At 49.9% G+C, this 133,432-nt stretch overlaps 40 protein-coding genes across 40 annotated transcripts; 24 read left to right on the forward strand and 16 right to left on the reverse strand.

The window, feature by feature from the left end:
• Positions 1-12,579: 12,579 nt before the first annotated feature.
• On the forward strand, positions 12,580-14,205 carry KVR01_013709 (uncharacterized protein). The gene is made up of 3 exons (XM_044785344.1): positions 12,580-13,333; positions 13,389-13,483; positions 13,555-14,205. The coding sequence occupies exons 1-3, from the start codon at positions 12,607-12,609 to the stop codon at positions 14,116-14,118; spliced, it is 1,386 nt and encodes a 461-aa protein (XP_044637354.1). The 5' UTR covers positions 12,580-12,606; the 3' UTR covers positions 14,119-14,205.
• A 286-nt stretch (positions 14,206-14,491) lies between these two features.
• Positions 14,492-16,610, reverse strand: KVR01_013680 (uncharacterized protein). The gene has a single exon (XM_044794269.1). The coding sequence runs from the start codon at positions 16,423-16,425 to the stop codon at positions 14,662-14,664; it is 1,764 nt and encodes a 587-aa protein (XP_044637325.1). The 5' UTR covers positions 16,426-16,610; the 3' UTR covers positions 14,492-14,661.
• A 239-nt stretch (positions 16,611-16,849) lies between these two features.
• Positions 16,850-18,753, forward strand: KVR01_013664 (uncharacterized protein). The gene is made up of 2 exons (XM_044787817.1): positions 16,850-18,460; positions 18,511-18,753. Exon 1 carries the CDS (start codon positions 17,079-17,081, stop codon positions 18,336-18,338), a length of 1,260 nt encoding a protein of 419 aa, XP_044637309.1. The 5' UTR covers positions 16,850-17,078; the 3' UTR covers positions 18,339-18,460; positions 18,511-18,753.
• Positions 18,754-19,423: 670 nt separating this feature from the next.
• KVR01_013670 (bifunctional chorismate synthase/riboflavin reductase) lies at positions 19,424-21,258 on the reverse strand. The gene is made up of 3 exons (XM_044787888.1): positions 21,084-21,258; positions 20,821-21,006; positions 19,424-20,754 (listed from the first exon to the last, which is right to left on the reverse strand). The coding sequence occupies exons 1-3, from the start codon at positions 21,116-21,118 to the stop codon at positions 19,752-19,754; spliced, it is 1,224 nt and encodes a 407-aa protein (XP_044637315.1). The 5' UTR covers positions 21,119-21,258; the 3' UTR covers positions 19,424-19,751.
• Positions 21,259-22,533: 1,275 nt separating this feature from the next.
• KVR01_013682 (uncharacterized protein) lies at positions 22,534-23,946 on the reverse strand. The gene has a single exon (XM_044792577.1). The coding sequence runs from the start codon at positions 23,740-23,742 to the stop codon at positions 22,756-22,758; it is 987 nt and encodes a 328-aa protein (XP_044637327.1). The 5' UTR covers positions 23,743-23,946; the 3' UTR covers positions 22,534-22,755.
• Positions 23,947-24,593: 647 nt separating this feature from the next.
• Positions 24,594-25,598, forward strand: KVR01_013708 (uncharacterized protein; the record flags this gene model as incomplete). The annotated part of the gene is made up of 3 exons (XM_044782236.1): positions 24,594-24,740; positions 24,796-24,865; positions 24,943-25,598. 3 exons carry the CDS (start codon positions 24,594-24,596, stop codon positions 25,596-25,598), a joined length of 873 nt encoding a protein of 290 aa, XP_044637353.1.
• Positions 25,599-26,266: 668 nt separating this feature from the next.
• Positions 26,267-30,060, forward strand: KVR01_013700 (uncharacterized protein). The gene is made up of 3 exons (XM_044781484.1): positions 26,267-26,515; positions 26,565-26,675; positions 26,763-30,060. Exon 3 carries the CDS (start codon positions 27,218-27,220, stop codon positions 29,867-29,869), a length of 2,652 nt encoding a protein of 883 aa, XP_044637345.1. The 5' UTR covers positions 26,267-26,515; positions 26,565-26,675; positions 26,763-27,217; the 3' UTR covers positions 29,870-30,060.
• On the reverse strand, positions 26,807-27,061 carry KVR01_013672 (uncharacterized protein; the record flags this gene model as incomplete). The annotated part of the gene is made up of 1 exon (XM_044784876.1): positions 26,807-27,061. The coding sequence occupies one exon, from the start codon at positions 27,059-27,061 to the stop codon at positions 26,807-26,809; it is 255 nt and encodes an 84-aa protein (XP_044637317.1).
• A 348-nt stretch (positions 30,061-30,408) lies between the features above and the next one.
• KVR01_013688 (uncharacterized protein) lies at positions 30,409-31,737 on the forward strand (the record flags this gene model as incomplete). Its single annotated transcript, XM_044792439.1, has 2 exons — positions 30,409-31,161; positions 31,222-31,737. The coding sequence occupies 2 exons, from the start codon at positions 30,409-30,411 to the stop codon at positions 31,735-31,737; spliced, it is 1,269 nt and encodes a 422-aa protein (XP_044637333.1).
• Positions 31,738-33,432: 1,695 nt separating this feature from the next.
• KVR01_013677 (uncharacterized protein) lies at positions 33,433-34,343 on the forward strand (the record flags this gene model as incomplete). Its single annotated transcript, XM_044783713.1, has 2 exons — positions 33,433-33,669; positions 33,753-34,343. The coding sequence occupies 2 exons, from the start codon at positions 33,433-33,435 to the stop codon at positions 34,341-34,343; spliced, it is 828 nt and encodes a 275-aa protein (XP_044637322.1).
• Positions 34,344-34,908: 565 nt separating this feature from the next.
• On the reverse strand, positions 34,909-35,439 carry KVR01_013694 (uncharacterized protein; the record flags this gene model as incomplete). The annotated part of the gene is made up of 1 exon (XM_044781277.1): positions 34,909-35,439. One exon carries the CDS (start codon positions 35,437-35,439, stop codon positions 34,909-34,911), a length of 531 nt encoding a protein of 176 aa, XP_044637339.1.
• A 718-nt stretch (positions 35,440-36,157) lies between these two features.
• Positions 36,158-38,043, reverse strand: KVR01_013666 (uncharacterized protein; the record flags this gene model as incomplete). The annotated part of the gene is made up of 2 exons (XM_044782003.1): positions 36,158-36,173; positions 36,797-38,043. The coding sequence occupies 2 exons, from the start codon at positions 38,041-38,043 to the stop codon at positions 36,158-36,160; spliced, it is 1,263 nt and encodes a 420-aa protein (XP_044637311.1).
• Positions 38,044-38,755: 712 nt separating this feature from the next.
• Positions 38,756-39,600, reverse strand: KVR01_013673 (uncharacterized protein; the record flags this gene model as incomplete). The annotated part of the gene is made up of 2 exons (XM_044781686.1): positions 39,067-39,600; positions 38,756-38,970 (listed from the first exon to the last, which is right to left on the reverse strand). The coding sequence occupies exons 1-2, from the start codon at positions 39,596-39,598 to the stop codon at positions 38,756-38,758; spliced, it is 747 nt and encodes a 248-aa protein (XP_044637318.1). The 5' UTR covers positions 39,599-39,600.
• Positions 39,601-41,301: 1,701 nt separating this feature from the next.
• KVR01_013685 (uncharacterized protein) lies at positions 41,302-42,454 on the forward strand. The gene is made up of 2 exons (XM_044783308.1): positions 41,302-42,070; positions 42,143-42,454. Exons 1-2 carry the CDS (start codon positions 41,744-41,746, stop codon positions 42,224-42,226), a joined length of 411 nt encoding a protein of 136 aa, XP_044637330.1. The 5' UTR covers positions 41,302-41,743; the 3' UTR covers positions 42,227-42,454.
• A 2,924-nt stretch (positions 42,455-45,378) lies between these two features.
• Positions 45,379-45,910, reverse strand: KVR01_013705 (uncharacterized protein; the record flags this gene model as incomplete). Its single annotated transcript, XM_044794244.1, has 2 exons — positions 45,379-45,398; positions 45,439-45,910. 2 exons carry the CDS (start codon positions 45,908-45,910, stop codon positions 45,379-45,381), a joined length of 492 nt encoding a protein of 163 aa, XP_044637350.1.
• A 632-nt stretch (positions 45,911-46,542) lies between these two features.
• On the reverse strand, positions 46,543-49,220 carry KVR01_013689 (uncharacterized protein). The gene has a single exon (XM_044791155.1). The coding sequence runs from the start codon at positions 49,127-49,129 to the stop codon at positions 46,817-46,819; it is 2,313 nt and encodes a 770-aa protein (XP_044637334.1). The 5' UTR covers positions 49,130-49,220; the 3' UTR covers positions 46,543-46,816.
• A 42-nt stretch (positions 49,221-49,262) lies between these two features.
• Positions 49,263-51,593, forward strand: KVR01_013697 (microtubule-binding protein BIM1). The gene is made up of 4 exons (XM_044788626.1): positions 49,263-49,838; positions 49,989-50,060; positions 50,184-50,296; positions 50,380-51,593. Exons 1-4 carry the CDS (start codon positions 49,825-49,827, stop codon positions 50,913-50,915), a joined length of 735 nt encoding a protein of 244 aa, XP_044637342.1. The 5' UTR covers positions 49,263-49,824; the 3' UTR covers positions 50,916-51,593.
• Positions 51,594-51,669: 76 nt separating this feature from the next.
• KVR01_013667 (uncharacterized protein) lies at positions 51,670-54,078 on the forward strand. The gene has a single exon (XM_044782830.1). It carries the CDS (start codon positions 52,592-52,594, stop codon positions 53,765-53,767), a length of 1,176 nt encoding a protein of 391 aa, XP_044637312.1. The 5' UTR covers positions 51,670-52,591; the 3' UTR covers positions 53,768-54,078.
• Positions 54,079-55,548: 1,470 nt separating this feature from the next.
• On the forward strand, positions 55,549-59,021 carry KVR01_013684 (uncharacterized protein). Its single transcript, XM_044785472.1, has 2 exons — positions 55,549-56,145; positions 56,319-59,021. Exon 2 carries the CDS (start codon positions 56,455-56,457, stop codon positions 58,543-58,545), a length of 2,091 nt encoding a protein of 696 aa, XP_044637329.1. The 5' UTR covers positions 55,549-56,145; positions 56,319-56,454; the 3' UTR covers positions 58,546-59,021.
• Positions 59,022-59,170: 149 nt separating this feature from the next.
• KVR01_013678 (uncharacterized protein) lies at positions 59,171-60,083 on the reverse strand (the record flags this gene model as incomplete). Its single annotated transcript, XM_044794594.1, has 3 exons — positions 59,171-59,346; positions 59,432-59,589; positions 59,716-60,083. The coding sequence occupies 3 exons, from the start codon at positions 60,081-60,083 to the stop codon at positions 59,171-59,173; spliced, it is 702 nt and encodes a 233-aa protein (XP_044637323.1).
• A 2,577-nt stretch (positions 60,084-62,660) lies between these two features.
• On the forward strand, positions 62,661-63,845 carry KVR01_013675 (uncharacterized protein). Its single transcript, XM_044787549.1, has 2 exons — positions 62,661-63,055; positions 63,133-63,845. The coding sequence occupies exons 1-2, from the start codon at positions 62,825-62,827 to the stop codon at positions 63,685-63,687; spliced, it is 786 nt and encodes a 261-aa protein (XP_044637320.1). The 5' UTR covers positions 62,661-62,824; the 3' UTR covers positions 63,688-63,845.
• Positions 63,846-63,870: 25 nt separating this feature from the next.
• On the reverse strand, positions 63,871-67,908 carry KVR01_013676 (uncharacterized protein; the record flags this gene model as incomplete). The annotated part of the gene is made up of 4 exons (XM_044788139.1): positions 63,871-64,626; positions 64,724-67,164; positions 67,252-67,765; positions 67,825-67,908. 4 exons carry the CDS (start codon positions 67,906-67,908, stop codon positions 63,871-63,873), a joined length of 3,795 nt encoding a protein of 1,264 aa, XP_044637321.1.
• A 996-nt stretch (positions 67,909-68,904) lies between these two features.
• KVR01_013662 (uncharacterized protein) lies at positions 68,905-69,436 on the forward strand (the record flags this gene model as incomplete). The annotated part of the gene is made up of 3 exons (XM_044783544.1): positions 68,905-69,089; positions 69,171-69,319; positions 69,375-69,436. The coding sequence occupies 3 exons, from the start codon at positions 68,905-68,907 to the stop codon at positions 69,434-69,436; spliced, it is 396 nt and encodes a 131-aa protein (XP_044637307.1).
• A 101-nt stretch (positions 69,437-69,537) lies between these two features.
• KVR01_013683 (uncharacterized protein) lies at positions 69,538-70,191 on the forward strand (the record flags this gene model as incomplete). Its single annotated transcript, XM_044783767.1, has 1 exon — positions 69,538-70,191. One exon carries the CDS (start codon positions 69,538-69,540, stop codon positions 70,189-70,191), a length of 654 nt encoding a protein of 217 aa, XP_044637328.1.
• A 4,545-nt stretch (positions 70,192-74,736) lies between these two features.
• KVR01_013703 (uncharacterized protein) lies at positions 74,737-76,152 on the forward strand (the record flags this gene model as incomplete). Its single annotated transcript, XM_044782714.1, has 4 exons — positions 74,737-75,321; positions 75,381-75,492; positions 75,563-75,672; positions 75,709-76,152. The coding sequence occupies 4 exons, from the start codon at positions 74,737-74,739 to the stop codon at positions 76,150-76,152; spliced, it is 1,251 nt and encodes a 416-aa protein (XP_044637348.1).
• A 2,989-nt stretch (positions 76,153-79,141) lies between these two features.
• KVR01_013691 (uncharacterized protein) lies at positions 79,142-82,792 on the forward strand. The gene is made up of 2 exons (XM_044793422.1): positions 79,142-79,425; positions 79,515-82,792. The coding sequence occupies exon 2, from the start codon at positions 80,174-80,176 to the stop codon at positions 82,514-82,516; it is 2,343 nt and encodes a 780-aa protein (XP_044637336.1). The 5' UTR covers positions 79,142-79,425; positions 79,515-80,173; the 3' UTR covers positions 82,517-82,792.
• Positions 82,793-83,980: 1,188 nt separating this feature from the next.
• Positions 83,981-87,130, reverse strand: KVR01_013696 (uncharacterized protein; the record flags this gene model as incomplete). The annotated part of the gene is made up of 2 exons (XM_044789562.1): positions 83,981-85,690; positions 87,116-87,130. The coding sequence occupies 2 exons, from the start codon at positions 87,128-87,130 to the stop codon at positions 83,981-83,983; spliced, it is 1,725 nt and encodes a 574-aa protein (XP_044637341.1).
• A 1,851-nt stretch (positions 87,131-88,981) lies between these two features.
• KVR01_013693 (uncharacterized protein) lies at positions 88,982-92,290 on the forward strand. The gene is made up of 3 exons (XM_044791912.1): positions 88,982-90,172; positions 90,250-91,588; positions 91,781-92,290. Exons 1-3 carry the CDS (start codon positions 89,462-89,464, stop codon positions 92,038-92,040), a joined length of 2,310 nt encoding a protein of 769 aa, XP_044637338.1. The 5' UTR covers positions 88,982-89,461; the 3' UTR covers positions 92,041-92,290.
• A 1,917-nt stretch (positions 92,291-94,207) lies between these two features.
• On the forward strand, positions 94,208-96,320 carry KVR01_013668 (uncharacterized protein; the record flags this gene model as incomplete). The annotated part of the gene is made up of 1 exon (XM_044786611.1): positions 94,208-96,320. The coding sequence occupies exon 1, from the start codon at positions 95,079-95,081 to the stop codon at positions 96,318-96,320; it is 1,242 nt and encodes a 413-aa protein (XP_044637313.1). The 5' UTR covers positions 94,208-95,078.
• A 756-nt stretch (positions 96,321-97,076) lies between these two features.
• KVR01_013692 (uncharacterized protein) lies at positions 97,077-98,993 on the forward strand. The gene has a single exon (XM_044792865.1). The coding sequence runs from the start codon at positions 97,129-97,131 to the stop codon at positions 98,749-98,751; it is 1,623 nt and encodes a 540-aa protein (XP_044637337.1). The 5' UTR covers positions 97,077-97,128; the 3' UTR covers positions 98,752-98,993.
• A 1,673-nt stretch (positions 98,994-100,666) lies between these two features.
• KVR01_013674 (uncharacterized protein) lies at positions 100,667-102,981 on the forward strand (the record flags this gene model as incomplete). Its single annotated transcript, XM_044785431.1, has 9 exons — positions 100,667-100,919; positions 100,990-101,057; positions 101,117-101,288; positions 101,351-101,446; positions 101,509-101,771; positions 101,825-102,093; positions 102,165-102,301; positions 102,372-102,624; positions 102,696-102,981. The coding sequence occupies 9 exons, from the start codon at positions 100,667-100,669 to the stop codon at positions 102,979-102,981; spliced, it is 1,797 nt and encodes a 598-aa protein (XP_044637319.1).
• Positions 102,982-104,722: 1,741 nt separating this feature from the next.
• On the forward strand, positions 104,723-106,479 carry KVR01_013690 (uncharacterized protein; the record flags this gene model as incomplete). The annotated part of the gene is made up of 3 exons (XM_044784595.1): positions 104,723-105,018; positions 105,075-105,137; positions 105,207-106,479. The coding sequence occupies 3 exons, from the start codon at positions 104,723-104,725 to the stop codon at positions 106,477-106,479; spliced, it is 1,632 nt and encodes a 543-aa protein (XP_044637335.1).
• A 987-nt stretch (positions 106,480-107,466) lies between these two features.
• KVR01_013695 (uncharacterized protein) lies at positions 107,467-107,786 on the reverse strand (the record flags this gene model as incomplete). Its single annotated transcript, XM_044789123.1, has 2 exons — positions 107,467-107,532; positions 107,604-107,786. The coding sequence occupies 2 exons, from the start codon at positions 107,784-107,786 to the stop codon at positions 107,467-107,469; spliced, it is 249 nt and encodes an 82-aa protein (XP_044637340.1).
• A 1,931-nt stretch (positions 107,787-109,717) lies between these two features.
• Positions 109,718-111,094, reverse strand: KVR01_013687 (uncharacterized protein; the record flags this gene model as incomplete). The annotated part of the gene is made up of 2 exons (XM_044785391.1): positions 109,718-110,554; positions 110,828-111,094. The coding sequence occupies 2 exons, from the start codon at positions 111,092-111,094 to the stop codon at positions 109,718-109,720; spliced, it is 1,104 nt and encodes a 367-aa protein (XP_044637332.1).
• A 3,062-nt stretch (positions 111,095-114,156) lies between these two features.
• On the forward strand, positions 114,157-116,411 carry KVR01_013663 (uncharacterized protein; the record flags this gene model as incomplete). The annotated part of the gene is made up of 2 exons (XM_044795030.1): positions 114,157-114,808; positions 116,407-116,411. 2 exons carry the CDS (start codon positions 114,157-114,159, stop codon positions 116,409-116,411), a joined length of 657 nt encoding a protein of 218 aa, XP_044637308.1.
• An 864-nt stretch (positions 116,412-117,275) lies between these two features.
• On the forward strand, positions 117,276-117,761 carry KVR01_013686 (uncharacterized protein; the record flags this gene model as incomplete). The annotated part of the gene is made up of 1 exon (XM_044787373.1): positions 117,276-117,761. The coding sequence occupies one exon, from the start codon at positions 117,276-117,278 to the stop codon at positions 117,759-117,761; it is 486 nt and encodes a 161-aa protein (XP_044637331.1).
• Positions 117,762-118,231: 470 nt separating this feature from the next.
• Positions 118,232-119,386, reverse strand: KVR01_013698 (uncharacterized protein; the record flags this gene model as incomplete). Its single annotated transcript, XM_044791359.1, has 3 exons — positions 118,232-118,540; positions 118,641-119,282; positions 119,342-119,386. The coding sequence occupies 3 exons, from the start codon at positions 119,384-119,386 to the stop codon at positions 118,232-118,234; spliced, it is 996 nt and encodes a 331-aa protein (XP_044637343.1).
• A 3,856-nt stretch (positions 119,387-123,242) lies between these two features.
• KVR01_013702 (uncharacterized protein) lies at positions 123,243-126,593 on the forward strand (the record flags this gene model as incomplete). Its single annotated transcript, XM_044791306.1, has 4 exons — positions 123,243-123,683; positions 123,834-124,110; positions 124,208-124,745; positions 124,814-126,593. 4 exons carry the CDS (start codon positions 123,243-123,245, stop codon positions 126,591-126,593), a joined length of 3,036 nt encoding a protein of 1,011 aa, XP_044637347.1.
• Positions 126,594-127,880: 1,287 nt separating this feature from the next.
• On the forward strand, positions 127,881-128,789 carry KVR01_013669 (uncharacterized protein; the record flags this gene model as incomplete). The annotated part of the gene is made up of 1 exon (XM_044791415.1): positions 127,881-128,789. The coding sequence occupies one exon, from the start codon at positions 127,881-127,883 to the stop codon at positions 128,787-128,789; it is 909 nt and encodes a 302-aa protein (XP_044637314.1).
• Positions 128,790-131,160: 2,371 nt separating this feature from the next.
• Positions 131,161-132,227, reverse strand: KVR01_013704 (uncharacterized protein; the record flags this gene model as incomplete). Its single annotated transcript, XM_044783258.1, has 3 exons — positions 131,161-131,650; positions 131,685-132,021; positions 132,164-132,227. The coding sequence occupies 3 exons, from the start codon at positions 132,225-132,227 to the stop codon at positions 131,161-131,163; spliced, it is 891 nt and encodes a 296-aa protein (XP_044637349.1).
• Positions 132,228-133,432: the final 1,205 nt, after the last annotated feature.

The raw sequence follows: 133,432 nt of genomic DNA on the forward strand, positions 1-133,432 counted from the left end.
TATTACCTAATATATTTATATAAAATATATTAACTTTTAAATAAAAATTATTTATATTATTATTTTTAAAATATAAATTAAATTATATAATTAATTTAATATATATATATTAATTAAGAAATATAAAATATATTTTTTTATAAATTATAACTTTATATTTAATACTAATTATAATTAATATATAAAATTATTTATAATTATTAAATAATTTAAACTTTAATATAAATTAAAGCCCAAAATATAATAGCTAAAATAAATTTATAATTTATTTTTAATAAATTAAATAATTTTAATAAACCTTTAAATAAAATACTTTTATTATTTTTTATAAACTAAAATAATATTAAACTTTTATTATTTATTAATACTTTTATTATATTTTATTAATTTATTAATTTTAACCTATTATATAATTAAATATAGCACTTTTAATTATTTCTATTTAAATTATAACTTTTAATATTAAAATAGCATAAATATTAAATTTATAAAACCTTAAAAATTATATTTTTATTTTTACGCCCTACTTTTATTTAAATAAAATAATTAATATTATTTATTTAGCGCTATAAAAGCAAATTATATTTAATTTTATATTATTAGTTTTAAAAATATAAAATTAATTATATTTTTCTTTTAAAATTAAAAGTTATATTAGCATACTAATACTTTAAATTTTAAAAAAGTACTTTATAATAGCATTTAATAAGACTATTTAAGTTAATTTTAAGGCCTAAGTTAAAGCATATAAATTTAAGGTTTTAAAATAGTTTTTTATAAAAAATTAAATTAATTTATTTTTAAATATTAATATTTAATACCTTATATATAGCTAAAATAATAAATATTTTATAAAAATAACTTAAAATTTAATTTTTAATAATAGCTTTTTAAATAAAATAACATTTTTAATTTAAAATTAGTTTTTAAATTCTTTATTAAAACTTTAATAAAATATAAAATATAATTGCCTTTTCCTAGCTTATATATTTGCTATTATATATATAACTATTTAATAAAAATAACTTTAAAAATAAAAGTGCTTTTACTAAAATAAAATAGTAATAAAATATTTAAATATAAAATAACTTTATATTAAAAATTTTATTATTTTATTTATTTAATAAAAATTAAATATTTTTAAAAAATAAACTTTATACCTTAAATTTTAATATATTATATAATATTCTTTATATATATAACCTATTTAATAATATTAATTTAATTAGCAAAAATCTTATATAAAATAAAAAGGTATAAAAATATACTAATAATTTACCTAAAAGAAAATTTAATAATAAAGGGTAGCAGCTTTAAACTAATATTAAAAAAAAAGAAAAAGGGAATAAAAAAAGCAAGTTTTAATAAAAATAAAACTTTTAAACTAGCTAGTTTTAACTAGTTTTTATAAATATACTTCTATATAATTTAAGTTTAATAATATTAAAAATAATATAAATAAAATAATAAACCTAAAATATAATATTAACTTATTTTTATATTATTAACCTTTATTTTTTAACGCCTAAATTAAAGTTATAAAATTTAAGTACATACTTTTAAATATCGCCTAAATCTAATTATTTCTTAAAAAACATTTAAACTTATAAAATAGCCTTTTAAACTATACTTATAAATTAGTTATATTTAGCTATATACTTATATATTTAATAAAATATAACTATAATTTTACTTTTAATATTTTTATAGGCTCTAATATTAATATTTTTAAAATATTAAATATATTATTTTTATAAATATAAAGTTTATATTATATAAATAATTAAATGCGCTTAAAGTTTATAAAGCTTAGCCTAAACTTAAATAAAATATTTATTTTAAATAATACTTTTAAAACTTATATTTTAAATTATTAAAATTTTATATTTTTAAGTAAAAATGGCAACTATTAGCTAAAAAATATAACTTATAAATTAAAAAAGGTTTAGCTGCAAGTAGGAATTTATTATACTAATAATTAGCAATAGCAATTCTACTTTTTAAATAAATTTAAAGGCCTAATTTAAACTTTATATAAATTTATAAGCTTTTTTAGTTATTATAGTTTTTAGTTAAATTTATTAATAAAAACTTTAAGCTAGCTATAATTAAAAAGAACTAATATATATTTAAAATAATAAAAATGCTTTTTAACTTTAATATTTATTATAAAATAAACTAAAAGCACCTTAATATTATATATATTACTATTTAATTTAAATTTTAAAAACTTTTAAAATTTATAAATTTTTTTATATTTATATTAAAATATTTAAATATTTAAAAATAAAATAAAGGTATTTTAAAATTTTATAATATATTAAAGGTATATAAGAAATATTAGTTATTTCGCCCTATTATTTTAAGTTACTTTTAAGCTACTAAAAAGTTTTTAAAAGTTGCAAATTTCCTCCTTTACTAATATATTAAAAAAGTTCTACCCTAATATATTAAAAGTATTTAAATTCTTATATAAAAGCTAAAAAAAATTACTATTATTTAATTTAATAATATTTAGCTAGTTACAAGTAACATATAAAGCTTTTATATTAATATGCTAATTAAAGCAATTATTTTAAAAATTTATAAGCATTTAAGAAATTATTTATATAATAATATTAATATTACTATATTTTTTTGCTAAAAATAGTTATATAATATAACTATTTTAAGTTTAATAAAAACTAGTATTATTAATAAGCTGGCATAATAATAAAAATATTATATATATTTACCTTTACTAATTTATTACTTAGTTTTAAAAAAATTAATAATTAAATGTTTTAAACTTTATAAAAGGGCTTGGCCTTTTATATTTAATATATTAATAACATTTTTTTAATTTACTAAAAAACTTAATAATTTCTTAAAATATAGTTGGCAAAATACACTTCCTACCTTAAACTTTATATAATTTCTTAAAAAATTTATTTATTTTATAAAGCAATACTATTTTTAAATATAAAATTCTTTTTTAGGCAAGAATATAAACTAATAAAGTTGTAATTAAAAGTCTATTATAAGCAAATAAACAAACATTAATATATTTTATAGTTATTTACTTATTTAAAAATAATAAAATAAGCCTTTATTAAGGTAAAACTAACCTACTTTATAATAATTTACTTGTTATAAAACCTTTTTAAAAAAAGGGTTAATAAGTTTATATAAGTATTAAGCTAATATAAATACCTAACTAATATATTTTATTAATAAAAGCAATTAGTTTAATATAAAACTATATATTTATTCTTTTAAATAAAAAATAAATAAGCTAAACTTCCTCTAATATTACTATTCTTATATAATAAAATATAGAAATATATTAATATAAAAAGCATTTTAAATATAATATAATAGCATTAAATATAAATTAGTTTTTTTTTTAACTTATTTTAAGGCCTGCTAATTAAATTATTAAAATAAATAAAAAACCTTTTTAATAAAATTTCTACTTAAAATAAAGTAGTATTAAATAATTTAAATAATATTTCTAAAATTAATTTAAAAGGCCGCATATTATAAAATATATAGCGCGCTAAAATATACGTTTTTAAAAACCTTTTACAAATTATATTAATATAAACTTTAATAAAAAATTTTATATAATACTTTTCTTTTTTTAAAATAGGCTAAAAGAATAGTAGTATAAAATATTAAAGCTATTTATAAAACCTAAATTTATAACCCTACCTTTTTTTCTAACCCTAACCTTATCTTGCCCTAGTTTTTTAAATAAACCTAATAACTTTTAATTAAAAATAGGTACTAGCTTTGCAAAGCTATGCCAAAAAAGGTTTGCGTAAAACCGCCTCCTTTCTAACTTTTATTATAAATACTTTAAACTTTATCGCCTAATATACTTATATAAAGCATATTAGCCTTTAAATAAAAAATTATTTATATTACTACCTTTAAAATATAAATTAAGTTATATAATTAACTTAATATATATATATTAATTAGTAAAATATAAAAATATATTTTCTTTATAAATTATAATTTTACATTTAACGCTAATTATAATTAATATATAAAAATTAGCCTATAATTACTAAATAATTTAGGCTTTAATATAAATTAAAGCTTAAAAATATAATAGCTAAAATAAATTTATAATTTATTTTAATAAATTAAATAATCCTTAATAAGCCTTTTAAGTAAAATACTTTTATTATTTTTTTATAAATTAAAGCAATATTAAACTTTTATTACTTATTAATACTTTTATTACATTTTTATTAATTTATTAACCCTAACCCTAATTTAATTCTAACCTTAATTTAATAAATATAATTATAATTATTAAATATTTATATTAATAAATTAATTTTATTAATATTTTAATATTTTAATATTTTAATTCTTTTAATTTTATTTTATTAAATATTTTATATATATATATTTTATTAATATTTTATTAATTTTTTATATATTTTATTTATAATTTAATATAAACTTTTAATTTTTAATTTTTAATTTTAATTTAATTTTAATAAATATAATTAATAAATATTAATTTATTTAATATTTTTTATTAATAATATTAATAAATTATATAATAATAAAATAAATAATTTAATATATTTATATATTTATTATATTATTATTATTTTTAAAATATTAAATTTTAAATATATATAAAATTAAAATAAATTTATATTATATTTTATAATTTTTATTATTAATTTATATTTTATTTTAATTTATTATTATATAAATTATTTATATTTTTAATTTTATTATTAAATTAAAATAAATAATTAAAATTTTATAAAATAAATTATAATATATTTTTAAAAATTAATTTAATTAAATTTATTATATAAAACTTTTTATAATAATTTTATAATTTATATTTTAATATTATTTATTATTAAAAATATTTATTTATATTAATATATTAAATTATATTTATTTAATTTAATATTATTAATTTATTAAAATTAAAATTATTATAAATTATAAATTAATTTTAATATTATTAAATATTATATATAATATTATTATATAATTTTAATAAATATAATTAATTAAAATAAATAAAATAAAATTATTATTTTTTAATTAAAATATATATAAATTTTAATTTTATTTTATAAATAAATATTTATTTATTAATTTTATAAATAAAATTATTTAAAATAATTATTTAATTTATTATATTATTAAATTAAAAATAATTTTTAAATAAAATAATTATATTTTATTATTATTTTAAATTTATAATTTTAATAATTAAATTTATAATTATATAAAATAAATTTTTATTTTAAAAAAGTTATTATTATTTAAAGTAATTAATATATTTTTAAAAATTAAAAATTATAAATTTTAATTTAAAATATATTAAAATTTTATAAAATTTTAAATTAAAATTTAAAATTTTAAATTAAAGTTTATATTTATAAAATAAAAGTTTTTATAAAATTTAAAAAAGTTTTAATAAAATTAAATTAAATTATAATATAATAAATAATTAAATAAAAATTAATTAAAAATTATAATTATAAATTTTAATTTTATATTTTAAAAATAATTAATATATATAATAAATATATAAAAATTAAATTAAAATAATAAAATAAATAAAATAAATTTTAAATTAAATATTAAAAGAAAATTAAATTAAAATAAATTATAATAATATATATATTTAATATTTTAAAATATATAAATAATTTTAATTTATTATATTATATAAAATATTAAATTTTTAATATATAAATTATATAATTAATAAATTTTAATTTTAATTTTAATTTATTTTTATATATTTATATAATTTTATAATAATAATAATATTTAATATTAATTAAAAGTTTTTTTATATAATTTTAAATAATATATTATAATTTAATAAAATTAAAATAAATATAAATTTAATAAATTTATAAATTTAAATATTTAAAATAAATTTTTATTAATAATATTTAATATAATTTTAATTTAATTAAAATAAAAATTAATATAATTAAAATTTAAATATTAATTAAAAAGTTTTTTATAATTTAATTAAAAATTATTAAATTTATTTAATATAATATTTAATATTTAATAAATTAAATATTTTTATTATAATTAATATTAATTAATATTTATAAATTTTAATTAATTATTTAAAATATTAATTTATTTAAAATTAATTAATTATTTATATTAATAAAATAAAATAAATTTTAATATATATTTAATATTTTTATTTTAAAAATATTTTTTAAAATAAATTATAATTAATAAATTTTAAAATTAATATATATTATTAATTAATTAAATATTAATTTAATATATTAAAATTTTATAATAAATAATTAATTTTTTTATTAATTTAAAAATAATATTAATAATAATAACTTTTAAAATTAAAAATATTTTAAATATTTATTATATAATTAATAAAATTATTTTTTAATAATTTTATATATATTAAATTAAATAATAATAATTAATAATAAAATATATTAAAAATTAAATAAATAATACTAAAATATAATTAAAATAAATATAATATATAAATTAATTATAAATTTATTAAAATTAATTTATTTTATTATAAAAGAAAATATTTATTAAAATAAATTAAATTAAAATTAAATATATAAATATTAAATAAAATATATATATATATATATAAATATAATTTTAATTATATAAAATTAATATTATTTTATAATTATTAAAATAAATATTTTTAAATAAATTTATTATTAAATAATTATTTATATTTTTAATTTTTATATATTATTATATTATAATTAAATATTTATTATTTATTAATTATTTATTAATTATAATTATATTATTATTATTTTATTTATAATTTATTATTTAAATTTTATTTTAAATTTTTAATTAATAAATAATTATTATATATAAAATAATAATTTAATTTAAATTTTTAAATATTAAATAAATTTTAAATAAATATAATAAATATAATAAATATAATAATATAATAAATATAAAATATAATAAATATAATAAATATAATAAATATAATAAATATAATAAATATAATAAATATAATAATATAATATATTTATTATTATTAATATTAATTAATTTATAAAGTTTAATAATAAATATAATTAAGTTTATTAAAATATTATAATTAAAAGTTATAATTTTTATTAAATTTTTTTAAAAAATTTAATATTTTATATTTAATATATAAATTTTAATTTTATATTTTTATTATATATATTTAATTTATATATTTAATTTATATCCTTATTAAAATTAATTTTTATAATTATTTATTATATATATTAATATATTATATATATTTTTAATATTATTTTAATAAATAATAAAATATTTTTATTAATATAAATTTAATTAAATTATAATATAATAATATATAATAAATATATAATATTAATTTTATTTTAAAATATATAATTATTTAATAATTAAAATATTTATATTAAATTAATATTATTTTATAATAATATCTTTTTAAATTTTTATTATATTATTATTTAATTATTAAATAATATTTATTTATTATTTATTTATTAATTTAAATATAATTATTTTATTATTATTTATTTAAAGTTTTAAATATTAAATAAATTATTAAATTTAAAATAAATAAAATAAATAAAATAAATAAAATAAATAAAATAAATAAAATAAATAAAATAAATAAAATAAATAAAATAAATAAAATAAATAAAATAAATAAAATAAATAAAATAAATAAAATAAATAAAATAAATAAAATAAATAAAATAAATAAATAAATAAAATAAATAAAATAAATAAAATAAATAAAATAAAATAAATAAAATAACAAAATAAATAAAATAAATAAAATAAATAAAATAAATAAAATAAATAAAATAAATTAAATAAATAAAATAAAAAATAAATAAAAAATAAATAAAATAATAATTAAATAAATAAATAAATAAATAAATAAAAAATAAATAAAATAAAAATAAAATAAAAAAAATAAATAAAAAATAAAAAAAATTAAAATAAATAAAATAAATAAAAAAAATAAAATAAACAAAATAAATAAAACAATAAAATAAATAAAAATAAATAAAATAAATAAAATAATAAAATAAATAAAATAATAAAATAAATAAAATAAATAAAATAAATAAAATAAATAAAATAAATAAAATAAATAAAATAAATAAAATAAATAAAATAAATAAAATAAATAAAATAAATAAAATAAATAAAATAAATAAAATAAATAAAATAAATAAAATAAAAAAAATAAATATAATAAAAAAGAAATTTAAAAAAAAATAAAAGACTTTTTTTAAATATAATTAATTAATAAAAATATTTATAATTATAAAAATTTTATTATTATAACCCTTTAAAAATCTAATATTTAAATATATTTTTTACTCTAACCCTTATATTTTTTTATAAAATGTTAAGGCCTTAGTGCACGGGCCCCCCTAAAGCTCCCTCATAGCTTACCTCACTTATACCTCTATATAAGCCCCTAACTATTAGTATTTATAACTACCCTAATTTTAATCTATTTAAGATATAAACTAATATAATTAATAACTTTAAAAAAGGGCTTTAAAATAATATTCTTTATATTCTAATTAATTAATATTAAGGTTATTTAATATAAAGTTAAAGTTTTAATAAATATAATACCCTTACTACTATTAATACTAATTAAGTTATATAGGGCTTAGTAATAAATATAGGTTAAGTCTATTAAAATATAATAGTTAAAATAAAAATATATATATAATAATAATATATTTAATTATTAATAATTAATTTATTTTATAAAATTAATAAATAAATATTTATTTAAATAAAATTAAAATTTATATATATATTTAAAATTAATAATAATTTTATTTTTATTAATTTAAATTAATTTAAAAATTTAAATTATATAATAAATTTAATATTTTTAAATAATTATATTTATTAATATTTAATATAAACTTTTATAATTTATAATAATTTTAATTTTAATAAATTAATTAAATATAATTTAATATAATAATATAAATTAATAATAAATATTAATAAATAATATTATAAATATAAATTATAAAATTATTATAAAATATTTTATATAATAAATTTAATTAAATTAATTTTTAAAAAATAAATTATATTTTATTTTTATTAAATTTTATTTAATTATTTTTAATTTAATAATAAAATTAAAAATATATTTAATATATATTTTATTATTATTATTATATTTTTATTTTATTTATTATTTTTATAAAATACTTTTATTTTAAATTTTTAAATATTATTAAAATAATTTTATTTATTTATATTTATAATATATTTATTTAAAAGTTTATTATTTAATTTTATATAATAATAATTAAAATTTAAAAGAATTTAATTCTATTAAATATAATTAATATTATTATTATTATACTTTTTAATTAAAGTAAGTTTAAGGATTAGATAGCCTTTTTTAGTAGCTTTATTTTAATGTGTGCCCTTTAGATCTTCTAGTCACGATTCTAACACCGTCTTGCGGTTAGGTTATACGAAAAGCTTGGGCGTTTTGTGGCTGGATACATTCCTGTGGAATGTAAGCGCGCCTAGACATCCGTGGTGGCCTTTGTTCTCTTCCTCTTATCTGGCCTCGCGGGCAGCGCTGTTAGCTAGCGGCTGCGTCATACTGATTGGAATGTTGATCTGGAATGGTTCATCCTTAATTTCGCGGCGTCCTCTCTTAAGCAGGTGGTTGTATCAGCGGTGAGAGAAGATGCGAGGAGGCTGGGAGTGTCACAGGAGTTGGAAATACTGGAGACAAGCTGGCTGGGCCATCTCATTGGGTGCTCTTGGTCGCTCGTACAGTCTATATCTAATATTATCCTAATCGATCCGTCTATTAACCTTTATGTCTTTATCTGCGCCTAAATGTCAAATCGTCATCAGTGAGGTGGCCGTCGCGACGGAGCCGGTCTTCGTAAGTCGCAGCGTTTCGCTCACGTCCTGGCGGTGTTCTTGGGCGCCTTGTAGCTCGCTCTGCCAAACGTTCGTCATACTCGCGCCTCCCAACGCCAGTGTTGGGTGCGTCATGACCCAATCTAGACGCACGACTATAGTGGTCGTCGGCTCTATCAGCAAACCTGCTAGATTGACCGTCAAGTCTTCTGTGTCTCTCTTCATGTCCATAAGTAGTGTCGTATTGAGTTACAATGCCCTTTTTAAAGTAGTTCTTGTCATGGTCCTGGACATTGGCATGTCGGGCGTCCGCCGCACTATATTATTTATTATTAGCTTCTTATCGGATACTTTATGGCGGATATTAAGAAGGTAAGAGGAAGGAGACTAGAGGTAAGAGATAAAGAATTGGGAAATAGAGAGATATGAGATCGAGAGGTCAGAGTACTTACGCTCCATATGCTCGTGAGGTCTCCAAAGCTCGGTCACCGTACCTAAGATCTAAAGCAAGGGTGGAAACAGTCAGCAAACGCTATAAGTAATGGAGGGCTAGGGTATCATAGACTAACGTTGTGATCCAGTCAGGTCCGTATTCATGGAACTGTGACTTGCCCCAAGTCCTGGAACGCCACGGGGCGGGGGTGCTCTGTCAAGATCATCGTTGTACCGTCGATCCAAGCTCGTAGCCCTGTTGTCTAGGCTTTTATATCTGTCGTGCTCTCGTCTCAGGGACGCATCGGACTTCCAGCTGTCCCAGGCACCATCTTTGTATTGGTCAGTATATCCCGAGGCGGGATATTGCGAAGGGTCCCTGACCACCGGCCTTCTGTCTAATGCTCCGGTTCTGCCCGGAATGTCTATTGCGGCCGACCCACTGGCACTTCCGGACCGACTTCCGAATATATCGCTTCCGCTGCCGCCAGAGTCTCCAGCGCTCACAGGAACACGTCTCGAGGACCTGGACGAGGAGCTTGACGAAGAGCTGTCACCGCCACCGAAAAATCTCGAAGACGGGGCACCTGCGGCAGGGCGTGTGGGCTCCCAGCTGCCACTGCTCGAGGACACTCTCGAAGAGCTTGAAGCCGAAGGTCGGTCTGAACCTCTTCCTGACGGTTGCGGCCGCCTGCGACTATCACTATCCTCACTGGATGAGGAGTATGGGAACATCCTGACACGTTTTAGTCACCTACTACGGAGCTTAAAGTGTTGCGCTCTGATTTCAAAACATGAAAGATGGGGTCCGAAAAGTCAAAGAAAGCTACTTACATTTGCTCGCCGCCGCTGCTATGGGATGGCCGGCGTGATCGTGTAGGCAGAGCAAGTGTGCCGGAGGAAGATGGGCCGGCATGCCTGTCGCTACTATCTGATGTCCTGAGCCGGCTCCTCGATCTGGCGGAAGACCCGCTGGAGCGGCTCTCGCCGGACCGTGGGGGATAAGATGTCTCGCGACCTCGTCCAGAAGACATTGTCAGGAAATGAGGAAGTTGATGTGGAGGCTGAGAAAGAGGAGGCTGAGACTTGTATGATAAATAAAAAGAGGGGAAAACGAAGATACTGTAGTGACCGTACTTGTTCCTGTTGTATAAAGAGACGAGACGCAAAGAAGAACTTTCTACAGCCTAAAGCTATGGAAAGGTACCTTAAGAGTAGAATGTACAGAAGACCAGCTTCTTTGAGTGATTGTTTTATAGGATAGGTGGGGTGAGAGAAGGTTATACAGAAGACTAGCTTCCTCGAGTTTTTGTGGTGTGTGAAGATGGAATAACGAGATGAGAGCAGAATAGAGAGGAGCCTGACTTGACCTACTTTTTATATCTCATTTGGGGATACCATAGGCTCAATATCGTTGGAAGCCGGCATTACGCGTGCCAGGTCGTTCTAGGACACGCATTTGTCAAAAGGACAACAGCCTCAAACAATGGACCACTCCATCCAGCCAGGCCGACCTCCCAGATGTCACAACTAGGGCCGATAGACCTGAGCACAACCTCAAGGGCGGACATCTTGTCCCGTATTATGTAAGGTTCTTGGTCCGGTTGGGTCTGAAAAGTGGTGATGACCTCCGGCTCCTACTTGATCGGCAAATTTCTGAAGCATTTGACTACCTAGGTACATGGAACACGTGAACGGGGAAGGTACTCACCTGGCTTCATGGAATTTACCTGTTGACGGGCTTTCGTAACACGAGCGGTGCTGTACCTCATTCCTTCTCAGCCAGGGAACATACCAGTACCAATCAATCCTGCGGCTCACTCAAGCGACCAGGTGTTCCACTGATCTTACATATCTAATCCCTTCTCATGCAGTGAACGTACCAGATGCATAAATCCTGTGGGCTACTTCATCGACCTGGTGTTTGTTCAATATGATGTAACGTGGCTAGGCTTATGGTTAATTCTCTTGTTTGCCCGGCCATCGGGGGCCTCACAAGACCCCTTGGTCGAGACTGAAACCGACCGTCAGCACTCCGTGACGCGACAATCTAGGCCGCTTGATGGGGCCACGAATCCGTCGGGCAGAATCCACCAGGCAGAATCCGCCGGGTCTCGGCAAGCTTGGAAGTACAGTACCTGGTTTGCCTGCTGAGTCATCATGTTGCTTTCACCTCACCTCCCCTCCAACAACCAACCTGCCTTGCACTCTTACTCCCTCTCTACCAGGTACACTGTACAGACTCAACTCAGCTTTGAACAAGCCATGTCGTGCTCGCCATCGTCCGACGCCATGGAGCATCCGTTCCTCCAGATGCCTTTGCATCTCTTAACTCTGATCCTCTCAGAGCTCGACGACATGCAGTCGCTGGGATCGGCTATCAGGAGCCATCGGCTGCTGTACGCAGCGTATCGGGACGACACCAATACCGTCCTTAAGTCCATCCTCCGAAATCAGATTCCACCCGGCCTCATGCGATATGCAGTCGTCGCCCACGACGCGCGCCACATTGATCGCGACGATAAAGAAGCCCTGGACCAACTTCTAGTTGAAACGCTTGGCCGCCGCGACAGGCGCGGTCTTACTTTCCATCAGCGGTTTCTCAAGTACAGGATCGAGAACAACGCCGCCGCTCCCGCGCTCGCCGCTGCGCTAAGCAGCACGCACTCTGTCGTCCAGCACTTCTCCCGCCGGTTTCTCGCCGACACCTTGCCGCTCGCGCCGGAGGTGTTCGGTCCTGCTCGTTCCCGGTCCGCCGAGGCCTCAGCGGACGAGATCTTCCGCGCATGCAGGGCCCTCTACCGCTTCGAGATATACTGCAACGTGGGGTTCCGTGACGATGATAATGGCGAGCCGGGCGGAGACCTCAGCCAGGGGTGGAGCTCCGTCCGCAAGGGATGCCAAGAGTACACCCACTTCCGTGCCTTCTCGCCCTGGGTGAATGAGCAACTTGCCTGTATGCATGACTACCTGGAACGAGTACTATCAAGAGGTTTGTACCTTAAGCCATGCGAACAACACATATCATCACGCTAACACTCCATGAGTATTTGACGAGATTGCGGCTCATGACGTGGAATGGGGCGCCAAGTCGGTGGACTGGCTCTCCCGAGGAAAGGAAAACATGCATAAGCAGGCCTACGTAAGTCACGCCCGGTCACAAGCTCTTGTGTAGTCAGCACCTTGTCACTGACACCTCGTGGACTGGGCCAGCTTTCGTACGGATTACATTTCCTCTTCCGGGTCGACCGTGCTGAGGGCTACGAACAGCGATTGCAGCTCCTTAAGTCCAAAGGCCTGCCGCACACTTCTTCTTTCTTAGCTGCCCACCTCCACAGGGCTCCTCCTCAAGATGTCTGCAGGTGTTGCCCACCGGGGAAGTACCTTCTAGGAGACCGTAGATGGACTAGACAGGAGATCGAGTCTGAACTCAGAGCCAGAGATACTGACGGCCCTGATGACCTTGATTCTGGTCCGTTCGACATATGGTGGTATGTGCACAAACATTCCTTCGTACAAGAGTCCGTCTTTCAAGGTGAGAACTCCCTTCTTAGACATTACGGATACGTGATGTGGGATGTTCCTAGGACGTTTGACAGGGGCGAAGTGCGCAGCCGTGTTCGTGCCGCCCGCCGCCAAGCTGTTGCCGATCATGATGAGGTCGAGAAAGGTAGAGGCCAGATGGAACGCTCGTGGCGGGAGAGGGCTGCCGTTTATGAAGACGGTGGACGCGGTTACTGGAGCGAGGCTGACTTGAGCCGCATTAATTGGGCATGAGAGAGGGAAGACACCTCCTAGATGCCCTGTGTATGCTTCAAGCCGGTGTAACTACATAGGTAGATGTGAATAATCCTTGCCTTTGGACAGCCGTTTCACACCTTGAAGCCTAATTTCAAAAGCTCATGTCTTGAGGGAATTATCCAAGAATGCTTTAACATGATTTTGTTTTATTGCCCGACTCGCCCTATTTCAGCCTTGACCTCTCTTGTTGTTGAAGAGTTTGTTTTCAGTCTTCACAAATTTGTCGAGCATAACCTCAGCCGGCCGCTCCCGGACTTTCAAGGCAATGGCCTTCACCGGGAGTTGTCAGTTTTCGAGAAAAATGCCGTCCACAAAGCGAGCATCCACGACAGGATGGCCCTTCAGAGTGAGAAAGAAGAATATATGAAGAATGACCTGATTGGAGTCGGGGCTCAGTTTGAAGAGGGGAACTACGACGAGGTTAAGGCAAGGTTATTTATACCCACCTCTTAGCTTCTAAAAAGTTTATAAATATCCTACTACCTTATGAAAGACTTTATACTGGAGAGTATGTGCTATCTAGGTATCAATAGAAGAAAAACGATACATTCCAAAAGCATCCCATCCGGCTCTGAATTCATCCAACAGCCGCTCTGTATCCACCTTCCCTAGGGTTTCGTTAGAAACCTCCTGTGGGTGGCGGTTGACCAACCATGCAGTCTCAAGGCTTTCAAGTAATTCAAGTGTTGCCTTATGCTTCGGTGACCCATTTTCCTCTAGCATCCTTTTCAAAGTTGGTGTCAAACGAACCTGGGCACCTCTAGCTTGCAGCAGAACCTCGAATATCTCCTTGACCTGCATTGACCCAGCCGCAAAATATAGGATTCGGTCTGTGATCGGTACCTCACTTCCCCGTTCTTCAAACAACAAGTCCAGCACCCGTGGACAGTACGCGTTCTTCATGGCCAGCTCCATGGTGCTTTCTGTGATCCTCACCTCAGGTGGCAGGCTTTTGAGTAAAAACCTTATCCATGGAACGGTGTGCCAATTCTCCAATGCATTTTCCAATATTGCGAGATTTGCATGATTCTTGATGATCAGCCCTACTGGTGTTTCGAAGTCGGTGTCGCCTGTCTTCCTCTGCTTGTCTGCGATATTTATCATCTCGTTCGTAATGCGAACATTATGGCCCTTCGATGTGTAGAAGGATTTAGTAAAGTCGCCACGGTGATTGCGCAGATGTTGATCCATTGCTGCTGCATGCAGTGAATCAATGCTCTTGAGAAAACCCATCATACTCTGGTCATCTACCATGGCATTCCAGTATCCGTCCAACACCTCGGGAATAAGCTCAATGTCAACGTGACAAAGAAACAAGACTGTTTCTCGAATGACTTCCCGTTCGGTCTTCTCGTAATCAGGTATCAGGGTCTCCTGCAGCCCAGGGTCAGAAGCAATGCTGACCAGAGCATATATCATGTCCCTTGGGTCGCTGACCTTGCTGAAGCGAAATTTTCGAAGAAGGGTGTAAAGGTCGTGGCCATGAGCCCACCACGAGTCGTATCTGGAACGCCCAGGCATGATGTCTAGGATAGCCTGGGCTTGGTCTGATGGCTTGACGGCGAACAGGTAGGGGGACAGAGCGAACACCCTGGCCGACACAGATTTGTTCCCACAACAAACAAGTGCCTTTCGCGAGTAAGCCACTTCTTGAATGATCCACATCCTCTCAAACCAAGGCCTGTTGAACAGGTCTTGTATCCCTTCTCTTTGCCTTGACACGAGGTCTGGATATCGTCGTGCCAACTTCCTCTGCGTTTTTGACCAGAGCGTGTGCCACCGTGCATCGCTCTTCCTCCATCCCCTACAAGCGACCTTCTTGCTTTCAATTTCCAAATGCCTCAATGAGTCTAGTGCCACATTTGTTGCGTACGTTGCCTGTCCCAGCCACAAGATCACCGCATCGGCACTTTCATAAATCCTGGCCATCTGCCTGACTTGGTGGTTTCGCTCTCTTGCATTGTCCTGGTCAATGCATATAGCGTCTATCCACAAGATTCGATCGGTGTCCTCGCGGCGCAGGTAACTGAGAGCGAGATACAGGTTTCTAGTCACGCCTAACAGTGACCCATTGGCGATGATTGTATCTGTCTTCTCGCTGCCACCCCACGTATAAGATAATGCTTCGTATGGGACAGTCGTGGTCAGGTGTGCTTCTGAGCAGGCAGGTGGGAGGAATGAGGTGAACAATTCGCATTGGATAGGGCCATGCCCGGAGAGGAGGCGGACGAGGCGAATAGATGGGTGTGTAGTGTCAAGAGAGGAGTAAGTAAAGGTAGCCATGGTGTTCACCTAGCGCACATGAGGTCTGCCTCGGTAATACGCGAGTCTCAAATGTGAAGCTGGCTCCACAGGGGCTAGCTGCTTATCGCCAGTGCCAGTGATGCCCGGTGTGATGTTTGGCAGTACTTTGGCAATGAAGGTTCAACCTTCGAACTGATAGACCGATGAAATACAATAGAGGAAAGGATATCAAAGTGATTGTACGAAATCAAAACGTAGATGTTCTTATTTGAACCCTCACTCATTGATTGAGGCAGTGCTGCTGCAGCTGGTGCACAGCCGCTTAACTAATCGGTTCACAATGAGGCAGTGCTATGCAGGTCACCCTAAGTCCTAGTCCTGATTGGAGTACGGATAGACTAAACACGTCTTTCAATAGAGGCTTATACCTTAAAATTACTCGCATCTTAAGTTTGAGCCCAACAATACCGGTACTTGGGAGACAGTTCGAAAAAGCGGTTGGCAGCCTTCTAATGATGGTCTCCGGTAGGACCGCTACTACTACCGCTGCATTAGTCTCAAGACCGCGTTAGAGTAGGAGGTTTCTATGCCTGCCCACGTGTCACTAGGGTCAACTAGTCAACCAGAGAGTACACGCCAAGATGACTCTCAAAGACCTAACTTAATAATGTCCCCCATTTCCACATTTATGCATGCAAATGCGACTGTTTCTTTCTCTAATTTCTAAATCCAGGCTAAGGCAAAAGTACTCAGGTTCACCCCTTAACAAAGGCAAACTAAGGATATCCAAAATGGGCCACCGTCGTATACCCAAGTTTCTTCAGGTCAATACCGCGGACGTCCTACCGGTCAGGTGCCTCTTTCAAGATGGCAGAATTGGCACATTGGCTGAGCTTCGAGACACAGTCCTGTCCCAAAATGTGTATCTCGTCGGTCTCGATGTGGAGGGCCAAGAAGGTGTATCAAACGGCGTTAACAGTATCGGCATAGCAGCTTGTGCCAGGCCAGACACAAAGCTCCTGACTGATGCTTCTCTGCATACTGAAGGCTCTGTGGATCTTTCTGACATCATGAGGAGGCACGAGATCGATGCATATGTGTTAGGCTGCGCAAGTCGTCGGAAAAAGGCTGGGTTTGAGAGGTTTCCTTTTGGTGAAGTTCGTCAGATTGCAAAAGACTGCATAGAAACACATCTATTGGAATGGCTGAGCGCGAGGCTGGGGAAGACTTTGGGGCAAGCCGGCGAAGCGATCCTGGTGACTTGGGGCTGCCAAGGCGAATTTCACGCCATGGCCACCTTATTCCCGAGGCTTGCTCGTTGCTTCTCTCGCTGGGTTGATGTCAGCGAGGTTGTATTAAGAACCATGGTTGCAGGATCAAAGAGACCCTCCTTACGGGACACCATGCTATCGATGGGGTTTGACAGACGCTACGTCCAGGGAACGTGGAGACAGCACCACTCGCCGGGCATGGATGCAGCGCGGGTGCTGGCCGTCCTAATCCAGCTTTGGTCGAAACCGCCAGGGTGTCAGATGGAGGTTCTCCCCTTCAGAATGCTGGAGCGAGAGCGCCGTAGAATCTGGTCCCAGAAACCTCCTTCATCCACGTTCCCCTTCATGGTTCGTATAATGACCAAGCCGCAAGAAACTGGGGAAGTCACCTCCCTGCCCGAAGAGCTCAAGTTTGCAGAGAGGCTCTTCAAATTTCTCGAGAGGAACGTCGCCATACCGCTAGCCGTAGCGGTTTGCGAGAGAAAGCATCGGGGTGCCCAAGAATCGGCCAGGAAGGGGAACGTCGGCTACGCATGCTTCGACGATAAAGCTACGGTTGATCTTGTCTTAAGATGGGACGGTCGTTATATTGGCGCCAAGAAGCTTGCTCTCGACAATGTCAGCCTCGTTTCCGAAAAGAAAGCATCAACGGTAGACATGGACTTTCCAACCCTTGTGTAGGCCAGCACTTCCTTTGAATCATCGACCAATGATCGCCACTCACCCTACTTGTTCGAGAACGAAGTCATTCTACGGAACAGGTACCAAGTTTCAAATGAAAATGAAAGACAAAACCAAAAAATGTGGGTTGCGCCGGGGCGAGAATTGAACCCGCTCCTGACCCCGGGATTAGATGTTTAGTGGAACCTCTCTATCACAGTACTCGTTTGGGCATACATGATTGACGGGATTACTTTCGAGGATCGGTGCCCTAGAACGACCCTCACCGGCCTAATAAACCGACGCCATGACCACTCGGCCACCCGGGCTTTCGACATTATTGGGAAATGGAAAGAAAACGGAGTTGATAAGGGGAGGGCTGCGTGGGGAAGGTATTGGGAGAGCGGAGGCGAAGCGTGGAGGTACCACCTGGGCGGGCGGACCACGAAGACGTCCGGGAGGGAAGGAGGGAAGGACTCAGAGACCCCACCCTGGCCCATACTTCTCTATCACTGTACACAGGCTCTAGTTTCCTTTATTTGATTTGGGAACACACTTAAGGCAAAAATCATGCTAATTACCTTTCTCGCTCCTTGACTGGCATCTCAACACGCCCAAGATAACATTTGAAGTCAACCTGCAAGGCCCGTGGACTCATGGGCCGCTCAACAGGCATTCTGTTGATGCATACGAAAGCCCACTCTGACCCGATTAAGATTGAGTGGACGCAGAGAGTGTTCTTGGTCTTTTGCCAACCTCGTTGCAGACGTGGAGTTCATTGTGCGAGTTGCACCGCTCGGGAACCGGTTGGGGCTGTGGCTCGAATTCTCAGCTCTGCTTGCGACTGTCTTGAGAGACCCCGGACCAACCATAAAGGAGATCACCATTCACGCACAATGGCTTTCGACGAGGCATTCAATAGCACCTTGTGTCTTCCTCACTTCCATCAAACTGGCGCTTAAGGTCCCGAGGTCGCCAAAGTGAGTGGGCGGATTGAGAGCGACAACGAATAGAATTACAAAACCGCCTGGGCATGCCAAGATGTCTCGCTTTATCACGCGAAATGATATTAACGAGATCAAGTCTAGAGAAGTGCTGATTCTTTTGCGGAATCTATTTGATTGAGGTTTTCCACGAAGCTAGTCTACAGGTCTCCTTTATATCGCGGAAGACCTTGCCTCTAAATATGGCGGTTATTTTTTTTTAGTGCCAGCCAGAGATAATACCTTGGCGATAATGCATACGACCATTCGTGCTCCCTTCAAGACGGATGCCGACGCCTGATCATTCACCATCTGCTACTGTCCGTTTTGTCTTGCCCGCCAGCCGGGTCCTCTCGTCGTGGCTGACAAAATACCCCTCGCGTCTTCCTAGTGTGAGCGCCTACGCTTCCCGAGGCCGCCACTCGATTGTTCCTTACGTGGCCGAAATGTACTACCGGCCAGCTGCGGCGATCTTCATGCCCATCTGCCTCGCGTGCTGGGCCATGAGGGCATCGGCAATGGTCAGGGCGGCCATGGCCTCGACGATAGGAACCGCACGAGGAGCAACGTTAGGATCGTGACGGCCCTTGGCGGCCAGGACGCCCTCGCCGGAAGCGTCGTAGCGAGCAGTGGTCTGGTCCTGGGAGATGGTAGCGGGTGGCTTGAAGGCGACCCGGAAGAAGATGGGCATGCCGTTTGAGATGCCGCCCTGGATACCACCGGAGTGGTTCGTCTTGGTCTGCAGGCGGGAGGGAGGGATGCCAACGCCAGCGCTCGGGGTCGCATCGTCGGCGAGGGCGGTAGACACGAAGGCGTCGTTGTGGCGGGATCCGCGCATCTCGGCGCCACGGAAGCCAGAGCCAATCTCAAAGCCCTTGGTAGCAGGAATAGACATGATGGCGTGGGCAAGGAGAGCCTCGAGCTTATCAAAACAGGGCTCGCCAAGGCCGGAGGGGCAGCCGCGAATGATACAGGTCACGGTACCACCAGTGGAGTCGTGCTGGTCGCGAAGCTCGGCGATCTTGTCCTCCATGCGCCTCGAAATGGCATCATCAGGGCAGCGCACGGGAAGAAACTCGTCCACCTTCTCGCGGGTCAGGGAGTCGACAAGCTCGAGGAACTTGGGGTTGCCACTTAGGGAGTCGATATCGTCGCCATCGGTCGTAGGCCTGTCCTCAAAGAGCTTGATGTTGCCAACCGAGGAGACAAACGCAACGATCTCGACGCCGTAGGCCTCGCGCAGCCACTTGTCGGCTACAGCGCCGGCGGCGACGCGGGCGATTGTCTCGCGGGCGCTGCTCCGGCCGCCGCCAGAGGAGGCCTTGGTACCATACTTCTCAAGGTAAGTCCAGTCGGCGTGGGAGGGGCGGGGGTAAAGGTCGATGGTCTTGGAGCCATAGTCGTGAGGGCGCTGGTCCTCGTTCGGCACGGTCAGGAGTATAGGAGTGCCCAATCTGCGTGCCCAAGGTATTAGCATCGATCATGGCACACATTCATGGCATGCTGCAGGGTTGTCACACGTGCGCCCAAACTCGCATCCAGATCCTATTGTCACGCGGTCCTTCTCGTTGCGCGGGGTGGTGATGGCCGACTGGCCCGGGCGCCGGCGGTTGAGCTGCGGCTGGATATCGGCCTCAGTGAGGGCCAGCCCCGGCGGGCAGTTCTCGATGATGCAGGAGACGGTCTTGCCATGGGACTCGCCGGCGCTGTGACGATGGAGGTCAGTAGGCTGTTGTCGTTGTCCTGCGTTCCCAGCAGTTTGGTGGGGGGGGGAAGGACTCACGTCGTCACCCGAAAGTAGTGGCCAAATGTCGACATGGTGTCTTCATCTGGTCTGCACGTCCACTGGGTTAATTGATGACGGAGGAGGGAGATGTTGGAGGGGGGGAAATGTAGCGATGGCGTCAAGCTTTTTTTATCGTGTGACTAATTAAGCCCACCTGGGTACCCAGGTACCCGGGTAGCGAACAGTGACCCGAGCTTGCGACGGGCTGCTTGGTGCAACATGATTTTTGTGCATGGATTGGCCAGTTGGGTCTTATCGATAACATCTTAAACTACTACGGTAGTACGTACTTTAGCCAACGATCCAGCCCCTCATCCGCGCCTCTGTTGGAGAAACAGCTTCTACGGAGTATGTGACCTTGGCCTCGTCAAAACCAGACGGTATTCTCTCCGCTTTTATGACTCACATTACATTCTTCCGTGCCATGGTATTGTACAGAGAAGTAGGGCACTCCTCAGACCATAGCTGAGTGAATAGTCACACCGCGTGCCTGCAAATGTAACCGAGATCGCAAAGGCGCCCGGGTGTGACGGTGCCGAGACTTCGCCTTCAAGCCCTCTTTCATGAGAGCTCAGCGCTCCCGACTGAACATATGTGAATAAGCACTTGAGATACCGAGGTCTTCCCTTTCTTCGTTTGGCCAAGTACTGTGGAGAATCAACACAACAGCACCCTCACTCCCTGCACCGCAGCTCCCATACCCTTCTTGCAGGGCCACCTTAAGACGATGGCTTATTCCATCCTGATCTTCGCTTACCGCAGGCCCGGCACAAACCCCAAGCAATTTCGAGAACACTACGAAGGCAATTTTCCCTTAGTCAAGGAACTCAGCGGGGAGTACGTCTCAAGTCATCTCCACTCCAAAGATACTCGTTTTAGTCGCCACCATCAGCCGGCTTCAGATGTGTTTCTAGATTGATCCAGAGCAGGATCATGGCTTGCCCGCTAATGACTTGGTGTTCCCAGGCACTTTCCTCTGAGACATGCCTGGTGATACATCTACTACACCGCAGGCAAGGCGGTGGGTATCAAGACAAACGCCGACTTCCCTACAACCGTTCTTATCAGCTCCTAAGGTAACTTCAATTATAATACTTTTACCAACCTAACCTTTATTAATACCAGTATATTCCAGACCTTCTTTAACGTCTAGATGTAGCTAGAGAATGCTGTATAAATTGTGGCGGATGAGGAGTAGTTCCTTGATCGTTTACGAGGTTAGTAATTGTTGATTTGGAGAGGTGTCACGGCTGTGAAACCTGCTGGCCGGGATGCAAGTGACTGTGGTCGTTATCTAGACTGGAGAGATCATCTCGACAACAAAGTAGGTGGAGATGCTCGGTGGATGCGTTGTGGGTAATACAAGGCTTCTGTTAGATTATAGGTAGTAAGTAGAGTGGAATAATAGTACTTAATTTGCTTACTTAGTTCTCAAGTGCTACTTAAGTGCTAGTATGTACAATAGATTTATAATGTCTCTCTAGTTTCGCTTCTACTCTACATATGTCCGAAGACATACAATGCGCCCGCATACAGTGGTATATAATGTCTAGACAACACCTTATCATAACCAAACTCCTTGGCATGCAATGTAATATGTTATCGCTCTGCTCATGTAAAGGCAGCCAGTTTTGAACCAAAAAACAAGCATTGATCCAGCCACCCGCGATTAAAAAGGGGGTTCACCACCTTGTTCGTTTTTCCAAGTCCCTGCGTAATGGTGATCGACCAGTGTAGGAGGCAAGGAGTCGGTGAACGCCTCATCGTAGAAATTCATCGGCCGAGAGAATGCGTAGCCTGGTAAGATCAGAACGTCACCCACAAGCTTGGGCTCGAGAAGAAACCATGAACCTTCCTCTACAGCTCGAAAGTCGTCATCAGACATGTTCATCTCCCGCCGCAGGCTCTGGAAGATGCTCCTCGTCATCCTCCTGGGCCCACAGAAGGTGACGATGTCTCCCATCATAGGCGGTGTGGCTGTGATCCCGGCTATGTCGACACCGTTATCTCTTGCAACACCCTGCACTCCTTTCAACAGGCCATCGATCGCAGTCAGCATGTGAGGCGAGCCAGGTTTTGCGAGGACCGTCCAAGTGGCAAGCTCATGTTTGGCCTCTCCTATGCCTTCCCAAGGTGTGTCGAACTCCCAGCCAACGACCATTGAGATGTTTTCTCTGTACTGTGGAGGAATCCAACTTTCGATAGGGGAGTTGCACGAGACATCGAGATCCGACCACATTCCTCCCTCGGCATAGAGCAGGAGGTAGCGAAGCCAGTCGGCCTTGATAATTTGTACGTTGAGTGCGAGAAAGGCCTCAACAAGGTCAGGGCGATGCGCGAATGTCTTTGCAACCCACGCATCCGCGGACAGGTCCGTCATGAATTCGACCGCATATGCGGGATTATGTCTCATGCAGCTGCCAGTCCACGCCACCGCATCCGCGCTGAGTCCCCTTGCCCCAAGCTTGTACCATATCTTTTTTGGGATTGCGTCGAATCCTATTCGGGCTGGTGCTGGCGAATCGATGGGATAGAGGGATAATTGACGGTCGTGAAGACCCCAGGCTTGGTAGAGGAGGAACACAATGCCGATGCCCGCGGCTAGTGTGAGCACCTGGCGGTTTTGCGAAGAGGGAGGGGCAATGAAGAGTTTCATCGTAGAATCGAGGCATCCAGACAGCAGGCAACCGATTTGGAATGGTGTAAGGCAGCAGGTGAGCGTCAAGATCCGACGACTGGAGCAAAGAAGTAAACGTAAACAATGTGCGACGTTGTTTCCTCCACTCCTATGAAGATAGAACACGGAAGGCAGACGATTTCCATTTAAGGACTGATGCAGGTGAAATTTCTATTGTATCGCTCCACCCCTGAGGCATATCTTCTCAGGCAACAAATCGGTCGGTTTACGACGATCTCCCCAAAAATAGGATGTCTAGGGATAAATAAGCGCTTAACCCCCTTGACCATGCATGTGAACTGCCGAGCTCTGGAGGGGCGCGGTTGATCCCTGTCGGCGGGTCCCTGACAAGTCTGGGAAGTGGTGGTTCAGTAGTCCGAAGCGCAGTAATATGTAAGCGCCGAGATACAACCAACAGTGGTTTGAAAACACTCTGTAACTGGCCAGGGCTCACTTAGGGGCAGATCCGGACACAAGCCCCGTTTGAATACCACTGTTGGTTGATCAGTGATTAAAAAACGCCGTCTGACTCGCTGGATCGGTCGACACAATTACTCGTAGGCTGCAATGAGGGAGGATGAGGTTGCAGTAGGATTGCTCCAACTGTTTTGGTCAACCGCTGGCGGCACCTAGCATGAGATACCGGGTGGAAGTCCAACGCCAGTACATGCCCAGGTGTTTGTATCGCCTTATTACTGTGTACTGCACTCCACTTCACCGGCACCTTGCCTCCACTTCTTGCCAGTGGTAGACATATCATTGCTCGCTGGCGATTTGCATCTTCTATTCTATTTGATTTTCGATTTCAGTGACACTTCGGTCTGTATTCAATGCGTTTCTGCGTCCGCAAATCGCTAGTGGCACTTTGGGCAGTCCTGCCTACTGCAATATCATTCGAGTTTGTGAATCCGTCCAGCCATGGCAGCCAGAGCAGCTTCTCACAAGGCTCGGCCTACCCGGAGCACTCAGTCCTCCAGGTCCGCTGGACCTCACCCTTCTCGGATCAAGATGCGACAGTTGCCTTGATTCCAGGTCAATACGAGCTCAACTCTAGCTTCCAGTAAATCTCCAGTGACGATAGGCGACCTTGAGTATATCGCGGGTGAGTCTCGCTTCAATCCGCTGCATTTGTGTTATATACATTTGTGAGGACGCGACCTGATATGTACTCGCCCCCAGAGGGCCAGGCCTTTGATAGAACGTCACGTCAGTGGATCGTGGTGACAAACAAGGACCTGAGTGTCTCCAACGTCTTCGTGATGATGCTCTTTTTCACAGGAGCCACAACCGCAAGCGACATGACCGTTTATTTCAACATTACGGCAGCCAGCTCAGACACTGTCCCAACAAGCACGTCAGATGCCTCGACAAGCGCGCCAAGTGCCTCGAGCAGTGCAGCTACAAAGGCACAATTGTCACCCACCACAACTGTCTCCGATCCTCCAGCAGGTGTTACGGCTTCGAACTCGAACTCAGCAACACCAAGCTCCTCCGACCTCAATGCCTCAGCGAAGATAGGACTAGGTGTTGGTATTCCTGCCGCGGCAGTGGTCGGTGTGCTGGCTACTTGGTTGATCTTGCGGCGCAAGAGAGCTCCCGCTGCACAAGGTCACAAAGGACAGCATCAACAAGATACGGTCATGCCCATGGGCACTCATGGACTCACTGGCCCCACCTCCAGACCTGTTTCCAAGGCCACAACATACGGACCTGCTTCTATTACAAATGGAAGTGTTCGTCGTCCTAACACGGCAACGGGCACGATGGTGTACGAGGCAAGCAATGAGCCGGCTAACGTCAGCGAGTTGTATGCGCCCACATACCGGGGCTACTAGATCTGCCCCACCTGGTGATTCTTGTCCTTGGATTGTCCCCTAGGATAGTCAGAATTATTTCACAGTGGACCTCTGGTATAGACAGGAGGTAGCTTGGTAGTACAGTAGGCGCGTATTGAATCAGAGTACCTAGATATATTTAGTGGTCACTAGAGTTATATAGAAAGGGTCACAGTGTCTCTGTAAAGAGTTGTTTGGATATCTGGATATGGGAAGTAATGGATGGGTGCAAGGTCCAAAGCAGCATAATGTGGCCGCTGTGAGACAGGAAAATCAATGAGTATCAATATTAGCATCCGACATTTTCCTTTTCAGTCTGCCCGTGCGTAACACAGTCAAATTCCTCGGGGCTTGATGCGCCTGGCGACCTGAAGGCTGACACCAAGGCCAAGGTTGACAAGTCCTAGATACCTACTGTGAGATGGCCACAAGCATACTTACTTAAGTACCCTAGGGTAGCATGTATTGTGTGGTGATGTGGGAGTAAGGAAGGGCCCATACAGAATACTTAGGGACCCAGGTACACTGGTACAAGTTATCAGTGCTGGCGTGCAGCTTAGAGTTCAGCTGTCAGACTTACAGGCACGGGTGACGTAATGGTTACAAGCACCGTCCGCTGCGGTTAGGACTAGCGGTTGAAGCTTGCCGCACCGAAACCTCTGCATCAAGTCACCACCATGCGCCACCAACAACCGTCTAGGTGACCATGGGCCCCGTCGCCGCCCAAACAACCTGAACACGGTCGCCAGTCAGCAAGCATCGGGTCCAGCAAGGGGTCAACAGGACTCGAGTCACTTGGTTCTGCTGTGCATCGAGCTGGCCTGCATTGCCTCTGGCCCACGTGTCTCGGAAGACGTCAACTGATTTATGCAAGAGGGTGCAAGTGTGGCATCAAACACGCAGCCACCAAGGCACTGGTCTGATCTTTGGTCTAATCGATTGATCCATATCTGATCCATCATCCAGACACATCCATCCATCAGCAGCCAAACGGGGCGCGGCACTCGGCACTCGACCCTCGACCCCCGACATTGACGCTCGACATTGACACTCGACCACCCGTGCCGAGGCTGTGCTGTGTGTGACCCTGGCCCCAGGCAGCTGTGCCCTCAACTGCCCTCCCTCTCCCATCATCAATCGACCTCACGACCTGACAACCTCAAGAGCACACTTTCCACACCCCCCACAGCCCTCAGATAAGCCTCTTGTCAGGCAGACAGCTCGGCAAGGTGGCTCTCTTCAGGCCCTTCCGACGCTTGTTCGGCCAGCCCCGTCCGAACCAACGCCAGACCCTGCTGCGCTTCCTCTCCCCCGTCGCCGTCCGCCAGAAATACCGTGAGCGCATCCTCGACTTCCGCCTCGACACCCTCCCCTACTATAAGCACCGCCTGCAGTCGCGCATCTATCGCTACATCCTCGCTCGCCAACAGCGCCGCCTCTCCAGCACCCGCTGGGTCGACCATATCAACAGGGCTGCCCAGCGCAGTCGCCGCTTGCTCCTCGGGCCACGCCCTGCTGCCGCGCGCCCCGCCCTTCCCCAGCACCGAAAGCACCTGCCCGTGCGTGGGGATGCGCCCGCCAGGACAGTAGGCCCAGCTGACAGGTCCAGGCCCGCCAACATGGCCCAGTCGGGCAGCGGTGGGAGCAGCTATGGCTACGGCTACGGCTACGGCTACGGTGACAGTGACCCCGGCCAGTCCTCCGACAGGGAGCCCGGCGCCCGCCGCAAGAAGCTTGCCGGCTTTGCCAAGAGTGTCTACCAGGCCGGCGTGGCCACCGCCTCCGAGATCCGCAACCAGTACGACAACACCAGGATACGCGGCGTCGTCGACGTCGACGACTCCTCCTACAAGGTCTCCATCCCCGGCTCCTTCCCCGACGTCTCAATCGTCAGCAAGGGGGACGAGCAGATGGTCCTGTTCCCCTCCTACGCCGCCAGGCATGTGAGGCGCTTCACCGACGACGACAGGCAGGCATCCGCCCATGTCGAGGGCGAGCGCAGGGACGCCGACCTCAGCGACGAGGACTACTGGCGCAACGAGTGGGCCAGGATGGAGGACAAGAAGGCTGTGGTCGATGTCGACGTGCGCGGGTGGGTCTATGCGCCGCACAAGGGCCCAATGACAAGGAAGAACAGGGTCCTCATCGGCCTGGCAAGGAGACTGAGCGGCGTGCCGCAGCAGACCCACCAGCCATCTGGCCAGTCCGACTCCCTCAGGACCGGCCATGAGGCACGTGAGGATGCCAGGGAGCAGCAGAAGATCGATAAGGAGGCCGAGATGATCGAGCGCCGCGGCCAGGCTGAGAAGGAGGCCGCCGTCAAGGGGGGCTACAGCGAGACGCCCAGGGACGAGGACTCGGAAGGCGAAGGCCCAGCACCCTCGCTTCGGAGTCGGAGCGCGAGCGGAAGTGCCACGCCCATGTCTGAATCCTCGTCTCCGAGGCTCTCTGCGCGGCCTTATGCCAACAACACCGGCGCCCCTGTGGAGCTGACAGAGGCCGAGCTGGCCGTGGCCAACGCCAACCTGATGGCCCGCCTCGGCCCGTTCCTGACCACACCGCTCGTCGAGCTCCCCGTGACGCTGTTCTTCTACAACGACGACCAATCCGTGTCCAGGACGGTCATGACCAACGACGCCGGCCACTTCTATATCAGGGCGGCCCTGGACTTCGTCCCCACCCACGTCCGTGTGCTGGCCAACGAGAAGCTGTCGGCAGTCGAACCCGTCGATATCATCAGCGACAATGGAGTCAGCGTCATCAGTGATATCGACGACACCATCAAAAAGTCCAGCATCTCCATGGGTGCCAGGGAGATCTTCCGAAACACCTTCATCCGCGACCTCAAAGACCTCACCGTCGCCGGTGTCAAGGAGTGGTACGGCGAACTCCACAAGATGGGCGTCCAGTTCCACTACTGCTCCAACAGCCCCTGGCAGCTCTTCCCCGTCATTGCCACCTTCTTCGGCCTCGCCGGCCTTCCGCCGGGGTCGCTCCACTTGAAGCAGTACAGCGGCATGTTGCAAGGTATCTTCGAGCCTGTGGCTGAGAGGAAGAAGGGAACATTGGACAAGATCCTCCGCGACTTCCCACGGCGGAGATTCATTCTCGTCGGGGACAGCGGCGAGGCTGATCTGGAAGTGTACACTGATCTGGCGCTCGCGAACCCGGGCCGGATCCTTGCCATCTTCATACGCGACGTCACAACTCCAGAGCAGGCCGGATACTTCGATTCTGCTTTCAGCACTCCTCCCCCGGCAGCCCCGCCAAGTAGACAAAGAGCCACCGATGCACAGACACACTCGAGGAAGGATTCTGGGAGCGACCACCCTGACCGGAGGCCGGCCCTGCCATCGCGAGCTACTGCTCCACCTGCAAGACAAGAAGCGCCCGACGAAGACTTGATCGACTTGTCGGAGGAGCCTCAAAATATGAGTGCGAAGGAGGAGAGAATCTTGGAGAAGTCATGGGCAACCCCCTTGCCGTCAACCGCCGCGCAGGATCAGGCACCGCGGAAGAAACCCCCTCCTCCGAGACCCAGCAAGCCCGCTGCACTCAGGGGCGGTTCCTCGGCGTCGCTGAAGACTGAAGCGCCCAGCGGTGGGGGCGGAACACCCACGCTGGGCAAGAACCTACATCCCTCCCAGTACAAGGGTGCAGCCGCGCACCCCCTAGCACAGACACAGAATTCATCGACTCAGAGCTTGGGCAAGAGTCCGACCCTCCCTCCCCGGAAACCAAGCAATGGAAACAATAGTAATGCCGGCTCTATGAGGTCCAACACCGATTCCCCCAACGCACCGTCCCCTTCCGCTTCCCACTCTGCGTCATCCAGCAAGCAACCTCCGCCGCCGCCGCCGCCGCGTCGCCGCGGTACACCTTCCCTGGCCAATGCCAGCCCTGGTCAACATGTGTTGAGGCGCGCGACGTCCAACTCGGACATCGACAGCCTGAACCTGGATTCGTCAGCCCCCATGTCGACACCCAGGCCTGGACCCCCCAATCGGACAGGGACCGCTTCCACTTTCGACTCCATCCTGGGGTCAACCACGGGGCATACCATGCAACAAGGCGGCCAGAATCTGCCGGTAAACAAGAAGCTAGAGTTGTGGCTGCGGAGGCTGGAAAGAGCTCACGAGGCTTTGGAGCGGGAGGGCGTGAGACTGTACACCTGGCGCAGGGGGGAGGATGTCGTATCAGAGGCGGTGGGGATCGTCAAGGAAGCCACCAAGCACAGTACTAGTAGAGGCACGGATAATACCCAGAGGTAGATGAGAGCCCTGTTTTTCCTTTCCATATGACGCCCAGCTTCTGTAAGTGGATTCTACGCGCAAGACTTGCGGCATGAGCACGGCGTTGGCAAGGGTGACAACACAGGCAGGGATACCACGCAGGATTACCATCTTTATATAATATCGTCAAAGTATACGCGACCTGAATTACTACAAGGTGTTTTGTATCATGTACAGCTTGACGTGCGCGGTATTGTGCCCTTATCGAACTCTCTATTTCCCTAGGCAGGGTTCACGGGAGATCGGCAAGCAAGCTTTGGCTAATAAGTCATCATGCATCATGGCAGTTGCACTAATCTTGCACAATAGTTCCCGTTCGCTTCTCCACTTCATAGACAACGGTAAAAGAGACCTTGTGGTTGATAGCCTCGCCGGATGACTCACATGGACATGTGACAACGTCTAACAACACCCATGAAAGAAGCGGTTGCACCTCTGAGCTCGTCAACAGTCTCGCTTGGACGTCCTTTTTGTTACGGTCGAGAAGCTTCTTCTGAACCTGTGATACGGCAACTTGCATGTCATTGATGTGCTCCGTCCAAGAGATGGACTCAGAAGCCCTTCTCAAGGCCATAGAGGCTGACACCCGGGCACACATCTCGTTTCTGCAGCATTTTGTCCAGGCCGCCTCTCCAAATCCACCGGGGGACACCCGCGCAGCAGCTGCCGTGATCCGTGACTATCTCTCTTCGCAGTACGGCATACCGACTCGAATCATCTCTCCTGGCGGACAGGAAGCCCCAAATGTAGTCGCTGAGTTCGTCTGCGGAGGGACACATGGACCAAGGCTTGCCATGAACGGGCATATAGACGTGTTCCCCGCTGGGGACGGCCACGACTGGGAGCGCAGCCCCTGGTCCGGAGATATTGTTGATGGGAAGTTATTCGGCAGAGGGACGGTGGATATGAAAGCAGGGACCGCCGCCAGCGTCATTGCCTTCGCCTACCTCCATCGCTACAAGGAGGATCTGACGGGCAGCGTGGCACTTTGCGCTGTCAGCGATGAGGAGACGGGCGGGCGGTTCGGGACGAAGTGGCTACTGGGTCATGATGAGGACGGAAATGAGCTTTCTGAGGGGGAGAGAAGCAAGTGGGCCGGTGAAGTGACCATCAATGCCGAGCCTGGAGGTTTGAACACAATCCGCTTCGCAGAAAAGGGGACCCTGAGGTTGACCTTTATCGTTGATACTGGGCCGGGAGCCCACGGGGCTTACACTCACCTGCAAAAAAGCGCAACGAGGATAGCCGCCCAATTGATCTCCGAACTGGCTGTTGTGGAAGCTATCGTCCCGGATTTGGAACCCGGCCTCAAGGCGTATTTGGAGCGAGAGGATGTGAGGGGTGCCATCGACAAGGCCATGGGCAAGGGTGCGGCAGACATTGCCATGAAGTGCACTCTGAATATTGGAACGCTCCATGGCGGTCTTAAGGTTAATATGATACCAGGACAGTGTTTCTTCGAGGCAGACATCAGGATGCCCCTGGGGCTCAACTCCGACCATGTCATGGCTGTGATCCATCAGACATTGGCCAAGTACCCAGAGGCCAAGGTCGAGATCCAGACAGCAGCAAGCAATCCAGCGGCTGCGTGTGCGCACGACCACCCAATGGTGGATATCCTGGCACGGAATGCAGCAAGAGTCACAGGACGAAAGCCATTGGCGATACCAAGCATGGGAGCGACGGATTGCAAGTTCTATCGCTATCGCGGGATTCCGGCATACATCTTTGGTGTTTCACCGGATACTATGGGCGCAGAGGACGAGAGAGTATCTATTGAGGACTTCCTGGCTGTCGTCAAAACACATGTGCTCGCCGGCTGGGAGTATCTCGGAGGATCTGTATAAAACCCACTCGCTTCAAGCAAGACAACTTAGAAGTATGGCTAAGTTACTGGGAACTCATTGCCCTGTTCTACGATCCATGACCTAACGGACTTTTGAGTCCACAAGGCTGCGCCTTGTCCATAAATTGAATTAAATTCATGTTCTTGGATATGAGAAATGGCATATTCTACGTAAGAGATGGTCCCTCGCTCTTACTCTCTTGAGTCTCATAAGCTGCCTAGTGATAGGTGTTAATGGTTCGGACCCCATGCTACATCCCCCTGAAGGTGTCAGCGCGAGAACGAAACAGGTGTTTAGTCCTCGATCCCCGGGGCCTTGCTCTCAAACATTGATTTCCGGGTGTCCAGCGGTGCTCTTTTTCCAACGCACTCAGGGTTTTGACCGAATGTCTAGCACTCACAACGTCTTCAAAACCCTCACGCGGTGACCGCCCTCGCACATTCGTATCACCCTGACACAATTCCGTGGACTATTTGACTGATATTTCCGGAAAACGCAGCCCCACGATAGACCGCCAGGTCACTCAGGAGGGATATTATACGGCCTTCATTCGAACCAAGACATCATTTACGAGCCCGGATAAACATTTACCACCGGGATGTAACGTGTGCAACCGGGAGTCTCAATACTGAAAGATAGAGCACTCATTCAGTTATCCTACTCGACTCCGCTCGACAACTGCTTAAGCGAGCTCTATACGTGCGCTGTTTCCATCGCCGCGGACTTCCGAGCTCGAAACTGTACGTGTTCACATTACGTGTTACACCACCTGCGAGGCTTCCCGATGAGGGAGGTCTGCCAGATGAAGGAGGTCGTCTTTCTCATCCTGTGTGCTTTTTCTATACCACGTCTGGGCATTTCTGGGCATCTCTTGGCGGAATCGCTTGTCTGGTTGAGCTGACCGCTGAGGAGCGCCGGCGCGTGCGCTCTGTCGTAGAGGAAGAGCGCATGCAGGCACATGAACGAAAAGCACAGCCAACCAGAGGTCAATTATTGCCGGGCCGGGCGGCACATGCTGTGCCACGCTCAGGGCTGTTGACGGAACATGCATAGTAATTTGCGGAGTAAGTACATGAACCCATGCCTTATCAGAGCAGCCTACATGCCAAGTCTGCGTGCGCGAACCAAGAGCAAGATAAAGCAGCCCCAATGCTGCTCTATCTTTCCAGGTAAGGCAACATGAGTGTTCTGGTGACCCATCAGGCCTCCATTCACGCAGCGCCGTTGCTTACCTGCAGGCATGCTAGTCTCCATGCCGAACGACGGCCGAACGCGTCTTGACATCGCCAAGACTTCAACAGCTAATTACCGGGCGACTCGACGGATATGGGGTTGCAACCTGGTGATAGCTGGACCTAGCTGCGCATATCTACTTGCACACCTGGGCATAGACTTGCTACCCATCCATGGAAGTGGTGCTACCCGGCAGATTGTATTAGAAAGGAAGGTCGCGAAATTAAACGCGCAATCTCTCGACGAGTGTGTTCAAAGGTCTGCAGATACGGGGGCAGCATGTAGACGTTACATGGCTGAGAATGCGCCGAGTATCGCTGACAACTTCTATTGTGTTGACTATTAAAATAGTCAGACCTGCCCTTCATTTGTGGCTGTCAAAGTCGCATCACTCTCACCAGTATTACATTCGCTGTACTTAGGAACCCACCGTCATTCGACACTTGCCACGGAAAAGACAGGATGCTGTTCAAAACCATCTTTGCCACTGCCATCGCGGCTTCCCATGCTGTTGCTCAGCGCGCTTGTGGTGCTCCTCAGCCCACAGAAGAGGAGATAGCCATAGCGAAGACATTCTACCAGATCGAGAAGGAGGCTCGTCTGGCTGGCAACGCGACCTCGGCTGCGGCCACCATTGATGTCAATGTCTACTTCCATGTGTTGGCAACCTCAACCTCCGCGTCTGGAGGTTATCTTAGTGTACGTCCCTCGTCACCGTCTATTTTAGTCCAGACCTTCACCGTCTCGCATCAACAACGTGGCTGATTTCGTACACCAAATAGTCAAGCCAAATCAGCTCACAGCTTGCCGCTATGAACACGGCCTTTGCTCCACATGGGATCAACTTCGTCAATGCCGGAACTGACTGGACTGTTAACTCTAACTATGCCAATGACCGCTCCGAGACTGCCATGAAGAGAGCTCTCCGAAAGGGAACCTACGCGGATCTCAACCTGTACTTTGTCTACTCGATGAGCTACCTCGGCTACTGTTATTTCCCAACCAGCACCAGCGGCTCTGACAGCAACTTCTACCTCGATGGCTGCACCATCCTGTCATCCACCGTTCCCGGGGGCTCTGAGACAAACTACAACCTGGGACTGACCGCTGTCCACGAGATAGGACACTGGTTTGGCCTGTATCACACATTCCAGGGTGGCTGCTCTGGTGGTGACAGTGTGGATGACACGCCTGCTGAGGCCAGTGCTGCTTCTGGCTGCCCAGTGGGCCGGGATACTTGCCCGGCGGCTGGCGTCGACCCAATCCACAACTACATGGACTACACTTACGATACATGCTATGAGGAGTTCACGCCCGGTCAGGAAGACCGAATGTACTCTTTCTGGGACCAGTACCGCGCCTCATTCCAGTAAGGGCATCAAGACGGGGATTGAAAGGATCCTTATCATCACGGCTACAGTTCTCTAGTTGTCTGTATCTATCAAAAGGGGGTGTTTCATTGGCGAGCTTGGGGGCTGATCTGCGCATACTGCAAGGCAAATCTGTCTTTTGGAGTGGGCGGGGTGTGGGCGGGGTGGGAGCAGTTGATATTCTAAAATACATACGTACTTCAGTAGTATTGATCACATTCACAGCCTTTTTAAGCTCGAGATACGAAAATTGTAACTCATAATGAACGCCGCTGGCTAGAGCTTAATCTCTGAGAGACTAGATTCCGGCGACATAGTATCGCAGAAGATTCGGTACACGGACTGGTAGCACATCCATCTTGAGATGGATGTGCGGTTCTGTTCGCGTCTACAGACATACATCCTTGGATGCGGACTAGTTACACCCGCGACAGTCACCACACCCCGTGAAAATATAGTATGGTTCATGGCGACATTGCATGTCGACATGCGCCGCTTATTATAATTGATACCACCATGTATTTACAACGTGCTACCACCCACAAGGCTTGCTCAGGCCCCCATACCTTCACTTGTCCAAGATCCCCCCGCTGTAGACACCAATAGCCTCACTGAAGGCCTCGCTGATCTGTGCGGCGAGCTGCTGGCCTGTGGACACAAATGTGGCCGGCAACTTGCTCACGACAGCGTCGCTGAAGTCTGCCGAGGCAGATCTCTGCTGCTCCAGGTTCAAGAGCACGACGGGGGTCAACAGATTCCGGTCGAACTTGGGCTTGGCATCGACAATGGCGTCTAGAGAGGCGTTGACGTTGCCAACCAGTGTGATGGTGGCCAAGCCCACGGTCACTGCTTCGAGATCGGAAAGCGCAGCGGACTCCTCGGCGGTCTGGGTACCCTTCTTGATAGTTAAGAGGAGGGAGGTGGACTGCACAATGATGGGAAGTGACCCAAGGATATTGCCGTTGTAGTTACTGACCGTCGTGGTCAGTTCGTTGGTGGCGTTTTGAATCGCCGCGATGGCATTGGCGATTGCGGCGCCGTCGGCGAGGACGCTCCCAACGCCGAGGGCGAGGGCGGGGATGACTCTGGCGATGAGCATGCTGTTTTGGTTTTGCTAGGGCTCTCAACAGTGGCACAAAATACAGCAACAAGGCAAGGTGGTGAGCTAGACGGGCGAGGCGATCCGAGAGGACTGGGTAACTACAAGCTGAAGCAGGTGCTGGCACACGTGGGTTTTATACGCACAGCAAGGCGACATGCAGGGGAGAACAGGCCCCCGCAAGCTCGAGGCCTTGTACAATTCTCAAGAGCTTCTAGGCAGGGTATTGAGCAACGAAAACCTGGCAAGGTAGCAATAACTACGGGCTACCCCGCAACGGCTGACGGAATATTCAACGGGCTCGGGTGTCCTCTGTCGATGAGTTTCCTGATCGAGTCAGCATATCTCGGTACACTTCCCACCGTTGAATCATCGAGCACTCTTCTTTTGCAGAGGATATGAGCCAGGATCCCACGGTGATTGTGATGGGCCGTGGAAAGGGCGAACTAAATTCAGTGATGGCGTCGGCCGAGTCACGGACATTTGGATTGATCGGGAAAAGCTTGCACCCGTTCCTGCGCTGAGGTCGGTTTGCGGGGAACAACATAGCAACATGATTGGAGGCACGGGGAAATATGCAGCATGCAGTGATATGTGAGCCGTGACCCTTGAGATGCTGGTCCTTGCAGGCCGCGGCATCTGGACAGCTGGGCATGTGAAGACACCAGGAGTTTAGCAGCGGATCTATACTGACCCAGCTGTGCCTCACGGAATATTTTCAATTGCCCTTCACACTTGCGAGTGGGGGTATTTGGACGGACAGGAGAAGGAAGAAGTGGAACAAACACCTGCGGCTTGATTTCAATCAACTCCACTACTACCCATACTTCGGACGAACCCTGTGACAAGCACAGGGGCCCAAGCACAGCTCGGATGACCAGCATAATAATCATGCTATATGCTCGCTACGTTGCAACCGATCGTCGTTGGACGGTCGTCCGAACACACGACGTTGAACTGATCGCTAAGCACGTGGCTCGCAATCGTATGTCAGGAATCTTTGGGCTCGCACTCTTATTACCACTACATGTCTTCAAACCAGCGAGATATGCGCATTTCCCTGAATGTGTTCAACGTTGGGATCGAACCAGTGCAACCACTGATTTAGCATCCTCCGCTGCGGTATCCAATGTCGAATCGGAACATCAGACGATAGCACCAGGGGATTTACATAATTGCACGAACACCGTATGAAGGCGCCATGTATGTCCTCGGACGTATACGGAATAGAAGCGAAACCACATAATTGCACGAGTACTAATTGAAGTACCCAGGTTCACGGCATTATCGTAAGTATGTGAGAGGAAATCAATAAATTCCTTTTTCATGTCCCCGGCCCAATGCTGCCCGCAATTACCGATATGGGACACTATAATATACGCGAGGCTCCATCCTCTGCAGAAAGTCACGGTTGATGACTGGATTATGCAGTTCGGCAATTGTAGACATACAAGCCGCCGCCGGGTCCCCGCTTGCGGATAGCTGCTTCAGCCAGTATTCGTTTCCAGGGAAGCTGTTCGAGTCCCATGCGTAGCTGAGCACCAGCAGCTGGTCGGCTTTATCATGAGGCAGCTTCGTTGCGGGGTTCCTCTTGGAGAACCGAACATCGATGCCATGTGCCTGCGCAGCCCCTCTCATCCTTGTCCGGTCCTCGTATGTCACGTCGATCCAGGCGAAGTCCAGCGTTCCCAGCTCGGTCATCTCAGCCCCCAACTCTTCTATGACTTGAGCAAAGACGTCCACGTAGAGCTGCGCTTGTCTGTCCACCACCTGCCAAACGCCGAGGCCGAGGCCGACAATGTGCACGTAAGCCTTCTTCTCCACGGCACCTGCACGACTGTTGGCCTCCCACAGGAGCATCTCAGCGGTTATCCGAATTCGTTTCTGGTATGCCACTTCGTTGAAGGTCGTTTCTGGTGCCGTGGGTGCGATGCCAAGGTATTTCTGCCATATTTTCAGCAGTTCCGGATGCATCCTGGGGTTCTCGACCGGTGGCAGGATGTAGGTTGCTTCCATGCGATCTGGTCTCTCAAATCGTGCGCCGACCAGTCCGATGATGACGCCGCGCTCCTCAAATGTACCACTCGGCCCCGGCCTGGCACGGTTGTTCCTATCGCCATCGTTCACGAAATAGCTCGGGCCGGAGACCCCGACCAGCGCGCTCAGCATCATCTCGTCGTAGCTCAGATAGTCTTCGAGCTTGATGTCCTCGTTGGGGTCCTCTTCGGGTGTGCCAACACGGTCCCAGAACACGGCAGCGTTGGCAATCACCTTCCCGTCACGAAGCTTCGTGGTGTCTGCGGCGGTGAGAAAGGACAGAGGGCGCTTCTCGACGAGGCGGATGATCATCTGACGATAAGACAGGGACATGTAGAGAAACCTTTCGACGTTGCTGCCATGCCTGACCTTGTGCTCCAGAAAAAGCTGGCATAGTTTCGGAAAGGACTCATGGACAATGATCACCGTGTCCCTGGCATCGCGCTTGACGACTTCGCGGTCGAAGTTGACAATACTGTTGGTCGTCGTGGGCAGGAACTGGCGGATCTGTTGAACCCGAGCCACATCTTGGTCTGTGATGTCGGCCACTTGTTGGTCTTGGGCCATGATGCCAATAAATGGGTGTTGCCAGTGGTTCTTTCGACAAGCTAAGGCGATGGGGAGTCTTAAGCTCGGAGAGTTGTCTGCTGTGGCCAGGAGACAACTTTCAGATGTTAGAAGTGGTCCTTGTCTGCACAAACGGGCTAACGTTACTAGGGCGGTTGGTGCCTGGACTAATAAGGGTAGTGTAGCTTTGTTTGCATGCGGGTGGGCCTGGCCTGCATGTCGCTCATTCACTCCGGAATGGGCAGAACCAGTGCTTCTAAGACCGGATTGCGTCATCGTGGATGATTGCAGCCTGAATCCTCCACAGGCAGACTTATAGACTGAGGAATTAGAATGACTACCGAAACTACTGAGATTGTACCGTTCACGATGAAATGAAATATTCCACATCATACTAATCTTCCAAACTTGGCAGTTTTAGGAATCAACAACAGTGTGCACCCTTCCATATTGAAACACCAGGTTAACTCCACTTGCACAAGTCACTACTTAAGTAACTAATAAATGATGATTAGTACATGTGTAAAGAGAGGAAATAATCCTTAGAACACTTTTAAGTAAAACTAAATCTTTCATATCAATATGTAATTCATTTATTTCACATATTCTAGGGCTGTTCGGATAATAGTTTTCTTCTTTAAAAATTCTTTTAGCTTTGTTATAAGAATTATAGCTCGGTGTGTTTGGCGCCAATCTGACGTACCATTACTGATCACCCAAACATATCGAGGTATCCTTTCTCCGCAGGGCGCTCTTTTATAGGTCCGGGCTGCTCGTGTTTCTTCATCGTCGCCACGAACTTCTTCATATCAATCCTGTTGTCATTGCGCCACTCCACAATCCTGTTGAAATCAACACATTGCCTGTTCGTACTCATGTCGGGGAACGGGTACTGCTGCCTTTCCATCCAGTGCATCGTGACCAATTCTAAATAGTTGGTTAGTGTCATGCTTTCCATGGCATTTTTGCGCAACACCGGTAAAAGAAACAGAGCGGTTTCGGTCAGGGGTCAGATCCACTCACGTAAATTGCCAGAGCATTGTATAGCCTGTAGTATGATATCCACGCAGTGGTTTGTGTGTACCTCGTGTGAAGTCAGGGCCTCCGGGTCCGCATTGGCGATTTTCATATGGTAGTAGTCCGCGTAGGCAAACTTGCGCAACTGGTTCAGGCAGTGGATTTGGTGGAAGACGTCAAGCACTGCCGCATATGCATCATCTCCCATGCCCCAGACGTCATCCTCCAGCTTTGCAGCCGTTGAGGGGTCTTTGCCAAGCGCGCGGATGCCCGAGGCGGTCACCGGCACGACGGTGGTCAGCTCCCAGTCATCCCAGACAGCCTCATCGACAGGATTGGGCATCTTTCGGGCTATACTGCCGCCATCGGGCCTATTGGGTGGCCAGAATGTCCCGTTGGTGGTGGTTTTGTATGGATTGAGCGGCAAATCTTCATAAAGCGGAGAGTGGCCGTTAACTTGTCGGTATGCTTCATTGGGTTTAACTAATGGCTCTACGTGCCCATAACGCCATGATGCGAGAAGGATAGTGGTGAGCATTAATACCAAGGCGTTGAAGACACTGAGAAGAATGTAAGGACGCGAGACACGTCTCCTTGGGATCTGCTTCTCATCGTGATACGAGGCGCCTTGCTCAATGAAGGCCGTTCTCTCTTCTTCATCTGAGGAGGATGGTCGTGCCGACATCATTGTCCAGTAGTAGTGGCAATTCAAGTCCCGATCTAATGAGGCTAACAGAGATTCCGTAGTGAGGGGGAAACAAATTGAAGACAAAAGGTTTCAGGACGTTGTCGGATGTCAGGTGGGGACCGGGAACGCTGCGTCAGGCGGATCGAAACTGGTGAGTATGCATATCTGCCACGGAATAAGGTGTGGTCAATATTTTCAAAACATCTTTGGAGCCCTATATAGAACCTCAGCTGAGTCACCTGCATTGATATCCAAGTCTCCCAGCTCGCTTTTTCACTGGAGACAGATAAGCTCTTGGCAAGTGAGAGGCGCACACGACAGGAAGCCAGTGTCATATCTCCCGTTTCATCACAAGAACCAACACAACGTCGTACACAGCCCCCGAGCGGTTTTCCCCACGCGCTCAGGCGCTCTGGTGATACTAGACGGCCGCCCAGGCACCCATATACCGTCAAGGGTGCCTATCGAGCTCTAACCCCAGAGAAAACACACATGGCCGCGTGTGACAAAGTGCATGGCTCCGCTATCAGGGCTGAGATGATGGCTGAAACGGTCATGCTGAGCCCCCCTTTAGGAGGAAGTGGCTGGCCCGGGAACTTCTTGCTTAGTAGATGCTGCCAGAGGATCGAGGCTAGCGCCCCGTAGGGCTGGACATGTGATTTGGTAGCACTTGAGGTGGGTGGGTGTGTCCGCGCTGCAGCTGTAAGCAAACCGCCTGACGGTAGTCTAACTATCGATAGGTTGGCTGGTGGCACATTCCAAAATGGAAAAAGCAGGGTCTCTTTCTGATGGAGATAGGGTTCCAAGTTTTCGGACCGGATCCACAATTACGGACTGCTAGAATTATTGCGCAGTCAACTCGAGCCGTGACTCTGCCTGGCTCACTAGGATGACTCAGATTCGAGGAGGATTCGAGTTTAAAGCAAGGCGCTCGCAACATACTTGCTTCCGCATGAATTGAGCCTGCATGGCCAGGATGTTGACGTGAGCATGTACTACTCCTCAGGCTTGGCCCCCATTATTTTTGTCCGGCCAAGAAATGAAAGAGAAACACTAGACCAGAACGTCGCTCTGCCACCCGCACCATCTAGTTGGGTCATACGATGAGCACCAACTCTGACTGACGGTCGATATGATAAGGAAATAACCATCCAATCGCACACACACTGGATCATGCGATATTAGATGGGTGGTCCGTGGGCGTGGGATGTCAGCCTAGAGTTGAGGGGCTCCGCTTTATTATCTCGGACTGTAAGCCGCATCCGACCCACAGAAGGATGCGAATTGCAGCTTATGGGCAGCCCGTGATAGGCCCATTTGCAGAGTCATGTGCTGGGAGTCGAAGTATATGTTCATTTCCGGGCTGCTGGGCCCGGGATGCGCAGTCTCGGCCCGGAATAGTATGCGTGGTCAAGGAAACACACACTCTAGCCGGATGACGTGCCTAGTATTCTTTTGGAAATAGAAAGAGGGGAGGAGATCTCTGACACCTTGCTGACAGCCACACACTTCCAGAGTTGAGCCCTCCGCTCTGCCACCATATGGGATGTTCTTCCCACCTTCACAGCATTGCCTCCTTTTTGGTGACCGTTCGGCGAGGTGACCGAGACGACTTAGGCTCCAGTCACTGTTGCCTGCCTTTTAAGGGTGTGACTGGCCCCCAAGGAGGTCACCGCCACAAAAGCGAGTGTGATTAGCACTTGGATGCTTATCTCACACCAACCGACCGCGTCGCGGGTACGGGGAGTCCTTCCAGGCTTCGCGTGGGTGACTTCAGTACAGCTCCGATAACAACAATCGCCTCTACCAGGGGAGCGACGACGACACATATAAGCCTGCGAGCCCCGAGGCCTGGGTTTAGAGGAGATATCTCCTCATCATAAGCACCATCATCATCCATCATCATTTCAACAGGTCAGAGGCACCCGCAACGCTCTCAGTAACTCCAACAAACCACCAACACACCACAGATACTACTCCTCTCACATCACATAAATGCACTTCACAACTCTTCTCACCATCCTAACTTTTAGCGCCATGGGTATACAACCTGGCGCTTCTCATGGTGAGTTGTATATCTTTGGCGATCGCAATATAACTTCAACTAAGCCAGGCTATATAGGCGTCATCCTTTCAACTGGCGGAGATGACTGTTACATGCCATGCGACGAACAAGGTGTTTGGATTGGTCCTCGCGGCGACGCCTCGGGAAATGACGAGGATTCTGCCGTTGCGCTCAAGCGGTTCGAAGATGAGCTGGCCGAGTTCCAGAGACTAGGCGAAGAGAGGTGGCCTGCCGCCAACAACGAAGCTCAAGTCAAGGTAAGCTCTCCTCATGGGCAATCGTACTACCTAGGTCAATAAATGCAGAAAACTGATTTGATCACACAATAGGTCGAGGCCGTCCAAGCTCGTGGCCCAAAAGCTAGAACGGCAAAGGCTGCGAGACGTGCTGAGCGGCGGGCCCGAGCCACTTGAACTTTGTGAAGCTGGGACGTCATTGGGTTTTGTGCTGACGAAAGGGAGACAGGCTGTGCCAGTCCAGGGTGCCGTGGGGCAGGTCATCTTGCGGAGTAGCTCGACTTCTGTTCCAAGGTTGTTGTTTTTGGATTTGTCTTGATACCCTAGGCGAAACCTCAAGGGTGATTTTATCTTCCTGTTGGAGAATACAAACGTTCCAGCAATAACATTTGTTTCAACGTTGGAGTTCCTAGCCCACTACTACACCGTGACCACAACGACAACATCCATGCACATGTGAGTCTTTATTAGGCTATCTAGGAATCTTGGGCTGACTCTGGGCTTTCAAATTACTATAACTGTGTTCACCGTCATCTTTTCAACCTCGACTGTGAACTACATGCGATTCGAATCAACTACAGAAATATTGAGAATCACTCCAAATAAATTTAGAAGCAGGTGAGGTTGGTCACACATAAAAATTACTGTCTCCACGAAAACCAAGGCCCAATATCCGTTCATATTTTAAAGGCACACGGACGTCTCTTCCAACTCACGCGGGGCTCTGATCTTGACGTGTCTATCTCTTACGCCTTGCAATTAAGATGGTTTCGATGTCAAAATGTGTATACTCATTCCTATATATTTGCGGCGAATAGATACAAAGCTTCTAGTTACAGTGGCAAATATGGATGACTTGATACTTCCTCCATGTATTACACGTCTTCAATCAGTCCCCGAGCGTGCCGATAGGATTCTGGTAAAAGAGCTTCAACCTACCAGGCTCGAACCAGCTGCCCAAATGCCGTTATTCTCCGGTTAGTCCTTGGCCAGATATCGTTTCACGAATTCTGGGAGTCAACTCACGCCAGGCATCATAACAAACTTCTAAGGTGGCTCGGAACTCCAGGTTGATCTTGTCGAAGTCAATGAGCTTTCAACGTGATATTGCGCCTTCTTGATCCCAGCGATGACAGTAGTGAACCGTTTGGAGGATGGTACTTTCGAAACAGAAAATGCCTCCGGCTGCTGGTCAATATTGCCGTCGTGATATTTAGAGACGTCAACAGTAGGATGACATCGGGTGTCATGCCGGGAAAACGCGCCTCGAAGGCCTTCTTCAGAGCATCTAGTTGAGGCCAAAATTCGGGGGCGAGGGGGCATCTTGAGGCTCGGAAAAGGCTGGAAGAATGATCTAGGTGTCCTGAAGAGCAACCTTTTATTCACTTGTTGCTTGGCTGAGTTTCCCGTCCAATGATCTGAACAGACAGCTGATATTCAAAACGCCCTCAACCAGGTGTACAAGCAATTGCTCGTAGGTTATGATTTATTGTCCTGGATACCACCTATGGTGCGTTCTAAACAACCAACGATTCTCAAATAGTTTCGTTTTTAATCCCTAGGTGGTTTAATGGTTTCGTTTTTAATCCCTATACATATAAAATATATATAGCGCCTTTATATAGTAGTAAACGCTTAAAATCTAGTGTTTAAAGAAATATAGTATTAATAATAGTAGAAAGAGAATATAGTTTAATGATTTTTAATAAGTTTAATTTATACTCTATTATAATTTCTTAATATTATATTACTTAACTTTATAATAAAGGTTAAGTGTATTTAAGAGATATTAGGGCTAATGTAATTAAACCCTCTATAGGACCTACTTACCTAATACCGTTACTAAGCTAATATAAAGAGCTAAGAAGTAGTTTTATTTTTAATCCCTATATATATAAAATGTATGTAGCGCCTTTATATAGTGGTAAACACTTAAGACTTAGTGTTTAAAGAAATATAATATTAATAATAATAAAAAGAGAATATAGTCTAATAATTTCTAATAGGCTTAATTTATACTCTACTATAATTTCTTAATATTGCGCTATTTAACTTTATAATAAAGGCTAAGTGTGTCTAAGGGATGCTAGGGCTGATGTAATTAAACCCCCTATAGGACCTACTTACCTAATGCCGTTGCCAAGCTAGTATAAGGGGCTGAGAATGAGCGAGCGCAAGCGAGCTCACTGTACTCGGAGGATCAGGGTACCTGTAAGAGCGGCCTTCCTCCACACGGCTTACAGGCAAGAAAAGCGAGTCAACTGGAAATTCATACCTAATCGATGCCGACTCAACTGACTTACTAATCGAGTGTAATTGTTGTGTTTCTCTTGTTTGGAATTGTGGCCCCCTTGTTAACTAGTGTATAAGGGTGATCTGCCCCACGGGGCTCGCCGTCCCCACAATCGGTCAAAGCTTGTGCAATAGTCTATTGTGACGTGCACGTCCTCGGTATGTATTTTCACAAGCGAGACCGGTAATAGCAAAGTCCTCGCTGCCAACAAAACGACCTCGGATTCCAAGGCTGCCAGTTCGCATACCGGGCGGGTCGACTGGTCGCCTCCAAATTCAAATCTGAGTACATGATTGATGGGATAGGAGACACGTGTGCTCGGTCAATGAAGTCAACTAACGACCCAGATAAGGCAATATTCTTCACTATTAACTTGACAATATTAGTCAAATGGCTGCCTGCCTCGGCTGGCCTCCCAAACGATAGTAGAAACAGGCTTGGGTCAAGTGCAAAACGTCCAGAGCGGACGTCACAGTATGTTAGGGGAGACAGCAGATGATCTGTTGGCCCGCAATGGACCTTGGAATGCATGCTACTGCTGATAATGCCATTTGACCTGCCCTTACTCATACAGAGGCCCAATGCGACAGGAACGGTATACACCAAGAACAGACAAGACCCCAGTATTGCGGTCAGACGGAGGCTCAAACTGATGTCCGCCGAAAACACATCACTAGCCAGGATTTTTTCAGTCAAAAAGATGGATCTCCCGGCTAGACAACGCATTGCCTCATCACGAATCTTCCACCTGGGAATCCAGCCGCCCTTGCAGCTTGATCGACCCTTCATCATCTCCCAGCTCGAGCACTCACGCCTCCTCCAAGTGATAGCCCGAGTCCAAGACGGAATCCCCAGCCCCGGCTCTTTTTTGGAGGATCCTCGTCCTTGTTGCTCTGCTGGGTAGCCATATTTTGCGCTTGTGGCTGTACAGTCCCCAGACCCGAGCTCCCTTGCCCATCCCACTGCCCGCCGTCATCTTCAGCGAGAGCCGGCACAAGAACTCTGAGACTCTTTTCACATCCCACACATTGAAGTGTCAGCTCAGAATCATCCTCACTGTCATCGTCGATTTCGTCCCCTCGCAGGTTAAACCCACGCGACTTGCCACACCCATCACAGGCGTGGTAGTACAGCCGACGCTTGCCATCCCATGACATGTCGTCATCCAGAACGACCGTATCAGTTCCCGAGGCCTTAGACTTTCGTCTCCTCTTGGAATTTTGGTTAGCACCACCCGAAAACGTTGCCTTGGTCTGTGACCGTAATGTGCGTGTGTATTCGCGTCGCTTCTCCGCGTCGCTGAGTACGGTGTAGGCCTCTGTTATCTGGTCTACGGTGAAGTGCTGCGATGTATCTGTGGTTGAAGCTGATGACGAGTCCGATGCTGAAGCGGCGTTTTCATCTGTCTTCTGAGCCTGGCGGTCGGGGTGATGTTTGAGCAGCGCGCGGCGGTAGGCTTGCCTGGCAATCTTGGCTTGCGATGCTGGGTCCTGCCCCTCCAGACTCCGTGGAGAGATGGAGAGGACTTCAAAGAGCGTTGGCTCGCGACTGGGTTTCTCCGGCGCCATGGTTGGGACTACCACCTTCAATGCTGTCTGCTGAGCTCGGCCGTGAACTATCCGTGAGTCTATTGATGGAGTATAGCTTTGACGATCAGAGGGGACACGCTGCAATCTGGGGAGTTGTCTATGGAACAGTGCATAGATTCTCGAAAAAGGAGTGTTTGGCGGTGATGTCATTCCTGGACCGGATCTTGATTTGACGCCACGTGCGCCAAGCCTGAGCTGCTTACCCTGTACGGAGTACCTGCTTATGTACCTGTTAAGGGCATGGATGTGAGCTTCCAATAATTAGAACAGGACTCAGCTGTAAAACTATCTAGGTACTAAGAGTGAAGCTTTCTTGAATAAATTTCTTGAATAGCTCGCTTGACTTTTTCCGTCTATGGAAATCAGGGTCCACTGACCCGGTGGCGTGGTTGAACCCGAGCAGTTGGTGCTGCAAGCGGTGCACGAGAATTCAGGGTTATCCTGTTAAATCGTCAGCAGTCTTGACTTGCGCAGGCACAGACTTGACTTCCTTCTTTTCAATGAACATTCTACGGGGAAACACCTTATAGGATGACCTCTCATAGAATGGCCTCTAATGTAGCAATGTCTTATGTGGTAAACTCTCATAGGACAATCTCTCATTACACAACCTCATAGGATAGCCTCTCATAGATAGCCTCTCATAGGATAGCCTCTTGTGGGGTAACCTCTCATGGGATAACCTCTCATGGGACAGCTTCTCATAGGACAACTTCTCATAGGACAACCTCTCATAGAACAACCTCTCATAGCATAACTCTCTCAAGGGATAACCTCTCATGGGATAACCTCTCATAGGATTACATCTCATGGGATAAAGTCTTATGGGATAATCTCTGGTATGAGAACATCTTCCCAGCTTCCTACAGGATAAGCGCCTAAATTCTATTTGGATTTTTTCGAAGCACCCTTCTTCGCATTCTTGCGCAAATTCAACACGGCCCCCTTGCCCGCACGCTCGGCCGCCCCCTTCTTCCACAACCTCCCGTTCTGCCTCTCGGCCTTGTTGTCCAGCTTCTTCATGTCCTTCTTGCTCAGCTTGCCGTTGGCGTGCTTCTTCTTCAAGCTCTCCCTCAGCGCGTTCAGTTTCGTCGGCGCGGGCTCCTTGGCCTTCTTCTTGTCGTGCTCCGTCTCGAACCACGTCCGCTTGGGCCTTGACTTGATCTCGTCGGCGTGCTTGATCAGGTTCTCGCCCTTTGTGATCTCCATGTCGGCCTGCTGCAGCTGCTTCAGCTCCTTCTCCTCGGCCAGGATCTCATCCACCTCGCCCTCGAGCTCGTCCACCTTGGCCTGCCACTCCTTGACGGTTGCAGCGTCGATGGTGACGCTCCTGGTCTTGGTCCCTTGGACCTTGCCCGCCTTGACAGCCGCCTTGACCACCTTCCGATCGGGGTCCGCAGCGAGGGTGATGGCAGTACCGCGCCGCCCCGCTCGGGCCGTACGTCCGACCCTGTGCAGGTAGACGCTGATGTCTTTGGGTGCGTCAAAGTTGATGACCGTTTCGACACCCCGGATGTCGAGACCACGAGAGGCAAGGTCGGTTGCCAGCAGGAACGCAACCTCACCGGTCCGGAAGGCCTCGATGTTGGCAACACGCTCTGTCTGGTTCAAGCTCCCGTGGAGCTCCCTGGCCGACAGACCCAGGAGGCCCAGGATGACGCGTGCGCGGTGTGCATCCGTCTTCCTAGCAAAGAAGACAATGGCCCTCTTTGTGTACATCTTTTTGCAAATGTGGAGGAGGTAGCCGAAGCGCAGGTGCTCGTTGCCCCGCAGACGCACAAACTCCTGAACAAGTGTGTTGACAGTTGTCTTTTGCGAGTCCACCATGACCCGGGCGGGCTTGTTCATGCCAATGCGGATAAGGTTGTCAACCGAGGAGTTCATCGTGGCGGAGAACAACATGGACTGGCGTGACTTTGGGATCTCTTGGAGAATCTCGTTTAGCTCGTTGGCGAAACCGTCCTCGAGCATACGATCAGCCTCGTCCAGGACCAGAATCTCGACCCCCTCCACAGAGAAGCTGGCCGAGTTGCGCATGTGGTCGATAAAACGACCGGGCGTGGCGATCACGACATCGGGACGGTGCCGCAGCTCGGCCTCCTGGACCTTGAGGCTCAGACCTCCGACGGCCAGACAGAATGTAATGTCGGTGAAGCTGGCGAGCTTGGTTGCCACGGCGTGACACTGGATGGCCAACTCACGGGTAGGCGTGAGCACGACAACGCGGGTGGTTGGCACCTTCTTTGGTCTGTAGAGTAGTCGCTCCAGGATGGGGACGATGAAAGCCGCTGTCTTGCCCGAACCGGTGGAGGCACCGCCGACGAGGTCCCTGCCCATGAGGGCGATGGGGATCGCCTTTGCCTGGATGGGCGTGGGGTTGGCGAAGCCCACGGCTGCGAGGCCTCTAAGGATCGGACGTGATAGTGACATGGCGGTGAATGGGCCGACTGTGTCCTTCTTGCCGGGTTTGGCCTTCTCCTCGGGCGCGAAGAAGGCGTCCCTCTTGGCGATCTCCTCGGCATCTTCGTTATCGTCGTCATCCGAGCCCGATTCCGACTCCTCGGCGTCGTCGTCTGGGTGCTCGACCGGGGTTGCGACTGAGTCGTTGTCCGAGGCGGCGTCGTCGTCGTCGTCGCTGCCCTCAGCCTCGCCCTCTCCGTCTTCGATGTTGCGAGCTCGGTCCTCGTCTTCCGATTCCTCCACGTCGGAGCCCACATTCATGCCGAACGCATCCTCGGCAAGAACCTCCTCGTCTTCGTCATCTTCGTCATCGCCACCGCCCTCGGGCAGGTCGTCACCGTTGCCGTTCTCTCCTCCCGTTTCAGCGACCTTGTCTTGGGCCTTGCTGGTCCTCCTCCGTATTATACCCTCCAGGATTTGCTGCTTCTGGCCGGATTTCATAGACTTGGCCGCGCCGTCGAAAGTCCACTCCTCGATGTCTTCGGCCAGGTAATTCTTCTCCTCGCCCAGGTCGAACTCAAAGTCCGAGTCCATAGCCCCGTCGTCTCCATCGTTGCCGTCTTCGTTTGCGCGATTTGAAGCAGTAGCAGTACCCTTGACGGTTTTCTTGCTGGCTTTTTTGGTGGGTTTTACCTTCTTCTGCGGTGGGGGGGTTGTTCCTTCCTCGTCAGGTATGGCTTCGTCGTCAGATATGGTGAGAATGAAGTCATCCTCGGCCTTGCGTTTGGAAGGAGCCATGGTGGCGTACTGACTGACTGACTGGCTGGCTGGCTGGCTGGCGGGCGGGCGGTCGCAGGGAAGGAAATAATTGCAGTTCACAGTTGCCAGGCTAATAAGTCAGGGAACTTTTTTACCGGGCGGTGTGATGCTAGCGCGGTGAGTGCATGTACAGTACATATGTACCGGGTACCTGGGTACCTGGAAGTCTTGGGCAGCTCTGTCAGTCTGTCCAGGGTAATAAGCCCCACCTCTGACCCGATTCTCCGAGCCCTGTTGGGCGTAAACGGTCCCCCTCTGTGTTGTTTTGCCTCCGTTGATTGGGCGACGGCGGTGTGGTCTTCAGATTGCGTTTTCTTTCCGTATCCAGATCCACGGCGGCGTCGCCGGTCTTGTTCTTCTGCTGCTTTGCTTTGCTGCCTCGACCAAGAGAACGGAACCAGACTCACCCTCCCTCTCTCACACACACACAGCCTGTTGCAGCCTAGACGTAGATTTTTGATTTGTCGTGTGCCTGCTTCAGACAGACAGCCTGCTTCCTTTTTTTCCCTTCTGCTTCGATCTCCATCTCCATTTCCCCCTCCCCCGCCGTCCTTTAAGATACCCACACGTCATTTCGGCCCATCACGCCGCGTCGCTGCTTGCGACAGCCTCCCAACGACCACGTCACCCAACAGCGACTCCTGCTTCCAGATCTTCAATCACACCACACCAAGATGGGTGAATCACGGTCAGCACCTGCGACTCTTCTCCTCGGCCACACAACCCTCTCGAGGGGGCAGCGAGCAGCGCAGTGGCGCGTGCCCTGTCTACGCTGTCTCCATGCGCCGTTGGATGTGGGATGTGGACATGGATGCTAACGAGACTCGCAACACCACAGCCAAGAACTTATCGCATGGCTCAACAGCCTCCTCCAGCTCAACATGACCAAGGTCGAGCAATGTGGAACTGGGTGCGTACGCCCGAACCTCCCCAGGCAATGAATGATTCTTGCCACGCCCCTCGTTTACGCATCGCACCACGAAGCCTACATCCAACAGCTCCCATGGCTAACCGTTGTCGTCTCTGGCCCCAGAGCTGCTCTTTGCCAGGTGTTTGACAGCATCTTCGGTGATGTCCCCATGTCGCGTGTCAAGTTCAACGTCAACACCGAGTATGCCTACATCCAGAACTTCAAGATCCTGCAGAGTCAGTACAGATCACCTCCAACCCTGCCCCCGGCTGCTTCGCGGTCTTTCTTTCCTCTGCTGACACCACGCGACCCTGCCCAGACTCATTCGCCAAGCACCAGGTCGACAAGTCCGTCCCCGTCGAGGCCCTGGTCAAGTGCAAGATGCAGGACAACCTCGAGTTCCTGCAGTGGACGAAGCGGTTCTGGGACCAATACTACCCCGGCGGCGACTACGATGCTGTCTCCCGGCGCAAGGGCCAGGGCATGTCCGCCGGCGCGGGTGGCGGTGCACCTCGGGCGGCTGCGGCGACGACCACGGCTGCGCGGCGGGCGGCCGGGGGCACCACGCCCTCTGGCGGGCCCCGCCTGGGGGTCAAGGCCGCCCCAGCGTCGGCGGCGCTGCAGGCGGAGAACACGCAGCTCAAGGAGACGGTGGTGGGCCTGGAGCGCGAGCGCGACTTCTACTTCGCGAAGCTGCGGGACATAGAGCTTCTCGTCCAGCAGGCGTGTGAGGAGGACCCGGAGCTGGACAAGGAGGAGGGCGGCCTGATCAAGAACATCCAGACCATCCTGTACTCGACAGAAGAGGGCTTCGAGATCCCCGAGGGCGAGGGCGAGGACCAGGAGACGTTTTGAGGGAGGCAGGGACAACATGGCTGACAGTCACCAACACGAGGGAACGGCCGGGACGCCTGGGCTTTAAAGGTGGAAGATGTAATGTGCTCGGGGTCGGGCAGACTTGGTGGCCTGTGAGGGTTGGATGCACTGGTCTGGGCCCCCGACAGGCTGCTGTCTCCTTGTCTTCTGTGGTAGGTGACAGCCGTGGCTGACGGCTGACTTCTGACTGGCAGCGTACTGGGAGGCTTTGCTGCGATAGAAACTGGGAACATAAAAGCTCGGTTCCTATTTGTGACTCCTTCCTTCTCTACGTGCGTTGCTTGCCGTTCGGCTTCATGCCCTCTTACTGTGTGTACGAACGGTGTACTAGTGTGGCTTTTACGGTGCTTGGTACCTTTTAAGGGTGGCATCGTGAGCTGCGCACCTGGCCATGGTGTCTTCTAACCTCCAGAGGATGACCTCTTAATAGCAAGCCTCTTATAGGCAGCCCTTTTCAACCTTCTAACCGACAACCTCCCAATCGACAATTCCTAATCAAAAACCTCCTAACAGACAACCTCCCAACAGACAACCTCCTAATAGAACTACTTCCTAATTCATAACCTCTCTACGGGTGGCTCTTAATAGACAGCCCCCTTAGTGACATCTTCCCGAGGAACAGCCTCCTGACCTTAAATTATATATAACCCTCTCTAGGATGGCCTAGTGAGGGATGCCTGGATAGGAGGTCTACAGAACAACTCAAAATACCAAAGTTATGGCAAGACATCAGGCAAGTTTTCCAAGGTGTGGCAGCTTGTGCCCTACTCTCTCTCTGGCGATGCTCGGTTGTGTTGCTGCTCTGTACACCAACCAGTTGCTTGCAGTTCACGGCTACTCGGAAAGAGAACTCTGGGGACTGGACTGACCGAATTAACTGGCACAGCTCCATTGTTGCGTTGGCAGGTGGTTGAGGTCCCCCAATAATGCGGGCCTGGTGGCACTGTGGAGAAGGTCGGCTGCAGTCGAGTCCTCCTGGAGGTCGACAGCGCATATATGATGGCATTCTCCAGCCTGCGACTCGCTGCGTCTCCAACCTTGCAGCGGCCCTTGCAGGCCCCTTACAGCTTACAGCTTCTAGCAGGCGATGCTGGGTCAGCAGTACGGAGTACGGAGCACAGAGTAAAGACAAGGTGGGCAATAGAGTACTCTAAATTTTCTCTGTCTTGCCAGGTTGGCCACTTCTTTCTTCACATTCCTTCCATTTCTTTATTAAAAGGGGCCCTGTGCTGGCTGACGACGCTGGCTGACGGACCCCCATGTGCTCACCGACGGGGACAGGTACTCAAGTACTTGTACGACGCCCACCCAGGCAGTCTAGCCGCCGACCTAGGTACACACTACCCGTTCCTTGCCAGAGCCGCAGCTAAGGGCCCTCGAAGCTTGGCCTTCAGTAGTCTACGGGGCACCTACCCGACTGGACTGCAGGCCTCTTCTCGCACTTGCAAGTTGCACGCACGCACCAACACCACCGTCATACAGGGCAGACAGGCAGACAGGCAGACAGGCACATTAAAGTCGTCGCCATCACACAGCAACAAAAAACAACACACGACCTCGGCCACCTTGTCCACCCTCCCCGTCGAAGCCCGACAGAGCCCTGACACACAACAACAACGATTGGCCGCGGAGTCTGCCTCGACCGCCAGACGACTATGGCCCCGCCCATCGAGATCTCAATCCCAACTACATCGGTCAACTCGCCGCCCGACTCGAAGCCCTTCACCCAGTACAACATCACCCTGCGCATGCCCCTGCGCTCCTTTGTCACGCAGAAGCGCTATTCCGAGTTCGCCGCCCTGCACGACGAGCTCGTCAAAACCACCGGCGCCGCCCCGCCCGAGCCCCTGCCGGCCAAACACTGGTTCAAGTCGACCCTGTCCTCGCCCGAGCTCACCGAGGACCGCCGCCGCGCCCTCGAGACCTACCTCCGCGCCGTCGCAGAGTCGCCCGACCGCCGATGGCGTGACACCCCCGCCTGGAGGCGCTTCCTGGGCCTGCCCCCCGCCAGCGGCGGCAGCGCCGCAAGCTCGAGCGGCGTCGCCGTCGAGGGCAGGGTGCCCGCCATCAACCTGCATGGCCCCAACGCCGCCGCCGCCAGCGACCCCACCACCTGGACCGACCTGCACCGCGAGATGAAGGGCCACCTGCACGAGGCCCGCATGCAGCTTGCCCGGAGGGACGCCGCCAGCGACTCAGGCGCCGGCTCCGGCCCTGGCGCAGCGTATGGGAAGCAGGGGTCCACCGCCGCGGTCGAGGCCGGCGCGTCGGCCAAGAGGGCGCTGGTCAGGGCCGGCAGCCTGCTGGCGGCGCTCGAGGGCGGGCTGAAGGCAATGGGGGAGACAAAGCGGCTGGGCGACGGCGAGCTGAGGCGCAGGAGGGACCTGCTGGCCGCCGCGCGCGCCGAGAGGGACGGGCTCGAGAAGCTGAGCTCCAGCCTCGCCTCGGCGCGGGGCGTCAGGGAGGGCACGCCCAGCGCCGGCGACAAGGCCACGCTGCTCTCCGGCGCGGGGGGGTCCTCGTCGTCAGCGTCGTCGCGGTCCAGGATGGGCGGCGGCAGGGTGCTGGGAGCACCGCTGCCCGAGACGGAGAGGACCCGGGAGCTGGACAACGTCGGCGTGGTGCAGCTCCAGAAGCAGCAGATGGAGGAGCAGGACCAGGACGTCGAGGAGCTGGCCAAGATCATCCGGCGTCAGAAGGAGATGGGCCTCGCCATCAAGGGCGAGGTCGAGCAGCAGAACGAGATGCTGGACCAGATGGACCGCGACGTGGACCGCATCGGGGCCAAGATGAAGGTGGCCAACAACAAGGCCCGGAGGCTGGGCAAGTAAGCGTCGCTATCTTGGTCGATGTCGGGATATGGAGTTTGTGTCTGTGCGAGGCTGCGAGGCAGTAGCCTCCCCGCGCGAACGACCATGGGTGTTGTGGCAGTTCATGAAAGAGTTGATGTGGAATGACGATGGGTTGGGCCTGGAGTACGGAGTCTGGGAGAGCTTATTTTGGGATATTTCGCTCGTCGACGACCGGCGAGCAGCTGAGCGGGGTGCTCTCATGCGTAATCACTGTGTACTGCATAGTCCAACAGACAGACATGGCATCCAAATTGAGGGGTGTTTTCAAATGGGGACACGATGTCTTCTAATATGGCAGGGCTGCTACTCCGCCCTGCTTGACTCTTTCCTCACCTACTCTCCGTGTGGCACAGGGTGATTGTTGCTGCTGTGTATGTGTATGTACTGGTCGACGAGCCCAGCCCGACAACCTGGTGGGATTATGTCTGTGCGAAGAATGCGCCGGCGGGATGCAATGCGAGGTGATGCGGGCACTGAGCAGGCCAATGCAGACTTGTCGACTGCCGCCCCTGATCTCCCGCCAACGGCTGCTACCAGCGTCACAGTACAGACGTGCATTGTACGTACATAGACTACACGTGTCCGTGCAATATACGGGACGGGATGTAACAGCATCCACGGCTCGGGTGTCAACCATGGCGCCGCAGTGTCTTCTTCGGGGCATCTTATTGTAGGGAGTAAACAAGTCCGTACAGTACAGAGGAACTCATAAACTCATAGGGTTATCCCCCGCGGATCACCTCAAGTGGGATTATTTATCACCAACAGACCTCGGAACCACCTAATATGGACAGTCGTCCTAGGAGATAAGCCCCTAGGAAATGATCTCTCCCAACGACTGGCCTTTGGGCCATGTTGCCGCTCGTGTTACTATGTACATAGTATAGCGTTCACATGGAGGCCAAACAAATTGGGACCTGACCTGGTTAATGCAATCCCACCTTCAATAGTAGGTACCTCAGGAGCTGGCTGCCCGACTTGGGATGTTGTTGACGGGTCAGGACTCCGTATGTACTTGCAATACGTCATGCATGTAAGCGATTGGTCGGGGGATGATCCTGGATGGGACAAACCGTTGGAGGGGAGCGAGCCGTGGCCCGTGCAAGGGTGTTGCTCCGTCAACGGCTCGCACTAACACTAGAGTAGACGGTGGGATAGATGATGGGAGATGGAACTGCAGCAGGTTGATCTGCAGGCGATGGGCTGCGATTGCATTTTGGACGCCCAAGAGTTACGTAGGTCCATACAAAACGGTGCAGTGGTATTAGCTCGCTTGTCAGCCGATTGGACTGGACTGTTCTTGGACGTGCATCATGAACCAACTTCAGCCGAGCTCAATTGACGCCCGACGGCCGTGTTAGGCGGCCTGGCTGCTGTGCTTTTTTGGCTGACGGTGGCTGATGTGACAAGTCGGCCCAGCGGTTACGGTTGCAACCCCCCACGAGATTGACCGTCTGCAGTCCTTCTGTCGTGGTGGGGCCAGATGGGTTTACCCGTCCCAGCAGCTGCCCCGGTGATTGGGCCAGCCCAGCAAAAGGGAAGGCTGGGAAACAGGCACTTCAGCACACTAGCCTGGCCTGTCTGTTGTCCTCTGCCCTCCGTTTCCAGGTGCAGAAGAGACAAGTGGCCTCTTGACTACGGAGTACTGATTGTTCACCGTGATAGGCACGATACGGGGGCTTTCGAGAGGGACGATATTCATAGATATGCAGGATATCTGGCGTAGAACGGGCACGAGAGGGGCAGAGCGGGCAGAACAGGCAAAACGCGCAGAAACGGTGGCCGTACAAAATCCCCAGCAGAGAAAGTGCAGGAGCTCAGGGAACCCCCCTGTTCTAACAGCACCGTAGCTTGCTCCCCCACTCCACGAAATCTTTTGGCTCCCCCAAGTACATAAACACACTCACATTGACGACTGCAATTGGACGTGACACCACACCACAAACGGGCCTGCAACGGTAAATAAAATCACGGCAAAGCATCGTCTTCCGCCACCCCTGCCTGCTCTGTCACAGGGTCCCTCCCCGCCGCTGCCGTCCTGCTCCTGCCCACCGGCCACTTTCCACGACCTGCCACTGCCATCCAAAGTCCCGACTCCCAACTCCCAACCCGACCACCAGCTGAGCTTCGCCTGCCTGACCTTGTCGTCCTATCCACCTTGTTCCTCGTCCTCGAAGTCGGACTCGAACTTCGGCCTCGACCTGCCAGCCCTGCCACAATACCTCCAACTAAGGGCACAAGGTCTCCCCCCGTCCTCGAATCCCGTGGGACTGCCCATTCCAAGGGTCTTGTCGAACTTGTCTTCTTGCATCGGCTGGCGTTCGTTTGTGCTTGCTTCACGTCTCATTTGTTTTCTGGTGAGTCAGAACCACCCGCCCTTGATCTCACCAACTGCCCGGCCGTCTTCTTCTTGTCCTTCCAGTTCGATGTCGTCGCCCTTCTCCACCGCATGACACCAATTTTGTGCTTGCTTTCCCAGGTGCTTGGCTTTGCTGGCATAGGATGCTGACCCTTCTCTTGCTCAAAACAGTGCACGTCCAGCGACTCGAGCGTCTGCTTTCCAATGGCTTCTCCGAGATACCACTAGAATTTGATTGCCACCACACTCATAGCGCTGTTCCTTTGCCCGGCCTGCTTGGTCCGACTTCGAACCCTCTCACGACAACATGAGCGGCGCCCCGCCCCCGCCCCCGCCGCCTCCCCACGGCGAGTCGCCAAAGACGACATCTGGCTCAGGCCTGCCCCCCGGAAAATATGATGTCTTCATCATACCAGAGCACTCGGCCGGCTCGGGCTTCCTGTACCTGCCCTCGCTGCGCACAAACACCAACAGCTTCATCGCCGGCTTCGCATCCGCCCTCCTCATGGTCGTCCTCGGCCAGAGCATGGCACCCGCCTTCCAGGCCTGGTGGGCAAACTTCCAGGGCATGGGCAACGCCGGCATGCTCCTGCTCGTAATAGCTGTCGGCCTTGGCGCCTGGTCTCTCGGCCGCCAATCTACCGACGGCACCGGACGCGACGGAGCGGGAGGGGGAGGCGGTTTCTATTCCGGTGGCTCGTCAATGCCCGGCGGTGGTGGCTTCAGTAGTGCTGGATCCAGCCCCCACAGCGCCCATCACGGCTCTTCCCCCGGCGCTGGCCCACCTCCAGATGCCCACTCCCCCCCGCCTCCACCAGGTGGGTCGAAACCCAGTGCGAATCCGTCCAGTGGCTCGTATCAACGACCGCCACAGCCGACCCCCCAACCAACCCCCCAACCCCAGCCCAAACCCCAGCCCACTAAACCACAAGCAGAGACACCAAAGAACTCGTGGCAGAAGGCGAGGGATGAGGTCCGCCGCAAGGAGGAGGAACGCAAGGCCAAAGAGGCCGAGGACAAGCGCCGCGCCGAGGCCGCTCAGAGGCTGAAGGAGCTTAGGGAGAAGGAGGCACGCGAGCGGGCTCAACGAGAGGCCGAGAGGTTGCGCCGGGAGCAGGAGGCCAAGGACAAGCTGGCCCAGGAGCAGGCGGCCAAGGAGAAGGAAGCCAAGGAGAAGGAAGAGAAAGAGCGCAAGGAGAAGGAGCAGAGGGAGGCCCGCGAGAAGGAGCTGAGGGAGCGCCTCGCGAGGGAGCGAGAAGAGCGGCGCAGGAAGCTCGAGGAGGACAGGAAGCGGAGGGAGGAGGCGGGCAGCCAGGCCCGCAGCACATCCTCATACGCCTACTCGGGCGTCGGCGAGAAGACGAGCCCCTGGCCCAACGGCAAACCACCCACGCCATCCTCCCCTACTAAAAAGCCCCCTCCCCCAACAGCAAAGACCTTCGTCGGCGACGACACCGACGGCTACTCATTCCGGCCATACGACCAGCCGAGGCGGCCTGCGCGCCGCAATTCCAAGTCCGACATGTCCGAGTCCTCGTGGGCCCCGTCCCAGTCGACGGCGCGTACGTCGCCGCCGCCGTCTGTGCGCGGCCCCTACTCGACAAAGGACCCCGACAAGATCGTCATCAAGGCCGTCTACTGCTTCATGAACCAGTTCGCAAAGACCCCGGCCTCCCAGCTCGTCTCTGGGGTCGGCACCGTGACGGATGGTCTCATCCTCCGCATCACGACAGAGGGCCTGTTCATCGACGACGACATCCGTGGCGTTGCCCAGCGCGAGTGGGACGTCAAGGCCTGGACCCTCAAGACGGTAGAGGTATGGTGTCCCGTGCACTTTTTGACTGGTGCGATTGCTGCGAATTCTCCATCCCCGACCGGTTCGAAATCCTCGTCCAACCCTGCTTTGAGTGCGAACCACATCAGTACTGCTTTCTTTGCCAAGGTGGTGGGGGGAGGCGCCCGGCTGCGCGCTGCCGAGAGGGGGTCGCCAAAGTCGCTGTCTGGCGACGAGGCCGACGCCTACCTCGCCGACGTGCTCCGCTCGTGCAAGGACTCCTGCCGCCTGGGCGACTGCGCGTCCAAGTTTGCTGCTTCGAACCTGCCTAGCTCTTCCGGCTACCACGACGACGCCTCGAGCGTGTCGTCCGGATCGACCCGCGTGACTAACAGCACGGCACAGACTGGGGACTGGAAGGCCAAGGGGCTACATCTCCTCCGAGCGACAATCCGAGACCAGGAGGGCAAGAGGTACATGTTTGTCATCGGTGAGGAGGACGGGTGGAAGGTCGCCGTGGGACTGCAGCGTCTGAGGCGGGGCACCCAGGTCCGGGCCTTGGGCGTCGCGGGACTGAGCGGCCTCGAGACAAAGAGCACGCTCGAGATGCTTGGCTGGGGTTGAGGAGCCTCTGGCCACATGCTCGAGGGCTTGGGCTTCTCCTTCCTCGAGCCTAGTCACAACCTGCCTCGGACAGCTGCGAAGGCGGGGGTGAAGAGCACGCGGTCGAACCGCAGACCACGGCGCATGCACTCCGACCCTGCAGCACCCTGCTCGAGGATTTCGGAGACCATCTCACGACCAAGTGATGGAAATGACGGAAATGATGATGATGAAGTGGACGACTTGATGCTGTAAATGATAAAGGCAGAAACAAGCCGTGCTGGGTCCCAGCTGTTGCGCGGAGAGTCGCTGTTGGGAGTTGAAATACCACGGAACAGAGCTGTTGGTAGCGAGGGAGGGAGGAATGTTGCGGCACGTTACTAGGGAACCGGGTGCATGGGTGCAAGATTCCAAGTTTCTGTTCAATACCCCTTTGCTCGATTAGGCTGGAAATACAATCCACACGAATTCTCGGCCCACACAAAAGGGCCAACGAATGGGAATGCCTTCTGAATTGTAACCCATACTCTAAAGAGCGGTCCTGATCACCATTGCTTTTGTTGCATGTGGTCTTCCTGCTGCGCCGAGACATTGACAACTCCAACTGGCTGTCCAATTCCCTTGCCTCCTGCCACCATACCCGAGTTTATGACTTGCCTGACAAAGTCGACGCCACAAAGTCTGCAGCTGCAGGTACATATTGCGTCGAATACGAATAGTGAAACGGCGTGATGAGCACACCGTTCTGGCAGATATTGTCCAGGGGGTGGCAGTAGATCTTGCCACTGCCAGGCGGGATGTTGGCAAAGGACTGGCCATTATCTAAAGAGATTTTCGCAGGTCAGCCAGCCAGCCAGCAAGCTTGACCCCATGATGTGGGAACGAGAAGGGGTTGTGTCTGCCCTACCTGGGTCCCCAAACGTGACAGCGCCCGCGATCTTCTGCGCAGCCTCGGCTGGCAGCAGCTTGGCCGCGTTGTGTACAAGCTGCCCACCCTGGCTGTAGCCCGACAAGACAACCTTTGTAGTCGGACACCTGGAGAGCGCCTGCTGGGCGAGTTCGGCCCTAGTGTCGCCGTCGTCCATTAGCCAATGCCTCTTCCGGCGCAATAACAGTCAAGCTGGAGTGAATGGCCCCTGCCACAACAGTGAACGAACCTCTAGAGACTGAGTAGGCAAGAAAACAACTTACATCTTCGCACTGCCGGGTGCATCCCCACCGCCCAGCACGCTTAAGAACGCAGCTCCGTACTCGACGCCCTGCACCGCCATGTTCGCGGCGCCGACCCGCTCCGCGACCGCCCGGAAGAAGGGCGGCCCCGTCGCGGTGCCGACGTTGCCGGTCTCGCCGGAGCCGCGGGCAAATATGATGGTCAGGGGCTTGCAGGCCCCGGCGAGGAGGCCATTCTGGGTGTCGCCTCCGAAGTCTCCGCCGCCGCCCGAGCCGCCGAGCGACGGGATTAGGTTGGAAATGGGGGTGGGTATGGATAGGGACAGTGGGGAGGAGGAGGTGCAAGTGGCCACTGCGGAGGCCAGGAGTAAGGATCTGAGTGAAGGCATTACGATCTGTGAAGTGTTGAATATATGTCTTGGGACAAGTCGAAGAAAGGAAATGCAGATTTATCACGCTGCGAAGGCTGAGGTCTTGACAGACGATAGACTGGCATATTTGAACCGCATCTCCTAGAATCTTACGAGAGAGTCTGCCATATTATGGATTATAGATTGCTGGACGAAGTGCTATGAGAGGGCAACTTCTCCGAAGTCACACCCGGATCAATGAAGCCGTTGAAGAATTGCATATCCATGAACCGCTTCTTTCCTTTGACGGCAACGCCTAGCGGTGGAACCACACTTGGAAAACCCATCGTGGCCGTGTGGCTAGCGGCGGAAGAAAGACATCAATGATAGTATTCGGATAGCCCGAGTAAGCCCAAGTCTGACCGTCGCCCACGAGATGCCAATTATTAGCCTGGCAAGTCCATCGATCGGGCCGTGTGCTCGAGCCCTTCCGCAGTATACAGATCTGTCATGTTGGCGCACGGAATCAGCGGCAGGCCATTCTAGCCCAATCCAAGAGTGCAGGAGGAGGATCCTGAAAGAACACAGCATATCCCCGAGCGTCGCGGTACTGCGTGCCTGACCTAGTGACATGTGCCATTTCCCGGCTCTAATAGACCAGGCGCCGTCTAGGCCAGGTCTTCTGGGTTAGATACCTAAGTAAGTACCTAGTATCCGGTCCAGCCCTCGTGGGTCCGGAGCCACGTTCCGAGGACTCGACAGTAGGCCGAGGCGCTGGCACATGAACTGCTCGGCCTAAGATGCTAGAGCGACTGGTGTCTGCTCATTGTACGGAAATCGCCTCTGGTGGGTGGCGAGACAAGCGGCAACACTGGGCCGGCAGGAAGGTAGGGCCAGGGTCCTATGGAGTGCTACATTCTCGTGGTCTCCATCTGCAAGCTCCAATCTGGTAGGATTTCAAGTTGGCCTTGTTCGTGGTAGTACTACCTAGGTATTGACCTCTTAAAGATGTTGTGGCAGACATCTGGAGTATTCGATGAATGGGTGAAACTGCTTACATATGTAGCCACTTCGAGTTGATGCCGCCTTATCAAGGCTTATTTTCCCTATCACGGATTCAAAACTGCCTTTAAACGCTTTCGTATGGGTCCGACAGGCGACGGGACAGAGTATTGCCGTTAATTGGTCTGTATAATCTGCAACGCAGCTGGCGATTGGTTTGGCGGATCTCTAGCCCTGTTGTAAATTCGCGTCCCATTCATGAGGCCGCAAAGTATAACATATAGTGGAGGCTACAAACTGGCCTGAGATCTTTATTTTCGCCCTGAAATGCACACAAAAGAGGTGTATGGCGAATAGTTGCTCTCCGCACAACAATTTTTCGTGGAACCAAGGATACCACGTTTGAATCGCAACAATTTTCACATTACATTCGGCATCTTTCCATGCGTTAGCTCAGAAATATGCACGGTTCAAACATTCATCTGGATAACCCAGTTGACGAAGTGAGGCCCAAGGTGAGCCTCGAAAAAGACGGCAAGATGACTGAGTCCATGGTTGGACGGTGTATGTACTTTGATGTTAGTAGGTATATCCTTTTTTAGGAGCAGATAGGGCGTGTTTGCCAAAAAGAAACATTTAAAGCACCAAATCACACGAAAGTAACAAATTTTGGCCAGTAAATCTCCTATTATTATGCGTTTGGACCATATCAATAACCAATTTAAAGGAATTGGCTACTCTCAGCAGTCTATACGCCCGTATCGTCACACCACCACTTGTGACCCCGAATGTAAAGCCCTCGGCTTTACTAGACACGCTGACTGTTGGGCATCTGCGGGCCTCCAGGGCTTCCCCTTGCCACCAGGGCCGCGAGCAGCGCAGTTGCAATGCCATTCGTCTTTATCAAGCTGTTTTTGTGAATCCTGTCTTGAGCTTAATAGAATGAATGACTTTTCAAAGATAGTTGGGGAAAGGGACGGAAACAAGGCCAAATTAACGCATCTCATTAGCTGAAAAGCTGTGGTAATCATGAATCATTTCTTTTATATGTACAGAGACAGAGCCTCATCCCCACTAATAGGTTGATACATCCCTCCCGCACCTCGCTCACCCTTCACACAAACTATTTCTCACTAAATAACTTAATCTTTAACTACACTAACTAAGTTCTATTAAAGTCTTATAAAAATAATATATATATATATATATATATATATAAGTTTAAAAGACTATAAGAATATTATATTAATTAATATTAAATAATTATATATTTTTAAATTTAAAATATTATAACTTATAACTTATTTAATATAAATAATTTCTTTAAATAAAATAATTATAATACTTTAAATAGTTAATTATTATTTAAGTATTTCTTAAATAGAATCTTAGTATAATACCTTAGGAAGGAAAGGTAAAAATTTTTATCCACCCTAATATCTTAGAGTACCCAATCAGGAAGACATGCCCGTTCTTCCAAATTTACGCTAGAGTGGGCGGGCTGTCATGCGTGAGCTAGGCTACCAGAAATTCAAGCAACTCCCTACAATGTGTGAAACCTGGAACCCCGCCAGTGTTGTTCACTAGCACCACAGAGGGCAGTTACTTAAGCATAAGATACTCTCAACCTTGTAGCCTTGCGCCAAAGCACTCACCCGTCCCGAACTTCGCTTTTTCTCTTCCCACGCACACTCACCAGACACATTTTCTTCTCATCGGAACATTTGAAGCAAACGGCCAACGGCCGACGGATCAACCACCGCCGAGACATCAGCACCATGACCTCCTCAGCAACTCTTGAGTGGTTCATCGAACAGGGCGACGCTGTCAGATGGTCGACGCAGCCGTTCGCCGCCACAATAAGTGGCATGATCGAGACAGGCCTGCACGAATGGGGCTTTGTCATCTACCGCTGCGCCTACGGCGACAACGAAGAGTGGAAGCGGTTCATGAAGTACTTTGAGGACGACTTCATGCGCGGCCTGGAGACTTTCGGCGGCGACGCAGTGGTGAGTTCTTGCAGTAACCTCTCTCGTTAATTGAAAGAAAAAAACAGCCTGATAAAGTTCTAACCCCACACCCAAAGCTGCCGCAGTATGCCAAGTGGACAGTCATCGAGGACAAGGAGGCCCTTGACAACGCCTCCATCGACACGGTCCGGGCAAAGTTTGTGGAATGGCGCGACACGCACAATGTGGCACGCCAGCAGCACTGGGTCAAGAAGGTCATGCCGCTGCCCACAGACGCGCCCAACCGCCTCCCGCGGTTCACATACTGCATCTACGTCGACCAAAAGTGCCTCAACACGCTCCCGGCCTTTGCAGAGAACTTCCCGCCGGCCCATCGCTACGCGCCTGTGCCTCCCCTCGTCGTGGCGCTGATCGATGGCGACTACGACGAGAGCCTCTATGTCCGCGGCGGGCCACGCGCCGCGCCCGACGAGGAGGGCCAGTACCCGGAGGTCGACGGGCACACCTGCAAGTACGTGGGCTGGCAGTACGTGCAGGTGAAGTATCTGTCGACTCATTACGACAAGCTGGACTCGCGCCTGTTGGATGGGCCGGAGTATAGGCGGCCGCCGAAGATTGCTCCGCTGGGGTATGACGCGGTGACGGAAAACGGGGTACTCAAGAACGCATAGTCATTATCATTGATTAATTATTGTATCTATCTATTAGAACAAATGATAGGTTATCGTGGGTTACATGCTTGCGGGCCGTCTAGGTTTTATAACTACATCTTGATGTCCGACGAGTATTAGAATGGTACTTGAGAGCAGTCCCTCTAGACTGAACTGAATTCTCTGCCACATCCATCCTCATCTTCATGGATCCGGCGGGGGTCTGATCTTCTTCAGGTCGTCGTACAGCTCTGATACGGTCTGGTTGATAGACCGCCAGTTGGGTGGGAGCGTCTGCGGGCTGGCATTCGAGGCCCTGTTCAAGGCGCCGATGATATCGATGAGCCGATCACCAACCCAGGTCCTGGCCAGGTCGGCGGCGCGCCGGTACCAGTTGATGTTGAACTCGCGGTGGATGGCGCCGACCCGGCTGAAGGCGCCGACCTGGCCGCTGATGGCGTCGGCGGCGGCCTGCAGCTCGCGGCGGTTGTGCTGGATGATGCGCTGCGCGTCCGGGTGGTTGATGTAGACGAAGACGGCAATGACGACGCGCAGGTGCTCGAAGATCTGGTTCTGCGCCTGCACGTCGCCCCCCATCAGACGCTCGACCAGGGTCTCGAAGTTTTCGGTGCTCATGGGATCCGTGGGGACCACCTCGCCGGCCGCGTTCTTCTTGGTCTGGTCCAGGTTGAAGACGATGCCCTTCATCTGGTTGAGGTTCCGCTCGCACAGCAGCAGCGGGTACCGGTTTCCCTGCGACCCGAAGCGGTCCATGAAGTAGTCGTTGGGCGTGCGGATGCAACGACTACTTCCCGCCTGGGGCAGGCTGCGGTCGAGCACGCGGGCGTTCCAGTACGACTCCATGTCCTGGCCATTGATAAAGGCGTTGTTGGTCGTCCGCGTGCCGTCTGGCAGTATGCCCGTGCCCAAGGTGTAGACAAAGTCGCGAATATATTGGAGCTGGATCACGGGCAAGACAGCGTTAGCAACATGATATTAAAACGAACACTCAGTCTCAAGTGCTTCAAAACTCAAAGCCAGCTCGGCACAGACTTACATCCGGGTTATGCTCAGTGTCCCAGTGGGCTGCTCTCTCAGTACTGTTGAGAGTGGTCGTATCAACCGTGATAATATCCGTCGACGTACAGCCATCGCGCATCCGGAAGGCCAGGTTGGTGGCCGGGGTGCTGCGCGTGCGGTCGTGTAAGTGCGACGAGCCCGGATAGGCCCTCGAGAAGACAACAAGGGTCCAGGCCGAGGTCAGCCACTCCCAGTCGACCTCATAAGTGCGCTTTGTGCCGCGACGAGTCAGCTCAGAGGGGTTTTCCAGGACAAGGAGCGACGACGAGTTCGTCACGGTGTTTGCAGTGCCAGTGGAGTTGTCCACATGCCAGTGTAAATCATCTCTCGTGGACAGCGAGCCGGGGTCTTCACACAGGTCCTCGTCCGACATGTCGTCGGCGTAGGGGTCCTGGCCACAGCTGATGCCCTCGGCCGCGGCGAACTCGGTGTCGCAGAGCTGGATGCCACACGTGGCCTGCTCAAAAACGTCGTCGTTTGCCGTGCAGCACAGCGCCTTGTTGCGGAACCAGGCGCAGCTCCCGTAAGTGTCACCCTGCGAGTTGACCTCGAGCGTGACCTCGTTGCTGTTGCACGTATTGTCGGCACAGTCGCCCTGCCCGACCCAGTGGCAGTTTTCCAGCGGCTTCTTTTCGTCCTGGCAGCAGTAGTGCTGGCCCGAGTTGAAGATGGTGCAGAGGCCGAGGTTGTAGGCGTAGGCGACGTCCTGCTCGTCGTCGTTGCACGATCCGCCACACCCCGTCCAGTGGCACCGGCCCGTCAGGTCGTCAAAGGTGCGCAGCTCGCAGCAGAAGTTCTTGTAGCCGCGCGTGCACTGGTCGTCGTTGCTCTCGGTCGGCCAGCCGCCGTCGCCGCTCTCGAACAGCGTCACCTCGCCAGAGTGACACTGCCCGTTGCAGTCGGACCCGCCGCCGCGCCAGATGCAGTCCATCGGAAGGTCCGACGACTTGCAGCAGATGGGCTTCCCCCACTGGCCCCCGAGGCCCTTGCAGACGTCGAGGTCCCAGCCGACGTACTCGTAGCCGTCGTTGCACGACCATGTGGTGCGGTCCTCCAGGTCTTCGCAGTGGTCGTACCGGTAGCAGTCCTCGCCCAGGTGCGGGATGCTCAGGTCTGGTCCTGCCGGCGTCGGGTCTTCTGTCTCTCGCCCTGGCAGGCCTGATAGGGAGTCACACACGTCCGACAGGCAGTTCCCGCGCGCGCACGCAAAGGCACACAGGCCGTGGTCATCACCCAGGTGCGGCAATGCTTTGGCGATGGAGGGCGTGGTAGGGTCGAGGAGGTTGAGCGGCCCCTGGGACAGGCATGTGCACACAGAAATTGGACAGAACCCGTGAGAACAAGTGAAGCTACACAGAGCCTCGAATGCCCCGTCTGCCGTTCCTGAGGTACACGTCGGCGGCAGGAAAGGAGACACGCGCGGCTCGATAGCAGGATACTGCGTCGTCCCACAATATTCCGAAGGGCAGTAGCCGAACCCACAGTCGAAGCTACAGAGCCCGCCATAGCTGCCACTCAAGCCTTCTGCCGGGTATCCGGTCACGCCGGTCCAGTCTGGTCGCTTCGGCATTGTCCCCATGGCGCGGCAGATGCAGGCTCCTGGTGGGCAGTAGCCCAGCCCACAGGAGTACGAGCAGAGAGAGAGGAAGTCATCCACCGCCCAGCCGTCCACGCACACCATCGACGACAGTGGCGGCGTGGTGACGGTGGGGATACGCTTGGTGAACTGCGACCCGACCCAGGCATCGTAGTTGTTGACGTTCTTCTCGCACGACGTTGTGATTGCCTCACCCGTGACCTGCGCGATCACGTCGCCGCCCCGGTGCAGCTTGATCTCGACCTTGCCCGTTCGAGAACCGACTCCTGAGTAGCCGTGCCACATGCCTACTCCGCCCTCGGGCTTGTTGCGCCAGTAGACCGTGCCCGCCTCGCCGCCGATGGTCACCTCCACATCTGCTTCCGACGCCAGGATCGCCGTGAAGAAGACGGAGTCGTGCAACACATCGGCAGGCTCGAACTCATATTGCAACTGCTGAGCCGTGTTTCCGGATGTTCCCCCGCTGGTACACGCATCATTGGGGTGGAGCCGGTACCAGAATTGTATTCCTTCGGTGTCGATGTGGGCAACGTCGTTTTTATAAATGTCGATTGTGTGCGGCAGGGTCGACCTCCAACCATCGTGCTGTAGGGCATAGTTGTAGGGCGCCTTTCCCACGGTGAAGGCATCCATGGCATGGTCGCGCATAGGCCCAATGTGATGAGACTCTCCGTAGTCATTCCATGAGATGATCTCGACCCACTCCGGCTCTCTGGAAAACACCTGGATCCACCTATCATACCAGACATGATCTCCACGCCAGAGCCAGTTCTTATTGTAGCCTGGCAGGTTGGTATAGAACCAAGGTGACACTGACATCACTACACCGGATGAATAAAGTCAGTAAGGCAACGCCTCCATGCACGTTGTATAAGTCGGACTGCGGATTGATCAGGCATGTGACTTACTGTATGGCTTTCCTCCCAGGAAGTCATGATAAGAAGCATCAACATAGTCATCCATATCCCTATCACCCCATGCCCACGCTGCCCAGCTGAACAGTCCATCCGCGCAGCCTCCACACTTCCGCATGGCGGCTGCGGCTCCGAGCGACGACCAGTCAGGGACGAAAAAGCAGCCAGTAGCCGCCTTGATGGATATCCAGTCGTCGGCTTGATCAGGGCCTTCAAAGGTGCTGACGAAAGGCTGTCCCTGATGGCGGTAGTAGGCTGCGCTGGCCGCCCACTTGTTGATGAGCCCGGTAACGACACCGCTATCCCATGGCCCTTGACCAGCATAGTCGAAAGAGAAGAACAGTTTGAAGCCTTTGGACTCGGCAACTGAGAAGACGGCTGCGAGGGAAGCATCGTTCATCGACTCCCCGTTTGCCATGTTCAGAGCAAAGGCGTCAATATGTGCCTCCTGGGCCTTGTTGATATCATCTTCCCAGTCACTGGTTTGATAGTTGGCCGTATTCCCAACCTGTGTGAGCTCTTGTTAGTCTCTGTGCAAGATCAGAAGGAAGAGAGACATAGGCGCACCATAAAGTGGGCAAAGACGGCTTTGGCCGCCGCTTGCCGGAAGGCGAAGCAAAGGCCATATACGAGAAACTGAGAGAACTTCATCTCAACAACAACACCAAGAGACAAAAGGCTTTACATCCGCCTCTGTAAAATCCAGAGTTCGCGACGTGGCACTCGGTATATATGAATTCACGATCGCCTATCATCGTCTCCTGTAACTCTGAGCGCCGCCTCCCCTTCTGGACTTTCTTGGCAAACGGAAAAGCCTTCACATGCACGAGAATCCTCAAGGGGTAGCGTTACGGAATTCATTCCACTTTGAGACTATTCGATATCTGAAATCCCACCACCGAGGCTATCATTTCATGAACCGTGGCTAAGGCAAATTGGTTTCACGGCGGATTGACCGAATGGCCGGGTTGAGAGGATCCATCGCCTGGAGAACCCATGGGGAATCCTGTAACCACTCGGCAGGAACATGAGTAGGAAGGCCACGAGAAAATCAACAGCGTATGTTTCTGAGAGACAATCCTTACAGAAGTTTGGTAACCTGCTGCGCCTAGGTGCATAAAGGGTGAGGGTGTTGTTCCGGCTAAAAGGCCACACAAACTAACAGAGACAGGGTCATCGATGGTTACTTAGTGTGAAGGATGTCGATAAACACTATGAGCTTAACTCCTAGTGCGGTAACATCTACCACAACAAGATTACACATCAGGATAAGATGTGAGACTAGACCCTGAACCTCGGCTCAGATGGATTCAGCCTCATGGAAGACATTGACTCCTGTGCTATTCTCGGCCCAGGACCCTTAAAAATGTCACCGTTGGTTGTGTCCGATATTTGGTTCCGTCCGAAGTTTCTTTTCAGGGCGGCTCGGGAGACGCCAGAAATGGGAAGGGCTGGAATCCACTTAGGACATCGAAGGCATTGACACGACCATAGAAAACTTTTCTACGGCACACTAATAATTGAGTAACAGCACTAACACGGCTGCCTCATTGTTGACATGCCTCATGACTGTGGATGGAATGTTAAAGCTTACTTCAGCCCCCCAACGCCCTACTGTTTCTCCCACAAGCAGCACGGACTCCAACCATGGCGAAAATGAATGGCCCAGGATTTCTGTGTGCAATATTTGCCCTCGTTGGCACCGTGGCTGCCCAGCAGTTTCCTCTGCTCCATACGCCATATCAGAACTTCGGGTTGAGTCAGGCTTGCTACGAGGCTATGAACACCACGGTGGACTGCGTGGACCAGCTTGCAAATCTCCACCGATACGAGTGAGTACAGGATCTTGACCCTCCATTTCCATTTTCCAACAACACCGATCCACTGGGCTTTGTTCATTGACATGAGTGCAGGGCTGTCAGTGTTGATGTTCTCGGTGTCGGAGACGTCGTGGCCGTCTGCACCCAGAACTGCAAGCAGTCACTCCTTGATCTGCGCGACAAGATCAATGGCGTCTGCCAGGAGAGCGATCTTCTGACTTGGAAAGGATCCAATTACCCTGGTTCGTGATCCCTATCGCACATACTCCTTTCCATAAAGCTAAACGCCAGGTCTAGCAAGCTACATAGTGGAGCGGTATTTGTACTTCTACGACGTTTCATGTTACAAAAACAGGTAAGCAAGGGGAATCCCGCTCACATCTTCTGAACCCTTGCCGATACCGAAGGACTGTTCTGACTCGCCTATGTGTCATGCAGGAACACGGGACAGTTCTGTGATATGAAGCTCGCTGCGCAGAGACTCGGGAACACGCCTACTACGGCCGTCGACGACTGCGACGACTGCATGCTCGGCCCCTTGGAGGTACAAGTGAACTCCAAAATCGCACACATCGACGCCCGGGGTGATGCCTTGGTCGAAAAGTTCCACAGTCTCGTTTCGTCATGTTCTGCCTCGGGCTACTCCTACACCACACCCGGTCCATATGGCCAAGCCCTTCCCACTGCCGCCGTCACTGCCGCCGCCAACACCACCAATAATGCAACCACAATGGCCTGGGGTCCGGGTCAGAATCACAAACCCGCGAACTCCACTGCTGCTTCTGGATCGCGTCCGGCCAGCCGGGACTATGTGGTCCAGGACGGGGACACATGTGACAGCATCGCGGCAAAGAACAGCGTGTCCATGTTTAGCATCATACAGGCTAACAGCAACCTGGACGTATGGTGCAGACTGCTGACCCCTGGAAAAACAATCTCTATCCCTGACAAGAAGTGTCTTTTACACAAGGTTTCAGCTGGCGATACGTGCCAAATATTGGGGGAGCAATACGGAGCGACGGAACGACAGATCATTGACTGGAACGCAAACATAAACAAAAAGTGTACAAACCTTGAACGGTGGAAATCCTCATATATCTGTGTGGGGCTATAGAATGGTGGCCATGGCAAAGGCTTGACAGCTGGACGCTTTGGATGAAGATGCTGTTCGGTCAGTGTGATAATAACTAATACATATAATGCAATCTGTTCAGCACTCAAAATGTCTTGCTGAAAGCATACATGATCATAATGCCGACGAATTGCCAACCCCGTCGACTGGATCCCTGCTATTGTACGGTATACGCCTTTGTGGCTTAGAAAGCCGTCTCTTCACGATCAGCTAGAAAGTTTGGGAATGGGTGTGGCTTCCCAGGGGTTCCAAGAAATTTCAGCATTCTGTAGGCTCAAATAAAGACTTGAATTGTGAAAAATGACACTTGTAATCTCAGTCATGTGATGAATCAGTACATGTTCATGTATGTTGAATCCATGCATATTCGTTTGAGAAGTGAAAGATGAGAAGAGCTTGGCCATCCTCGGCCTACCTAGGTGCTGAGGCCACTATGAGACGAAAACCAATGCTCGCTCGACTACGCCCGCTCCCATCTACTGATCCCAGCACTGCCAGCTCGAGATCTGATCATTGGGGCTATTCCGGCCGCACACCCGCTGGCTGCTAAGCGCTAGGTTGGCGCGGCCCGGCGATGTCGAGTCGAAGTGAAGGCAGCCATCATTGTCAACACAACCGGCGTTGCTATAGACATACCTGTTAAAGAAGAGCCTCTCACTGTCGTTTGAGGAAGATGTACTACTCACAAATAGAATCTGCAGTATCCGCCAGCATCAGGGCCAACGGAGCTGACTTTATTATTCAGGTCGCTTCCCAGATTATCTGACCCGAAAAGCATGTTGGTTAATATTTGGACCTACCAAGGGCAGCCAGCCATGAAGCTGTGAATGGGTAGACAAGGTTTCTCAACTTACTGCAGACCCCTGCATTGCTTCCACGGTTTGCACAATATCCTCCCCAGTTGGCATCAACGCAGAAGTAAACGTTGTGATAGGCTCGTTTGTTCGTGCCGCCGCTACGGACATCAAACCCAGCTGTCTCCGTGTCGTTGAACAGAGGGCCTGCTAGGTCGGCAATTTCAGGGCTCTCCGCGGGCGAGGCCCGCGCATTCTTGCTCCCAGCCAGCAACTCACTGGAAATAGCAGTGGAAAGCACCATCGCAGGTAGAGAAAGAAGAATTGTTAGCTTCATTGTGTATGAGGAGAAGGTAGTGGTCAAGTATAGAGTGCTGTAAAAGACTATAGAGCCCAGCTGGGTGTGATTATTCGACTGCTTTGCAAGCGGTTGGGAGAGACGGATCAATCTAAAACGCTTTCATGGGAGGACCATGGTTCTTTTATATTCTTTGGAGCGGGCGGTGGTTATGGAAGACGCGTATCGTGGCTTGCAAAATGACTGCATCGGAAGAGAATGGATGTGCCACTCCGCATCAGATCATCCACAGTGCACAAGCCTTGTCTCGTCTCGGCATATTCATGTTCAACTGTGTAGACACCATGTCAAGCACAGCTGTCAGCATTCCGGACATCTCATGCCTGCAACACAGCGGTCCTGCTGGGTAAAAAAGCACATATAACATATAACGACCCAGACCAAGCTTGGCATGTGGGGTGTGGCGGCAGGTATGTGTAAAAGATGTCCCAATCTGGCGAATTCTTAAGCGAGCTGAGGCCAAGGATGGTAGATCAGGGTCAAGCGTGTGTATTTGAAGTGACGTGAGGCTGCCACAGCTATCCCAATTTTGTACCGTAAAACCTTCCGCTAGATTCAGAATTTCCACAGCCTGCTCTGCCCTGTTCGAAACGTTGCGGTACTGCCAGTGCGGGTCTGGTGAGTGCCGTGTTTACCTAGGTAAGGTTGGTCCAGGTTCTGTGACTGAACGCCATGCAAGTGATATGAAATATGCCAGGGCTGCAATTTGTAGCAATCAAATTTAACTATTTGCATCATTAAGCAATCTTTTAATGGCACTCATAACATTGAATGTGCAGAATGGTAGGTACCAGTTGACCCGAGGGTCGGAACTTTTCTACCCCCCTACGCCATTGCGGTGGTACTTGACTGGTTTCGCTTCTATTCCGTATACGTCCGAGGACGTGAGAAGAGCCGAGATCCTCGGGTACTACTTTCATCGCGGACAGGCTGAAGAGAGCACAAAGATGGTAGCCTCGGGTGATGGTGGCTAGGTTAAATGAAAAACATGCTGGATTCCAAGGTTGACAGTCTAATGCTGGAAGACAGTGATCCTGCAGGCGGCCTCGAAAGGACAAGTCGTACTGCAACCAATAGTATAACGATGCGGCTTTGTCACTTGTTTGTGGAAAATGCCACGGCTGCCACCATCAGTGGAAATTGTTCGCTGCTATGAGACCAAGTCAAGCTGGCGGCTGGACTAATTGGTGCTGTAGCAAATACACCCCACCCCACGTGGTCGCTTAGCGAGGCCAGTCACGGCATATATGAACAAGTATCACCAGTGGGAACTTTGATTTGCGCATAGTCAGAGCCACCTTAAAACACTTACAGCATAAGAAGGCCTATAAAGAAAATGGGGTATCAATCTCGTAAGGGTGTTTTAGCGGTCACCGCTGCCAGTCTGACAAGGCCCCTCGCATCTTTTCAAATGTATACCTAAGCACAGAACAAGAACGAAAGCAGAAAATCTCGTAAATAGAATTATTAGACGGGACGACACATACTCCTAGAGATAACCCAAATTGACAGATTGGTATTAGGGTCTTTTGGCCGGTAGCAGTCCTTGCCTAACGGTTGCAGCATTGTTTTATCCCTAGATACTTATCACCAGCATTGTATGATTTGTAAATACTGGGTCTTGAGCCTTTGCTACTGCATGAAGGTGCCGTGTATGGCTTCGGCCGTATACTAGTACGGAATAGAAACGAGACCAGGTAAGGTAGGTAAGCACCCAAGGCACCTAGGTAGTCGGAAGGCTAGGACGACTAAGACGACAACTAATAGACAAAATTTAGAATATACAGTTCAGCAAATAAGGTTACAGCGTGACCGATGCCCCAGAATCTTTATCTTGTCCTCTCCGCGATGCCATCGGACTGTTTGCCTTCCCTCTTGGGAAGTTTGGGTCAGACAAGTCAATAAGCGGACTGTCGTGCTGGTGCGACAGTGATATTTGTGCACCTCACCAGCCTGAATCGGCAGGTCGGCTTCTCTGAGTGGCACCATCCTATTGGGCCGTGGAAGCGGGCGCATAAGTGGTCATGATATCACGTTATGAGCACAACAACCCGGGACCTGGTAGAATCTCTGTGGAACACTCCCAACCTTCTTATCACGGCCAGCACCTGCCAGCTCGCCCTGCTACCGAGCTTGGCAGTCATCCTTTCGGCAGGTCCCTAGCTGGGGGTCACATCGTGTGCCGAGCCTTCTGCCGGTTAGGTCACTTCCTGGGTTGGTTGTTCTTGGCAAACCGCCACCGAGAGCGTGGCACTGTCTGCTTGCAATCATCTTGGGGAATACGAGCCGTCAGACCAAGGCCAACAGAGGGGCAGATGCGCAACAGAACAAACAATCAACTCGGGGAGAGATATCTGTGTGAGAGAAAAAAAAAAAAAAGGAAAAAAGGAACCCGAGTCGCGTGTTTCTTGCATGAGCTTGGCTCACTCCGAGTCCCGGAGTAATTTACGCGATCCCTGGTGGGCGATTTGCCGAGGCAGGGCTAGACCACGACGTGAGAGGCAGTCACTGGTCACAACTCCCCGACAACATAGGGCCAGGCCAAAAGGGGAAGGTCTCAGTGGCAAGGTTAACCATAAAATTAGACTTCTGCACCTATGGCAGTCGCAACTCCACGCAGTGAGTCCAGCATCTGGCACTCCCGGTCTGGCACTCCCATGTTGGCACGAACCATTTGGCGCAGCGTGACCTCCTAAGAGAGGGGAGGAACATTCTAGCCTTTGAAGGTTTTCATACACCAAGCACTGAATCTATACACGAAGGGATCTCTTACTTGAAAGCTATTTAAAAAACAAGTACACGTGGGCACGCTTTCAAAATACAAACAGGACGGGTGGGCCGTCGGAACTCGGGTCGTACCTACCTAGGTCCTACTCGTGACCCTTCGCGGCTGTTCGCCTCAGACGGCCCTTTAAAGAAAGGAAGCCTTTTGAGGAAGGTAAAGTAGACCTCGGGAGGTAGGTGGTACTCAAGCACGTACATGCAGGGTGGGAGTGCAAGACCGGGAGTGCTAGTCCCTGAACTCTATGGCAGTCGCACTACGCGCGAGAGAGGCAGCTGGGCAAACTTGACATGGTCACTCAACAACCATTCCCAATATTGCCTCTCCCCGCAGTGACACACTCACCTATCCGACACACTCATTATCTCCTACTGTAGTATACACTAGATCTATAAACAGCAAGACCTGCCCTTCCTTTTATTCCTTGAAAGAAGCTTGTCTGAACTTCAGTCCTACTTCCTGTCTTGGCTCACCCTCTCTGTCTCTCACTGCCTATTTGAATCGGTCCCATCTTCGAGGCTGCCCGGCATCTCCTGACTCCATACCTACTTGGACAAGTCAGAGTCAAGCCCACAACGAGACACGACCTCAAGATGAAGCACTTTGCGCTCCTTGTATCCGCCCTCTCGTTGGCCGTGGCCAGTCCCTACGGCCAACCACAGCCTCGCGCGGTCTCCTACGATGGATACCAGGTCTTCCGTGTCCCCGTCGGCCTCGACGCATCCAAGGTCACCGAGATCGTGGAGAAGCTGGAGTTGGACACCTGGAAGGCCCCTAACAAGGCCGGAGCATTCGCCGACATCGTTGTTTCTCCTGACAAGCTGCAGGCGTTCAACGAGGAGGTTGCCGGGATCGAAGGTATTGTGGTGATGCACGAGGATCTGGGCGCCTCCATCGCGGCTGAGCAAGAGCCCGCGTCCGAAGTGCTGCTGGACAGGGCTGCGGCCGCCATCAACTCGACCTGGTTCACAGCGTACCACACGTATGCACAGCACCTGTCGTTCCTGAATGGCCTCCAGGCCCAGTACCCTGCAAACTCGGAGATTGTCACATCGGGCAGTTCTCTGCAGGGGAACACCATCACGGGCATCCACATCTATGGAAGCTCAGGAAAGGGTGTCAAGCCAGCTATCGTATTCCACGGCACTGTCCACGCTCGAGAGTGGATCACCACCATGGTGTGTGACCTTCGGCCGGTTCTTTTATTGCCCGAGAATATTTTGCTAACGAAGCACAGACTGTTGAATACTTCGCCAATATCCTCCTGAGTGACTACGCCACGAACACCGAGACCAAGGCGTTTGTCGACAAGTACGACTTCTACCTGTTCCCGGTTGTCAACCCTGATGGTGAGTTCTCATCCGAAGCCCAGGTCGGCACTCGAGCGCGGCCCAGAGCTCCGTTGCTAATGATTTACAGGCTTCATCTACACGCAGACCGACCGCTTGTGGCGCAAGAACAGGCAGTCGACCTCGGGAAGCACCTGTCTCGGCCACGACATCAACCGGAACTGGCCCTACCAGTGGAACGTCGCTGGTGGTGCCTCCACGAACCCGTGCGCCGAGGACTTCAAGGGCACTGCTGCTGGTGACGCCCCCGAGAACAAGTCTCTGAGGGACAAGATCGCGGCGATCAAGTCGGCACAGGGCTTGAAGCTCTTCATCGACTGGCACTCGTACTCCCAGCTGTTCATGACACCGTACGGCTACAGCTGCTCCGCCACTGCCACCAATAACAATGAGCTGCAGACTCTGGCCGCTGGTGCTTCCAAGGCCATCGCCTCGCTCTACGGCACCAGGTACACCTATGGCCCGATATGCACGACCATTTACCCGGCAACGGGATCCAGCGTGGACTATGTCCAGGACGTGGTCAAGTCGGACTACACCTTTACTGTGGAGCTGCGTGATACCGGAAGCAACGGGTTCGTCCTGCCAGCAAGCCAGATCTTGCCGACTGGCCAAGAGTCGTACGAGGGAGTCAAGTACCTGCTCCGGAACATGAAGTAAAGTGGTTGACTAGCAGTCTGAGTTGCGATGAGCACGCGCAAGCTGTCCTGGAGAAGATGGGAATCAACTTGAACCTGAGACCTGAAGAAGTACATAGTCTCGAGCGTATACGTACATATGTGGGCAGTTAAACATAGAAATTGACAAACGCCTAGGACTGGGCCGCATCCTACCTAGGCAGCCTTGGAATGTAATCATTTCGTCCCGGTTCCTTTCTTTCTCTTGCCACCTCTACCCCTTGTTCTTGTGCAGCATAAAATGAATTTGGTAACCTTACCGTCTATTTGGAAGGCAGAACAGTGCCGGTGTAGCTTTGCAGGGCTGCATTCACCCCCTTTAAAGCCTTATAGGGACGCAAGCAACGTTTTGAATTCTATTCTAGGGTAGTAGTACAACAAGAGATGCTTACACGTGTAAACCTTTTGAGCTGTTGGAGGCTGCGCACGTGGGCCTGCGTCAGAATTGCGTTTTAACCTTGGAACTTGAACCTCTTTCTGTGGTACAATCAGTCTACACACCAATCAGGTGTCCTACGTGGAGGGTACATATGTATTACTACCGTGCGAAATTGATGAATACGACGACATTGGAAACAAGAAAATGAAGTGGAATTTTAATCGGAGGTTTAATTTGCAGCAACGTCTCGCTTGCTGCTACACAGTCCAGACGCGAGGCGCAAGCAGGCATCCGGGTTGGAAGGTATGCTGCCCTTCTCTGGTTCCGAACTTGTCAAGCATTCTGGCAGACTGGCAGACTGGCAGGTCAGCGCAGCATGTCAGCCCACTACCGGAGAGTTGCACTGACAGCCCTGGAGGCGCAAAGGTTAATGCGCTGCACAGACAGTCGAATGACAGCCCCTCAGCCCCTGAGAGACAGTCTTAGTGTGGGGAGACACCGATGCAGCATCTGTGCGCTGTTCACGCCGGGCCGCAGTAGCATTTCGTAGCACTCGCCAATTACGGTCGAACCAAGAGGGACGATGGCTGGCTCCTGTTACCGTGTAACCATGACCGGTGGTCGTATCAGCCCTGGAGCGCAGGGCGGGCATCGCGGGTTTCGAGAAAGCGGCAAGTATACCCCTTATCGGATGCATGTGCAGCTTCATATATATCCAGGTCTGTATTACAGCGGATGAAAGTCCTGATGCAGGACAGAGGGCCGCCAACAGCGACACGCGCGGGCTGGGCAGTCAGGCAGTATGCAGTGTGCGGCTATCAATATCCAAGCTCGAGCTCGAGCCGGATGGGGGACGACGACGACACGGGGATGACGGGCCCCTGGTGGCAACGTGCTTCCGGGGACCCAAGCAGGTGGCCAACCTTGAAAGGGCGGCCCTGGAGATTGGCCACGATGCGCACTGACTCGTCAGGATCGGACAAGACTGCCTGCCACAGACCCAATGGCACTCTGACTCCCAGGCTCCCACATGGCGCACCCGAACATATGGTTCCTGGAGAAGGTTCATCAAACGGTCATGGGAATCCGAGCTTGTGGGATTGCCGACCTCCTGGGCAGGCCGACCAGGCCGATCTGAGACGGTAATGCTAGCGCCCCGCGAACAAGCAGCCGGACCGCTCGCACAGAGACTCCCGGCCCCCTCTCGGGCCCGACATACTATGTAATCATCAGCAGTCGTTCGTCTTATGATCGTCCCTGTGGCCACTAGTGAAGCGTCCGTGAGTCGGCTAGGTAGATAGCTTGGCCTGGGCTGCTAGGGCAGGAACAAGCACACTAGAGTCGGGAGGTCGCCGAGCTGGTGGGCAATATTTCCGGACGGAGCGAGGGCCAGGGAGAGAGGGTGCCCGGGGGAGGCGGACAGGCGGACAGCAGGGCAGAGAGGCGGGCGAGACGCTGCGGGTAGACAGATAATCCCAAGGGCTGCGCTTGCTTTGCGCTTATTCTTGTCCCTCCGGTCTCCCTCTCCTCCCTCGCGAGATCCTCACACATGTGGAAACAAAGAAAATAACCTTGCAACCCCCCTGTGACCTTGGCGAGGATTACCTGGGCCATGGCCGGTCTGGCATTGGCTCCACTCCCCGTATTATGTCCGGGATCGTGGCAGATATGCCTCTGTCAAATGCCCGACCTTACGTAGCACGAAGGGGGCTCATGAGTCGGCGCAGGCAGGGCAGGCCACACAGGACCCCCGATCGAGGACCCAGTGATGAGGCTGAGGTGTTTTGGTGTCGGCGATGGATAACGTGGGAAAGCGGAGCACACGGAGCTCATGTCCACAACGTTGCAACTTGCGGTCCAGAAACAGACCCACCATATTAGAGTGCTTTAGTAGTGTACGGAGCCCACTTTCAGAGGCGGGGAGACCCCGTCACCCTGACGCAGGCATAGCTGGCAGAAGCTGGCAGAGACTGATAACAGACGTACGGATACTCGAGCTTGTCCTGGGGGCAGCCTTGATTGGACTTGGTGCGAGGACGACTTGCAGCTGGGGGTCTCCATTCGTATAAGCGCCCCGAGCGCGGCCTGCAAGAGTTGGCTCGCAGCGTCGGCGCAGGATGAAGTGCGCATGGGGCTGGAAGGGCATGCTGGCACATGTGCATGGCAGGAGGAAGACATCCCATCGGATGGAGCAGCACCTGAAATGCAGGTCGGAAGCCCGGGATGTCTGCGTGTCTGCATGTCTGCATGCGTACAGTATGTACGGAGTACTGTATGTACACTATAGTTCAGTCTAGCTACTCCGTGCCTTGATTATTATTACAGCCGCCCCGGCTACCCTGCTGCCCTGGGCGGCTGCTAGGCGGTCGGGCAAGCAGCATGCGGGACTTTATTAGGGTGCCCTGGGTACTACGGTCTGAAGCCGTGTCAAGGGCCCGAACCTAGGCCCGGCTAGGAAATAGAGCAGCCCCTATTTTCGAGGATCCGAAGATCCCCCAGACTCCTCTGCTCCTCTCCCGGCGGGCTGTTCTGCACGTCGGTCCAAATGTGCCCAACCTCGATTTCTGCTGCGCACACATTTTGCACAGCAACTGCGGCCAACCGTTGCCCTCTGTACGACCACACAGCTGTGTGCCCTAGCCCGGCTGGGTCGGTAGCACGACACCCTCATGGGATCTCGCGGGATTCACGAGCTGCACGATGGCGTCCAGTGATACCCATCGCGGTTGGCTGGTCCGCTCAGGCCCGAGAACTGAGCTGAGCTCATCTGTCAACCCTCCTGGCCGGTATATACCGTCTCTCCTACCAGCCAAGATTGACTCGTGATCTCATGCTACCTCGGGAGACTTGCAAATGGCTGGCCGGTCCGGGATGCTTGTATGTATTTTATTTGTGCGTTATGTATCGGTGTACACTGCAGGTGTACAATATATACGTGCAGTACACTGACAATTCTGCTGTATTAGTGCGGTGCGTTGTGCTCAATGTAGGCTGGGCCTGGTTAGCCTTTCGTCAGGACAGCCCGCCTCTGCACAGACTTTCTCGTGCACATGAACGGCCGGCCCGCCCACGAACCATGCATTTGCATTTCCTCTTCGCGCCGTTTCCTGGCTTTACTGGCTCCTGCCGGCCCTTGTTGGCACGCTGGGCTCGCGGATGCAGAGGCCAGGCCCATATGCGAGGACGGAGGGGCCACCAGGGGCCGCACACAGGGGTCAAGGCTCGGGGCACCTGGCCAGAGTTACTCTGGGTGATTTGCGAACCCCATGAGGCTTGTCGTCGCTTGCGAGTCGCGACTCACGCACATACACACACACTTACACGGCCCTGGAGGAGGGCGGGCAGTCCACGCTCCACACGGGCAGATTTATACACGCTGCCCCCCTCCCTCGCCGTGCGACCATGCCCACAGCAGCAGCAGCAGCCAGTACATATTCTAGTACATATTCTGGTGCATCTCTGAGACAGACAGGTCTTCCTGGTTTCACTGCTTTTCTGCCCACCCGGCTGTCTGTCCCTCTGCCTTTCATCCTGCGCCCCTCCTTGGCATTTGATACTCTCTAGCAGACATATCAGCCGCCTAGTACAGCCACCCCGTCTGCCTGTGCAGGCCACGACACTCAAGATGAAGATTCTTTTCATCTGTACAGCACACAACTCCCTCTCCCAGAGGTTATACCTCGCACTCTCACAGCTCCACGCTGTCACCATCGAATATGCCCTCTCCGACGATAGCATGCGGGAGGCTGCCCGCCTGGCCAAGCCAGACCTCATCATCTGCCCCTTCTTGACCACCCGCGTGCCAGTCGACCTATACGAGGAGTACCTGACCCTCATCGTCCACCCCGGCCCCCCAGGCGACGCTGGCCCGTCTTCCCTCGACTGGGTCCTCATGGGTGATGATGGTTCCGAGCCCGACGCTGCAGAACTTCTCAAGAAGGACACCCTGAGCGAGAATGGCAGGCCATATTGGGGCGTTACTGTCCTCCAGGCTGAGGCCGAACTCGATGCTGGGCCGGTCTGGGCATATGAGCAGTTCCCCGTCGACATCGACGAGCCGGGCCTCACAAAGTCGGGCTTATACCGCGGTCCCGTCACACGCGCTGCCGTCTCGGCGTGTCTTGCCGCCGTTGACAGGATCAACGCAACCGCCTACACCTCGGCCCCCATGACTCCCCCGCTGACGCCAGGCTCGAGCAACTGCCCGAGCCCTGTATACCGTGCCATCCACCCAGGCCTGAAGGCAAAGCCCCAGTACAAGGAGTTGTCCGTTGGGCTCCAGAAGCCCTTCCTGGGAGGCGTCACACATCACCGCCCGCTCCTCAAGGCCGGGCAGCGAGACTTCAACATCAAGACACACAGCGCCAAGGAGATCTCCAGGAGAGTACGCTGCGGCGACTCACAGCCCGGCTGCCAGAGCTCTATCTTTGGCCAGGCCATGTACATATACGGCGGCGTCGTCGATGACGGCTCGTGGATCTCGGCTGTCAACGCTGTCCCCGGTGCCATCATCGCCGTCCGTGACGAGGCTGTCTGCTTCAAGACGGCAGACCAGCATGGCATCTGGATCACCCACGTCCGGCGCATCAAGAAGAAGACGGACCCCAAGCTCTGGCCCAAGGTCCCTGCTGCCTTTGGCCTGTGCCAGGTCGGGCTGCTGTCAGACGATGCCGTGGCCAAGCTCTCCCGGCCGATTGCCACCCAGTCCCCCTGGTCCAAGCCTCCACACGGCACCTTCCAGGAGGTCTGGGTCGACTTCGTGGCCGTCGACGAGGTTGGACACTCACGCGTGGCGTATGTGTACTCGGACTTCTACAACGGTGCCATGTCCACCGCCCAGTGCAGCAAGCTCGTCGAGGCCCTGGCCTACGTCCTCAGCACCCACACCCCCAACCACCCTCTGTCTGCAGTCGTCATGATGGGCGGCAACGGCTATTTCAGCAACGGTATCCACCTGAATGTCATCGAGTCAGCCGCCGACCCAGCAATGGAGTCCTGGGACAATATCAACCGCATCAACGACGTGGTGTACTACCTCCTGCACGAGTTCCCCTCCCGCAACATCCTCACAATTGCCGGAATCCGTGGTAACGCTGCTGCTGGCGGTGTCGCGCTGGCCGCGGCGTGTGATTCCGTCGTGGCTGGTGCCGATGTTGTCTTGAACCCGGCTTACCGGGCACTCGGGCTGCACGGCTCCGAATACCACAGCATCAGCTACTTCGCCCGATGCGGCCCCACGGGCGGCAGGCGGATCCTGAGGGATATGACGCCCATCTCGGCGTATGACGCGCGTTCCATCGGCCTCGTGGACCATGTCCTCCCAGGCTATGGCGCCCTGCTCGACACGAGAATCAGGAACCACGTCAAGGCCGTGGTGCGCTCCTCGGCGCCGTCCACCCCCAACGGCAGCCCGACCAGCAGCCCGACCTCGAGGAGCTCCAGCCGGGGCATCCTCAGGAACAGGAGCAGCGCGCCCAGCCTGAAGAAGAAGACCAGCGGCAGCAGTATCAACGGCACCTCCAGCGGGCCGCGCTATGCCCCTGGCGCGTGGAAGAGCAACGCGGACATCACCCCACAGGGCCTGAACCTCGCGCGGGCGACGGAGCTGGGCGAGATGTCGCGGGACTTCTGGAGCCCCCGGGCGGAGAGATACCACACCAGGCGTGAGGCATTTGTGCGCAAGATGAAGGCCACATCGACCCCGCTGAGGTTTGCAAAGCACCGGAGGAGCGACAAGGACGCGGGGAAGCTCGACGAGGAGGAGACGGACGAGTATGACTCGGTCGAGTATTTCGCACAGAAGCAGGCCAGGGAACTGGAGGAAAGAATGGCCAAGTTGGTCGCACAAAACGCCACCAAGGAGGTCGGGCGGCCCGAGGGAGAAATCGGCGTTGCTGTCACTGGAGATGCACCCGTCCAACCCAAAGACCAAGGCCCCGTGTTTGCGTGTTATTACAACGGCGCCTAAGTCAATCAGGCGTAATAAAGAAAAGAAAAAGAAACGTGTGAGGCGCGGCAGTCCGTTATGATTTTGACCTATCACATCCGAGTCATATCCACCACCTGAGGCGGCTGAGGTTGGCCGTCGGCCGCATAAGTTAGTTGTTTTTTCTGAGACAATAGTCTCTGAGCCTCAAAATGAATTCATTTTGATTATTTCGACCACAATAGCGTCTTGTCTACATTAGACAACCCTCAGATAGCATATAAATCTAGCCCAAGCTCCTTATGCGAGCAGCCACCACATTCGTGTCCGCCCTTGCAAAGCTTCGACATGACTTTTCAAAGGGAGTGATGGTGATCAACTCATGGCTCGGAATGGTAATCTTTCATTCCAAAAGTCTCATTGCACTCTACCTCATTACCTAGGTATCCATCATCACGCCCTCACCAGCGTCCATGTACCTAGGTACTTCCCCTTCTTTCAACAACACCCAATCCAACCTTGAGAAGGGGTCCACGGGTACCTCAACCACCCCATCTTGATCAGCACCTTCCATATGAGCGGTCTTCCAGCGGATCATAAGGCTTTGGGTCGCGGTGCGTTTTACATCTGTTATTCGGAAGGGAAGCTTCAGCCTTCCCAGGTGGCTCGCCACTGCCACATGCGACAGCGACTGTACCCTTCGCAGTGCCCTTCTTGGTTGCCTTGTCACAGTACTTGAACTGGGTTTCGACACATCCGCACCCCAAAGTGTACTTGAAGTCACCACACATGATTCGGCAATGATGTATTGCCGGACGAAATGTGTGGTTTCTAGAGCGTGCAGTAACAGTGATGTGCCAAGTTTCAGCAGCAAGGAATGATGTGCTTCGGCGTGAACCAGATGGACAGAAGATGGGTGCGCAGAGTTTCACAAGTCCCTTGGGAGGGTGTAGTGTGTAGATGTGTTTCCGAGGGTTGAAAAAAGTGGCTGGTAAATGAAGTGAATGATGACGGGCTTGTTTCGAGGTCTGTGAAGGTGGAGCAAGATTGGTGAGAAAGAAGAAAGAAGTACAAGATTCGGCCCCTATTTATACTAGTAGTTCATGAGAGTCACTGGACTTCTCCCGCCACCTTATGAACAACATACACGTACCCGTCATAATTGAACCTCGAAGAACAAAACTGTGGTGCTTTCAGGTGAAGAACCCCGCCAGAGTGCCCAGGTGTGTCACTCAAGATCTTCTGACTGCAGGTGGGCATGATGTACTCAGGTAAGCAGCGACCTGTCAAGGCCTTGTGACACCAATTTTATGTACGCTACACCGAGACCCGTGACTGGCAAGCTTCTATTTGTTACAATGGCCCATCAACCAAATATCTCTTAAATCTGAAAATATTGGAGACTACCCTAGTGTACCAGTGTGGTGGTGCAGACATGGCCAATCACGAAAGCGGCAGCGCAGACCGTCCTACCAAACGAGTATAACTCTAGAAATTGATGGAATATTAAATCTCAACTGCCCCTTTTGAACACGCGAGGGCGGGCCGTCTCCGCCACAGGCAATTCCTAACAGTGAATACCGCCAGACAAAACGTTATTGCTATGTACAACAACACCGCAGGATAGAGCCACTTATAATAGCTCAAGGATTCAAAGTCAATGCCGAGCCTATCCATCAACCCACTCTCCTCAACATCAACCAAGACCATGGCGTTGCACCAGAGATCATCGCAGTCATCATGAAGCTCAGAAGGAACAAAAGTCTTCGTAGCCTCACTAACGCCAACCACACGGCCGTTAGAATCGAGAGCCTCAGCGTAAACCGACTCCAGGAACCGTGGCAGTGGCCCCAGCACGGTTTCGAACCCAGACCGGGGCTCGACCAAGATTTCTTCCCATATGGGGTCATCAGTCCCGCCTGCTTCAGCGCCAAATATCCTCCAAACATGTATTTCCGTGGCACCATTCCAACTCATATACAAGGCCGTCTTTGTCCCTGTCTTCGAGTATGACACGATCGATGGCCTCCCTAGAGGATGGCCCACCCATTCGTCTGACTTGTGTACACGGTACAGGGCAGGGCGCCCCTCGTCAAGCAGGCAGGCTTCAAAAACAGGCCTGGCCCCTCCGTCGTACTCGGTGAGGCATCCAGTTTTGCCCCAACCGACAAGGGTGTTCCCGTTTGGCAGCCCTCGAATGCTTCCTGCCAGTGTGGAGTTTTGAGGCTGGCCATCGGTGAAGTACTCAGCTTGGATTGTGGCAAGACGTCGGTCTGCATCAAGTTTAATCACCAAGCCCCGACTGAAGAGAGAGTCAAGGACTTGTCCTGGGGTACGACCATTATCGAACAGAGAAATGACTTCGTTCTGGCCGTCGGAATACAAGGTCCTCGCGTCATGCTGGAAATGGAACCATCTTTCTGGGTCTTTGCTTCCACTATTGATGAGAGAATCAGATGTAATTGTGAAGTCTGATCGTGAACCGCCTAGGCGCCACTTGATGGATCCATCTTTGCCTGATATCTTGTAGACTGTAGATGTGTGCCTCGCTGAGACGAGATAGTCGCCGGAGCCATCATCTGCTTTCTGAATGGAGTTGATGTGGAAGTAATCCCACGGCGACTGTCCCGTCCCTCCAAAGAATACCACTCTGGACTCGTCCAAGCCCACGTGATCTGACGACCTCCATTCGAAGAGTATGGCCCCATCAGATAGTCTTTGTTCTTGAAACACACAGTCGTAGATATATCCAACGCCCGGGATGCCAAAAGCTGACAAATCGGCAGGTATGGGGCGGTATTGTGTCAATATTGCAGCAGTTCCGTTTTCGACCAGTGTGAACTCGTGGATATCAACCGACGGAGATGACCCGTTGAAGCGAACCCCGCGTACAACTTGGTAGTCGGAGTCGAGGATGAGACCCTCACCACGACTGGTACCGCCGTCGTTTATGCCCCGGTTCATACATAGATGAGGGTCATCATCTGATGCCTCTGTGTCCAAGTACTGACAGGGGTAAAAGTTGTAGACATGCGGCCCACGATTATCCTCAGCGGCGTAGACGTCACCGCCGGCCCAGACGAGCTCTCCATTTTGGTCGTATATGAGAGGCCCGGACAGGCTGCTCCCAAACGGGGCGAGGAAAAGGTAACCAGGAGCGACACGGTCTTGTTGGTTGATAGTTACATTTAGGTATGGCACGCTGATCTCAGGTCGCTGCTCGCCACACGTGTCATGTCAGCAAGCATGGATTCGTAGGGACCGAGCGAGGCTCTGTGGTGGAGCATGGGAAAGAGGGTCAGGGCCCGGGGTGGGGGCAGGCGAGAAAACACTCGTACAGTCTTGAAGGGACGGCTGAATCTAGGAAGCCAATACCAATCCCATGGTCTGCTGTTATCAACACCAGGATGCATGCTCAAGAGAATTTTCAGGAGAAAGTTGGAAGAAATGTTTTCCTACGTCTGATCACGATCTGGACACACTGGCCAAGGATGATCTACTTGAATGGCTCGCTCAAAGTCTCGAATGAGTCGTATATTAGGCCCCTGTCCCGCCCATTCCGGCCTCTGCTGGAGACCATGTCTAAGCTAGGTTTCTCCTGAGCTCGCATTGCAGATCGTCTCTTTTCGCGTAATGCATCGTATTTGTGGAACAGGGTTCGTCCAAATTTTCGGGAGAGAACCGTGCTTGGTGCCACGGAACTTGACAAGTATGATGATACAACAGACCGAATCGTGTCATTGCCTGCCCAGCCTGCACCCTTTCGGTGTCTTCACAGCCACACAGAGAATTGTATGCTTCCCGCTGGCTAAGAATCAACTTGGTGGCACGTTAGTACCCAAAGGAAGTAGGTAGTATTGTTCCTCGACATGGATGTGGGCGGTGAGATGCTGCTCGAATACTACTAGGTAATGGCGGAGACCAAAAGACTGCGGCATATTCACCTGGGCAAATTCCAAAAGTCACACTCAGTTTTTCGCGCGGCAATTCTTGCGCTCTATGTTCAACTAACTCGATGTCATTGGTATTGATACAGCTCATCGAGCAGATTGTGCCCAATTTAGTCAATCCGTTTCAGGCATCATGTTCTTGTTTTCCTACTTTGCGTAGATGTAGTCGAGATTCTCACCTTCCCTCTTCTTGTCCTTCTTTGCGTATATGTAGTCAAGACTCTCATCTGCCCTCTTGTCCTTCTTTGCGTAGATGTAATCTAGGTTCTCGTCTGCCCTCTTCTTGTCCTTCTTTGCGTAGATGTAGTCAAGGTTTTCATCTGCACGCTTCTTGTCCTTCTTTGCGTAGATGTAGTCGACATTCATCTCGTCACGCTTGGCGGGCTCAGCCACGAGGTCTTACATCTTTGTCAGTGAAATGTGGCCATGGACAGAAGACATGACGTTGGGCCAGAGGACCAACCTCCGGACACGGGGACGGCAAGGGCCGAAACCGAGCATGCAGCCATGGCGACAGCAACGAGAGTCTGTGTGAACCTCATGATGGTGCGATTCGATGGAGATCTGGAATTTTGTGTCGGGCTTATGGTGTTAAGCTGTTGTTGCCTCTGCACACAACTGGGAGAGAATGTCAGACGGGTGCGCAGTTTACGCCATGGCGGGCAATGCATGCTACGATATATATAAATACATGAATTCGGATCATAAACACAAGAGAAGCCCCTGAGAGGACTCGGACAATCGGGTTTGCTCCAGACTGATCGCTTGATCGGGCCATTCAAAGTACCGGAGTCTACGGAGTTGGCATTTAGTTTTCATCTATTCGTATGCATCCACTTCAGAGGGCAATCCCCAACTAAAGTTTGACAGAGGCACCGAGCATGATATGAGCGAAAAGGGGCCAGGATAGCCAAGCAAGCCCGACGTGGCTGGCTCGGGGGTGGAGTGGGACTTCCCCATTAAATGGCGAGTAAGTACATTCTGACTCGGGCGGGCTCATTTCAGGATGTTCAGGGACATTAACATGTGCATGCATAATGAAGCTTTTTGACATGCTGTGTTTCAATTTTGGTGGTCTGTTCTACAGGGCGCCATGGTGGATTGTGTGGTTGGACTCCAAGGTAATGTACGCCCAGACAGTGCCAAAAATGTGGAACTGTTAAGTTTTGGAAGCACAATGACATCTGCTTGATACCTAGGTATGTGATTTGCTAATCAGTCAAAGCACCCGATTCAACACAAGCAAGCATCGCCATCATAAGAGATGAGTAGTAGTTCGCTGCTCTCGTCATAAGGAATTACGGCCAAGTTCTCAAGTGTTAGACTATGTGTCCGTCTATTGTGATGTAGTATGAGAGAGTTCATTGACAATAGTTAAATAATCCAGAGGGCCGCCACACAGGGAGACCGGACAATTTGAATTGGCAATTTTTCACCACAACTGATTGTTGTAATCCTGGGCCCAGTGTGGTTCATACCAAGTGCACACAGACCAGTCCTAGGTGGTGCCGGATGTGGGAGGCCAGATAAGGATTAGATGTGGAGCAGGGAAGACAGCCTGAGGTCCCTGTTCCTCCGGATGAGGTGTCAGTAGCTGAGCCATGCGGCTCATGTGAGCTATCAGTGGGTGGCCGGGTGGCTTGGAGGACACAGAAAACAGACACGAAGTTCCTGGTCGGTGAGGTAAACAAACTTGAAGGGCATCCCGACGATAAGCGAGACCTCAAACGTTGGAGGCGTGGCACATGATTGCTTGCCGGGAAGGCAACAAGGCAGGCGGAGAGGAGAGAGGGGCAGTTTTCCCCGATTCCCCGATTCCGATTCCCCGCACCGGTCTCAACCGTGGAAGAGTGGGGCGGGTGGGGCACAAGAGCGGAAACTCCAGATACATCAGGGGGGAAGGGGGGTAGAAGGCAGAGAGGCATACTGAGGCTATACTAGTATACTGGTGATGTAAAACGGGGCAGAGGTTGGCAGTGCGATCTATGAGGCTGAAAGTGACAGGAATGACAGGTTGAGCCAGCTGCCCCATTGGTTGTTCTACTTGTGCATTTTCCACGAGGTCGAGAAGCTAGGGTACGGTACTGTAAGTCTGTACTTGGGTACGGAGTGCCTCCACCCACCACCCACACGATAGACGGATGCGGGGAACCTGGACTGGCAGACTGCATGTACAACACGAACTGGATCCGTCAACCGTAGATGCGGTCAACCGTAATTGTATCGACGGGCAAACCAGAGTAAATAATGAGCAGGACAGTCAAGAGAGATGACCCTGCAGACATGTGTATTTACAGGTGTTTTAAACGTGGATTGTGACGAGTTGATGTTTGTGCTGGTGAGCACTAACCTCCAAGTCCTCAACTGTTCTAAGTAGTACCAGACATGGATGCATCCCCTGCCCAGACGCAGGTGGTACTAGTAGTAGTAAGCCGGCAAGAGATGGCATCGTGAGCATGCTCGTGTAGTACGTGCCAGCAGGAAGACTATCTATTATAATTCCGTTATGTAACTATCGCTGCAAGGGCTCTCCACGGGCTCTCCACGGGCTCGGCTGGTCGTGGCCCATGGCGTGGCTTAAACCTGGGGAAGCCGAGCCTCAAGAGCTAGCTCGACGTCTCCCTTTGCTGCTGCCATTCCTGTTAATCCCTTGGGCTCCTTCCTCCGTACACGACCTGGAATTCCATGGAGACTCCTGATTGACTGACTGGTTTTCTACTGCGTCAAGTTGACCACCCGCGTACCGTACTACTGTACACTGCACACCACCATCAACACCACATCGCCACAAGTTGACGTTGACTTGGGTGATAGTCAAGTCACCCCAGGACAGACAGACCCGGGGTTAACATCGTTGATCTGCCCCCCTGCACCACCACGGCACTAGCTACCACCACCCATTGCCGTCCCTACCTTGATTTTCTCTCTTTTCTTGCCCGATATATCCACCACTCTCTGCCAGCCCGGGACAGGCCCGCCCCCAAAGGTTGTCAGCCGTGCAATTGGCCCAGCCCTGCCAGCCCTGCCAGACCAAAGAATGCTGCTGCACAGGACCCCGCTCCCCAGCCCGGCCAGGGGAAACTCTATGCCACTTGGCGCCATCTCTGCAGCGCTGTCGGCCACACGCACGCTGGCCAGGGCCCGCCAGCGGGCAGGGTCCAGTCAGTCCCTCCTGCACCACGATGCCGGCCTGCCATCCCGAGCACGCCCTCGCGCCCACCACCTCCGGCCGAACCCCGAGCCCGCCAATGCTGGCCCCAGGAACGCCCCGCGGGACGGCATCGACACCGGCTGTGCACTTGGGCCGCTGACACGCTTACGTTCACACTCACACTTACACTTACACCCAACCTCAAACTCACAATATCTGAGGCTCTCGTCGTCACTGGCTACTGCTACTATATCCAGGCCCTCGCCCGCAGGAACCTCTGTGAATAATTGTGAGAACAGCACATACAGGCGGGGCCCAAGTACGACGTCACTATCACCACGGCTGCCACGACCAACAACAGCAACAACAACAACAACATCCTCATCTTCACCCTCATCCAGGGCCCTTCACTCGTCAGCCTCACCGCCCGGCATGTACACCACATCCTTCGCCTTCTTCGAGTCCCTCGGGGAGGCGGGCATCAGCCATGTCTTTGTCAACCTGGGGTCCGACCACCCCAGCATCATCGAGGCCATGGTCAAGGGCTCGCGCGAGAAGAACCCAAATTTCCCCAGGATCATCACATGTCCCAACGAGGTATGTTGTCGTCGTGACTTTGATCTTGAAGTTGAATAGGTACACCGTCATGCTGACCACCAATAACAAACATCCAGATGGTGGCCATGTCCATGGCAGACGGCTACGCCCGCCTGACCAACAAGCCGCAGGCCGTCATCGTGCACGTTGACGTCGGCACCCAGGGCCTCGGCGCCGCCGTGCACAACGCCAGCACGGGCCGGGCGCCGATTCTGCTGTTTGCGGGCCTGTCGCCCTTCACCATCGAGGGCGAGATGCGCGGCTCGCGCACAGAGTACATCCACTGGGTGCAGGACGTGCCCGACCAGAAGGCCATCGTCTCGCAGTACTGCCGCTACTCGGCCGAGCTCAAGACGGGCAAGAACGTCAAGCAGATGGTCAACCGCGCTCTTCAGTTCGCCCGCTCGGCGCCCCAGGGCCCCGTCTACCTGTGCGGCGCCCGCGAGGTCATGGAGGAGGACATCGAGCCCTACAGCGTGGACCCCAAGTTCTGGGAGCCGGTCGAGCTGGGCGGGCTGCCGCCGCGGGGCGTCAAGGACATCGCCGAGGCGCTGGCCGGCGCCAAGCAGCCGCTGGTCATCACGGGCTATGCCGGGCGTAACCACGCGTTTCCGGAGCGGCTGGTAGCGCTGGCCGACGCCGTGCCGGGCCTGCGCGTGCTGGACACGGGCGGCAGCGACATGTGCTTCCCGGCGTCGCACCCGGGCTGGCTGGGCCTGCGGTTCGGCCGCGAGGACTACATCAAGAGCGCCGACGTGATCCTGGTGCTGGACTGCGACGTGCCGTGGATCCCCACGGGGTGCAAGCCGCGCGCCGACGCCCGCATCTTCCACGTCGACTGCGACCCGCTCAAGCAGCTGATGCCCGTCTTCTACATCGACGCCCTGCAGCGGTACCGCGCCGACAGCCTGCTCTCCGTGGACCAGCTGATCGCGCACCTGCAGACCAGCGAGCCCACGAGGGCCCTCCTCTCGGGCCCCGAGGCCAGCGCCCGCGCCGAGGCCCTGCGGGAGAGCCACGCGCAGCGGCTGAAGGAGATCGACGCCAAGGCGGTGCCAGCAGGCGACGGGCAGTTCGGCACGGGCTACCTGTGCAAGAAGCTCAAGGAGCTGTGCCCGCGGGACACGATCTGGGCGATCGAGGCGGTGACCAACACGGCGTTTGTGCACGACAACCTGCAGCCCGAGGACCCGGGCTCGTGGATCAACTGCGGCGGCGGCGGGCTCGGCTGGTCGGGCGGCGGCACGCTGGGCATCAAGCTGGCGACGGACGTCGAGCACGGCGGGCCCGGCAAGGGCAAGTTCGTGGTGCAGATCGTGGGCGACGGCACGTACCTCTTTAGCGTGCCCGGGTCCGTGTACTGGATCGCGCAGAGGTATGGCATCCCGGTGTTGACTGTTGTGCTGAACAACAAGGGTGAGTTTTGTGTTCTTTCTTTCTTTCTGTCTCTCTCCTTGTTTATTTCTCTCCCTCCCTTTCCTTCTCCCTCTCAACCAACCTCCTCCCAAACCTCACGCGGTGAGGTATACATCATGGATCATGGATGATGGTGGCATCTGAATCAGGGTAGATGGATGAATGTTGCTAACTGTCTATCCACACACACAGGATGGAACGCCCCGCGCAACTCCCTCCTGCTGGTGCACCCTGACGGGCTGGGGTCCAAGGCGACCAACGAGGAGATCAACATCTCGTTCGACCCGGTGCCGGACTACTCGGGCATCGCCAAGGCGGCGGCGGGCGGCAAGCTGCACGCGGCCAAGGTCGACAGCGCGGCAGACCTGGACGCCGTGCTCAGGGAGGCCATCGAGAGCGTCAAGAACGGCCAGCCTGCGGTCGTCGACGCCAAGGTGCTCAAGGGGTGCTAGGTTCAAATGTTGGGTGGTTGTGGTGGTGGTGGTGGTGGTGACGAAGGGAAAATGAGTTCATGTTTTATTCTGTGGTTGTTACATCTCATCAACTGATCTAGATGTACTCTACCCTGGTCCCGGTCTGTCTCTGCCAGTGTGCAACTGTAAGTGAGACTTGTGCCACGCTGAACATGCGGTAGTAAGGCTTGTGGTTGGGGCCCTCGGAGTGGCCACACCATAGACCAAATCGTATCCAGTTTGCACAGCATCTCATGTGCTGCTTCTAGGTGGCCGTGCTGAGCACGGAGGTGCATTCCTGGGAGCTACCTGTAGACAGAGCTGGCACTTGAATGCTGGGGGCCAGACTGTGTGCGTGTTGCTGGCCAGCTTGTATTGCAAAGAATGATGATATCCCATTTGTGCTCGACCGATTCACTTCTGGGCACCCGGATGTCCTCTACCTTGCAGGCTACCTGGGTACCAGTATAGCAGGTGCCGTGCTACTTGATATGCTAGTATGTATATAGCCAGCACAAGACTGCATAAGTACCACGAGAAGATCGACACGCCTCCCGACAGCTGTCTTATCAGCACTTCAGGGAGGACTTGAAGAGGACCTCTCAACAACGAGCACACTGCCAGTGACTGCATAGGCTGGACACCACCTGGGCAGCCAATTACTTCAGTCAAGATATCCCTTGTCGGGTAATTAACACAAAGCACGAGGTGGGATCCCGGAAATTCCGCAACAGCACCACAAGCACGCTGGCATCAATGTCAGGGCCGGCTGTTATCGCAGAGCAGCATTGAACGTTGGACAGGCCGGGCTGTTTGGGTCGCCACCCACGGGCCCAAGGCTGCAGGGGCTGCAGCCGCATCAGGACTAAGAAATAGACCTGATGATCTCTGCGGGTGAGCGCTGCTGCAGGTGTGTGGCTGGCTGCGTGGCTTGGGTTGCTTTTTTCTCTTTTGGCGTCTCCATGTCGGCTGGTCGGGTGTCTGCCGGTGCCGGGTCAGCTCTGGCTGCATGTCTGCATTCTGCTGTGACAGCAGGTACTTGTTATTAGGGGAGAGGCAAGAGGGTGTGAGGAGGAGCTGCAGGGAGCTTGGGCCAGTCGTGGGCATTGCGGGGGGGGGGGGGGAGGAGAAGCGGAGGAGGAGGGGCAGGTGTCAGCCTGTGGGATTGTCTGGGCGGTCAAGCTTGTGCTCCGTACTGAGTAACGTAAAGTGATCAATCAGTAAGATGACTTATTATACCCAGCTGGGCTTGAACCGCATCTGGCCATATCATGTTGTGTTTACTGTGGCGCGTGGAGAGACCGAGTATGTCTGGTTTGTGTAGCCTAAATGCTGTCGTGCCTGTCGTGTTAGTCCTCGATGCATCGATGCTTGACCCCATACGCAGTACCTAGGTACTCGGTCGATACTCAATCTCAATTATTACCATCCTTGATCCTCGCCGCAATAATCGAGCTGCAGCAGCCCGGCTCCGCTGCCCCAGCAAGTTGCACCACCGATCAAGTGTCGTGCTGTCTGTCGTGTTGTTTTAATTATCAGCCCATGGTACATTGAATGAGATGATCTACCATTTTGATAAAGTGCACACCTAATCACGCCAGCCAAAGTCAAATTGCCAATTTGCCCCTCTAAGCCGCTACTGTCGATGTCGACGGCCCTCCTCCGTTCCCGTCCACCGTTCCCGTCCACCGTCCAACAGTGCACCTGCTGCCGTGGTGGCCCGGGATACCTGGGCACCTACTTAGTCTAAGTAGGCTACTACAAGGTCCAGAGCGGACAAAGGGAAAGCAGGGAAGGTGTGTACTGTAAGCCGTAGTCCCTCGGCTCTTTCTGTTTTGATCATTGCCTGCCATTACCTTGCTGTCTGTCTCCTCATCCTCGTTCTTGAATTTTATATTTTACATTTTTATTTTTCTTATTCTCATTGCCAGTATTACTAGTAGTACCACCAAAACACTCGGCTTCTCGCCCTCTGTTCAAGTTACTTGGCCGACTCGGGCGGGTCCCTAAGGCTTGGCCACCTGCCCACCTGCCCACACTTGCCCACACTATCCCACAACCCACATGCACCTTCCCAACCCCCACCCCACCAAATCTAGTACTCCCAGATACGGCATCAGGTGCGACGGCAAACTGCAAAACTGCAACTGCCTCCACTCGTCCACAACCACGACCACAGCCCTGCACCTGCACCTGCACCTGCACCTGCGCCTGTGTCTGGGCCTGGCTCTGGCCCCCTGCCCTGGTCCCGCCTCGGCTTCGTTTTTCCAGTCCATCCCAAACAATCAGGGTCTCGACTCCACTAGGCCTTGTCTCTCTCTCGAGTCTCTCTCGTGTCTTCGTGACCCCTCGACCTCTTTTTTTTCTTCTTCTTTCAATTAATGCCCTGGCTTCAATCTCCTCGCCGCGTCCAACCAACCTTGGAACCCTGACTGCAAAACACAGTTTCGCCAATCCACAAGGCAAAAGCGGTCGGTAGATCAAAGGACGGGCGACATCGACAGAACCACGAGACCATGAGCAGTCCTGCTTCGATATATTTATCACGAAGCAGGAAAAGAGACCAACCGCCCTGGCCCTCCTAGTTCACCACCATACACGACACGCCACTTTGATTTTGTGCCCACGGTACCCCTCGACGAGACTATTCCACCACGACTGGACAGTTCGATCCACGAGCCTCGGCAACAAGGTCACAGGGTTATCAGCTGGCAGCCTGGCAGACGAGCCAAGGAGGAGACGAGGGCAAGAAAGACAGACAGACAGAAAAAAAGGAAGGGAGAGGAGACGGAAGGAAAGGTGGGACAGCTTAGCGCTGGACAACACGGAAGCCCTCGCCACGATCTAGACCACGTCCAACACCGTATTCCAACCCGCTCGGACAAGATATATATACAAGAAGAAAAGGTGGCCCACTTCGCTGTCGCTGCCCCCGGTCGACTGAGATAAAAGCTGCGCGTTTGTTGCCGGCCTTTGCCGACTCGATAACACGGCCGCAGAGGAGGAACAACAAGAAGAAGAAGGACAGGATATCAGCCATGTCGCCAAACCCGCAGGACGGCGGGGCACCACCCAACCACGAGCACGATCACGAGTCCAGCGGCAGCTCCGTCCCGCAGTCCCCTCCGCCGCCGCCCAAGCCCTCGACCGACCCCGTCCTGGTCATCCAGCCGCCCCGCCTCGACCTGCAGCCCATCACCTCACCGCAGCTCAACGCACAGCCCGATGACATCTTCAAGGTCCCGGCACTGGCCGCCCTCAAGCTGCTCAGCTCCGGCGTCGAGGCGCTCGTGCGCATCACCGGCGACATCCCGCCCACGCCCCCTCCCATAACGCCCCACATCCCCAACATGAGGAGCATGCAGGCCGAGAAGGAGAGCATCGTGCGCAACTACTCCGAGAACAGCCTGGCCCGCCTGCGCGACCAGGAGCTGGAGCTGGCCCGCCATGTCCAGGACGCCGGCCACACCCCCGGCCCGGCGGCCACCCTGCCCGACGACCACCAGGGCACCACCTCCCCGCCTTCTTCCCAGCAGAGCCCGGCGGGGCCCGTGCTGGCCGTCCCGAAGCCGACCAGGACGGCCGCCCTCTCGGTGCCGGGCCTCCACGCGCCGGCGCCACAGCCCATCGACGGGGTGCGCCTCCGGCCGACGCCCAGCCCCGAGCCCAGCAGCTTCGTGCCGCCACCGCCGCCGTCGTCGACGCCGGAGCCGTACGTGGTGATCGGGGCCAACAGCCAGCCGCTCAACATGCAGCACAATGCCATCACGCGCAAGTTTTACAGCAAGAAGCCGCCGCCGATCGGCATCAGCGACTACCTGCTGCGGATCCACCGGTTCTGCCCCATGAGCACGGCGGTGTACCTGGCGACGAGCCTGTACATCCACCGGCTGGCGGTGGACGAGCGGGCGGTGGCGGTGACCAAGAGGAACGCGCACCGGCTGCTGTTGGCGGGGCTGAGGGTGGCCATGAAGGCGCTCGAGGACCTCAGCTACCCGCACGCCAAGGTGGCCAAGGTGGGCGGGGTCAGCGAGGTGGAGCTGGCGCGGCTCGAGATCAGCTTCTGCTTCCTGTGCGGCTTTGAGCTCGTGGTGGGCGCGGGCCTGCTGCAGGACCACTGGACCAACATGAAGAACGGGGCCGACCTGAGCAGGATAGGCGCGGGCGGCGGCGGGGGAGGGCCAGGGCCGCAGGCTGGGAGGATGCCACTACCCGGCCTGAGCCTGGCGAACCTGCCCAAGCCGAGGAACCCGCCACCCCAGGCGGTGGTCGAAGGATGATAATTGATCTATGGGTGGGTGGGAGGAGGGGGGAGTACATAACCGACCATATTGGAGGACCGTCATCGTCATCGTCATCGTCATCTTCTCACATCTATTACTGCATTGGGGGCCGCCTTCTTGGAGCGAAGCGTCACGGTTCATGTTTTATTGTGTGTGCCTTAACGGGGTGTTTGTTGTTGGACCTGGGCATGTTCATCTGTCATCTGTTCGTGCTCATCTCATCTACTCGGGGCGGCATGATGTTTGCATTGGCACGGAGGGACACACGAGCAGCATTCTTGTTACATATACATGCATATACCTAGCTACCTACCTACTTACGTACTTACCTACTCAAATCACATATATACACGCAGCCATCAATGTCAACGTGCATAGGAGGGGGATGAGATCCTGTAATTTGTTTGACATGTGAGTTCTCGGTTGTAGCGTCTGGGGTAGCTTGCCCATGTGGTTGGTCGTCCATGGGCACCCAGGGATTTAATTCTATATGATTTGCAGCGTGCATGCTGTGTGTGGTATAAGTGGTATGTATCTACTAGTATGGAAAATACCAACTGCAGGAAGCAAGGCAGGGGGCCACACTGGGACGGACCCTGAACCAACCTCGGCTGGCTCCGAGTTCTGGCTGTGTCGATCAACTGCAGGCCAGGAGCGGGGAGCTCCCAGTGCGGGGCACGAATGACAGCTCTCTCTGCTGTCTGGTGGTCTGCTTCCTCCCGACGATAACCACCCCTCCGTTGCGTTATCATTGCTCTATCTAAGTACCTACCCCAGCCGAGCACATCCAACCTGCCCTGCCTCCATGCGACCCTTTGTTGCCCTGCGATCGCCACACATTGCAGCAGCATACAAGAGAGCAGCGACACCACCCACGACCCTCCCGGCCGTAGCCAGTCTCATCGTCCTCAACAGTGCTGGCCGATATTCCTCGTGCGACTCCTGGTCACGTCTCAGACCTCCCTGCCGTCGATTCACGACCTCGACAACACGCCTCTTCCGACCTTCCACAACGACACCTCAGCCCCAGCCTGTCGCGATGGCGCCCTACGAGGAGACCTTGAAGGGCAAGTACCCTGGGACGCTCCACGCCAAGCGGGTCACCGAGTACATCCAGTCCAAACTGCCCGGCGCAACGAGTGGCGTCATCTATCTCGAGGGCGGCAAGACGAGGATGATTGAGGACTGTGACCAGGAGGAACACTTCCGGCAGCGGCGGTACTTCTACTATCTGACGGGCTGCGACCTGCCCGACTGCCACTACACCTACGACATCGCCTCTGGCCAGGCCACCCTCTTCGTGCCGCCCGTCGACCCCGAGTCTGTCGTTTGGTCCGGCCTGCCGCTGAGCCCCGACGATGCCCTCCAGCAGTACGACGTCCACCACGCCGCCCTCACCACCGACGTCAACGCCACCCTCGCCCGCCTGGCCAAGGACAGCGCAAAGACCGTCTTCGCCATCCCGGGCCAGGTCTCGGACCACATCACCTTCCTCGAGTTCGAGGACAAGAACCTGGCCGTCCTCAAGGAGGCCATCGAGTACTCCCGCGTCGTCAAGTCCGACTACGAGGTCGCCCTGATCCAGAAGGCCAGCGACATCTCCTCGGCCGCCCACCGCGCCGTCATGGAAAAGGTCCGCCACGCCCACAACGAGACCGAGCTCGAGGCCGTGCTGCTGTCGCACTTTGTGTCCCGCGGCTCCAAGAACCAGGCCTACAGCACCATCGTCGCCAGCGGCCGCTCCGCCGCAACGCTGCACTACGTGCGCAACGACCAGCCCCTGGCCGGCAAGCTGAACCTCCTCCTCGACGCCGGCTGCGAGGTCGCCTGCTACGCCTCCGACATCACCCGCACCTTCCCCATCGGCGGCAAGTTCACCCGAGAGAGCCGCGCCATCTACGACATCGTCCTCAAGATGCAGCTCGAGAGCATCGCCATGCTGCGCGAGGGCGTCAGCTGGGACGACGTCCACGCCAACGCCCACCGCGTCGCCATCGACGGCCTCCTGGCCCTGGGCATCCTCAAGGGCGGCGGCAGGGACGAGATCTTCGCCAGCAAGGCGAGCGTCGCCTTCTTCCCGCACGGCCTGGGCCACTACATGGGCATGGACACGCACGACACGGGCGGCGACCCGGACTACGCCGACCCGGACCCCATGTTCCGCTACCTGCGGAAGCGGGGCACCCTCCCCGCCGGCAGCGTCATCACCGTCGAGCCCGGCATCTACTTTTGCAAGTTCATCATCGACCCGGCGCTGAAGGACCCGGCCACGAGCAAGTACATCGACGCGGGGGTGTTGGAGAGGTACTGGGACGTCGGGGGCGTGCGGATCGAGGATAATGTGCTTATTACCAAGGATGGGTGTGAGAATTTTACGAGTGTTGTTAAGGACCCCGAGGAGCTCGAGAGGATCATCTCGTCTAGTTAGGTGTGTGTGTGTGTGTGTGTGTGTGTGTGTGGTAAAGCGGCAGCATAGCATGTCTGGATTGATATGGAATAACTACCACATCCCACCACCGCTGCCATTTGATGTTTTGCCCCCTGGCGTGATTTTGTGCTAGCCCGCCTTGCCTGAGCGGCTGGGTGCGACAACATTGTAGTATCGAGGCACCGAGCGACGGTCAGGCACGAATGCACGTTTTCACGTGCCTCAAGGCGAGGCAATGCAGCCACGGTATACAGGCGTACCCTCACTCAGGCTTTGCAAGGCTTGCTGGTGGCTTCCATTAATATCCAGATGCTGAGATGTCGATTGCCGCCCGGCCGGTGCTAGAGTCCTTCCTTGGTGTGCAAGTCCTCGGTGTGGGGGGATGCGGTCACTTGAGCCCGGCCCTCAAGTGCTGTCATTGTAGAGATGGTTGGATATTCATCTTGTTGACATTACTCCTCAACTTATCCTCGTCAAATATTTCCACCAGATGTATGTTTGTCATCAAAAACGGTATACACGCATCTCAAGCAAGAGTCCGGGGGTTGGTCGCACATTGCTGTCAGGGCATTTCATCTCGTTGGAACATTCCTTCAGTTGTAAGTAGGTAGAGGGTCGCAGCAGCCAGCTGTGAATACATTCAGCCTGTCGTAAACGTGGTTGCGTAGGGCCCCTTCATACAGTGGCTGTCATATACATTCAAGTTGTCGTTCCTTGTACGATTATACTTAAGTACTTATGACCTATACAATTTGAATTCAGCCCTGAATTGTCTAGTTATTGCCCTGTGAATACCCCAACTCTCATACTTAATCTCGAATCTTGCTGCCCAGTCATTTACGAGGGAAGTACTCGGAGTCACCAGCTCCAGTGCCCGATTCACTGCTCCATGCCTAATGATGTTTGTGAAGTGGAACGCACAGTGAGGTACAGCTCCTTCCAAATGATGATTCATAAGTGCCACTCGACTTATAAAAACCATAATAATTCAGTCCCTCTCTCCTGAGTGGCAAATGGGCCGAGGGGGAGGCCAGAAATATAAAAGAGGCTCATGCTGGCTTTGCGTGCGCGGCCTGGTCGTAATAAGTATTTTCGAGACCACCAATCAAAGCTTAATCCCCATGGAGAAGGTAGACGTCCGGAACGGACCGCGATAAGATGTTTGACCCTGGCCTATCATCACCGAGGCATTGATCCCAGGATGCGACGTGGTTGAGGTTCTGTTAGCTAATAACCGAATTTCACCATTTCTACGCGATCTGCCGTGACGGCGCGAATCCCGCGCAACCCACCCGACTTAACAAGTGATAAGTCCTTTTTATAGCCACGCCGGATGCCCTGGGAATCCGGAAATCCCTCATTGGGGACGATTCCGTGCATGAATACATACAGACTCTATCTCCGTAACGTGTAAACCCTGCCGCGTTTATTCCGTCTCTCAATGCAGCCAGCCCCCGAGAGGGAGAATCGCGTGCTCGGCCCAGGGGGGGTTGGTGCACTTATGCAGCCCCGATACCATACCAGGGCAGTTGTATCATCCTCTCAGCGGATGCCGACATTGTTATCGTGCTGCTCAGGCTGCATGAAGCCAAACCTACCTGGGTTGATAGCAACCATTTCTGAGATATTGGTACGGCACAGTGGAGATAGGCAAAGACTATTTATCTTGGAATCGGGATTTCTGCGGCAAAATGTAGATGGCATGGGCCCGAAGGTCAATCCGGCCAAGTCCTCATAAGGGGAAGCCATCTTGGTCCATAATGGAGCAGGCGAAACAGGCTTTCTCAGCTTTTCGTCTGCTGTCGACGTCAGTGATTACAAGCCCCTAAACAAACCCTCCCTCGTATGCCCTACTTGTCTATGCCTGTGTGTACTTTTGTGTCTGAGAGATACTTACACAGTCGCTACTGACACCATGGTATCATGGAGGAAGCCTTTCAGCGGCCGAGAAGGCGCAGATGTTGCCACGGCGGACAGCGCGAGCCAGATCTCCGACGGCAGCATCACCTATGTCGGGGAGAAGGGAGGCAACAACGCGGGCGCGACGTACCAGGAAGCATCCGGTGCTCCGGTTGAGAGCCAGTCTCCCCTCGGCTACGCTGTTGGGCCTGTTACCATCCTGCTGTTGAACATCAGCATGATGATCGGCACCGGAATCTACTCGACACGTAAGATACGCCTTTGTGACCAACTGGAGCATAAGCCTGCACGGGTGTCCGCTAACATACTTTGTTCCAGCCTCCGCCATCTTGTCAGGAACTGGGTCGGTTGGTCTGAGCTTTATCTATTGGACCATAGGCTTTTTGGTAAGGCTCTCAGTTCTTTCTGGTAGTGTCATTCAAAGCTGATGTGTCTCTTCGACCAGGTCTGCATCGCCTCCGGCTCAGTGTACCTCGAGTTCACCGCATACTTCCCCAGCCGCTCCGGATCTGAAGTGGTCTTCCTAGAACAGGCCTATCCTCGTCCGATGTGGTTCTTCCCGACAACCTTTGCCGTTCAAAATGTCATACTTTCGTTTGCCAGCAGCAATGCCATTGGTAGGACCATCTGTAGCAGACCTTGGGCATAGTTCACCACAGCTGACCGCACATGCTGGCAGTATTATCTAACTACTTGTTTGCCATTGCTGGTCATAAGGGTACCGACTGGCAGGTGAAAGGTGTCGCGTTGGCCGGCTACACTGTTGCGACCCTATGTGAGACGTCCCTCTCGCCGCTGTTCTTTGATCCGGTGTAAACTGACAGGCTCGCCGCACAGCCTTGACCTTCAACACGAAATATTCATACTACTTGTCCAATGCGATTGGACTCGTCAAGATTTGCACCTTACTCTTCGTCATCATCACTGGCTTTGTCGTCTTGGGTGGAAATACCAAGATCGAGAACCCGACAGCGAATTTCAAAAACGCCTTCCAAGGAACTGAGAACGCTACGGCTTATGGCTTGACCAACGCGCTTTACAGGATCATCTTTTCATACGGAGGATACAACAACGCCTTTAATGTCGCAAACGAAGTCAAGGTATGGTGCCCTGCCGCCGAGTCTTTGACACAATGACTAATCTCTGCACACAGAATCCTGTCAAGTCACTCCGCAAGTATGCATTCCTGGCCCTCTTCACAGTCTACGTCCTCTATATGTTTGCCAATGTGGCGTTCTTCTCCGCCGTGTCCAAGTATGACCTGGTCAACTCGGGTACCACAGTTGCCACCTTGTTCTTCAAAGGCGTGTTAGGAGACAGCGGGGCCGTTCGTGGACTTAACTTCCTCGTGGCCTTGAGCGCATTTGGGAATATTATTGCAGCCCTCTTGGGCTCATCGCGGATGATAAGGGAATGTGGCAGGTAAGCACAGCAATTCGTCGCATGTGATACTGCACAACAACGATCTGACATGAGTGGACCCGGGCTCGCAGACAAGGTGTTCTTCCGTGGACCAAGTTCTGGGTCACTACCAAGCCATTCGGCACACCGATTGGGCCTTATTTTGTCAAGTGGGCTCTCACTGCTCTGATGATCCTCGCGTTGCCCTCGGGTGATGCATTCAACTTCGGTGAGTCCATGTCTCCGGACATGTCTCTGTGCCCTTGATCAAACGCAAATATGTGCTGAACCGTCCGCAGTGAGTGACTTGGCGATCCTCCCGACGGCCGCCTTCAACGTGGCGATGGGCGTTGGTCTGTACGTGGTGCGATGGCGACGAAAGCGTGCAAACCTGCCGGAGCCCGAGTTCAAGGCGTGGCACGTCGTGGTCATTTTCAACATCCTGGTGCAGCTCTATCTCCTAGTCATGCCGTGGTACCCTCCCGAAGGTGGCCAATATGCCGGTGACGTGAGCTTCTGGTATGCCACTTACGCTGTTACCGGCGTCGCGATGTAAGCATGAAACCGTCCAGCCGCTTCAATATTGACCGTGCCAAGCTGACTGGCTAATCTCTCTCATCAAGTCTCGTTACTTGCGGCGTCTACTACTGGTTCTGGGCCAAGTTGATCCCTAAGTGGAGGGGATACCAGCTCCGGCAGGTGGTGATTAAGCTCGACAATGGAGCGCAGACCCACGAGATCAAGAAGATACCAAACGAGGAGCTAGCCGAGTTCGACGCAACGCACGATGCTGCCGGTCGCTTGAAGGTTACTTCCAGCGTTCTGTATGACCAGGAGAAGGGAAGCAGCGCTTCTGATGATGGCGATGGTGAAAAGACTACCTCGACGCAGAACAATGTGGCAGTCTGAGTAGCGAAAGCTTTTGATGGGGTGGTACATGAGAGCGGATGAAAGAGCGCCGTATGCATTCAAGTAGCAAGAGTCGGTAAAAATCGAATGAAGATGAGAGGTGCTTGGGCACCAGTTGCTGCCTGATGTAAATCCATGAACAACGCCTACCTAGGTACGTTATTCATGGACCTGAAAGTTACGAGTAGCTCTGAGCTGGGTCACATGCTAATAATGCACTGGTGTTGGAATTCGAGCCCTTTCTTGCTTCCGGTGGCTTGCAGCTATGTACCCTTGCAGTAAAATCGCCTTTCTAAGACAGCGAGAACGCCCAAATCAGGATCATAGACAGATTGGGCATTCTGTGTGGCAGACAATTCTTGCGGTTGCAACAGAGGCGGAGGGCCGGCCAGACACATCCCGAGAGGTCGACTGCAAGCCCGGAGATCGTCTTGGTGGATGGTCACTTAGACGGCCGATCAACATAAACACCAAGCCGTGTCCGGGATTTCCGATTGAGCCGAGGTTGCTAGAACAGACTAGATTCAAGTACACTGTAGAATCCCCCAGGGATAGCGAGGCACACAAGAAGCATGTAGTGTAGGCCGCACCCTGTCGACAATGTTGCAAGGTGTCAAGCTTGGCTTCCCGTCTGATGACTTGACTCGAATGTGTCGTTGAGGAGTCGGAGGTCAGTAGTTGGGGACTTGGTGTCGGGGAGAAAAGCTCAGATGAGACCCTGACAGTGATCAACTCGCTCGTCGTCCCTACTTTACGACGAAGGTCTTGGGACGACTTCGTGACGAAACACCCTTTTAGGATGTCCTTCCGGGATCAGCTGCTGTTAGCTGCCTAGGTAGGTAGCTCCCAAGCTGATGCTTGCCCTATAGGTCCTCGGTATAAGAACCCCCCCAGGGTTCCCGAAGCTTGAGCATGCGGCTTGGAACATCTGCTCCCCAAGTGTCCACTGATATCACCCTGCCTTTCCAACAAGCAATCTCCGGTAAACCTAGAACATTTCCTTTTTAAGAGATACTGTACAAGTAGAGGGGGATCGAAAGAAGATTAGAACCTGTGCCCCACCAGATCGTGAGCGAGCGAAGGAACCAGGATTCTGATGCGAAGCTGGTCCGCAACTGACTATGGGATTTAGGCGCTTCCTCCCTCGGGATCGGTTTCTTTTTCGCGAGACACAATTCGCGCAGGCAGGCTACATCCTGCCAGAAAAGCCGGGATGTCACCGCGCTCGGCTACCCTAGTGCTAGGGCACGCAGCTAAAACATTGCGGCCCTACCGCAGAACTCGGGTTCTACAGTTCCCTGTCTAGCTCCTGATGCTGCATAGCTCTAGCATCCTCTTGGATCCGTGGAGCCAATCGCAACTACCCCCCTTCATCTCGGACCCTCACACACCCAGAACACTGCTTTGTCATGGATTGCTTCGACGACATATCACATACTTTGTTGGAGCGATGATGCCTCGAGCTTGATCGTCTCCCAGCGCTTGCCATCGAGCAACCATGACAGAGGTCTTGCTCAGCCAAGCCATTATACTATTCATTCGAGGGCTCGTATACATAACAAGGGTTACCCACAACAGTTGACCACCGGGCACGTACAAGCGGCCTGACTGCATCCGGGATACAGCTCTTGTCGTTCTCACTGCCGTGTTAGTTATATATTCAGCCCAAAGGACGAGTTCGTTCTCTCTGTCCCACTTCGCGACTACAGGCCGTTGCATAATTACTTTATTCAAACACAAGATGAGGACGGCAGCAGTCCTTGCAATCCTCGCCGGCCGAGCTACCGTCGTGACCGCGCAGGATACACCGACTATCAAGACCACCAACGGTACACTGCAAGGGGCCAGATGCCCTTCCAATAATGTGAACGCGTTCCTGGGCATCCCCTACGCCCAGCCTCCTGTGGGCGACCTGCGTTTCGCTCCACCTCAGTTATGGAACGAGACCTACGAGAATGTTCAGGCAACGGAGCCACCACCTGCTTGTATGCAATTCAATGTGGCCTTTTCTGATCCAGGGCCACAGTCAGAAGACTGGTAGGGTCCCTTCCCTCGCCGGATACTTCCTATGCGAGACTAATTCGCATCTGCAGCCTCTTCATCAATGTCTGGGCTCCGGCCGACGCCACGCCAGACTCGAAATTGCCAGTGAAGGTGTGGCTCTACGGAGGAGGTAACGCGGCTGGCGGCATCTCGAACCCAACATATGACGGCTGCACGGCCAGTGAGAAAGTGATCCAGGTGTCCATTGCTTACCGTGTCGGCCCTTTCGGCTTCCTCGCACTAGACAGCCTTGGGCTTCAAGGTAATCAGGGTATCCAGGACCAGCTCCTTGGACTGCAGTGGGTCCAGGAGAACATTGGAGCGTTTGGTGGGGACTCGAAGAAGGTGCTGTTGTTTGGGCAGTCAGCAGGTGCCGCCGACACGTTCATCATTAGCAGTCTACCGCAAGCCCCTTCACTTATCAGCGCCGCTATCATGCAGTCTGGGGCAGGCAGTCGGCTGTCGACCAAATCCGAAGTTCAAAACGTGACAGAGACCTTCATTAAAGCTTTGGGTTGTGGTCTGGACGATGTGGCCTGTCTTCGCGCAAGTTCCTTCGCGGTCATCAGGTCATCCAGCGGCCCAGTCAGTGGATCATCATTACCAACAATAATAGTCGACGGCACTGTTGTTCCCGCGCAGCCCCTCGAAGCAGGCCTCAAAGTTCCTGCCGTGGCAGGGTCTACCACGGACGAAGGCACCTTGTTCGTTCTCAGCCGATACCAGACCAGCGTTCTGACACTTAACTCCACGGACTATGATGGTTTCCTGACAAACAGGTTCGGGTCGCAGGCGCAGAGGGTCAATGAGACGTACCCGTTGTCGAAATATACCGGCACGCCTGGTGGCCCCGTTCTGGCAGCCATGTCTGCTGTCATGACACATGCCCAGTTCAGATGCCCAACGAGACGGTTCGTCCAGAAGGCAAGCCAAGACGGCGTGCCAGTCTGGACGTACTCTTTCAATCACACCCTTACCTGCGCGTGGTACGGTTCCATCCCAAGCTATGCTCTTGGCCTACTGGCTTCGTCCCACACTGCCGAGATCCCGTTTGTCTTCAACGGCACGAGTAACATGCCGAAGCCGAACGGAACTTGCAGCCTGTCTGCCGGAGAAGTAGCCCTCGCGGCGAAGATGCTGGGCGCCTGGGACAGCATGGCGACAAACGCGAACCCGGGCAGCGATTGGCCTCGATACAATTCAACCGGCTCGGCCGGGGTCAACGTAGTCGGCGATGACTTTACAGTAGGAACCGTGGACTACAGCATGTGCGACTTTTGGGATGAAATCCAAGCTGCCACAGCGAACGCAACATCGAGCAGTGGCACAAACGGAACGAGTTCGGGCGCTGAGCCTACACAGACATCGGCAGCAGCCTGGACATGGTATAAGGGTGGTCTGGGATCATTGGCCGTTGTTGTTGGATTGATCCTTGTGCCATTGTGGGCACTGTAAATCGTCAGGAGCAGCTGGAAGCCAATTATGGTTGGCGTAACAGTGCGGCTTCAACCCGTCCATAGCTCAGTGAACAGTAGATACAGAGCCACCGCAAATTGAACATAGCTTTACAAAAGTCCAAAGACTTTTGTTGCTCGTCGATCCATGTGCATTCGAACCGCGATGCTGCAAGTCTCAACATCCGCCTTCGCAGGTTTCAAGCTTATCGCGGGTTCAGCTGAGCCAACAGCCCAAAGTGTATATGCCATGGGAAATTTATCCCCGAGCACGAGACATCGAGCCGCTGCGAAGAGGTTTCATCAATCCCGAATAAAAAATAAACCAAAAAGCGAAGTAACGAGCAACCACTCCGCAAGGCGGGAGAGGAGGACGTCGGGGTCTACCAATAAATGATCATAGAAGTGTCGAGCTACTTCGCTGAAAACCATGTCACCTCTGCCCCTTATGAGGACGTGTCTGCCTGTGTTCTCTGGAGGCCTGGCTATCTTATCTCACATTATGGATTCAGGTATCAGTTGATGCGGCTGCCTGCAGCTTCTCTAACGTCATGCCTCACATGTCTTTGTTGGATGAATCAGAGTATTTTGTGGCCACGGTCAAAAATTGATAAAAGCATGCGCTTGGAAGTTCTCCCTCGTTCACAGCCGGTGTCTTTGTGGTGCGAAGAAGATAGTGCGCACTCGTAGTATTCCTGCCAACGATTGCCGCTATACCAATGCAACTTTTCTCAACGGTGTCTCAACTTCACTTATACCTGGGTAGGGGTCTGTTTGCTTTTTCAGAATCTCGTGTTTATTCGATTTCCTTCCGAGTATTTAAACCGGTTTTGATCCCACACCTCCGAGGTATCGCTTTCACAGGTGATTCGGCGGACCGCTTTTGATGTCTCCATCACACTCTTAACGGAAAACCATGTTTTGAACAATTCGAACAACACGATGGCTCAAGACACTATATGCACGTAAAAACCAGGTCACCCTAGAATTACTCGCAAGCCGGTGCCCCGCTACCAGTGTTGACGCCGTTTCGGTCACAGCAATGTCCCGCAACCTGTCGTGCGAACGTGTTAGTGTGTGCCTTGGGCCCTCCATAGGAAGACTAGAAACACCCAGAAAACTTACGTCGCCTCCGCTAGGTCCCAAGTAATCACAGCACAGGGCAAACCCGCCCCAGTCGGAATCGTTAGGCAGTGAGGTTGCTGATTTGTAAACACCACACGACGCGCTTTGGCGCGTTTCTACTGCCGCAGACAGAGCGCCAGTAGCAAGGGCCAGGACGGCGGCTGCAGAGAGTGTGAACTTCATGATGAGAAGACGAAAGAAATATCTTTTACTGTGTTCTTAACGTTTATTGGAAGGGAAGGTGGATCGAGTGACACCACAGGTAAGAGAAACAGACGTGTTCTATTGTCTTTATATAGGTGGTACTGGCTGCTCAACCGAGCCTTATCAACACAGCATTTTGGTCCACCTTCGCATGATAACATGCTCCGCGCGGAGAGCGCGGAGATTAAGGAGGGGGGAACACTAGTTGTGCTAGAATCCAGGATTCGAGCGTCGGCCGAAACCACCTAGGTACTTTACACCAAACGTAGAATTGTGTATGGAGAAGGACCGCCTGCAGTCGCCCCAATTTGGGTGGGTCTGCCCATGAAACTGCGCAAGACCCGCGGTCTTGGCCACCTCAAACATCATGCAGCCTCGGACAAATATAGAACCGCAGAACACCCATATTAGGGCCCGTTATCAGCAGCCCATACAAGATCGAATTCATGGAAATGTGTTTGGCGAGGCTGCAGAGGCCGGCTTCCTACGTAGTTAAGCCAAGTAGCACCCGTGTTGCTTTATGAACAGGTATATGATCTCTCATCCCTTTGTAAAGCATCGTCAACGATGCACCCATAGCCCAGTCCTGGGAAATAGCTGCCATCCGTATCAGTCTCCATTATTTTGCTGTGATCCAGCACAGCTTGAATAGCCTGACTGTAAGGATTTTCCACAATAATTGATTCGGGTGTACTTCGCTGCCTAGTTGACAACTGCTGCTCGTGATCGTAATTAAGTTGGGCCTCCAAAACCTTATCCACAAGATTTTACCACCCACTCTTACCTTGCCCAGCAGAATCGTGCCGTTCCTCGTTAGGAACCTTGGAGGATATGTACGAGGATGCAACGGTATCCCGCTAATATTGAACCAAGTTTCTAGCAGCAATCTCTCAATAATACGTTGAAGTGGTTCCCGCTTGAGTTTTGTTCAAGTGCTCCAGATGCCTTGTACATTCACACTATTCGCCCTAAATCAAAGCAACCTGGACTCCTCGGATCATTCGGCTGTGAGCATTTCAGGAGTGTAACTAGAATTGACGAAAGCGCGCGCCCATATTCCCCTCAATGTCTTACAAGGCAGAAGCTACTGCAATTAGTCGTGACCAAAATGGCTTAGCAGCGCTGCAGTACTAGTTTTGAAACTACGAGGGGCGCCTTATAAGATGTGCCTTATAGGACTTCTCTATTCCCCCCGAAACACACTGTACAGGGTTTCCTGGAAACAACATTAAACCCAGTGCTTCCATGGCGCTAGTACTGGCCTTACTCTATTTTAGTTTCTGTCAAAGCTTAAAATTGGTATAGTTCTACTTAGTACAAACAGACAGTGCTAGAGGGCACTTCAACAGTAGGGAAATGGTAGTTTAGTGAACACTAGAAAGCACTAGTTTAAACTTATTCTGATTAATTCATAGGGCTATGCTGTATGGATGCACACTAAGAAAGCATAAGACGAAATATAGTATGGGTCCACATCAGGTTTGCGAAAGAGTCCGTGACCAAAGAAGCCTCATAACGTTAGCTGTCCATGCATCTCTGTTGGCATTTGTCCAACAAGCTCCAGGATTGACAAACTCCGAATGATAGATAGCCTTTTACGACTCAAGCGGTCTGCGACTTTCTTGTCTATATAGAGGCAAATCGCCGCACCATTGGAAAATGCTGTTGATTGCCTCTTGACATCCTCTGGTACTTTGACCTCATCTGAATTCATCTCACACATGAGGCTTCTCTCGGAACCCTAATCAGTGACAATGATACACACCCTAGGACAACACGACACATAAAACAACATTGCTTTACAACAGGCGAGGTTATTACAAAGTAGTACATTTATCGTGGCTAGGCGTATCATTCATTATAACATCCACTGAGTCTATCTCACAGAGATGTCGACCACGATCGTTCCATCAAAGGGGCGGTTTGTCCGTATTTGGGTCTACCCACCCGCCGGACGAATACTCGGGCGGCGTTGATCTCCCGGCAGTATCGTTTGTGCTCTCCGGCAACGTCATTATAGGATTTGAGTCCGCCTCTACGGGACTCCGAGCCTCCATACCTGGCAGCTCGTACAGCTCCTCCTGGTACGGCCTGTCGTGGGCCCAGCTCGTCCGCGACGTATTCGTGCCTTGCCTCGCTAGTATGGGCGACGAGACGACCGAGTCTGCGCCGTACCTCGATGCGCCAGCCGTGCCGTTGCTGTACATGCCGAGCGCGTTCGACGAGGCGTAGGCGGACGCTGGCGACGGCGCCCAGGATGACTCACTGCGGAGCGTCGTGGTTCTCGACAGGCCCTGGGAGAAGCCTCTGCTAGGCAGCGTGAGTGGCGATGGCCACGCTGACAAGTCTCGTTGCGGTTGGTCGCCGTATAGTTGAAACACGGCACTGTCGCCGTTGAGCTCGCTCGGGGAGTCTGTGAGGCCGCGGTCGCCTCCTCTCCAGGCCTGGGCCTCTGCAGGGCCCGTATATATCGGCGTTGGCGGCACGACGCTTGCGCCAAACACTTGTCCCTCGTGCCCTGATACCACCCCTCCAGGTCCCGCTGGGCTGGGCAATCCCGGCGTGACGGCGCCCGGGCTGAGTAGGCCCCGATTCTGGTCCTTGTCTTTGGCTTGGGCTTGTGCTGCCGCCGCGCGTGCCTCGGCGAGCAGCAGCTTATCCTTCTTTCGTTTTGTGAAGAAAATAATCATGCATGTGATACATGCGAGCGTCATTGCACCAGCAATGCTGGACGTTATCACTCCTATCTTGGCGCTTAGCGACAGCTCACTTTCATCGTCGTCCTCTGCGTTGTCATCGTCGTCGTTGCTCTGTGCGTGTGATGTTGCTGTGGTATATGTTGATGGTGTGGTGGGTGTGGGTGTTATCGTCGTCGAGTATGTCAACACCATAGTCCCTATTGTTGTTGTGATAGTGCTGGTGACAGCCTGGTTCTTCTTTCCTTCCACGAACCACTGGGCCTCCGATACGCTCAGTGGTGTCTTGGTCTCTGAACAAGATTCCTGCATGATATCGTAGACCTCGCTCATTGTCCCGGCGCTACTCCCGATACTCCCTAGGCACCTCGCCGAATCGAGGACGAAGTCACCACTGTTGCCACAGAGGCAGTCATTCATCTCAGAAACGGTGCTCTCGGAGGAGCAACCCGAGGTATCGACTGCTAGTGTAAGGCATGACTGTGCCGAGGCGGGATATGCCGAGAAGTCGACGTCGACAGAGGCATGTGTCGGTGTGGTGAGAAGAAGGACATAGAAAATAATCGTCGACGGTAACGTATCGAGCCTCATCGTCCTTGGTTGCTATCGCCAGGCTGCTCCACCTCTTTCATACGAGTCGACTTTGCCAATGCGTTCTGACGTGTGGGCTGGGCGGCTTGCGGCGCGGTGGCTGAGAAGGGTCGACTTCTGAGAAGCCTGCACATGTGGTGAGCCTATCTCCACCCGTGAATCTCTCGGTTCCAGCTTCTCCCTCCTCCGCATAAACATCAGGGCGACCCAACAGTGGACTAGAAACGAGCGCGCGGTACCGCTAAACGGTTGAGGGCGAATAAAATGGGCTTGGAGTTGAAAATGGCAAGAGGGTCAGATGGGACGAGGGCTCGGGAGACATCTGGATCCTGGGGACGGTGACGGGAACGTGGGCAATCGTCCGAAATACAATCCATAGGATCACCCCAGTCTTTGCATCGGCGAGCACATACCAAACGAGACCCCAGCCCCACGGAGATATTGACGTCAAAGCCTTTTTTCCACGGCCTTTCCCAGGGCCCTTATCCAGTCCCACAGGCGTGGTAAACTCGCTTAAGCAGTTTGGCGGGCTTTCTTCTGGGGCAGCTTTGGAATTCCAGCACTTGGCGCCTTGCGTTTGAAACAGGCCCTATTTTCGTGTTGCGCGCGGCCGCGAGTCAACATGCCGGGAGGATGGTGCCTGGTGGCCCCTGAGCCGCAGGGTACCATTGAACTGTTCTTTATTGTTTCAGGGATGAGAGCTCTGGGCTGCCGCGTGAACGACGTGCCACTGCCTGTGGGGAGGCCGATTATATTCATGCGCAAGCACCGCCCGGAGTCTGCGGCATTGCGCCCCAGAGATCAACGTCAATAGAAGCGCAGCACAGGACCCCAGAGCCCACGAGACCAATATGTTGCTGACGGCGCATCCCGGAGGCGCGCATGTGCGACTCAGGAGGGCCCCGGGTTTGTCCCCGGTAACTGGGTGAGGTCTCCGCCACAGACAGCCTGGGAGCGATATTGACAGCCGTTTGGGTGGACAGCCCCGTGTGCTGGAACCCGAACGCGAGAGATCGGAGTGATTGGGTTCTCCGAGAGACGTGATGAAAAATTCTTCCACCTCGCTGTTGATGAAGGAGTGGCACTGTCGGCACCGCCGCCCAGCAGGCGTGATCACCACTGATTGACCGGTCCGCGGCTATCTTGGCCGAGGCGAGCCGAAGGTGCCAGACCCTCGTTCGCGGCTAACAGTATGAAGGAGCCCTAGAGGCCAAGGTTTGATATTGGAGGAACGAAGATCGCTCGCGGTTAAGTTTAACCTCGTCCAAGGTTGCTTCGGCATGTGGGTATGCCAACCCCTTAGAACCCACAGGTTTCTTCACGTCACCGGAACCATGACTCGCCCACAATCCCAGAGTTGGCAGCTTGTCTCCCTAGTAAAATGAAACAATCATGCCGCTCGTCAGTACCTGGCAAAGAAAATGACACTCAGCCTGACAAGCAGACCGGTCCCTGAAAATGGCATGTCTTAGGCTTTAAAACTTGGCTTGAAAGAGCAGGTGACATTTTGAACCCACGTGGGTGAGTGATAATCTGTATATAGTCCACCAGCATCGCGACCGAGCACGGGCCCGATGAAATCGTCGCAATCCGCCCACAATCAAATAAGTGGAGGCAAAGGGCCCGCCGATGGGGAATCTCGGAGAGGATCAGTGGAGCGAGTGCTTCAGAGACGACCACAAGACACACCCTTCATAATCCCCTGTACATCCTGTATCATCGACATCTCCTTGATTCGGGGGATTTGGCGGGATATTGTGTTGGTAAATATTTGAATATCCCGTCACCTTTGGTGATTGTGGACTACGGAGTACTCCTCGGCCGCCAAGATTGACATGTCCAGCTGAGATCAGGTTTCTGTGGGGTTCACGCCTGGGTCAGGCTGTCGAGATCACATTAGGACAAGGCTCGGTTCCACTCCAACTGCGGGCGCTAAGGAGCAGCCGGACTTCGGAAGGAAAGCCGTCGACTCGACGCCGAAGCCACCTGGGCAAGAATGACCTATCCAGGTACCTCCGTACATCTTCTGGCCTGGCAGCATGGCACTCGCTAGCCCCGAGACGCCGAGGTCGTGTCCAGCCGGCGTGGCGGAGGGAGTGGCTAGCCTAGCCGAACAGCCACTTGATCATTGACAGCTCGGAGAAGCCTATGGGATAGAGTGACACAGACTCGAGGAGTCCAAGGACGAAACAACAAGCAACTCATTACCCTACGGCAAAGAGCAGGCAAGCAGGACAAGAAGGTTTATCAAACCTCGAATGGAACCACGAGCTTTTCAGGTGCCAAAATGACACAGCACTACAGAGAATAATGTATTTACATACTCATCCAGTCTCCCGCGAATCTGCGGAAATCAACTACAATCCGAAGAAACCTACTAGTATGTCCGGGCCAAGGCGTACTTGCTGCCACTACTGCATGTGCCCTTTGCTTGGGCCATTTTGGAATCATGGCGTGGAGGTTTTGCTAAGTGGCTAGGGCACGTGTTAGCACTGGCGATCTACTATTTAGTGTCGGCAATTGCGTATGAATCTGTTTGGGCTAAGGGTACAATGTCATTACCCCTGCCTTAGAGTCCGGGCACTCAGCACGCCGTCGACGGGCGGACCGTCGGGATCCCGCATCACTGCAACACTCGGATGAAAACACGCATTGGCCTGGTGGTTTTCTCCTGATCTTTGCCGAAGACGCTCAAGAGGCACAGCGGGAGGCGTTTGCTAATACTCAGCGCCGCAGGGACTAACTCGGGCCAGCACTGAGGTTCGGACGGCAGTTGGGGATTCCGCTCATAGCTTACGAGGCGTTGAGAAGGGAATATTGGTAGGGCAGTCTTGTATAAGAAAAGCCAGCTGCACAAAAAGAGAAGCAAAGGTGCTCAGAGACTGTTTTCCGGTTCTGTGTAGCTCAACCATCCATTCTTTGCTTTCGTTTCGAAAGACTGTCATTTATTAACACTCACTTTATTCTTTCATTCTCTTGACGAGACCATGTTGACCCAGATTTCTTTCTTGTTGGTTTCTCTTGCTCCTACAACCGCACTGGCCGGCCTATTGCCACACTGGATGCCGCTTGTGACCTTGAACCGCCGTGCTGATGTCTGTGGTGTGAACGGCTATGACCGGGACAGGGGAAATTACTTTTGGAGCGAGAGCAAGAAACTGGCATCATATTCGGGTTGCTCCGCCCGATGTGCCAGCAGTGATCGCTGCGAGAGCTTTGGCTTCAGCGACCAAGCCTGCATGCTATTCGACTTGTCTCTCGCCGAAAACTTCGACGAGGACCGACACAGTGATGTCAAGTACTATGACGTTGGCTGCATCCAGAAGGACAAGCCGCTATTTCCCAGTGTCGGAAACGGATCGCCTTCTCTGAACGTTACTCTAACCACAACGGTATCAACATCGACGCGGACCATCACTCGCAGCATAGCCCTGGCTACTGGAACCGGGGGCCCTTTGCAACCAGCTAATGGTACCACCGGCTTCTTCCCAGTCCACAGGACTGCGACGGCAAACACGTTCCCACACACCCCGACAAGCTCGAGCGTCGGGGAGATTGCTACGCCTACGCCTACGCCTACTGCAGATGCCCCGGCGACTGAGACAGGCGCAGCTGACAGCGATATCTTTCCTGAGCTAGACCCTGACTCACAAGTCAACGGCGGAATTTTGCCCCCAACAACTGGCAACCAAACATTCCCGCAAAATGGGACCAGTGCGACTATTTTGAGTGACACCGACACAGGTACGCCGGCCTCCCACTCCACGAATTTTCAGTATCGAAGTTACCCTAGGGTGTAAGACAAACTTGACGCTAACAAATTTCACCAGAATAGAGAATGGTTGACCTTGACAAAAATGGCATCGGCATTTGAAGTTACCTAGGCACTTAATTCTGGGTCTGCCGTGTCATCTCACGTCTTCTTGCCAGTCACCACACATTCCTTATCTCAAAACCACGTTACTTGAATCACGAGTGAGACCTAGGGGTACCTGGAGAACCTGTTGGGTGGTTTTAGCTTTCGAAATATTTAATATCGCAAGTAGCTATGGCTCATTTCCACTAGATCTTGCCACGGTCGGAGCCGTAGGCTGCACAACACGCGTACCTTCTAATGAAAATAATCCAATAAGACAGTCTTTCATGCGTCAACAGTATTGCTGGACAAAACTTTCGATTTTGCTCTGTTATAATCTGGAGGGTTCTAAGGTTTCCATAGGGTATTGCCTAGGTGGTCTTATAGCACTACTTAAGTAACGTGGGCGGCCCAGATTCCGACCACCCCCCGATTCCGACCGCCTTTTCTATATAAACTCCTGCTTTTCTACCCCACCTTATTAAATCTAAATAAAATTCTATAACTATAAACCTAAATTTTAAAAATAGCATTTTAACTTTAATATTATATAAAAATATTTAAAAGTTTATTTTTATATTTTAATATATTTAAAAAAAGTTTTAAAGTTAAAATATTTTAAAATATTAAGAAATATATAGAATTTTATATATTAGTACTAATATTTCTTATTATAAACTTATTTTAATTATAACTAATTAAATAAATTAGTTATAACTTTACTTTCTTTTAAAAACCTTAATTAATACTATTATTATTTAAATATATAAGAGTTTTACTTAAAAGTATTAATAATATTTTTAAAAATTAAAATCTTTACTTTTCCTATAAAAGTTTTCTTAAAAACCTATTAATATATTTATTTTATAAGGAATAAAATTATACTAATAAAAGTAACTTAATATATAATTATATAATATTTATAATATAAGAATAAATTTTCTTATAATTTTATTATTAATATTTATATAATAAAATTTAATATTAACTTAATTATAAACTTTTAATATTTTATTAATAATTCTTAATATTTTTAAACTTTTAAGTTTAAAAATTCTTTTTAAAGTAATATTACTACTTAAATATTTATTTAGTATTTTTATATAAAAATATAATTAATTAACTATTTATAAAGTTTAAAGTTAAGATTATAAGATTTAATTTAAATTTAATAAAGTAGTTTAAAAAGTAGGTATATTTTAGTATAGTTTACACTAAAAGTAGGTAGTTAGAATTAGAGGGTGGTCGGAATCTAAGCCGCCCACATTAACTAATTTAGGGTTGTTAGTAGACTAACTTATTCTCTTAAATATTTAATTTTTTTTAAGATAATAAAAATTTATACATCTAAAATTAGAAGCCGCACACCGTCAACTAACTAAGTAAGTAGTTTATATAAGACTTCTTCCACGAAAGAGCCGGCTAGAGCGAAGGGGGCAAGCCGTAAAGCGTAAAGTATAGCGAAAGGCTATAAATAGGGCCGGTAGGCACAACCTAAATTCCTAGAGGACCAACCCACCCTGTTTATATTTCTTAAAATTATATAGTAGGTATTTGTTGAAGTTATAAAGATTTTAAGGCTCTGTCCTTTGATTGGCTGAATAGTAGGAAATGTGTGCAGCTTTTGATTTTGGGTGCGCGAATTTCCTCTCTTTTTTAAAAAAGAATTGCCGGAGCCCAGGCCGAAGTCGAATCACAGTACAACGAGAAATCCCATTGCACTCGTCGGACTGCACGGTGGTAAAGTAGAGCTCGGATAAGTTATCATGCCAATGATCATGCGACTCCCAAACTTGTAGACATGAGCCTTGGGATGTGTGCAGGTGAGGGTCCGTCTGGCGCTATCACAAGCGGTGGACAGCCTAGACAGAGCCCGCCATAGAACTTGCACCGGTAGTGAAAACACAAAATTGAGAGAAGAAATAGGGACGAATTTTTATCGATATAAAAGGAACGCAACGCAGTAGTAATGTCTAAAAACCTGACATTCGACCCTCACAAACCTTCCCTAATCCTCTCCCCAACCCCCGGGAAAAAAAGAAGATATCGAAAGAGACATCCAATTCGGTTGAATCCAGATTTTCTTGTCGTTGCAGCCTGCCACCACTAAAATCCCGACGCTTACAGCAACCTATCCAACCTCTCATCCCTCGACGGCGAACGCGGATTGGCGTTGCTGGCACCCCGTGGGACCCTCAAGTAGTCTGCCGGAAGGCGAGAGGGTTCATCTGATCTAATCTGGTGATGCCGGCATTTACATTCCCATTCAGCGGAGGCCGTCGCGGCCATCGCGGCCATCGCGGCCATCGCGGCCATCGCGAAAACATGCCCAGGGTGACTATGTATGGTCCTGAGCGACTGGGTTGCATCCTATTCTCTGTGAGCAACCTCGAGGAGCACGAAGTACCAACGGGGCCGATAGAATCATCCGGCGGAGTTCACGCCCTGCGCATTTCTGGCGAGCTTTTCCTGGGCATAACTCGGCGCAGAAACAACCTCCCGCTGGATATGTGGGATCACCAAAGGAGCGGCGGCATCCTATCAGATGGGATGACCAGGGCCTTATGGATTATACACCACGAGAACATTCGAGGCTGGATCGGTCGGCGTCATTTCGATGTCATATTCAGCAGGCAGCATTTTGCTTCCTCCAACGCCGAGCGGATGGATTCTTTCGCGCGATGGCGCGATGCCGTCCTGCGAGAGTGGTCTGCATACCTGACAATTGGAAGCGATCGTTTGACCCAACTGATTCGTCCGGAACGTTTGGTGCCTGGATGGGAGACAGAATTAATGTCTGCGTTACGGTGAGTTAATTGCAAGTACTGCCGGGTAGAACATGATTTTGACAAGCTCTATAGGCGAAGTCAATGGAACAGAATCAGACCCCATGGTCGCATCCGTTCTCGGCAAAGTTGAATGGATCAAGTAGGAGCTATTTGTTAGCCTGGGGCCTAGTTCAAAGAGTCGAGATGGTGATCCCAGCTCATTCAACTTGCAGATTAGAGACATCTTGGGGGAAGCATCTTACTACATCGCATATTCGCATGTATTTGTATGCATAGGGAAGTTTTCAAATTCGAAAGGCAGATAGATACTTTTTAGTCAAGAAATTGAGGTGAAAGATCGAACTACCTGCGCAGATTGAATCTCAATGCGTTGGCTATTGGACTACATGCGTATGTCGAGCTAGAGATGGTATCAAAAATGTGGAAGGAATGAAACCCATGTGAGTCCCTGGCTATGTAATCCGGATCAAATCAAGCATATGCATCTATGCATTACATGTGATATTCGATGGCCTCGTCCCCAAGCTGTCCATAGACGTTATCGAGGACCTCCGCCAGCTCTTGTGGAAGCGGGCCTTGGTCAATGATGTCCAGGTTTGTAGAAAGCTGGGCAACACTGGAAGCGCCGATGATGACCGCGTCGCCCTTGGCCCGGTCTAGTATGCTGTGGAAGGTGGTCCATCGGAGAGCAGCCGCGTGGCCGTTGATGTTGTGCTTGGCAGCTACCTCCTTGGCATGGTCCGCAGCAATTGCGACCTTGGGCCTGGAGTAGAAGCCTGCATAGAGCTGCCCAACATGGTGCTGCCACAATATTGTCAGTCTCCGAATATACATGACGACAACAGATATACAAAGCGGTGAAAACAGCGGGGGAAGAAAGACATTGGAGGGTGCCACTCACAGAGCTGTCGAACCGACTGCCAGACTGCGCTGTCTTCTGATTCCCCACGAAGACACCTGCGGCCGCCGGGCTGTACGCATAGAATGCGATATTATGCTTCCTCAAGACTGGGAACAGAGTGTCCTCCCCGCTCCGGACCAGAGGGTTGTATTGCCCTTGGTAGACGGTCGGGACGACGTAGCCCTTGTCCTTGCAAATGGCTACTATCTTTTCAACCTCGTCGGAGGTGTAGTTCGATAACCCGAATCGCTTGAATTTGCCTTGCTGATGAGCCTCGTTGATGGCTCCGCATGCCTCCTCGAACGGCGTCTCACGGTCAGGCACATGCAGGTACATGATGTCAATCTTGGCGCCCTCCGGTAGCTTGAGGTCCGCGACGGAAGCATCAATGCTTTCCTTGATCTGCCGAGCAGTGTGGAAGGGCCCACTACCAGGAATTCCGAGAACCTTTGTGTCAATATTGAAGCGGGACCCGGCGTCTGCTGCTGCGAGACGGGGCTCGGACGAGCCTGGTGCTCCAGGCGAGTAATTACGGGATGTGTCGAGATGGCGCCCACCCCGCTCATAGAAGGTATCGAGGAAGGCTTTGACTTCTTCAGGGGTATCATATTTAACCAACTTGTCCGCCTTGGCGTCGCCAACCTGATCGTTTCCGTCGGTCAGTCTCAGAGTCAACAAGCATTTGTTTTGGGACGAGGTACATTTGCGGCGCCAAGCACGATGATGGGATGTTGACTTTGTGCCATTTTGACCAGCCAAAATCCAAGACGATCTTGCTGAAAATTAAAGTTTGCAGTAGTCCGAGTCAGGCGTAATGTCTATTATGGAAACTGTGGATGAACAGTATTCATGTCTGGCACGTTCAGATTTGACTCCATGCCTCGGTCGTATTTATATTTAACTCACGACTTAGATCGGCATTTGATTTCAAATGATGCTTGCGGATGCCATCCGACCTTAAGTCCGTGCCGCGCCCGCTGTCCGATTACAAATCCCCATTCGTTCCCCTATTCAATCCGAAACCTAGGATAAGCATTGATCACAACTGTCACTGACCGCTCGGAGCGGGGAACACGTGGGCCTGGAACTCCTAGCCTCTCCCCGGGCTCCTATGTAGTGGAGTTCAGGAAGCGGCTGGGTGCCAACTTGGTGACGTGGTTGCTTTTAATTTCCCTCGGTGTTTGAAGAATGAGACCTTCTCGGAAACAGCACCTGCAGGGCTTACACTTGACTGGTTGCCTAATTCTGCATGTTACTATGCCCGGTCAAGCACATGCTAATTCTCGGTAGTTAATGTCTGGGAGATCTGTAAGCACCTGAGAAAACAAGAACTGTAAAACGCAATAATGTCTCCTATGACATGTTGTGTGTCCTTGGTTGGTAAAAGAATCCTTTAAAGCCATTATGACAAACTATAAGCCAGCTCAACCAGACTGGCTGAGGACATCCCATGGACCACTAATGAGAAGGAGAAATTAATTTGGAATATACTCCCTGGAGGGGTTGTATGTACAAGCTTACGGAACAACCCTTTCAAGAATTATACTCTCAGTAATGGCTCTTATGCAGGAATGCATGCAGGGAGATTTCGAAATGTGTTGAGTGACTTAATTTTTACTACCCTATGTTCCCCAACAGTCGCTGTGAGCGCCGTCTGCGTGCCTGCAAAGCTCAGTGAAATATCCCTGGGATAATATTGATAGCTCGTGGCTGAAGAACATGGGTTATTAAAGCCGAGGAGTTGAGCATTTACCACTGTATGAAGGCCGATACGTTTTATATGTATGGGGAATAGAAATGAGACCACCTGAAATTGAGGAGCTTCACCCTGTCCATCACTGCTCAATATTGTGCACACGCAACCAACCATTCACCACCAACGATCGATGCGATCACTGTTGATGCTTCGGGCCCTGAATTAATTTGGCCAATGAGCACCTCCGAATCACTGCTATCTATGCGGGTGTTATCACGTGTTGAGTTCCTTGACACTGCAGGCATTCTATCATCCCTGGTGGCGATTCACTACTTTGCCTGGCTTGACGATGCAAGCCATGCGTCGGGCTAAGAGAGAGCTGTCTTGGAGATTCTACGATGCCCAGGATAAACTTGGTAGACGCCAACAAGTGGGACTTCGGGATAGCAACACGAGTGAAGGAGAGAGAGCCAGAGCATCTGGCTGAGTTCTATACGGCGAGGAAGTGAAGACAGCAGAAATATGGCACATGGCCTCACCTGTTTGTCGTTACCTAGGCAAATATACCTGAGTAGATATCATCATTCGTCGACCAGTATGTACAATTCAGACCTCAGCCCTCGGATACTGCTGCTGAGATTATGGTATTGTCACAGCGGGCTACCCGTGTACTTTGGAACACATGGACTTGATTATCGTGTCCCTGGGTAGTCCGGAGACAAGACAATCCCCGAGCCCAGGGTGGCACACGGCAGGCTGGGTGTGTCAGACCGGGCACTTACTACAAGTTGGAAGTTGGAACGTACAGTGGGACTTAATAAGAGCAGCACTCATGGAAAAATGCGGTGAGAATCGATGGGGTGGCAAGAGGCATGCAGGTGACAAGACATGACTCTTTAGAACTGCTTGACTAAATCGGTGCATGCATAGTACACGGACGAACCGACTTCTAGAATACGTACCCCGGGAGACAAGCTGATCAAGTGAATCCAGTTTGCGTGTCAGGCGCGGCAGTTGCCTTCATCGGAACGCACTGTTTCCCGACTCTGCGATGCCATACAAGCGCAGCTACGGGTCGTCTGCTTCCATGTGTGGACACCTGAGAGCTGGGCAAGGGAGCGACCCATGAGGTGAGGTCGGGGCCGGCCCGCCGCACGAGCCGCCGGAAGGATCGGGTCTTCGGCTGCGTGGCCGGCAGCATGGCGGAGGGTTATTAGTGGGGCTTGACTTGACTCGGGGAGCAAGGGGTGGACGAACTTTGGTCCTACGGAGGTGTATGAGGAACGAGAGAGCACCGATACGCGCAGGCGGGCGGAGGGAGAACAGAGCCGAGACGGCGGCGGATCGCGATATCGCGATGCTTCGCCGATGCAGGTTGATGTAAACCGATGATGGCTCGTCCTTGCTCGTGTCGTGCACTCAAGATACGCAAGCAAGAAGCTGAGTCATTTGGAACAGCAGGTCGATGCTGGATACCACATCCTCGCTTGGCCACCCGGCTGCAGAGGGCCTTGCAGGTGCCGATTTTAGAACACCGTGGGGGACACAACAGCCTGCAACCGGTGATGAAGCCGCCCTGCAGGTTCGCAGGTGAAAAATGATGCAAAACTCAGAGCGGGTGCACATGAATGAAGACATGCATGTCAGACACCCGAGTCTACGAGTACAAACGGTGATCAGTGGGGCTGCCCGGAAGAGAACACGCATGGCTGTCTAGGCTGTAGTTCAAACTTTGACTCCCGAGTGCTTGGATTTTGACATTGATATCGGATCGCCGTCAGGTTATGCCCTACACTCCCTCAGCATCGTGGCCATGTCAAATATATGATCCTAGACGATTGACCCTCACCCGAAGATGGTCCTTTGCTTGTACTATCTTATCATATCAACAACGTGCAGGTGAATGGCCCCCCCTCGCTTTCCTTTTCGCCCCCGGGCTGCTTCTATTCTCGCCATTCCCGCAACACATGATCCGCTGCATCCGGGGTCCAAAGCCCCAATTCCAAGCCCTCTATTCCACAGCAGCTGCGCTAGCTGGCCCCCAACTGCTTGGCCGACATTATCTTTTATTTCCAGGGGCCATTTCCAGGCACCATTTCCCGGGTCTTTCCTCGAACTTATCTGCACTGCAGCGACCCTTCCACTCCATTCCTCGCCCCAATATGCAGCAACCTTGTAGAAACTGCAGCAGGGGCCGCTCAGCATCCTCAGTCATGTGTCGACTACATCGACAGCGTTGCCTCCCAACAGGAATCAGGTAGTCTCTGTTCACTGCAATCTGTAGTACGCCTATTCCCTGCCCACGTCTCATTCTATGCGCACATGCATCTGCATGGCTGGCTGAATGACTAGTTCAGCTTGCGACGTTCTGCGGGCCCATTCCCGTTGCCGTCCTCCGGGTCGCAGGTCGGGCCTGCGTCCGACCGTCCTACATGTCCAGCACGAGCGCCATTATAGGAACCTGTCTGGTTTATTCTTAAAGGCTTTTAGAACAGACCTGAGGAGTAGAAATTGCTTCATGAAATCCTTGCCAGATGATCTTCAGTCAGTTTTCGCCACATCTGCCTTGCCATATTTGACGCAAGCGTGAACCAGCAACGGCTATCTGGGGACATCTGGATTGTAGCCGTGTTTCCCACAATCGAACTAGCCCAGATGAATTATCCCCTGTCATTTCTTGTTTCATTGAAGTAGAATTTGCATTAGCGTTTCGCCTTACTTTTCAAACCATCCCCATAGGCACCAGTGTCCCAAGTATCGCCAAATACTCACTGCATCGAATATCTTCCCTGCTTTGATACGCCACTGGAAGATCACCGAGACGGCCAACAATATCTGGGGCCGTTGTTCACGTCACGACGCTGCAACTAGATATAATTGCCTCTTTCTGCACAGGGAACTCCAAAATGGGCAAGAAGAGTCATATCGACGTCGTCTCCTCGGACTCGGACTCAGAGTCCTCTCTACCGTCTTCGCCCCGCCGCAGCTACCGTGAGAGGCGGTCTCACAAGAGGACACCAAGCACCGCGCCCCGACGATTTCATGCTCCCGCACCTCAAGCCGCCGCCGCCGGAGGGGATACAAAAGAAAAGAAGAAAAAGTCAAAGACTACACCACAGGAAGGCATAGACAAGATTTGGGAGAGATTTTCACAGAAGAAGTTCAGTAAAGCCTTGACGGTGCTTCCTTCCTCTCCCACCTCTGCGTCAACCTCGATCGAGCGCGGCAATGAACTCCTGGGCGCCGGCTACGAGCGTGCTGCCGAGGAATGCAGGCGCAGAGTGCGAAAGATCATTTCCGAGTGCAAGAGGATTAACAGTCGCTATCGCGACCCTGGCTGGGATATTGTAGGTCTATGAAACCCCGCGCCTGTCGGTTTTCTCTTTTCAGTCCGCCCAGGCTCAATGGTTGGTCCTCTAGAGCTGCTGGCATATAAGGCCTTACGCCTGCCCCAGAAAATCATGACTTCAAAATTGAGCTGACATTTCATTTCTCAGGACTGGGATTTCAAATGGGAGAAAGGCTATTGCTTGAATAGTCTGGGGTCGAGCAGGTTCAAAATCTGTGACTCTAATCTTGCTAGTCCCTCGGCGAACATCCCCAAAGCCGTCAAACGCGTGCACGAGATCTTCAAGAAGCCCACCTTCATGGAAAACATCCTCCCTGGAGATATCAAGCAGGGTAATCTCGGAGATTGCTGGCTCATAGCGAGCTTGACGGGCTTAGCCAATGTGCCAGGCGGCATCAAACGAATCTGCGTAGAATATGACACCAGTGAGTATAGTAGAGACCCACGCTCCTCAGCTCAAGCTGCTCCGTAGATGGTTGGAAATGTATGAATATTTGCTGACACAACCCTTCAACCCGACAGAGATAGGAATCTATGGCTTCGTTTTCTACCGCGACGGGGAGTGGATCTACTCCATCGTGGACGACAAGCTTTTCCTCAAGTCACCGTGCTGGGACTCGAAGTCCATGCAGCGAGAGATGTTGAAGCAGATCGACCGAGAAGACGTTGAAAGTGTCTACCGCGAGACATACCAGACCGGGTCAAAGGCCTTGTTCTTTGGGCAGAACAAGGATCAGAACGAGACATGGGTCCCGTTGCTGGAAAAGGCCTACGCCAAGGCACACGGCGACTACGGCAGCCTCCACGGGGGTTGGATCGGCGAAGCACTCGAAGACCTGTCAGGGGGCGTCACCACAGAGCTTCTCGCGAGTGACATTTTCGACACGGATGCATTCTGGGACAACGAGCTGAGCAAGGTCAACCAGGAATTCCTCTTCGGCTGCTCCACCGGTCTGCTTGACGGCGGATATGGTGAGCGAGACGGAATCTCCGAGGGCCACGCGTACGTTATTATGGAGGCGAGGACACTCAAGGATGGTACGCGCCTCTGCAAGCTCAGGTAAGCACAAATTCAAACGCATTGCATCCTGCAACATGTGAAGTCGAGCAACTCTGACTTGTCTGTAGGAACCCCTGGGGCCAGGTCAAGAAGGGCAATTGGGAGGGCGCGTGGTCTGATGGCTCCAAAGAATGGACCACAGAGGTGAAGCAAGAGCTCGACCACACCTTCGGCAGCGATTCAACTTTCTGGATATCCTACGATGACCTGCTTCGCAAGTACCAGCACTTTGACCGCACCCGTCTGTTCCGGGACCCAGACTGGCGGTCGTGCCAGCGATGGGCCGGGGTCGAGGTCCCTTGGAAGCCGCAGTACAACGAGAAATTCCTCATAAAACTTACCAAGGAGTCGCCAATCGTCCTCGTCCTCTCACAGCTGGACACGCGTTACTTCCGTGGTTTGCAAGGACAATACAACTTCCGCCTCCAGTTCCGACTGCACGAAGAGGGCAGCCCCGGAGCAGAGGACTACATAGTCCGCAGCCATGGGAATTATCTCATGGACCGCAGTGTCTCGGTCGAACTGCCGAGCATGCCTCCTGGAAAATATGTAGTATTCATCTCGGTCATTGGCGAGCGAGACAACGGCATTTGGAGCACAGAGGAGGTCATTAAACAACAGTGCAAGGGACGGTCCCAGAACGAAAAGCTTGCCCAAGTCGGGGGAGCGTACGATCTCGCCCATTCGAAGGCTGCCAGGCACTTGAAGATGTTAAGTGAAGTTCGGAAGAAAGCAGAGGGCAAGAAGGCCAGCGAGGCTCGGATAAAAGAGCGGAGGAAAGCCTGGGAGAGGCGACAGGTAGGACGAGATGTAAAGGCAAAGCAGGCGAAGAAGAACGAGGAAAAGAAGCAAAAGCTGAAGGCGGAGAAGAAGGCCAAAGCCGAGGCTGAGAAGAAGGCCAAAGCCGAGGCTGAGAAGCAAGCGGCGGAGACAAAGGCCGAAGAAGAGAAGGCTGCAAAGGAGGCTGCAGACATAAAGACCGAGATCAAGGACTTGACAGAGCAAGCGAGACAGTTGGGAGCCGGTGTTGACGCCGATAATGCTTCGGTTGCATCAAGCTCGTCTACCGGCACAGCACAAAATACGCCACAGGATAGTCCACGGACTGAGCCTGCCCAGCTCATTTCCAACGGTCAAGACAGGGTGGAAATCCCCCCAACCTCCATCAAGACGGCCCCTGATACTCTCTCGGACGCGAGCAAGCCTAATTTCACTGTCAATGAACCCCAGGCTGCAGCAGGGAACAAGCCAATAGAGCTCAAGATCCAATGTTGTTCCTGCAGCAACAAGAAGGCATCCTCGCCAGCAGCAGACTCGGATGGATACTCGTCAGACTCTCCCGTCGAAGATTACGAGAACCTGTACGAGGACGACGACACCACAAGCGCCCTGCTCCCAGCTCCTCCAATCACGCCCGCGTCCGCAAAATCCAAAGACGACGATTCTGACGACGAGGACGCCGACACTCCTGACCCATGGAACGCCATCGCAATCGTGGGCTTCAGAGTTTACTCAAAGGATGAGGCCCTAGAATTGCGCGTCATCATGGAAGGCGGCCTCTTGGAGCAAGATGGGATGGGGACACTTGGTGAGGCTGACCTGGACAACGGAGTTGCCAATGCCAGCGGCCAGCATGTCACGCAGGTGGGTGGAGGTATGGATAAAGCTGAAACCTCAGGGGCTGGGGGAACAGATGGGGGTAAAGAAGGCGACAGCTCTTCGGTTGATGGGGACCGCGTGGCCCACTACCCGATCATTATTGAGAGAAAGACCTCTGAGTATGGCAGGGTCATGGAAGATGAGGGCAAAGGCGATGATGGAACAGTTGGGGCTATTAAGGGAGCCTGAGCTGGTAAAGATGTACTACGTCGAGGGCAGTGGGATTGACTTCAGACCTGAAGGAGGCCACCGAAAGATAGACTGGATGACAATTTACGTGGAGTCATTAAGAAGTTCACGTGGAAATTGATGTATGCGCATTGGTCTTGTTCTACAATTGCTAAGCGCGACTTCTTGGAATACGAAAAGAATTTCATGTAATGTATTTACACTTGGCACTGCTCTTCTTACCACGCTGTATTAGCCTATTCATCCGCACAAGTACATTGACTGCATGTAGACGTGTATCGTGGAGAGACATAAGACCAGTCGACCTCCAAGCAGGTAAACGGGCCGGGGCGGGGAGGCACAGGGAAAGGAGTCGATGCTGGCCATTGAAACAGCCTTGCATGCCTGTCCATTTCAACTACCGCAAGCTTAAACATCAGTATAGAGTGGCTACCGCAGAAACACGGAAAAGGCCAAAGTTCCATGCTCTGTCTGGGCTTACTATGCGCCAGCTGTCTTGGGAGAGGGCTGACCTACCCTGAGTGACGTGAGCAGATAACTGCAAAACGACGACCAATCTTGGGAAAATGCAAGGTTCCTTTGGCTGGAAATTCATTCACCGAGTCACGAAGATCTTCTTTACGTACTTAATAAGAAAAATGTTGTCGGTTTGAGGCGCTCAAGGTTTGCTCAAGCCCGACTGCACACCCATGCGTGAATGCAGGCGGTAAGGTGACCCGCCCACATTCATAAGACTTTATAAAAGTTTTGACAATGTTAAGGGTTTCTATGTAGATAGGTGGAATCCTTAACTGACCCATTGAAGTGATTTCCAAGTATTGTTTAGGAGTATAGAAACATAATTCTATTTTTCAAGTACCTTGATATACAAGAATAAGTGGACCTCCTTTTACGTAGAAACTTACATAATATATTAAAATTATTCTATTGAGAAATCAGTGTTTAAAGATAGCGGGTTTTAGTGAAAAAGTGGCCCGAATCGGGGGGTCCTCCGAATGTGGGCCACCTTACTGGTAGCCCTGCAGACGCAAAGTTCCGACCGCTGCCTCTCCCAAAGTTCTCAAGCCTCACACATCCTACACCTGTTGATTTGATCAGACGTTCCCAACCAGGCAGAAATACACTTGAACAGAATGTACAGTGTGTTGCACTCGTCACTTAGTTAATATTATTTTCTCGACCTCAAGCTTCCGGATGTTCATCAGACAATCCTCACACAAGCTCATCACAATTCAGCGACCCCTCATCAACCAGTCTCTCCCACAACCAGCCATAAACAAGTGCACCATGGCTTCCACACAGCAGGATCACGTCGTTCTCCTTGTTGATGACCATTTCTTTGAAAACCTACCCGCCTGGGTCACCGACAACTTCACGGTCACCCCTGGAGGCTACCACGATGGCCAGCCATCTCGCAACAAATTAGTAATTTTTGCTGATGGCAGCTACCTGGAGTTCTTCAACTGGTACGACACACCACCGTCTCTAGACAACGAGAGTTTACCAATGAGATTCTGGGGCTCTAAGAAGCCGGGGCTAATCGACTTTGCAATCACTGATACAACCCACTCTGCTGAGGAATCGGTGGGAACGGTCAACGAGCGACTATCCGAGGGGCCCCACAAAGATGCCGGTCTTGGTATCAGATTCGGCAAGCCGGTTGCTGGTTCGCGCAAGAAAGCCGACGGCGTGGAGATCAAGTGGAAAGTCACACGACCAGATTTCTCCAACGGAGACAAGACGCCTGGCCAAGAGCTTTTTCCCAACGGCAGAATTGACGTCCCATTCTTCTGCCATGATGATACCCCGCGGACAGATAGAGTCCCAAGCCAGGATGAGAACAAGACGACACATCCTTGTGGTGCCACAGGCATCGCTTCCTGCGAGATCCTCGTACCCAAGCACCTGCAGACCGAGTATGCCCAGGTCTACTCTAAGATCCTTGGGTCCAAGCTCGAACCAGCCGCCGGTCAAAGCTCGATTACCCTTGACATCGGTGTCCCACACGGATCTACCCGTTCTAAAGTGGTGGTGCGTGCTGCAGAGACGGAACAAGATATCGAGCGGATGCAAGAGAGGGGCATTGGCTTCTCTGATCTTGTCATAGCTGTCAAGTCCGAGGGTCCCGGTGGCAAGAAGAGGCGTCCGTTAGGATTCACGGGCATCGAGTCCACGATCTGGTTAGAGGCGTTATAAGTCAGAATATCCACTCACACACTAACCCCCTAGCGCCCACCATAATTTTATATACTTATAATTAATATTACTTATATAAATACCTATATTATAAGCCCTATAAAAATTATATATATATAAAAATAATATTAATTAATTTCTTTTTCTTTTTTATATATAATAGTATGTTTATTATTTTTATTTTAAAAGTTTTTATTATTTTAAATAATTAGGTTAGTAATAGCTTTTAGTATAAAGTATATAATAGATATTATTTTAATTAGTATACTTTTTATTATTATTATTTAGGTATATTAATTTAAAAGGATTATAATTTAATTTTTTAAAAATTATTATTTATTTAAAAGGTTAGTTTAGTTAATTAAGCTTTTATATAGGGCTGTTTAGTTTATTTTTATTTAATTTATCCTTTAATACTTTATTATATAAATTTTTAATTATAATAATTTAAATTTAACTATTTATATTATATTAGAAAAGAATTAATATTATAATTTTATAAAGTAGAATTTATTAATTAAGATATTTAAAGTTATATATATTAATTATTATTATATAAATAGTATTATATTTAATAATTTAATTAATTTTATAATTATTTAAATTTTTAAAATAGTAAATATTTTAAATAATAATTAGTAGTATAATAATAAAATTAGTATTTAAAAGGGTAATAGAGATAATAGCTTTATTATTAGAGTGTTTAATAAAATGTTTATTATAAAAATAAACTTTTTTAGGTTTAAATTATATTAATAGAGTATTATAGTATTAAGGGTTATATTTTTATTTTTAATTATTTTTAAAGTAAAGTTAGTTTAATAATAATAATTTTTAATAAGGATTTTAATTAGTTTTAGATTAAAAGTTTATATATTTAGAAATTAATTAGATTAATAATTAAATTAAATTATTATAATTATAGGAAGTTTTTATTTTAAGGATTAAATTAGTTAATTTAAAAGGTTAATAGGTGTTTATTTTTAATAGTTATTATTTTTATATAATTAAAAACTTTTTTAAACTTATTTTAATAATTATATATAACTTATCTTTTTTAGTATATTTATTATATATTTTATAGCTTTTAAATGTAGGTATTTTTAGTTTTAAAGTATTAGTATTATTAGTAATTAGGACTTTTAATAGTTTTTATAATATAAAGAAATTTTTAAGGAATTTTTTATATATTTATAATTTTATTTATAAAATAATATTTATAATTTTAAGGTTTAAAAATATAGTTTATAATAAGTATTTAGTTTAAATATTAAGAAAAATGCTTTTTAAGGTTAATAGTTATTAATATTAAGGTATTTATTATAATAGTTATTTTTAAAAGAAAGAATCTTATTTTAATAAAGAATTAATTATAATAGTTTTATAAATATTATATTTATTTTATTAAATTATATTAATTAAATTTAAATTATATAAGTTAAATAATAGTTTTATTTTATTTATAGTTTACTTTTTCTTTATAAATTTAGTAAAGACTTTAATAAATTAGGTTTTTATATAGCTATTATAAAGGTAGAGTAAGATATTTTTTTTAATATTTTTAAATAATAGAAGTTTAAGAAGTAATATAGGGTTGTATTTAATTTTAATAAGGTGTTTATTAATGTTATAGTGTTTAAGAGAGAGAGGAAGGTAATAAGATTAAGTATAAGGGAAGCTTTAGTAAAGTTTAATAATAATAAAGTTAAAAATAAAGATAAGGATTTAATAGAAGATTATATTAAAGTTAAAAGGTTAGATATTAAGAAGTTTTAATTAAATAGTAAATAGTTTTAATAGTTATTAAGAAATTTAATTTTAAAGTTAGGTAGTACTTTTAATAGTATTTAAAAATTATAGTAGGCGCTAGGGGGTTGGTGTGTGAGTGGATATTCTGACTTACTAGTAGGGGAGTTGTGGAATTAGCGGATTGTTCGCAAGCGTTAATTAACGGTTAGCGGAAGGGTATTGGCTCTAAGTCTTCAGACCTGAAGATCTTTTCGGGTGGTGTTAAAGGACAGCGACAAAGCTATTTGGGTGTTGTTTATGAGATTTCGGAGATTTTGTACTTGTCAAATCTACAGGCTGGCGGGTTGCCAATATCAACAGGCTCGTTACCAATAAATAGTACTCATAACTGCTTTCAAGTTCCAGTTCCAGTAACCCGGTTTGAATATCTTTAATCTGTACTTTCTACCCATCCGTCAAATGACAGCTCATTCGGTTGCCCAATGAATGAGGGGAGATTCGCTTCTTGCTACATAATTCTAGGTGAGTTGAGATCAAAACATCACGATTTTCTCTAGGCGAGATTTCCACCTCTGGCCGCCTCCTCTAAACAATTCATCCAAGTGTTTTTCGATCTCGGATGCTAGAAGAAATATGCAGACACGTCGGCTTTCACCACCAGGTAGCTTTCATCGAACGCTTTCAGGAGCTCATCAGAGAGCGGGCCCATTTCAAAAGCAGTGAGATTTTCCTCGAGTTGCTCGGCCGTGCTCGCTGAAGTGATAATAGCATCGCCAGACTCCGTGGCCAATTGACTGTGGTGATTGATCCACCTCAGAGCTGCCTGTGCGGTTGTAAGACCTGATGATTTGGCGAGAGGGCGTATCTTATCCAAGGCATCGAAACGCGCATCGTTCCAATACTTTTTCCTGTACAGGTCACCTTGTGCGTGATTAGGATCAAATCGACCGCCGTCGTGGTCCTTCGTTTCTCGTTGATAGCGGTCGGTGAGAAGTCCTCCAGCAAGAGGGTTGTAGGCATAGAATGCGATGTCATAGTGTCTCAGTGCCGGGAAAAGTTCTGGCTCGACAGCTCGGTGCAACGCGTTGTAAATACCTTGGTTCCACATCGATCTTTTTCCATCCGTTATGTTGGATCGTCTCACACATCTGTGCGACTTCCCATGCTGCAAAGTTGCTGATTCCGAACCGGGTGAAGCAGCCCTCATTATATAGATCGTTGATTTCTCGAAGTGTTTGTTCGTATGGTCTGTTGCGGTCTGGTCCGTGCAGATACAAGAGATCTACTTTATCCGTCTTCAAAGCGCTCATGCTCTCGCGCATCAAATCACGCAGGGTTTTGTTCCTGGTGTCCATGAATGGTGGCAAATAGACGCCAACAGGCGGCAACTTCGTAGCAAGAGCAATGCCGCGAGACTTCCAATCCAGTTCGGCGAGGAAAGCCTCAGAGCTGCCTCCTCCATACACGCGAGCTGTGTCCACTTCTGAGTGTCCATGGCTTTGGAAAACGTCGAGGGCCTTGGCTGCGACTTCGAGATCGTGTATGCGCGCCTGTTCAACGCCTTGATTGACGAATGAAAATCAGCTCTCGGCACTCATGATACACACACGCGGATACTCACTCACCCTTTTGACCAAAGGTCATAGCTCCGAAGACGATTTTTCGATGAGCCTGAGAGGTAACCGCCATGTTGTCCGCTGATTATAGCTTTGAGTCGATGGTGGGTCTAGATAGAGAGTCGAATCTGAGTTCGAACTTAGACAGGCTTGTTGCTTTTATACTTTTTAAACATCCAGTTTTCCTGCATTAAGGCACCGCTCGTCACGTCTGGTGAGACCGGATTTAGGAATTCACTGGAACCACCATGCATGTAAGCTGAACTGCGCACAGTCAGCAGTTCCACAATGCCAGACAAGTTCCTCCGAAATACCCAGGAAGTGTTACCGGCGCCCAGGTCGAGGCTCCTTGAGTGCCGGCGAACGGGTTTGGTTTCTTTTCCGAGTCCCGTGCCAAATAATTTTCAGCCCTGTAGAATTGTGTTTCACTTGTTGCTGTGAAACTTCCAATCAGATTTAATTCAAGTCTGCCACTTAGACCTCCACGTACCATTTCAATGTCAGCAGAGGCAGCACCGATTTGCGGCCAAATAGTCAGTCTCCAAAAAGCACGAGCATTTCGCCAATTATTTATTGCTTGCGAAAACTGCATCCACTATCAAATTTGGCTTGCAATGTAGGATGTAGGTGGGAGAGAAGGTCGACGCTCCCCGCCAAACTGCCCAGGTGTCAGTACGGATCGAGACGATCAGGTTCTGGGCCCATGCAATAAAGCAAACATCTCCAGGACTTCTGGCGATCTACTTTGAACGGAGACCGTAAGCCGATCACGGCAATCTTGTGCGCAGATCATGCGTTCTTGGCAAATCACCCTCCATAGTTTTGATGATTTGTTGACCAACACCTGGGCAACTAAACGCATCCCCACTCACAATGTGGCTGTCTCCCACCTCGGACTAAAATGAAGCCAACGGCACACTTTTCCTTTGAAATTCTGAATATATAGCTTACTAATTATGTATGTATCCTGTGAAATGTGTGAAGCTAGGGCTCGGATTCAAATAAGGTCAGGGTTGATGACGGGAACTGTTCAATCTGTTGTGGTAACAGCAGCTAGACTTGGTGACTTTATATCACTTCAAATGTTCACTGTTTTCAAACGATGTTGCATGGCTTGAGGAATCACAAGTGCATCAAAAACTAAGAAATGACTACATAACGTCTACATATAAAACGAGGAGTTATTTCTATATGAGAAACTGCAGGTAGCTGTGTAGGTAAGAATCACTCGCTGCTTAAGAGGTTGGGGTGGTTCATGATAGGTACCTTGTGACATTG

The sequence above is a fragment of the Diaporthe batatas genome (assembly GCF_019321695.1).
Source record: "Diaporthe batatas strain CRI 302-4 chromosome Unknown Contig00030, whole genome shotgun sequence".
Lineage (NCBI taxonomy): Eukaryota > Fungi > Ascomycota > Sordariomycetes > Diaporthales > Diaporthaceae > Diaporthe > Diaporthe batatas.

Bases quoted from the DNA above. Each gene is read 5' to 3' on its own strand.
- KVR01_013709 (XM_044785344.1), top strand. From the start codon at position 12,607: ATGTCGTGCTCGCCATCGTCCGACGCCATGGAGCATCCGTTCCTCCAG. The intron at 13,334-13,388 runs GTTTGTACCTTA...ACACTCCATGAG, and splicing joins GGAACGAGTACTATCAAGAG to TATTTGACGAGATTGCGGCT. The intron at 13,484-13,554 runs GTAAGTCACGCC...GGACTGGGCCAG, and splicing joins ACATGCATAAGCAGGCCTAC to CTTTCGTACGGATTACATTT.
- KVR01_013680 (XM_044794269.1), bottom strand. From the start codon at position 16,425: ATGGCTACCTTTACTTACTCCTCTCTTGACACTACACACCCATCTATT.
- KVR01_013664 (XM_044787817.1), top strand. From the start codon at position 17,079: ATGCAAATGCGACTGTTTCTTTCTCTAATTTCTAAATCCAGGCTAAGG.
- KVR01_013670 (XM_044787888.1), bottom strand. From the start codon at position 21,118: ATGTCGACATTTGGCCACTACTTTCGGGTGACGAC. The intron at 21,007-21,083 runs GTGAGTCCTTCC...CCATCGTCACAG, and splicing joins CACTACTTTCGGGTGACGAC to CGCCGGCGAGTCCCATGGCA. The intron at 20,755-20,820 runs GTGTGACAACCC...TTGGGCACGCAG, and splicing joins GGATGCGAGTTTGGGCGCAC to ATTGGGCACTCCTATACTCC.
- KVR01_013682 (XM_044792577.1), bottom strand. From the start codon at position 23,742: ATGAAACTCTTCATTGCCCCTCCCTCTTCGCAAAACCGCCAGGTGCTC.
- KVR01_013700 (XM_044781484.1), top strand. From the start codon at position 27,218: ATGGCCCAGTCGGGCAGCGGTGGGAGCAGCTATGGCTACGGCTACGGC.
- KVR01_013685 (XM_044783308.1), top strand. From the start codon at position 41,744: ATGCACTTCACAACTCTTCTCACCATCCTAACTTTTAGCGCCATGGGT. The intron at 42,071-42,142 runs GTAAGCTCTCCT...ATCACACAATAG, and splicing joins ACAACGAAGCTCAAGTCAAG to GTCGAGGCCGTCCAAGCTCG.
- KVR01_013689 (XM_044791155.1), bottom strand. From the start codon at position 49,129: ATGGCTCCTTCCAAACGCAAGGCCGAGGATGACTTCATTCTCACCATA.
- KVR01_013697 (XM_044788626.1), top strand. The intron at 50,061-50,183 runs GTGCGTACGCCC...CTCTGGCCCCAG, and splicing joins GTCGAGCAATGTGGAACTGG to AGCTGCTCTTTGCCAGGTGT. The intron at 50,297-50,379 runs GTCAGTACAGAT...GACCCTGCCCAG, and splicing joins GAACTTCAAGATCCTGCAGA to ACTCATTCGCCAAGCACCAG.
- KVR01_013667 (XM_044782830.1), top strand. From the start codon at position 52,592: ATGGCCCCGCCCATCGAGATCTCAATCCCAACTACATCGGTCAACTCG.
- KVR01_013684 (XM_044785472.1), top strand. From the start codon at position 56,455: ATGAGCGGCGCCCCGCCCCCGCCCCCGCCGCCTCCCCACGGCGAGTCG.
- KVR01_013675 (XM_044787549.1), top strand. From the start codon at position 62,825: ATGACCTCCTCAGCAACTCTTGAGTGGTTCATCGAACAGGGCGACGCT. The intron at 63,056-63,132 runs GTGAGTTCTTGC...CCACACCCAAAG, and splicing joins CTTTCGGCGGCGACGCAGTG to CTGCCGCAGTATGCCAAGTG.
- KVR01_013691 (XM_044793422.1), top strand. From the start codon at position 80,174: ATGAAGATTCTTTTCATCTGTACAGCACACAACTCCCTCTCCCAGAGG.
- KVR01_013693 (XM_044791912.1), top strand. From the start codon at position 89,462: ATGCTGCTGCACAGGACCCCGCTCCCCAGCCCGGCCAGGGGAAACTCT. The intron at 90,173-90,249 runs GTATGTTGTCGT...ACAAACATCCAG, and splicing joins TCATCACATGTCCCAACGAG to ATGGTGGCCATGTCCATGGC. The intron at 91,589-91,780 runs GTGAGTTTTGTG...CCACACACACAG, and splicing joins TGTTGTGCTGAACAACAAGG to GATGGAACGCCCCGCGCAAC.
- KVR01_013692 (XM_044792865.1), top strand. From the start codon at position 97,129: ATGCGACCCTTTGTTGCCCTGCGATCGCCACACATTGCAGCAGCATAC.